Below are 144,179 nucleotides of genomic sequence, written 5' to 3'. Positions count from 1 at the left end.
CCTTGCAGAAAGCTTTTAATTCTTCAGTGGAAGGTAATCATTGCTTTTTCCCTGTCTAGACTTCAAGTTGTGCTGTTCTGCAACAAAATTCTCTATGCAGTGTTTGACAGCTGTAAATTAGTTGGAAAATACAGTTCTGTTACAATTGCTTAGTTTAAAAATTGTATGGGACTTGTTTCTTAGAGGTAGGTGGGTATTGTGTTCAAGGATAGCTGTTTGGTGGATTTTTTTGTCAAATTCTGATAGGGTAGGAAGGAGAAAACACAAGGTTTATTTCCCCTCCTCCTTCACTTACTGGACTCGTGGTCTTATTCAATCGATTGAATAAAAGTTTAAAAAATGAAAGTATCTGAATTTTCTCCTTTGGCAACATGTCTATATTTTTAGGCCTTATTGTGGTAGTTTAATGAAATCACAAGTGGTTGTCCTTTACCTGACTAAATGAGATGCCCGTTCAGGTTTGTGTCCTCCTTTTAATGTTCAAGGACTGTCAGAACCTGAAGGTGGAGTTCAGACCAGGTAGTCTTCTGCGTAAAGGACTAAAAAGCATCGTGTGGTCCTGTTCACTGATTCCCTGTACCATTTTTTAATCCCTGTCAAGTACTGTGTCCTTGAAAAAGATTTTTTTTTTTTTTTTTTTGTTCTCCATTACTCCCTCTGCCCCATCTGCTCCTGGGTAGATACAATGTGAGTTAGCTCTCCTCTTCCAAAAACTTGGCCAGCTTCCTGTTAGATGGATGTGCTTTCAGTCTAGAATATTGTTGAAGAGATTCTAAAGAAGGCCTTTCAAATAGCAATGCTCTGGCAGTTCAGTGCCTCTGTATTGATTATACCAGGGGGTTTTTAAGGTGATTTAGAGTAAGAACTAAAATGCTTTTAAAACTCTTCTTCCTTAAACCTTTAAGTAGTAATATTTGTAAAGTGATGCTACCCAATCTAGGCTAAATAGCCAGATAGATAACTGTGATCCAGTGTCATTGTTATCCTAGCTTTCTGCATTCTGTGTAGTGGCTAGGCAGATGGAATAATTTACTGCTTTCTTTTATAAACTAACAGTCTTAGTGAGGAATATACATTGGATCTCTGAACGTTAGAAGCTTTATATGCAAAACTTGATTGTTTGTCCCCTTCAGCAAACGTCTCCTATTGAGGATTAGATTCTCTCACCAGAAAGATCTCAAATAGCCTTCAGGGAACTATGATGTGCTTGCATGAGATTTAATGAGATGACCTAATTTCTTTTCTTTGAGTGCACTCAAATCTGCAGATTGCAGATGTTCAAGGAGTTAATCCGCATGTAACTTTTATGAATTGTAGTTATTGTGTGCTTTCCTAACTAGATTCGGAGCAGTGTTCCTGTGGGATAGCGGCTCTTCTGTTGGCGAGATTACTGGGCACAATAAAGTGATCAATAGCGTGGACATTAAACAAACAAGACCATATCGGCTGGCAACTGGCAGTGATGACAACTGTGCTGCTTTCTTTGAGGGACCGCCATTCAAGTTCAAGTTTACACTAAGTGTGAGTTTAAGTTTAGATGTGGCTCTGTTAAACTGTGCAGCAGTTCTTGTCGCAACTAGCTGTTATAACAAAAGTTCTCAGTTCCCCCTTTTGAGGCATAGATGGTGTCAAGTGGCTTTCTTAAAATCATGTATAGCCAAAAGCTCATCTCAGTCCAAGAAAACTGAAATAAATGACTGGTTAAAAAGAGAACCTGAAGCACTTTTTCCAGTATTCTTTTTTCTTTGTCACTAAGTTATGGAAGGGGTGAAGTAGGGTGTTTTAGTGGCCCTATTGATGCTTTCAGAGCACTGTTTCTCAGTGCAGACATGTAGAATTTTTTAATACTTTCCAAGGTGCATAATTCAAGAAATGTGGTGACTTTAATGGAATTTTCCAATCTGATAACAAATGCTCAAATCTGAAATCCCAGGGCCACTTAGAAAGGGTGAGTGTAGATGTTTGAAAGCATAACTTAATTTCTACCACATGGAATGGGTATGTAATGACTTGTGTGGTCAGTTTTCTGTTTCTACATTCCTTTGAACTTTGTTTCTTATTCTATTTGTTACAATCTCTTAAATGAAACGAAGGCTGGAACTACCACAGTTAAGGTATCACTTGTTGCTTAAGGCCAAAGAAAACAAAAATCCACAAGCTTCTGCAGCTGTTTTAATGGCAGGAGGTCTCTTGCCTCAAAAAAAGTATTGCAAAGATACTGGAGATTATTGCAGTAGTAGATTAAAAATGTTTATTTTGTATTTTAGTTTTAAAAACAGTGTAGTATGCCTTTTATTTTCTTACATATAAGCCTTGAGTAGTCTTCATATGATGACTTTAGTAAGGATGCCGTTCCAGTTCTAGAAAAGGAATTGTTTTGAGCTCTGCGATCCAATGAAATGATGTAGTTGCCTAATATATTTCTGTACTTAAGCTGATACTTGCATTTTGCTAAGCTGGTTCTTTTGGGACTCTGAAGTCCGAATTACTTACCAGTGCTGCTTAGACTGGTATGTGATGCAGTCTTCCTTTTAAAGTGATATATGGTTGATATATGGGATTCTGGTATAGGCTGTTATATGGTTTAGATTAGAGCCTGCAGTATCATCGAGGGGGGAAAAAAAAAGTATAGTTGAAGAAAGTAGGTTAGAACCTGCCTTCCACAATACTAAAAATAGTCTTCCAAATCTCTCTGCATGGGAGCTTTGGCCTCATTGTGGTGTTTCCCTATTTAATGTGTGTTTTCTAGTTTGCATGGTTTGAATAGTCTCCTACTTGTAAATAGTCTATTTGGGGAGCATACATCAGTCTTGCCTCATTACTTCACAGAACTACCACTAATGCAGTCTCCCAGAAATGGAATTTCAGTAAAATAGTAACTTATTCGTCATGCCTGTGGTTTCTTTTTGCAATAAGAAGGATAAAATACTCTTCTGTGTATAAAACTCACTGCACAATGAAGCAAGAGTTGAAATCTGGAGAACGTTGCAGAAGAATTTAATGACCTGTGGGGAAGAATCTTGTGTTTGCATGTAGGTTGCATCTGACTTTTTTTTACTACTTATCCCTGAAACCGGGTACTCATTCTCCTGGTATGCACTGAGTTTTAACTACATCAGTAATGATGTCACAGTGTCTTCCCTGGACTGTTCCTGATCCCCACGATTCTCTTCAGGTAGAGGCTAAACTTGCCTCATAGCAATTCTCTACAGCAAGCATCTCCTACACAGCTAATTTATGGTTCAAGTATAAGAGAACTTCTTTGTTACTAGGTTGTCTTCTATGTAAAACAGTCTGTTCTTGTTTTCTGATTCTTACTTTCTTCCTACAGGACCATACACGGTTTGTGAACTGTGTGAGGTTTTCTCCTGATGGGAACAGATTTGCTACAGCTAGTGCAGATGGGCAGGTAAAAAACAGGGAACTTTTTGTAGTGATTTTAGCATGAGAAGTTTTTCTTGTGCATTTTAGGAATAGGATTAGTATTGTAAAATTCACATTGCTTCTTTTCTTATGCCAAAAAATGACTGGTTTAAACTTTTAACTATCCTCCTGTAAATCTGTAATAATTGATAACTGGTAATAACCAGACTATTCTTACTCAGATTTTTTTCCCCATTCCATCTCCCTAGCATTCTCTTACGGATTATTTTGGCAGGAACATGTTGGACTTTTGGAATATGTATGTCATTATGATCCTGGGATGTCTAGCTGAAATAGTGAATTCATAGATAGCAACATAGCTCCATGTGTGCTCCCTACTGATAAGGGCAGGTTGACAATGATACTGTTACCACAGGTAGCTTGTCCTTCTTGGAGGGCAGACTCCCATGACAGCAGTGTTAAGCAGCTGCCATCACAGCAGGAGTCAAAACTGTAACATCTTCCATAATTTCACGTCTGGATCCAATGTACAGGGGATTTGCTGTGATTATTTACAATTTTCATCTCAATCATTTAGTCTTAATTATTCAATGCAGTGTAGCTTGTGCCTCTCCCTAAAAAGGAGTCTAGTGTATCAAAGTATCAGACACTATCTTGGGGGTTTTTCTATTACTGCTTTTCCCTTTAAGTTGTATGTCTTTGTGCTCTTTTAAGATTTTTGTCTATGATGGGAAGACTGGAGAGAAAGTGTGTGCTCTTGGTGGAGGCAAAGCACATGATGGAGGTATTTATGCTGTAAGTATTACTTCATTTGTGCAAATGATCCGTAATGTTTCATTACTCAGCTCATGAACCACAAAGTCTTGAATTAATAAATGCATTTGCTGTCTTGTGGTGACATTTGTTTTTACAGATTAGTTGGAGCCCTGACAGTAGTCAGTTGCTTTCTGCTTCTGGAGATAAAACAGCTAAAATCTGGGATGTCAGTGCTAATTCTATTGTAAATACTTTCAACATGGGATCAAACGTGTTGGATCAGCAGCTGGGTTGCTTGTGGCAGAAAGACCACTTACTGACTCTCTCTCTGTCTGGCTATATCAATTATTTGGACAAGAACAATCCAGATAAGCCTTTACGTGTCATAAAGGTAAGTTCTGTTACTGCATGAGTTTCTGCAATAAATGACTCAGTGGCTGAAGTTGTCAAGATGGAATAGTAGCTACTGAAGAATAGCTTTGTTAAATTAGCATTGCCAAACAAGCTGTGCATGACTGTTTCTTGAAGTCATATGAATCAAGAAGTTACTATGTTACATGTGTGACTGTGCTTTGTGCAAATACACAGACTATTTCATTTTAATTAATGTTATCAACTTATCTTTTGTTGCAGCTTTTTAAGCATTCTTGAGATGAGAAAAGAAATACAGCATAGATAGAAAACTACCAGTGATGTCTCATTCCCCCAGAACTAGTGTATTGTGGACAAGGTGACTAGGGTTACCGTGCAATCGAACTTTAATTTTAGGATTTAAAGAGTTCACTGACACAAGAGTTCTTCTCATGGGAACTTACATTTTTACATGAACTAGAAACAATGTCCCAGATTTTTGCCATCACTGCTATAATTCTGGAAGTTGGTGTGGGTACATGACCATATTTAGTCCTCTTCCCTGAATCATAAAGTGCCTGAAAAGCAGTGAGGAAAAGGCAATGAAAGTATTTTGGCCCATCAGGCTAATAAGGACATCCATGATGCTTACTGTTTCTCTTCAAGGACATAGCAATAGCAGTGCTGTAACAGTTAAATGACTACACTGCAAAATAGTGGTTTTTATACTGGATGACTTTTAACGCTTGTGAATAGCATGTTATTTTCTGAATAACCTATAATTCTTCTCAAGTAGGTGTATGTATGTGTTAAAAATTGCTCATCAATAATTATTTATGTCCCATTCACAGGGTCATAGTAAATCAATTCAGTGTCTCACTGTGCACAAAAATGGTGGAAAGTCCTATATTTACTCTGGAAGTAATGATGGTCATATTAATATCCTTTGAATGATAAGTGATAATTCTTATAGTCTTACAGTTTTAAAGAGCTCATTAGGAGAGGTGAAAAAGAAGCCCAAAGTTTATTGGACACAAGTGAATATTTTGTCTAAAGAAGTTTATTTTGCTTTCCCCTAATACCTGTTTTTCTAGTTGCCTTCACACTTTCCTGCTAAATATAAGCCAGCTCTTAATTTTCAGTTGCTGCTTCTTCATGGTAGGTAGCTTGTTAGTATGGAGGAACAAGTAGATCTACAAATTAGCCTCTTGTAACATCAAGAAATAGCAATACATATTTTCCACTTATGACACAATATGCAGAAAGTTACATTTCCAGCATTCTGAAGCTTACAATTGCAACTACAGTTCTTTATCCTGCCTTTAAAATGGTGTCATGTTGGCATAAACCCTTATAAATATAGGCCCTGTTTCTTTGCAGACCTGCAACCATGTTACATGAGGGAAAGCCAGTGTTGTAGGCCTTCAAACTAAAATTCTTTAAAAAGTATTTTCTAGTCTCAGACCTAATGCTAATTATTCCACTATTTGCTACTGTTTGTGGTAGGTCATTTAGCTCGCTATAGAACATCAGAGGCTCACTTAATAGGTATTATGAGACTGCCTATGGAGCTTGTCAAGTCTCCATCCCTAGAGATACTCAAAACCTTACAGAACCCTGCAGCCTGTCGTAGCTGACACCAGTTGGAGCAGCAGGTTGGACTAAATCTCAAGAGGTCCTTTCTAACCTTAGCTGTTCTCTCACTTACTTAACTTTTCATGGTGTGGTACCTGACTGCACCAGTATCTTCAAATGTTCCTTAATTCTATTATGCACATTATTGGGATTCTGAAACTGGAGAGAATGATGGCTTTTCTGGGAAAGGCCACACAAACCAGGTTTCTAGAATGGCAGTGGATGAAATGGACCAGCTGGTTACCTGCAGTATGGATGACACTGTGCGCTATACCAACCTTAGCAAGAGGGATTACAGGTTAGTTAAAATGTTGCCTTTTATTGCAGTATAATTGTTTTGCAGCAAGAGTTTTATTGATTTTATATGGTAAAAAAAATTATGCTGGAGTTTATTTAGGTTTTATGTTACCATGGAAACTGTAGACATCATTACTGTATCAACCTTATGCTTTTTTCTGACAATGAGAAATGCATCCCAGGCTTTTCAATTGGTTTTATCCCTTCCACGGGAGACCTATCTTGTACTGAGCAACTTAGTTAGGGGCTGTAGGAAGGGTGTCTGCTTTGTGATTCATAAATATCCAGAGTAGTGGTGATAAATGTGGTTAGGAAGGGTGAGACACAGCTATTTCTTCATGGAAACCAGAATTTAAGCAAAAAAAAAAATTAAAGAATCCTGTTAAGATAATCTAGTTAGTTTAAAAATTAAACTATAGTATTGCAACATTAATTTTCGTTTCAAAGGTGTGCTACCTGATCAAGACAGTAAAGCTTTAAACAAACAATAGGAAACTTTGCAGATTAGTACATTCAAAAATTAAATTATGTGTGTTCTTGATGATTAGTGGGTGATTATTTGAATAGGCAATTTTAAATAATAGTAGAGATGGAATAATTTTTTTCTGCTTTGTCCTTCCTGCTTCTCTGCCTTGGCATGTCTTCTTCCAGTGGCCAGGATGCTGTGAAAATGGATGTTCAACCAAAATGTTTAGCTGTGGGTCCTGGTGGTTATACTGTAGTTTTATGCATTGGACAAGTAAGTATTAACTTGTGGATTATCAACAATTGCTGTGTTAATAATGCCATATATGGTAACATACAGATATTTAGTGTGGGGTTACCTTGTACATCTGCAGAATTTCCTAATAAGAGCTGTAGGGAACATAATTCAGCAGGATACTTGATAGCCTTGTCTTTTTTCATCCTGTACCAATTTCGCGTTTATGTATATATTTAAATTTCAGAAAGTCCCTTGTGTGGGTGTATCTATATTTGTTATCAATACAGCTTTGTGCTGGAAGGTTAAACCAGTCAGACTCATGCTCTTGCCAGATTTGTTCAGTGACATGATTTTGGCAAAAGGATGTTTTTCTCCTGCATTTTATTTTTCTGCAATTAGTCCAACTAATTAATTAACTAATGCTGTTGTACAGCATAAGAAGCTCTAGCTTGCTTGCCACTAGTATGCAGATCACAGAAAACCAGAGACCTTGCACCAAGGCTCTCTTGTACTGAAATATTATTAACTTCTAATGTTTTATGCTTTCTGTATGGGTGCTGGTTTTGTGCTTGGGACATTTGATAGTGTTGTCCAAACCTGTTTTCATGTGAGTTAATGCCAGTTATCCATAGACTAGAACTGGATAGGAAATAGCCTTTAAAGTTTAACATTGCAGAATTAACTTGCAACTAATTTGGTCCTGCCTCCCTCCCTTTAACAGTGAACCAGGAAGGGAGTAAGCATTGCTAAAAATACTGGTTTGTTTATTTCATGTTCAAACCAAGTGAAGCAAAGCTGAAGGCAATGGAGGATGCCCTGCACTGCATAATTTAGAACATGAGTACTCCAGTACAGCAGATTATATGTGTTAGTCACCACATGTAGGCTTTTTTTAAGAATTAAACTGTTCCCTTAAGGTGAGATACAATAAATTTCTGAGCAACCAGAGGGCATTTGTATTTATGACTAAGCAATGTGGCTTAGTATAGTTTTATATTTGGTACTTTGAAGAAGGGTCTTAGTTTCTGGTTTTCTACTTACAGATTGTCTTGATGAAAGATAAGAAAAAATGTTTTGCAATTGATGACCTTGGCTATGAGCCAGAAGCTGTAGCCATTCACCCCACAGGAGGTACAGCTGCAGTGGGAGGAGCGGTAAGGTTGCACTTCCTAAAACTGTACTACTTTGAACACTGGAGCAAGTAACAGAAGCATTTAATAATAGTAGGTGTGTTCTGTTGAGAAGTAGTAGGTGACAATTTGTAACAACATCAGTATTGTATCAAGTAAGTTGTGTGTATTTGGTGTTCCTGGGCTTTCATTCCCCAGGTTCTGCCACAATTGTGATCTAAAGTCTATTTCACTTCTTTTTGAATTTAATCTTTTCTTGTATTTGCTGTTTTTAAATTGCTAAATTGTTTTTACCCAGTGTGTTCTTGAAGTTAGCAAATTCTAGAAAATGGGTCTATTTCCGCACTTGGTGGATTGTAGCCAGCATGTGACAGGTTATTTAAAGTTCTTCTTAACAGAAGCACTACCAGATAGACTTAATGTAAAAAGTTCCAGAAACTCCTCTTTCTATTGTAAAATTATTTTTCTACCTTTTCTTCTTCTTTGCTATTAATTTGCAGGATGGGAATGTCCATTTGTATTCAATCCAAGGAACCTCATTGAAAAGTGATGATAAGACTTTGGAAGCTAAAGGTCCTGTTACTGACCTGGCATATTCTCACGATGGTGCCTTTCTTGCAGTCTGTGATGCAAACAAAGTTGTCACTGTCTTTAGCGTCGCTGATGGCTACGCGGTAAGAATTGTTGGAGCAAGAGTTGACTTTATTTAAAAACAAATTGACAGCTCATGTCTAAAACTGTTGTGGTGAAGTATATTATAGCTGCTGAGGCTTAATTGTAAATCACTGATGTAAATTTGATGTTTCTGTCACTGTTTACCTGCTATTTTGGGGTAGTATTAGCGTTTACAGCAGCCTATGTGAACCCTCCAGATCATAAGAATAGTTGAGGAAATGTGCAGCATAGGTTGGCTGCTGGGAAAACACTGAAACCCACCTAATAAAAAAATGCATAGTTGAAAAGGGGAAGGAGTTGGATTCCCAGAGACTAGCAGTAGTTAAATACAAAAAGTTCCTTTGGGTGTGCTGAACCACTAGTTTGTTCGTTTTGGTTTTTTAAAGGAAATTTAAAAAAAAATACATGCCATGTCTTTTAGAGAATTTGTATGCATTTTTGTAAAATGGACAAGAATGCAGGCTCAGTTTGATAAGAATCATGAAGTACAATAAAATTCAATGAAGTAAATAAAGCAGACTTGGCAATAAAATTCTGCTGGCTCTGGCACACCATGGTAAGGACTAAGCAATGAAAGGGATGTGCTAGGAGAGGGAGTCTTGCTTTATTTGCCAATCTGTCTTTTAACCAAGAACCAAAAAATGGGCAATTTCCACTTTTCAGCCCAAGCAGTCAATGTGTATCAGTCTGTAAAGTCCTTAAGCTTTGACTAAACAGCACTGAAATAAAAATGCAGGATGGATTCCACAAAAAACATTTCATTTTTTAAGTAAAAATTGAAAGAATTTTGGCTTGAGAAATATCTGTGGGATTATTTTAGAAGCCTCTAAATTGCATATGCATATAACAGATCAAGCTTTAATAGAAAAACGTCTTAGTGGCTTTTTACAAGAGGTTTGTATTTTATTGGCCTAGTAAGTGTTTAAATAAATCACATAAAATGAAGCCACCAGTTGGTTTGCTTAGTGTATCCATCTGCACCTGAGATATACATTGTCTGGAGTCTTGCAGTAGCTTGTTCTGATGCTGCACATTGAAAGTTAGTGATTTCCTGAAGTAGCTTTAACTACTGGAATGACCCTTGTCTCCCGAATTTTCAAATAGGAGTATAACGTCTTTTACGGACACCATGCGAAAGTTGTTTGTATTGCGTGGTCACCAGATAATGAACACTTTGCTTCTGGAGGCATGGACATGATGGTGTATGTTTGGACTGTGAGTGATCCAGAGACCAGAGTCAAGATACCAGGTATGTTTTCTTCAACATGCTACTTTTGAAAGTTGCTAGTAGTTATTGAAATCCAACACTGTTCCTGTTTTCTAAACTAATGGTAAGCAGGCTTTGAATGTTCCCAAAATAATTTAGCCTTTATGTTAATCTCTATCTAGTCACATTAGCTGGAATTCTATTGTTATGTTATTTTTGTAGTTACTTTTAAAATCCAGTACTAGTATTTAATGCAGCTAAAAATCATGTTTGGAATGTGCTGAAGGTTACCTTGTCAACCCAGCATTCCTAATTCTTTTCTGTTACTTTGCACTGCGATACAGATGCTCACAGACTACATCATGTAAGCGGCTTGGCGTGGTTGGATGAACATACTCTGGTAACAACATCCCATGATGCTTCTGTTAAAGAGTGGTCTATCTCCTACAATTGAAATAAGCCCCCTCTTTGGAAGGACCTAATCAGGGACTAGAACTACTGCAGTGGAACATAGCATTTCTCTTAAAGAATCTGTATTGGCCTCTGGGTCTGCTGTCATATCCTCATATCTTTACAGGGTGTTCATATCTGTAATTAAATGTACTTTGAAAGCTTTAGCGAGTAACAGTTTGCACATGAAAAGCACTTAAATTATGTCTGGAGCTTAACCTTTGTGCTGAACATTCCAGAGGCAACAGCCGAACAAGTTGGTGTGCAAGGTTCAGGCGCAAAAGATTCAAACTCAATCAGTTGTTCTTTTCTAACCAAGAAGCATAAGACTGTACAGCATGAGAGTAATACTTCTCATTTTTTCTAATTACAGAACATTTCTGTACTAACAGTCATAGTAAGAGTATTTAGTTGTGGTCTGAAACCAATCAAGCTGTGTGCAGCTACTGTATAGTGCTTTGCTTCTCTATACTGCACCAAACTGTTGCCTCAGATTTTCTCCTCCAGATAAGAAGATGGGGTACATACATAATAAACTTTTTATGTATTTCATGTCAAATCTTTGTGGTTTATTTTAAGGTGGAAGTGTGGGATTTTAATGTACTTACTGTTGTGGGTATAATGTTTACAAATAATCGTTGTGGCAACTTCAGAAACACAATTGTTACTTCATGAATTAAGACTGTCTCATCATTTCAGTGTCAGAGAAAAGAAATCATTCTGTTGCAAAGATTAAAGATATTTTCTGTTTGAAGGAGGAGAAGCATGTTATTGTTTATAAAATGCAGTACTTCTACCACCTTTTGGAAAATACAGGAATTAAACCAAGTGAAGTGTTGTTATGACTTGAAGTGATTTTTGAGAAGATAGTGTTTGCTCAGTAAGTTTTATGCCTTTGCATGTGCAGAACAGTTGCATGAAAGCGTTATCTCATGCGAAGAGATCCTGATGTTGTGTTTAGTTCCCTTCTCACACTCCACAACACATTTAAGTGATTTGAAGCTAGCAGTCCAACAAGGGTGGAGGAGGACACTCTGATGCAAAGTAGTAGGAAGATTTGTTACTATCTCTGATGGCCAAAAAAGAGCTGTTGCTGTCTAGAAACTTGGAAGACTTCAAAAAGTATTTTCTCTGCTAAGTCTCTACCACTACCACCACCACCTTTCCAGTTGTCTTTGGGTTTTATTAAGCTTTCCTTTCTGTGTGGACTTGCGTGTTTTTTTTACCATATTTCTAATGACACTAATAATACAGCAAATAAAATGCTTTTGCTGCTTCTCATCCTGTGGACTATTGCTCAATTGCTGAAAAAAAAATTGCCTTTCAAAAATGAAATGTTGGTGAAACGTCTTTTAAAAAGGAAAAATGTTGATTTCTTTTTAGGAGTGGTGATCAGATCTCTCCTAGCCTGCAAACCAACATCTGCAGTGGAACAGTTGACATAGAAGAAAAAAAATCTAAGAAGTGGATATTTTGCACCATGATTTCTTTGTGTTCACTGTGGCTCTCTATTAGCAGTTTTGCATGTATGCTTACTAACAATGCAAGGACAAAAGAAGTTTTGGAAAAGGATGTGTTTGATATTTGGCTTAGGATCCAAATGAACGAGGTTTTCTCAGTGTCTAGCCCCTAAAGCTTGCATAGAGGGACTGACGCAGCAAGCAATTCATCCATTGTTCCCGAGTCTGATCTGGAAGAGTTGCTGGTGAATCTGCTTAGTGGGTTCATGTGGTAGTTGAATCCCTGTCATTTAAGTAATTATAAGGGGGAGGGGAGGAGGAGTTAAGCAGTTATCAGAGCTTGTGCACTGTGCCTGATCGGTGATGTGTAGGCTGAGCAATTTTTTGATTCCTCAAAGACCTTGTAATAGTGCTCCTGTGGAATGCCTGTTAGTTAGAAACCCTGCATTGACATTTGTGTTTGGATGGCAGGGAGGGTGACTGCTCGTGCTTCAGCTTCCATTGGATTTGTTTATTGGCATATGGCCTGAGCTTCTAATTTCATAAGAACTAATATGGTCTTTGTAGTTGGCTGGCAAATCCCAACTAAAAAAACTGCAAATACAGTCTGCTTTTGGACCAAATGTCGTAGCACAGGTTGATTGTTGATCCAGTGTACACACATCACAAACTGATCTAAGGAGCCTGGCTGTACTGCTCTGAATCAGACCCCTACATTACTTGTGTTTGCCCCAGATTGGTCTGCCCTGGAACAGAGAAACGGGAAAAAAAGACTGGATGGTCTGTACAGATTGCAGTGATTTCAAAAGGAAATAGTGATACTTGACGTGAATATGAAATCAGGCTCAGAGGATGCAAATTAAAAAACAAAACAAACCCACAAAAACACTCACACCTTAAAAAAACCCCAAAGCACCTTACATATTGCTATATTAAGAGTTGTATTTTAATGTTAGTCCAAGCCCTGTTCAAGCATAGCTTCTCAAGCCCCCTTACTAAAGGCTTCTGTTTTAAGCATGAATATGCTTTTGAGCTCCTCTTGGCAGTTACTGGAAAGCTGGTTTCACTTCACCGTGGCTGGCAGTTTGCCTGCTTTACAGTAAAAATGCAGCTTAATTAGGCCGGGGGTAGATTCGGAGAACTAACGTGACCGGTAATTCCTCACAAGGCTGTAGTGCAGGCATTCCTCTCCCCTCCCCCTTTTAACTGTGATTTAATCCTGGTTGCCTGTTCCATTTCTGCCACGCTTGTACAGCACATTGGCCTTCCAAGAAGCTGGTCTGTACAGTCAGCCAGAAATTTACCAGCAGCTGTTGTGTGGAATATCAGCAGATCCTAAATGCAATTCTTTAATTGGCAATTGGTAGAGGGGAAAAATAAAGGGCATCACTGATCTATTTGGAGATGGAAGTTGTTTGTTTTGTCAGACACAATAGAATTATGGATAGATGTTCTGACACCTCTGTTCCTCTGCCAAATGCTTTTGCTCTTAATAATTAGAGTTCCTCAGAGTGAAGGTAGCAGCCTTAAAATCTTAATTACGTGAATATTTTTCTGAAGCAAAATAGCAAAGATGTAGAATCCTTCAACCTGGAACTGATTTTTTTTTTTTGAGGTACATTTCTAAGCAGAGAACCCTGTGTGTCACTGCAGGTACTGTTTCATGGTTGTGGCACAAGAAAGGATTTGCTCATGTAAACTGTTCCCTACAGTAAATTCAGCCATGTCTATCTCTGTGATGAAAGTACACAGTGGAGAAAAAGGTGCCTTCAGTGGCCTGGGAGCAGAATCATGCAGCTAACTGGCTGGGCTGAGAACAAGTCACAAGTTTGCATATATACAGCAGATGCTTGTTCTAGAAGTGCAAAGCTCCCCAGAGAGGCTTGGGAGTTAAGCTAAGCAGTGAAAGAATCGTAGAATATCTCAAGTGGGAAGGGACCCATAACAATCATCAGACTGCAATGAATAAATGCATGTGTTTTGCATATTAAAGGCAGTTTGTTTGGAATACCGATGTTTTTGCTGACAGGAATGAAATCACGTACACCAATTCATAGAGGTGTTGGTGGAAGGACCCTAAAGACCTCATCTCAAGTATGAAGTAGGGCTATGGGCAATACTAGACCAGGTCAGCTATATTCTGTTTTTTAATCAAGTCTTGAGACACTTAAAAGGATGGAGATCATGGAGCCTCTTTGAGTAATCTGTTACACTTAAGTTTTTCCTACTATCCAACCTGAGACTCCAAGTGTATTGCGTGACCATTCATTTACATTATCTGTTAGTAGCAGGAGAAGGTAGAACACTGTGCCCTTGGTATTGGCCCCCTGGAATATTTTCTCTGCTATCTGCTGGCCCCCAGTTGGATGTTAAGTTGTTGACTTCCTCCAGCCCACACACCTCAGCTTCTAAGGAAAGCTGCTATGGGAGGTGTTGTCTGAAACCTGGATGTGCTGCATCCTCTCCCTCACCTCATCTGCGTTGCTGTCAGCAGTGAGATGCAGAATTTTCAAGTGGTCAAGTCTAATTTGCCTGTGACAAGTCCATGTTGGTTATTCCTGTGTCCTGCAAGTATTTAGGATTAAATTCCAAGGGGAAATGTACCTTCATCTGTCTGGGGACTGCAGTGGATGCAAACTAGCCCCTATTCCTTGAGTCTTCTTTTTATTCAGAGCTAAGGTCTTTGTGCAGTGATCAGAGCCCTTCCATGATAAACATGGTCTGTTTCATGGATGATATTTTAACTATCTCATAATCATGTGGGACAACCACTTCTACAGCTCTGTGTTGGTCCCATCACCACCACCCTATGGACTTCAATGCATCCAGTTTTTCAGTAGACCCTAACATTGTTTCCTCCTGATGGCTGCTCCTCTCCGGGGCACACTGGCACATGCAGAGCTGTGGGAGCAGGCCTGTCTGTGAAAACCAAAGCAGGAAGTGTTGAGTACTTGAGCTTTCTCTATCACCTTAAATGATCCCTCATTTAAGAACTTTATGTTTTGTTGCCTTGTTGCTTGAGATTTGCAGGAAGCATGTCAGGTCTGAGGAATAAGCCTCACTTTAAAATCATTCTGAACTTTTTTTCTGAAATACCAAGTCCTGGAGCTGTAATAACAGTTACATCCTGATGAGAAGAGCTTCAAAAATGGCTGTATCTTTATGAAGTTCTACAGATCATGGTTCATTAGCTCTCTCTGATCTGACCTGAGAGAAACTCAATATACAAGCCAGGCTTAGCTGTTCCTTTTCCCACTCTGTAGGTTAGCTGGCAGCTGGGTTAACTCTGTATGGAACTGGGAGCGGTGAGGCTGTTGGCCCAGACCAGCCAGCTTGTGCTGTGACCAGTCAGCCTATGCCTGTTTCTGAGTGAGATCAGTCAGTTCTGATTTCCTGCAGAGAAAGATAAAAGTTTGAAGTGCAATTTACCCCTGACACCAAAAAGGGCTTCTTCTATGACACCCAGAATTGCTTGTCATTCCCAGTTGCCTGGTCTGTGTGATTGCCAGCAAGTCTGCCCCACATGAACAAGGGAGTCACCTGTATTTAGCAACTCCTGAAAGCACAGCTTATCAGCATCATTCAGGCTGGGTTGTCAGAGGATCTGACTACCTGAGAATTGCTTCACATGTCAGTCAGGGCTCAGCGTTTGCCTGTGGATTTGCTTTACTCTATAAAGCTTGCAGGCATTAAAATGGGAAGGGGGAATCTTCTCAGGGTAGCCAGGTATGAATTTTACGGCCAAATAAATATTGACAGATATCTATGCCGGGATTCTCATGCTCTGCAGGCAGGCCAGATTTCTGGGTTGGCATATGCAACTTTTATTTCCTGGACCCTGTTGCCTGTGTGCAGCCTGCAACCTGTGCATGACTTGTGCAGAGCACAGGCTTGCTCCATATGTTGCCTTTGAAGGCCTTTCATATGCCCACTGACCTGCAGGGAAGCAGCACTGGCTTGCTGCTGCTCTGCTCAAGGTTCTCAGTATCTTTCTCAGTGCAGAGACTCTAGAAGGGCCCGTTGCACCCAGGTACAACCTCACAAGGTGGGGGTAGTGGTTCCAGGATGGGGAAACTGTGTGGGGAAGAAGCTGCAGCCAAGTAAGTTAAAGCATAAGGTATTTAGACACAGTCTTTCTACAGATTTCTCAGCAGCATCTATTTAGAGATGGAAAACAGTCCCTTCTGCTGAATATTTTTTATCATCTTCATGGATAATCCATTTCCAAGCAGTCAAAAACCAAATCTTTAATGCATGCAGCAGACTAAGCCATGCCTCATTTTACAAGTACAGAAACACCTGCATTATATTAAAATGCAAAATAGAAACGTTAGGGTAAGGAAGGGGTTAAGAACACACCTAATCGGATCATAAATGTACATATTTGGTACTTTTTAGGCATTAAAAATGGAAATAGAATCATGGAATATAGTTGGAATTTCTGAGTTCAAAGGGACCCACAAAGATCATCCAGGTCCAGCTCCTGGCCTTGCACAGGATGGCCCCAAGTATCACCCCAAGTGCCTCTAAATAATGAGTAAGTAGCAGTCACATCTTTGCAACCAGTAGTTATCACATTCTAGGACACAATTTAGTCACCAGGACTGCCCTGTGCAAAGGGGAATGATATCTATAAGTAGTAAAAATCATTCAGGGTTAAAGAACGATTTTATGGTTCCGTGGTGAATGCATGTCCCGGGTCGCTGGCTGTGCTGCCGGCGCTGCTGGCGGGAGAGGCGCTCGGGGCAGTCTGTCGCCAGGGCTGGGTGACATGCGGGAGGGAGGGAGGGAGGGAGGAAAGGAGGGAAGCACGAGGGCAGCCGCGGGGTCCAGCCGGGACGGTGCTCCAGCGCCAGGTGGCAGAACAGCACTGCCGACGGCATTTCCCACTCCGTTTCCAGCTATTGACCTGCCCAGACCGACACTTTCAAGTTATTTCTGCTTCGAGAATGATTTACCTGTTCCTGCGTGGGACGGCACCATGCAGCCCGCCCAGGAGGAAGGGCAGCCCACAGCCCCGGCCAGCCCCTGCTCATGTGTCGGTGCGGTCCCCACACGCCCCCCAGCCCTGCGCTCCTGCTGCTGCTCCCTGGCCAGAGCTGCCAGTGAGGGAGATCCCACAGCACAAAGCAGTGTGTCTCACGGGGAACAAGGCTGTTTGGCAAGGGTTTTACAGCCAGTACATCGCCTCAGATCAGTGTAGCACCATAATGATGAACACCGTTCTTCATTATTTACTATATAGAAAAGGGCCACTGAGGGCTAGAACATATGCAGGCAAAAAGAAACGTAAAATCATAGAATGGTTTGGGTCGGAAGGGACTTTAAAATAATCACCCCCTCGTTGTGGACAGGGACACCTTTTGTTAGACCACGTTGAAATAAAGAGATGAAAAGGTAGGCAGTGTCAAATATGCATTCATAGACTTTTACTATATTTATATGCCTATGTTTAAGGACAATTTTGTAACAGAATTTCCTTATAAGAGCAGAGAAAGTCATGTCTGGTCTAACTTGAATCAAAGACAAGGTGGTGAGTCCTCAACCTGCAAGGCAGGACAAAGGACCTGGTGGAAAAAGATGTGTGCACTGGAAGTCTGGCACTTGCCAAAGTGGCCATTGTAGGAGATGAACAGTGCTAAAAGAATTAGTTTGGTGCTTGATCAGTGAAGAAAAATTCACAGCTGAGAACAGTGGAGGTTTGTATAATGGTTTTGATACTGTAACAAAATATGAACAAATGAGCCTTTATCAGGTGACCAGATCATCTATGACTTACCAACAAAACAAGTTAAATCAACTCCTCTTTATTGTGGTCAGCACAACTTGATTTATTAATGTCTAGGTTAAGGAAGTCAGTGACAGCAGTTTATAAAAAGGCAGCAAAATCAATTGTACAAAGATCTAGTACTGGAGCTTTGCTGACCCTATCCTGATAACCATGAATGCACAGAAAATATCACAGCTGGACTGTGCAAGAGTCAGTGACCAGCTGAGCCAACAAAGGACTGATATGAAGGGAAGGTCTTTCAAGGTGGTTAGATTACTCTCCTTGGCAGGGGAGTGCTGCTGGGTTTTGCAGCAGCCTGGTGCAGCTGACAGGTTTGGTCATGCTGCAGAGCCAGTCCTGCACCGGCAATGTGGGCAGAGTCTCGAGGGCTATGAGGGATGTGCCATCAGCAGAATGCATGAGAGGCACAGGGATAACTCAAAAGACAACGCTTGACATGACTTAGGTCTCCCAGGAGCATAGCTGCTCCAGGTTTCTTGGTGATGCAGCTCTGCCTGAGGATACACCCACAACAGTGTTCCTTGATAGTGTTGTCATTTCATCCTCTCAGATGAGCATTTCTGGCAGGGCAGTGGAGAGAGGCTGACCACCATTGATGACTCGAGTCACCATCTCTCCAGCCATTATCTGCAGAGGAATCTGGATAGGCTGGATCAATGGGCCAAGACCAATGGTAAGAAATTCCACAAGACCAAATGCCGGGTCCTGCCCTTGGGTCACAACAACCCCAGGCAGTGCTACAGGCTGGGGCAGAGTGCCTGGAAAGCAGCCTGGTGGAAAAGAACCTGGGGGTGCTGTTTGACAGCAGCTGAACATGAGCCCGTGTGTGCCCAGGTGGCCAAGAAGGCCAATGGCACCTTGCTAGGATCAGGAATAATGTGGCCAGCAGGAGCAGGGCAATGATTGTCCCCTGTACTCAGCACTGGTGAGGCCACACCTTGAGTTCTGTGACCAGCTCTGGACCCCTCCATTCAGGAAGGTTGAGGTGCTGGAGTGAGTCCAGAGAAGGGCAACAGAGCTAGTGAAGGGTCTGGAGCAGAAGTATGATGAGGAGCAGCTGAGGGAACTGGGGGTGTTTAGCCTGGAAAAGAGAACACTCAGAGCTGACATTATCACTCTGGACCTGGTTATGGAATATCAAAAAGGAAGGGAGGCCAAGGCCCACACGGGATACAAAGCAACTCAGCTGAGTTGGGCTGTCTTGTAAGACCCAAGAGAGCACAGCTGGACATGTCACTGTGCTGGGCCATGGGGCTGCTTGAGTTACGTGTCTGGTGTGAACAAGGCTTGGTGTCACAGCAGCTAGACAGACAGCAAGAACAAAGGTTGCCAACTGACCCTTCCTGGCCTGTGACACTCTGGTCCCTGGAGAACGCACTGGTGGGACTGTGCCTGCCCTCACCAGAGTTGGGAGGCTCAGTGGAGGCACTGGGAGAGCTGGAGGTGGGCACATAGGCTGGGACCCCCACAGGGAGAGTAGCAGGGTCTGCAGGGAGTTTGCCTGGGGACAGAGGCAGACAGTTTTCCCATGCATACAGAGAAGACTGCATAGAGATGACTGGATTTGTTCACAAATCTTTTTCATTCTACCTTTTCCAGAAGATGAACATTTCTTTATTTGAAAGTCCATAGTTCAAATTTGTGGTATATTCTCGAGTCAACGCTCTTTCCATGAGCCAGCAAAGTGCATTTTAAGGAAAAAAGCACAGGCAGTTGAATTTTTCAATCAGGCTCCTGTCACATTAACTGGAATTTGGTACAGGTTTTGTATGATCTGTTTTGTGTATCTTACCTGTCACTTCTGTTTTTCCAGAAAAAATCATGGGGAGCTTGGGGGACACCTATATTGTCAACTGCTATCAGCTCCTACTGTTTCAACCGTTAAGAAGTTCAAGGACTTTTTACCACTTCATCTCAACCCTGGCCCACCTGCAGAGAACAGATCTTGTGGTACACCCATATGGACAAGTGACTGAAAGAGCATTTTTTAATAGCAAGTAGGAGAAAACATCTACCTCAGACAGCCGGATAGCTCTGTCCTCTCAGAAATTTTTGGACTTCATTTGATAAGGCTTCCAATGCTTACAAATATAAAAATTTGCTACTTTTTGCCAGGCTCTATCCAGATCATGGTTTTTGATTAGTGTCTCTTTGAAAAGGACCTCCCTAAAATCAGCCTTCCAGACCAAAAGAAAATCAAGCCTGTTTCTAAAGCATTTCTGCTAGACCCGTGTTCTATCCCTTGTTCAGGTCAGGTGTATGGCTGTGTGTCCATGTGACTGCTCTCCCATCCCATGTGCTCCACTGAGAGAAGATCTCACCAGTCACCACTCACTAGCTCCAATGTGAGTGTACTGGTTCCCAGAGGGTCTTAGAGTGTCATCCTCAAGTCCTGCTAAACCTTTGGTAATGCTGTTCTGAGACAGAAACTACTTAATTTAAATGTTTTAAGTCGTTGCAATTCTTCCTGTTCCCTTGGAGTAGGTGCTGAATGACCTGGCCAATGCACTCTCTTCCATAAGGTAACAGAAGGTCGGCAGAGACCAATTTCTGCTCTGAAACTGACAGGCTTATGAAAGGAAAGCTTGAGATAAAGCACATCATGTGCTCTTGCTGATGGTTTTTCCCAGATCCACAGAGAGTTTAGTGGAATGCAGCATCCACCCAGCACTGTGAGCTAGATATCCCATTTGTGGGCTAATCCTTCTTTTGACGTCTCTTCCTTGTACCTGGTGATATGCAGAAATGTAAGACTGGCTTTGAGTGATTATTTAAAGAAAGATGAGTTGTTTTCCCAGGTATTGTTGCTTCCAAGCCTCTCTATCACCTTGGCCTTAAACTATTATAAGTATTAACCTCTGGGACACCTTCATTATATTTTAAGTAGCAATGGTGCAATACTGGGTTTTAGGAAGGAAGTGTGCCAATCACTTACTGAAATTGATTCAAGTTCTGCCAAGCATTTTTAACTTTCTGGATATTTTTAAGACCAAGTTTGGATAATGGAAACCTGAGTGCCAAAGATGACATCTTCTAGGAGGGGTTTTCTAAATGGGGCTAGATTCTGATAAATGTAATATACACTATTTCTGAATATCAATATATCTGTCTGTTTTGGCATTGTGTTGTGAAGTTCACTTTAAATCACTAGGCTTTACATTATTAGATTATGATGGCACCATAAAAAATGCTATAATTTGAAGAGGGATTAATAGATAAATCATAATTTTCCTGATTCAACTCACGGTGGTTTGATTTCTCCATAGAACCTACAATCTTAAAGAGGTAGGTTGTTAAAGAGATCAACTGATTTATATTTTGGCTACTCTTTTAGGTCAAAGTCAAAAGCTTAAAATTCTTCAACCATAAAATCCTCTTCTTTACCATGTTCTAGGCAAGCCCTGTAATAACAACACTGCACTCACCGTTATGTAGATTGGAACAGAATTCTTTTAAAACTGGAGCTCTATGCCTTAAAATCTTCCTCCTGTATTTTTAGATGAACTTGTCTGTTATTTGCTAATTAATGACGTATCAAATACTTACATGATGCATTTTCATGACCAGCAGTATCCTAGTGCAATGCAATATGTGTTATTGGAGGTAAGTAGAACTGGTTTGCACTATTTATTTGTCCATTTAACTCCTCCTTTTGTTCAATTATTTGTTTTGTTTATTATTAGTACTTGCCCTTTCAAAGAAGAAAGAGAGCTCAAATGACCACCAGCAACCACATCATGAGTATTTTGGGAAGATTGCCCTTTAGAGATGCTCACAGAGTGTGCCCACCTCCCATTCACAGCACAAAAGATATCACTTCAAATGGTTTTGGTAGAAGAGGAGCCTACAGTCACTCAACACTGATGGATGTCTCTGCTGAGTCACACACGCCTGCCTCACGAGCACGGCAGGACTGGTACTCTGCCAGTGGGATACTGGGCCAAAATTGTGTCCTGTGTGGTATAAGTGGCCATTCATCAAGTGCACCTGATGACATCTTGATGATTAAGTCAGGTTTATTTGATTATAGAAGAGACTTTTTGCTTTGCATGCTGTAAGTGAACAATCTCCTGTTTGCTATGATCACAGTTTTTGTGTTTCTTTTGCAACACATACCAACACGATACACCTAAGGTAACACCTACATTACAATCATTGCTGCATGCCAGTAGATTTTACAGGAATATTTTTTCTCGATGTTATGTTCCTGTTACCTTATTTAACACAGCACTCTCTTATTACTTTCTTTTTTTTCTCATAAATTGTGTCATTTCTTTTCTTAGGCATGAAAAGACTTTCCCTGTCATTTATTACCTGAAAAGATGGTAATGTGTCATGCCAAAAAAATTGCTAAAGGAAACAATTCAGGCCACTCTTCTGTGGGCTGTAATTGGCTACCCAGTGCCCCCTGGTGAGACACCTCCCTACGCAGCATATCTCACCCAAGTTAAGGTCAGAAGGAACTATTAGATCATCAAATTTGGCCTGATACATATCAAAGGCATTTAGGCTTCAACCAGGAATGTCTTGCTTGTTACACATTAAGTTTTCAGGCGATAAAACTACACCATTGTCTGGTGCTTAGGAGAGGCTGAGGTCACTTAGTTTGTTCAGCCTGGAGGAGACTGAGAGGAGACCTCACTGCAGTTACAACTTCCTGTGAGGGGAAGAGGAGGGGTAGACACTGATTTCTCCTCTGTGTTGACCACTGACAGGATCCAAGGGAATGGCCTGAAGTTGTGTCAGGGAAGGTTTAGGTTGGATATTAGGAAAAGGTTCTTCACCCAGAGGGTGTTTGGGCACTGGAACAGGCTCCCCAGGGGAGTGGCTGCAGCATCAAGCCTGACAGAGTTCAAGAAGCATTTAGACAACACTCTCAGGCACATGGTGTGACTTTTGGGGTGATTCTGTGCAGGGCCAGGAGTTGCACTTGATGATCCTTTTGGGTCCCTTCCAATTCAGAATATTCTATAATTTTACAGTTTAACAAGATTGATCGCTCCCTCTACCCCAGCAGAAATATTTCTTGTTCTCACCAGGACCAGGAAGCCTGGAGGTCAAAGACCCCGTGGTCGCACACAGACTGCAAAATCAAGCAGAGCCAGCTCCATACTGCAAGATAAAGTAGGGTTAAAGTGGAACAGTTTGCTCATGTCCACACCACACGGTGCTTGGATTTGTACCTCTCCTGAGCCTTACACTTTCTGATGAGTTCATCAAGTTCAGCTGAAATTATACAAGTGCTGTGTTGTAACCCATCAGGGGCACAGTTTGACAACATGATTTTGACAGCCTTGGTATGTTGCATGCCTTGAGAAATTGCCTGAGGGTACGAAGTCTGCTGGGATAGCATTGGAGGATTGTGTAGGGTGGAGGAGCCAAACCTGAGACAGTTTTTTCCATAATGCATATTGTGAATGCTCCTTGTGGTCTGCTGTCTTCCAGACTGGGCCATTATCATCTCATAGTGGGCTGACTGGGACAGGTCAACAACATGTCACATACTGACAGTCGCTGCAGTGCTGTTTGACCTAAAGGTTACTGTGTCTCCCTATTATTTAGCAGAATTCCCGTATCTTGTAACTGCGTCAAGCAGCCCTTCTGACTGATACAGGGAGAAGGTGATTCCAGCTCAGAATACACACCAGTACAGAAATGAGACCTAGAGTCCCAGGCACTTAGAAGATCTGGCATGTTTTTTCACCCAAAACTCACAAACCCATGAAGAAGTCACATGCCTTCCTGGCAGACATATATGCAAGTTTTTTGTTGACTACAGATGGATTTTTCTTTGAACAGTAAATTTTTTTGAATAACGGAAAATGGTTGGTGATAGAAAAATTCTGTCTTTTCCTCTTGAAAACATCAACACTGAATGAAGGACTAACCTGCTTTTACATGACAGGAGATTCCTTGATTTTGTAACAAACTGCTAGACAAGGAAATGGCTAGATGTAGAAACCCCAGGGTGTCAGAAAAAGCTGATTTCAGTAGGGTTATGCTGACATAACTACTGAAGCAACACAGTCATTGATCAAGCAAAAAAAGAGAGGCAATATTTTACTTGTTTTGATTGCTGCTCATTTCTCTGTAACTTCACCACAGCCTTTAAAACTACTTGAATTTTAAAATTTATAATTCTCTTTTAATATATATAATAATTTTAGAGAATCATAGAGTGGTTGATGTTCAAAGGGACCTCTGGAGATCATCTTGTCTGCACCCCGGACTCAAGCATGGCCTCCTATAACCAATTGCCCAGAACTGTGTCCGGATCACGTCTAGACATCATAACAGTAACACAGATATTTCCTCCTGATGCTCATGCATGAGTTTTTATTATAATTTCATCATTGGCTCTTTGAAAAGCAAACTTGTGCTTTTGATCATCCCCAGACAAATTCTTTGAGTGTCTATGAGGAAGTCTAATAACTCCAGCCACACTGATCTTGGGAGTCTGTATACTCCAAGATTACATATTAGAGACCCCAAAGAGATTATTTACCCATTTGTGGCCTATTATTTGCTTTCTAAAGTAATGCTCATGAAAATATTTTCAATTCCTTATTTTGGGAAAACAAGTCTGGAAATATGGGCTAAGACTGTCATGCTCTAGATTGGTCTTCCTGAATCTGTCAATTTCTTTAAAAAGCTATTCACTGACTGTGAACTGCCTTCTGGGAGTCTTAGCAGTACAGCCTACCATACTGTTTAGTCTTTCTTTTCTGATAACTTTTAAAGATTACTACTTTTCCAGTGAGTCCAAAATTCCCTAATTCTTACTTGGTTCCAGTTGTATTCATGACAGCACTCAACATTAAACATCTGTGAACAAATCAAAACTGTGAACAAGCAGCCAGTCAACAGAATTTAATCTTTAAGTAAGTAACAGGGGTACTGCCTGAGAACATGTTATTCATTAAAAAGGGAAGGATTCTTCATACTAAAAGCCTTGCTGCTGCATACAACAGCTTTCCTGGGTCTCACCTGTACTCTAGGGTTCTGCTGCAGATTTCAATCCAGTTCGCCATGTCTTAGATTCTCAAACATTTCTCACAAATTCACCTTAAAAACTGAACGTGAGAAAGGACCTAAATATTAGAATCCTTTCCCAGCAGAATCAGAGCAAGATCTCCCCTCTGCAGTGTAGTGACCCAGCTGGACAGGACAGCTCACTGGTCCCTGATGCCCCACTCACTGCACAAGGGATCAGCCTGTCTTCCTTACAAATCCAGGTACCTTGTAGTTTAACACAGTTTTAAACAGTTGTTTGGAGTCCTGTTGTCCCTGCTATGAACACGACTCATGCAGCCCTTAATAAAAACAATTAACTAGATATAACAAGAAGCAACACCAAAAAATGTTTCTCTAGAGCAAACCAGGTTCCTTGTCCAAGTCTGCACTTTGTCTTTCAGCTGCTTCAAAAACATAACAGCAGAGTACAACTTTGAGGTCTTACCAGTGGACAAGCAGCAACAGAAATCTGACGTGAGGGAAAGCTACAGCATGTTTGTGCAACCATGGCACAGCAAGGTTAAGACAAGTATTGAGGTGAAATATGTGTTGGCAATGCCAAGCCAGGTTATAGGTTAAAAGGGGTCACTGATTTTGCAAGGGAGGTACTCTTTGCATGTAGGTCATGTGTTAGCCTTAACCCATCCCAATTCAGTACTGTGACTTTCCTCATAACAGTAATGAACTCAAACTGAAAATGTGAGAGTTATAAAAACTTGGACTTTTTAGCAGTAAGCAAGAATTAAGACTCTTGTGCATTTTTTAGTAAATTAATATGTTATAACATTTTTCCTTATTGCTGTGTCCCACCAAGATTGTCCCTAGTAAGTTACATGACAAGATGCAAAGGTTTGGAGGAGGCCACTTCACTGTTTGTGCAAATGAATCACACCCACTGCAGAGTTCTTGGTTCAAAAATTTAGCTGTTGATACTGCTGAGGCCATATCCTAGGTATAACTAAAGGATACCTACTCCATTTTCTGTTTTCCTTTTTAAACAAAAATCAGCACAAATCATCACGAATGCTAAGCCTTTTGAGACAGGAGGGCAAACACCAAGGATTTTGAAGTCTTGTTCCTAATCCTAAACAGGAAACCTCACTGGCCATGTTTTCATAATTGTTTATACCATCCTGGATTTTATAGGTTCCACTCAACTGGCTTTAACAAAGAAGCAAATAAAGAAAGCTCTAAATTTGCAATTTATTGAATTCTTTTCCCACCACTTCTTAAATTGAGCTGAAAGATTGCATTTTGTTTGAAATGTAAGAAAAGATGCAGAAGTCATTATGTAACTGATGCCAGTACCAAAATGTCCACTGGTTTCAATAGACCCAGGATTCATATGTAGTCTGATTTTCATTCATTGGTATTTCATTATTCATCACAAACCATGGTCTCACAAACCCAAGGCCCTGCTGTTTTTGATGTTGTACAAATGCAAAAGTTCTGTTGACTTTCTGTCTCACTCCAGAACTACTCTTCATAATTATATGTAAGATACAAATCTGCTTATAAGAGAACTCGATGTCTTGTGACTCAGATGTAAGAGACAGCTAGGGCCATGTTTACAGCCAGGTAAATTCTTTGTTGTTAGCAAACTCACAGTATATTTAACAAGTTTCACAAATGCATTCAAAGTAAAAAAAGGGGTCCACTTCCAGTTGTTTTGGAGGCTGTGTTTAACAAATAAAATGCTGTACTTCTTGTGCCTTGGTGCGGATCTGCCCAGAGCACTGCAGTGCCAAACACGGACAGCTGAGCTGCCTCAGGTGCCAAAAGGAGAAAGGCCACAATGGCTCAGTGCTGCCCTAAGGTGGAGAAGCAGGCTGAAAGTAAGCCATTTGTACACTTTGTGTGACAGGAGTACCCAGGGAGACGTCAGTGCCACACAGCACATGCAACCATTTTGTCCATATTCTCCCTTGAATAAAAGAAAGTTGCATCAGGTTTCAGGGTTGTCCTGGGCAGGGCCAGGAGCTGGACTTGATGATATTTGTGGGTACTTCCAAATCAGGATATTCTATGATTCTCTGATACTCCACAGAAAGCCTGCTCTAAAGGGTAAATTTGAAACTTAAAACAGGTCAAAAGCCCTCATTTTCTAGAAAATTGTTCAAATTAATTAACAAGAGACATAAAACCAAACTCAGCCTTTGAGCTGCCGAATGCTGTGACAGGGGCAGTTCCTTGCAGAGCTGAGTCTTAGGGCACTTCACCTGGAGATCAATCAGGAAACCCCATCATAGAGTATTTGATTTAATCCTTATTAATGAATCATCAGGGGTTTCACTAGAAGATTGTATGTGGAATTATTTTATTCCCAGCTTCACTATCCATGCTTTCAGTCCAGCAAAACTCACTTTTGAGGTCGTGTGATTAAATCTGACCTGCCAATTCTGTGGAAATTTCCTACTTCTGTGACTGCTCAGCCTCTTCGATGCTGTGTCTATCACAACAGCCACTTGGTGCAGTTAGAGAGAGAATATTCCTCATCTTGACAGAGTACATGGACAGCCCTACACCAACATGCTATTATGTTGAAATTTGTCCTCTTTTAACCTTACTTTTGCTATTTAAAGTGCAATTTTCATTTATACAAATTAGAACCTAGTGAAGCATGCAAACATCAACTAAATGTGAACTCATGGAAATTTCTTCTTGATGAGCATCAGTATTTGAGCAATTCAGAAGATTTGTATTTCCTGTTCATAAATAAAAAATATCTAATTTTATATTTTTGCCTAGTCTCTTTATTTTAATTCTGTGTTCTTCACTTTTATTCAAAATGTTTTTCCTTATAAGACAGCTTGAAGTGGACTTTAACTATAATATATACCAAGTATCTGATAAGAAAAGACTGCCTCAGACCAGATTAAGAGAATGTCACTAACTTTATTTGCTTCCAGTGTTTTCTGGCATTTCTGAAATATTCTAATGTAAAAAAAAAAGGGTAATAATTTAGACAGGAACTCGCTGCCTCTGCTCTTGGCTGTCACAGCCATTTTGACATCAGCAGATTTCTCTTTAACAAGAGAAGAGAATGAAATGAGATCTGTTTGCTGGTAGGATCAAACTTCATAGATCAAAGCCACTCAGAGGATCTTGACGTCATGCTATACAGCCACAAGAGTTGTATAAGGTAGGAAAAAAGGTCTTCCCCAGGCAGTTGTTTCCTGAAACTAATATGTAGTCTTTGTACTAATCCTTGGAAAAAGGAGTGGGTACTTTTTGTTTCCTTGATGTTTGCATTTGCTATTTGTGTCATTTACTCTGTGTAAGAGGAAGGAAATTCAAGACACGTAATGTGGGGACAATGCCACAAGAAAAGTAGCAGAGATGAACGTAGACATTAGTCACAGAATCACAGAATGGCTAAGGTTGGAAGGGACCACTAGTCCAACCTCCCTGCTCGAGGGGAGGTTGAAGGGGCATGTTGCTCAGGATTGTGTCCAGACAGCTCCTTTGGAAGGAGACTCCACAATCATTCTGGGCAGCCTGTTCCAGGGCTTGGCCACTCTTGCAGTAAAGTTCTTCCTCATTTTCAGATGTTCAAAGACAAATTCTACCTGTTCACCAGAGGTCTGTTACTCTTCTATTAACCCCAAAAAACTACTGTCATATTTCTCTTAAAATATGGCTTATTTTAATTTTCTGGATTACTTCATTTTGTTGGTAGTATTTGATGGGAACACTTTGATAGTTTTTCTTAAAATTGAAAATTTCTGAAAATATGTTCATTTGGACTAAACTTTCATTGAAAACCAGGAGAGGATTATGAAGGTAACTCTCTCTGCCTTGCCTGCAGAGGACTGACTACAACACAGTCCCTAGAGTGCTCTTTAGGATATCAGAAACCACTGAAGAGGTTTCTTGTTAGTATGAGAAGGGCAGGAGATAAGAAGATGTATTAATGGAGAGAATTTCATTTCAGGGAGAAATTCCATGGCCAAGGCTTGTACAAAGCTCTAATCTCTTAACTTGGGCGTTCTTCCAAAAGCACTGCAGTAAAGCATTCTTGACATTTTCATTCTGACTAATAGACTCAGCAGCTGAAACAGAGGATGAAGGATTTTGTTATTTATGCAGATAAACTTTTACACCTTGATCCTATTTGTTCAGTGTCAGGCATGCACCTACGAGCTCTTTGCTGACTGCAGAGTCTCTGAAAGTGCATTTTCAATGCAGATAGAGAGAGTAAAAGGCAGTGCTCCTTTTTATTTCCTAAATAATTTATTTGGTAGTTTATTGTTAGAAATCTTCAAGAGTACACTTGAACATTGAAACCCATTAAAAGCTGAACGAGTAGCAATGGGAGTGGTTTCTCTCCTATTTACAGTGTAGCTTCTGCCCTAGAAACTCTACAAGGAGTTCGTCTACAGCTAAGAAGCACTTAATTTTACATATATTCTTTTAAGGTGGGCTGTGAGAATTTACACCAGATTATTTTCTTCACATGGTGTTAAATTATCGCATTTCTGAACCTGCTTTTAAAAGACTGTGATCTGAACTGATGACAGCTCTTTACCAAGAATCCATGGGTCTGCAATCCATGCAGCAAAAAGTGATAGAAATGGCTACTCCATTCTCCAATGCTAACTCTTGATATGTGCTGTGGCCTGTTCCATCAGCTGAGAACTGATTACACTCGGAAAGATTTCCTGCATACACTCGGAAAGATTTCCTGCATTCCCTTGCCCAGAAGCTGGATTTTGGGAAAAAGAAGAGCAGCTTTTAGGAAGAAAATTCCTATCCTGAGCTTGAATATAGACCCAGGCAAAGAACCTCACACATTACTCCTGTCTTGGCCCCTAGAGCAGTCTACTGTTGCCACTTGATTTACAGTAATATCTGTTTACGTTTGTACTTTCCCCTGCTCCCTGAGTTCTCCTCCAGTTCCAAACCCCATAACAGCCCCATTCAGGGATTCTGCCTCAGTCATAGTGAAACAGTACTCGTGCTAGAGGAAAAAAAATTATTAACAATTGCATTGTGACAAACAAAGTACCTGAATTGTCAGGAGTTGGCATAAATCAGAAAAAAAATTATTTTTCCCCTCAGAAGAGCAATCGTACATTATGAAGATATGAACAAAGAAAGTAGATGTTAGCAAAGAAAAGAGTATATCTTGCAGAAGAAGACTTTGGTGAGAGAGATTAAAAATAATAGAGGGCTTGGTTCTCAGCCAGACAAAAGTTCAGAGGAGAATTAAGGTGTACTTACAGCAGCCTGATAAAGGAGTGAGCCCTGGCTTTTCTGGGCTTCTGAAAAAGGAATCAGATGTGAAGGGTGAACAGAAAGATCATTGCATTTTGGAAAGGGAACCATTTCTAAATGATCTTTACTTTCTTGTTCCTATCCTGAGAATAAAAATAAATAGAATATTAAAAACTCCATCCGAAGTCTGTTTCTGTTCATCTACTTGTTTACATCAGTCATCTCTGAACCCAAGATCATCAATAAATGAGAAAATTCAAATTTTAAAGAAGACAGTGTCAGTTTGAGGGGTTGCTAGTAGACCTGGGGATGGGCAATTGGCTCAAGGACTCTTGTGCCTCAGGTAGAATCTGGAGGCAGGATTGTTATTTGGTAAAACAAGTGCTCTGAGCCTGGGGGGTCTGAAATTTTCTGAGGGGTTGGTGGTAGTATCTTCTTAAGGAATATTCAGCTGGGAAGCTCATCCAGAATATTGAAAGGCTTACCTGGAGAGCTGACAGAACAGTAATCTCCTTGTATTATTTTCAATGACTTGGAGAAATGTTTCACTGTCCCATTAGGCTGAAAAGTATAGTTCCTAAATATTTTTCATTTTTATCTTGATGTTTTCAGAGCCAAATGAAGTTAAAGTAACAGGCAGTAAATTGTAGGACTCAACCATAATTTGAATTCTGCAAATGAAAACTGAAGTTATATTTCCCAGAATAAATTGTAACACTTATATAATGCAATATATAAAAATCCATTATATAATGTAATATATAAGTGAATTGTATACTTTAATATTGATTAGACTTGCAACACATGATTGCAATTATATATTAAAATATGAAATTTATTGCCATATACAAAATATAATGAAGTATTAAGCCATAGAAAATTATAAGTCTAGAGAATCTGACATGCTAAAATGCTGTACCCAACTGCCACAACTTGCAGGCTATTCCACAAGGGATTTTTTACCTTAATTGATAAAAACCCAATGAGAATTAATTAGATACTTTATTAATCAGTAATTTGCAAAATCTAGAGGGGAAGTCTATTATCCGCTATTTAATAAGACCTTGATGATAACTGTGACCTCCATAAAGTTCCAGTCCCAAAACACTCTCAGACAAAGTCCTGATATCTTCCCTCAAAGGTGAAGGACTGTGCTTAGTCTTAATCTGGAAATAGGAGATGAAGGCCAGCTACAGTCTGTATTTGTTATCTCATGGAAAAGTACAATTGAGGAATCACTTTTTATGAAGTAGAAGCTCAAGTGTAATTTGAGTGTATGGCTGTTGATGTCAAAGGGAAGAATTTCATATAAAAGGAAGTCATGACACTGCAAGCAAATTTTATGGTTTTATTGTCCATAAAATGGGGCCAAAATATTTACATAAAAACAAAGCACTAACTCTTTTTATATAAATTTCAATGTATAAATGTTGTCATTTCCTATTTTTCTCACCTTGAGCTCTATTACATGAATGTTTTGTTGGAAAATTTATAATATTAAGTATATTTTATGTTCTGGCAAAATCTTTTGATCCCACAGCAATTAGTCATACACCTTGTATCTTAACCTGTTATCTAGAATATTTCATCTACTAATAGCTGTGTTTGGAAGGCTGTTACCAGAGGGACAATAGATGACATAGAAGTCTAGCTTTATACAAAAGAGATGTGTGTTATTCTTGTTATGCAATAACAGCAAGCAAGACTTGACTCAACTAAAACTGTTTTGCTTTCATGGTGACTATAATTCTGAAGCGATACATTTGACGATCAAAGGGCTGGAAAATCTGACCTGTGAGGAAAGACTGAACGAGTTAGATCTTTTCTCCCTGGAAAAGGGAAGATTCAGGGAAGAGCTTCCCCACAGAATTTCAGTTTTTAAAGCATGGCTACAAAGAGGGCAGAGGATCTCCCTTCTCAAGGACGCACACAGAGAAGAAAAGGGGCAAGGTATACCAGTTATTCCAGAGTAGGTTTCCATATAAGAAAGAAATCTTTTACAGCAAGTACAATCAATCATGGGAACAAGTTCCCCATGTGGTAGAGTTCTCTTCCCTGGAGGTTTTCAAGGTGCAAATGAGCAGGATGCTAGACAATCTGATCACAGCTCCCTTTTCCATGAAAGGCTGTATCAGATAGTCTTCAGATGTCCTTTCCAGCCTGGGCTGTTCTGTGATTCTCAAAAATTACCTTTTTGTAAAAAAAACTCCTGGTGTTCAAGAATTTAATTTTCAATGTGTTTGAAGGTTCCTGGGCAATACTAGTAAAAGATACATATCTACAGGTATTTTTATTTCCAAAATTGTCATTCATGATAATGTAACAGACTAAAAAGATCAGGAATTCATAAAGCCAAAGGGCACTATGAATAAAGACATATTAAGACCACTAATGCAAAGTCAAGGCTGGTGGGAAACTGAATATTTATACTGTAGAATTGAAGCAGTATATGATTTTACAGCTAAAGACTAAAACATAGTACATATATAAAAAGATCACCCAGGAATGTAAGTGGTACATTACCTTCTGAGCCTGAGTAATTGAGTATTTTACCTTGCAATCATAAGGTATAGGTGAGGTGAGGGAGAGAATGGACAATCCTTATTCTTCTACATCAATGCTTCTTCTGTATGGGCAATTTCTTCCAAATCTTCATGTTTATCTTCCAGGAAAGATAAAAGGAAAAGGGAGAGAGTGGTTCCCTTGGGTCCTCATCCTCCTGTGCATTTTGGACATTAAGATGAGTGAATGCACCACTAACACTGTCAGCTCTGAGTTCACCAGGCAAGTAGCCCAGCCAGCCCATAGCAACAGCACGGGGGGTTTTAGGGAATCGCAGGTGTTTCCAGCCTGATAATCACATTAACTTGTGCCTATATTTTCTTTGAAACATCTAAGACTTATGTGCAACATAAGAACAGTTACATTTCTAGTAAACATGTTTTCTTATATCTTTACAGATGCTGAGTCTGACTAAACAGTCTGAGTTCTAGAAGGAAGTGAATACCACGACAGATGCGCTTACAAAGTGCCCTAATATCCAATGAGTCACATGTACAGATCATCATAGGAAATTATCACCTCTCAATCGTGGCTCTTAAACACAAAAACTATGCCACTTGGCCTGTATGGATGAGAAGTGCATTTAAAGAATGAAGGAGATCCATGTGTAACCAAGACACTGAAGTAAGTCGAAGGATGACTATGATTTACTCATAGATGGAAGCAGCCTGCACAGACTGAAAACACAGGTGTGTGAAGTTTAGACAATGTTTCCTAGCATAATCTTCCACAGTTTTCCTACTTTGCCTCTATCGTTAAGGGAAAAATCAGACGTGTTACTCTGCATGCTGTGTGAGAAGAGATCTCTCCCTGGAGCAGAAAACAGATCTTCATGAAATAGAGACATCCCTTTCTGAGAGGAAAACAAAGGGAAAAAAATTGCGTATGTGCACTGACAGCACCAAAGAAAATTAATGTGTGTTCACAAGAGGCCGAGGAAGGATGCCAAGGATTTCTCTAGTTTTTGCAGACACCAATACTCTGAGGCTTCAAGTGAACCACCCAAGCTATTTTCTGACAAACCAGGAGAAATCCAACATACACAAACCAGAGGAGCAGGATTTGAAAAGAGCCCAAATGGAGACTCAGAATCTCTGTTATTTTCTCACGTTTTAAGAGTTTATGGTATGCTGTTACATTTCCAAGTGACACTCTTCTCAAGAGAGAGGTGTTGGGGTGGTCTTTAATGAATAGTAGGCATTTATTCTGGCTTATACTTCAAATTTGAACAAAAGCCTATTTCTTAATCTGAGGGTCATATTTCCACCTTTGGCTTTCATTTTGCTTTTTTTTCACGTGCTGAATTTTACTTTTTTTTTTTTTTTTTTTTGAGAGACTCTGATTTTGAGTTTGAACTTTTTTTTTTATGTGCCCAAAAGAGACACTTTGAGCTAGAAATGCATGAGAGGTCAGTAAGTGCTCATAGCCTTTAAACCTCTGTCCAGTTAGTCCAGTATGGCATGATAGTGAATATTAGAATTGTGGACTTGACAATTTCTATTCCTCAGTTTCCTCATCTCTAAACAAGGTTTGTTGATAAGGGTAAAATTATTCATGTACTTAAATTACATGTAAATAAGTGTCTAATATATGTATAATCTCTCAGCCTGTATATTTCTTGAATTTAAAAGGTACTTGGAGGTTCACTATAGGTTCGTTTCTATCAGAGGGAGAAGTCTCCCCTCAATTCTGCATTGTTATACACAAAATCAAAATATTGGTGCTGGCAAGCTGCTGGCTGAAAAGCACAGTGCTGTAAGGTAGCTGAGACACCAGGGACCTCAGCTGCTCTGCAGTACAGAGGAGAAATGAGCATTTTCAAATTACAGAGCAGTTTGGGGATGGCAGTAGAAGGAACGGAGCCTCTGAAGGCAAGAAAGCTGCCTGTGGGCAGAGAGGGAAGGAAAGGGGAGATGGGTAATTAAGAACCAAGTGAGGAAGATTAAAGAACCATGGGAGTCCTCCTGAGCAGAGGGCATTGGGCAGCCAAGAGGGCCATCATCCCAGCTTCTTGCTTGTCACAGAATCAGGTAAGTTGGAAAAGACCCTTAAGATCGTTGGGGTCAAGGATTGCTGGGTAATACTATATTAGAAAAGTCAGGAATTCAGTGGATAGGACTCTTCCTATGCATTTGTGATATGCTGGTGCCCAGATCCAGGGAAGGATGGAGATGAAGATATGAAAGAAGTATTAAAAGTAGCTGGACTAGACAGAGAAGACTAAAAACACAAATAGCAGGAAAGAAAAGATAATGACTAATAACCTTCCAATTGAGTAAGCTAGATAATCACAAGAGAGTAAACCAGAAATAGGCTAGTATTAGGGTGGAAAAGATCCTGTCTTTCTTTCTGTGAGCTGCTCCAGCTTGTCATCTATATAGTCAAAATAACTTTTAATATTAAAAGAATTAATAGTCATTATCTAACTCCAACATTCAGACCATTTCTAACCCTTTACCACAGGCTATCTTTACAGACTGTACCAGTAGCTGACTTTATCTGCAGTGCAACCAGGCTACAAAATGGAGCAGAAACAAAGCATTACTTAAGGTCATGGAATCCATGTCGTGTTTAAAATTTATCAAAGACATGTCAAACACAGTTAAATCTATAGGAACTGGTAACTCTAATCTTCAGTCCCCTTTTGCCCAAACCCAACTGGGCTGAAGTTTGTTGGCAGAGGATTGTATTTTTGTGGTTTGTCTAATAAATAGACGAACTGATACTTCTGTCTTTTGGATTACAAAATCATGTGGAAAATAAGTATCAGCTTGAGATAAACATCCTGATCCTTTGTCGCCTACATTTTAAAGAGCTTTCTAGTTCAAACATATGATTGAATCACTTACTACTAGAATAATTTTGTGAGTTGCCTGGAACTAACTCCTCAAACTACTGACTTGATGATGGCTATGGTGGCTAAAAGAGAGTTCTGAAATTTTCATTTCGTCTTGGCAAAGTTCAAGATAAAAAGAAAATATCACCAGGAGACTACTTGTTTTAGGCAAATCATGTATGACAGAAAAAAACAAAACAAAATATGATAGGCAGAATATGTTTCGAAGAATGAAACCTGGGAATAGACAATAAATTAACCACTTCTTGCAAATGTGGGAAGTTCCTATGACAGTGAGCTTTACGTATGTATTAGCCAGAAATCCAGCTGCTCAAAGTCCAATGGAGAATGACAAATAGCCTGAAGTACTCTGTGGCTGTAATGTGTTTTCCTCAATACTGGACTTGACTTCTACACTTAATCAAAAATAGTTAAGATTTGCTTATGTTTTATCCTCATGCTAGTCACTGACTAGAGATTTGGACTGGAACTACAGGAGGCAGTTGTCAATATGAAAATGTCTTCATTGGTTTTGTTAGTCTCAATGCTTTTTTGGTCTCTATATACAGGAAAAGACCTAGAATAAAGTGAAGTACACCCATTAGACAGCACTTTTGGTAGTATAATTTATTTCCTTAAGGGAATTTGTATAATTTATTCAAAGGCTAGGTCTATTAAAATTGTTTTGTCATACAATCATGGAAAAATTTAGGCTGGAAGGGACCTCTGGGCTTCACCTAGGCCAGATTTTTGGAGTAGCAGTATGAAACTAACTTCAATGCTAAAACAGATTTCTCAGAATCTTCACTGGGTACATCTTTAAATCAACCATTGTGAACATTATCTATACAACCAGAATTTCCCTTTCTGCTTCAGAGAAGAGATTGTTCATGTCCTTTCTTGCCTCCCCCTACATCACGAAGTGGAAGACAGTATTTAAATTCACTCCTAAGCCTCCGCTTCTCCAGAATGAACTCCCTCAGGCTCTGCCTCTGTGTTGGATGTTCCAATACCCCGAGCAGCTTCTGAGCTTCCATCCATCTGCACATCTCTCTCTCATCCCAGGGGACCCAGAGCTTGACAGGGTATTGCAGAGGCAGCACTGCAAATGCCAAATCATCCATTATCATGTCCCTTTGACTTACTGCCAAGGCTGCCACTAGTGTTTCTCCTGTAATCACTTTTTAAGACCTACACTCGCTCATATAGAAATCTCTTTGAATTCTAAACAATTAAACTAAAAAATTATTTAGAAGATCTCAGAGATAAAATTTTTCTTGGGAATCTAATTTGGGAATTTCTCTAGATTGTGTGAGTTTAAAGATCTGTATTTCTATCTCAGAGTAGCTAAATCCCTACCCTAGACTAATGCTGAAATATAAGCGGTATTATGAAAGAAATCAGGAATAACTTATCATGTTTCTAAAGACAAATGACAAACCATTTCTTATACCGCTTTTCTTGCCTAATTTTGCTTTGTTTGGAATCAGAGAATTTTTGAATAAAAGGCAAAATCTTATGTTGTTTTTTCTTTAAATTGAATTTAATTCATATGATATTGTAATTTTTTTTTTGGATAGCAATATGTATAGGAAAATGCTCAAGGAAATTGTTCCATTTTTCCCAACAGCCACAAAAGTGTGAATGTTTCCCTTAGAGTGGGGTTGAGTTCTTCCCCTTCCAGGAACAACTGAGCAGAGGAATGCAGCTGAACAGCTTTACTTAATTAGTCAGTTTATCTGAACTAAGGATGGACTAACACTCTTAGAACAAACAGTATAAAAGAGGGTTGGCAATGATGAAGAAGAAAAACTGAAGACTTGTTGAAAGAATGAGCAAGAAAATAAATTTCAGCCTGAATTAAGACCTTAGTAAGTAGAATAACATATATTTTAAACCCTTGCTTTTTACCCATATATCTGTGTATTTTACAAGCTGGGATGTTGAATTGGGGCATTCTGAGCTAGTCAAGAGAAGAGTGTATGTGTGTCAGGGGAGGTGGGTGGTTTGTGCCCTCTTCATTTTGTGCCCTCTTCACCTGTATACATGTGCATAGATATACGTTGCATAGATAGTGATCTGTTTAAAGCTTGTATGACCAGACTCCTTATGAGTTGACTAATACTGCCTTCTTACAATAACTTGGATGTCTCCATATATATATTTTTGTCTCATATTTTAATTTTAATTTTATTGGATTAATTTATTTGATTTGTGTATTTTTTTTAACATATGTACTATAACTATCTTGGTGCACATCAGATTCCAGGTCTTTCTCCCATTTGTACGTCCATCTTCAGATCCATTAATCCATTATTCTGTTCAGATAACTCAGGATATATCTTCTAGGCCAAAAAAAGCAACATTTCTAAGTGATGGTAAACTACTTTTTTCATTTTTATTTCATTTTATTTTATTTATAACATACCTTAAAACCATGAAAAGTTTAAGTTCCTTTACCTGCCTACAGCACTCGCACAACTCCCAGAAATATTCTTTTCCTTTGGATATCTTTCTAATTACTATCACTGCTGAATAACCAATACTATGGTTGTTTGAATTAGTCATAAGAACCCCAGAAGTGCCATCCTTTGAGACAGATAAATAACCACAATTTATTCTTGAATAAAACTTAGCATTTGCCATAAATTCCCAGAGGCATATTTGTATTTCACAAAATCTTAGTACATCACATGGTGCACAATGGAACATATTTATTAGCATAGTCTAGTCTAGTACTGCTACCTCTTACATTAGCATGTATTTAGTAGGATCAGAGAGGACTGTTAGAAAGGAATTTCTCATGCAAGACTACACTCTGGTTTAGGGGTAGATATGTTTCCTAAGAAGTAGAATGAACAACAAACAGTGCAAATACTAATAGGAGCAGAAATATCTGTTAAATGGATGTTGCATTATGAAATAATGGATGTAGCTTGTGCTTTTTATATTTTCAAGTAAATATTTGTGCACAGTTCATATGGTTCTTGAAATAGAAAACAAGTTAATTTTAAAGGCCAGGTCTTCAATTGTTCAAAACATAAACATTATACACTGAAAACAAGTTCGGGCTTTTACTTATCTTCCAGGGTTCCTAGTTATCTTCTTCTCCTTGGTCTGTGCTCCAGGATTAAGTACGTCTTGTTCTGGTTCAGCATAAGGTTTGGATATATACAGAAAAAGATTCCCTGTGGAAAATAAGAGCACATGGCTGGACTGCAGATATACATGAGTGAATATTGAAGCCCATGAAATTTCTTCATTTCTTCAAAGTTTTTTTCTCTGGTTTAAATTCTTGTGCATTTCCACAGAGAAGTCATTCTGGTACAGGAGTCATCAAGTGCACCAGCACACTGTCTCTGGAGATCAGAGATTAATCACTGGGTTGAATACCTGATATTTTTTCAGCTGTGGCTTGTGTCCTTCCAGGATATATCTAAGCTCAGTTTACTTGACCAATGAGGGTTTAGGAGCCCTTGATCCTTACCCTACTAGCTCAAGATTTTCACCACATTGTCTTGTCAGTAGGAAAACTCCTTAAGACTTATTTCAGTGCAGTCTGTCCACAGCCTATTTTTTCCAATCTGCAGCTACTTCTGCAGTGGCTGTAGGAGCACAGTGGTGAGACTCCTGCACCCGCACAGTGAGCTGCTACAAACCCCAGCCCGGTGTGATGGGTGAGGTCTCAGGTCTGGTTGTGTCCTGTGCCCTGCCCCACATGCAGCTCTGTGGACACTGGGCTGCTGTGGGCTGCTATGCCTAGCACTGGCTTTTGTCTCTGAGCCAGCTTGGAGACTCTCCACTCTAATCTCCTGTAAATCCAGCTCCAGGGTGGAATGACGATCACTTGGTGGCTGCAGATTAACAAGATTATATAGGGGCTTATTAGGCATATTAGGTTAAATTCAACACAGGACTTGGATGGAATTGGAAGATTCAAAACTGACTTTATAAAGTCAAGCCAAACTTTATTTTAAACTCAGTTGTGTGAACTGTATAGCCCTAAACACTGTAGGCAACTCTGTAATTGTCTGCTGTTTCTGCAGTGACCACAGTGCTCGGTTTGGGCTGAGGTGATAGAAACAGTCTCAACTAGGAATCTGCTCTGAGCACACTGAAAAGGTCTCTAAGCAGGTGCATTTACTGCATGCCTCAATGCAGCAGCTAGGACTAGACCTGACAAAAAGAGGCAGCCATGGGCCTGAGCTGGAGGAGTGGCTTCAGTGACCTCTTCACTCCAGTGACTTCCAAAGGCTTGCTGACCCCAAGACACAGGTTGTCGGCTGCTCTTGAGTGGCTGAAGGGATTAGGACTGTATCAAGCTGCAAAAATCACACTTTCTTTAACCCTTTGTGGTGAGGTTGACTCCAAGGCTCTGAACCTGGCTCTGTACTGGAGTGCCGAGAGCACTTATGCCGCAGCCTCAGGCTTTCTCTTGGCTATACTTTTTTCCCTAGCAAACCTCATGTTCACTGCTACACACTCAGTACCATTTTTCAGGACAGGTTACAGCAGTGCCTTTCCAAGTCTCCACTAGTCTGAGCCTGATCTATAGAAACTAGAGGAATGGGACTGATTCTCCTTATGCTACCTAAGAGACTGAAGCAGTTTCCTACTTCCTAATGCTGTTACAGGGGATTAGAGTTGCATTGCTAGAAATGTTAACACCGTAAATTCATAGGGGAAAAACAAATAGGCAGTGGGTGTTAGTCTGTTCCCACAAAGAATGGCTGCTGGTATTGTCTTCACAGCAGGTTTCTGAGCTGTAAATCTCTGAAGCTATAAGTATGTCGTGGTTACAAAAGACAAACTCATCAGCACACGCTGTGACTCACTGTCCATGTTATATGTCTTTCTTTAAAGCATTTTCATAGTACTGAGATGAAAACTCCTCAGAAAACTCCTCATGGGTCAGCCCCAGTCTTGAAAACTAACACAACTGTTCAGTACTTTCTGAAACACCTCACTAATGTTTTAGAATGACCCCGTACTCTGGTGGTCAGAAAGTTGCAGCAGAATAAGATGCAAGTGTATTGCATGACTGACTAACTAGGACTTACCCTTTCTTCTTTTGTTTGTTTTTCTCATGTTATTTTCTTCACCCCAAGTGTGCAGTTAACTCCCTACTCTTTATCTACTGGATAGTGAAGCAGAATGCCAAACCTGGGTTTTGTAGTCACTACTGTGTAAATATTTAATATCAATGATAATGGTTCTTTGGGAAAAAAGGGTGTATCACCCATAAGTGTTACTGGCACTGCTATTACAGTCTCCTGGATCCAAGCCAGGAGGTCTGGCAGATGGTAGAGGAAGCAGACTTAGACCCTTAAGTGAGGCACTAATGCAAATACAACAGTGTGTCCTCTGTCAGTGCCTATTCAAGCACTGTGTGGTCACTTTGACTGGATGGTGCTGTGTCTGAGGAAGCTGCTGTGATAACTGTGGACCCAAGGCTGAGTTCCAGTAAAGTTCGTGTGGAGAAAGATACTGGCTTGAAAAGAGTTCTGAGAAAAACAACTAGATTCTGGAGTCAGGTTCAAATTTACTTAATTTATTATCATCCATGTGACCAAAGATGAAAAATGCAGAATTTCTTAGACATGTTAATTCTTTAAATATTCAGCTCATGTGTTCTTCAGAATGCTCTGTAAGGTAAGATCGAATGAAAAACAGCAAGTACTGGACTGGGTATTTCAATAAATAATAATTCTGTACTAATGTATTAAAACTTAATTTAAAATACTTGTTCCTTTTTTTTCTTAGCCTAAAGTCCCTCTTAAGACAGGTGTTATTGTCTTTTACAGGCTTTTGTTGCAGTAAAACAGACTGTCTGACATGAAAACTGATGAAATGAAGAAAATAAATGCTTGTTTCTCTGAGGACTAACCTCACTGATCTTTCTTCTTTCAACTTTTTTCTAATACAATTAGTGGCTTAATATTCAGGCAACAGATTAGCTTATCTGCTGTGTATTCCTTCCACCTTCAGCTGACTTTGTTCCTTATGTACTATTCAGCATCTTCCCTCCTGAGGAAGTTAAGGCTAAGTACTTATCACCCCAATGCAGGGAGTGAATGTGCAGGGCATAGGAAGAGCTTTCTTGAGGAACAGAGAGGTGTGTCTCATGATGCATTTGGTTACTGTACACAGGAGGGACAGAGTGAGCCCTGAGCAGCCTCTACCCCATTAGGAGGGCAATCACGCCTCCCATCAGCCATGCACTGACTGAAATTCCACTTGCAGACAGAGGGGTTGGCTGTTTTCACTAAGACTGGCCAGAGCCCTTTCTGCTCACTGGAAGGGAAGGAAGAGGTTCTTCACTTTCTCACCCTTTCTCTTGAGTGCCAGCACAGCAGAGGATGCCCAGCAACCCCCCCTCTCTTTACTGATTCACAGAAGGTTTGTTTGTATGGGGAATCTTCTGATTGAGAGGAGTGTGTGTGTATATTGCAGCTTTTATCTTCTGGAGGAACTGTTCTGTAACTATGGCATTCCTTGGAGGCAAAAAAATTCTTTAGTGCTTTCTTTAATTGATGTAAGCATAGATTAATCATATGCTAACTTGGCAAGTGACTTTATTAAAAACCATTTCTGTCTTCAAGCACAGTAAAAAGCTCATTTAAAAAAGGAAACAAAAATTCATGGGGAATTTCAGCTCCTTGTGTTGTAAACTTGGGGTCTGGCATAAGTATTCTAACTAATATACAAGGGAAAAATCTTGCAACAGTAAGATTTAAAGAAAAGGTATAGTGGTTTCTTAGAGTGTGTAGTAATTTATGTGGAAACTTGTAACAGATAGATAGGGACTCTTGTACCCCTGTTTGTGTATAAGAGGGATGATCAAATATTTATGTTAATGGGAATTTTTCACTTGATCTTATGGCATCTACTCTGAGTCTAAATACATTCTGAAAACTGTGAAGGATGTTTTCTTTGCACCATATCCTTCTTAACAAAATAAATTAAGGCATTCCTTACTCAGCCAAGGGTCCTAGTTCTGTTTTACATATGTTACTTATGGTGATGCAATTCCGGGGGCAAAGAATTACGCTGATCTCCTGAAAACAGTGGAAAGTACTGTAGGCTTAAGTTGAGGTTGTAATCTTGTATCTTTTTTTATCCATTATCTTTTTGAGTCCAAAGGTAGAAAAAAGCCATTCACAGAAAGCACCCTTTGCTTAGATACACAGTGTGAAAGGCAAGCAAAGATCACAGACTGCCTCAAGTCTGTCAAGAACATCAGAAGAACAAACACATCCGTTTTTGATAACCTTCAGAGTTAACTTATTTGGAATAAATTTTCACTTCAAGATTTTTGAGAAGAACAATACCCAACACCTGTAAAATACTCTCCTCCTGCAAGCACTTTTTGGATCATCCATCCTCAGAGGTAGGAGACAATAACTGGCAATACCGTAGACTTTCTTACCTGCTTGCTTTGAATTTTATCTCTATGTTTCTGTTCTAATGGTTCTAACATTCTAACCAGTCTAACTGGTTGTCCCCAGACTTCTGGAGAGCTACATTATGACTAAATCACCATAATATTTGGAAGAGCTAAAAATTCCCCTTCCACTAAATCATAGAATTCAAAACTCTAAGGCTGAAAAAATGGAAGTTAGGAAGGTCAAGAACCTAGTTTGACAGTGAGTACTTCCCTCTTGTACAGGTAGACTATTCTAGTGAATGTATTTAATGATAATTATAGGAGGATGAATCAAAATATATATAAAATGTGTATAAAATCCAAATCCTTTAGTCTCAAATACTGTGATGGCTGGTCTGACTTGCTCAGTCTCACTGTCAGGGAACTGGAGAGCCAGCTGATGTCAGGGTCTGCATGCAGCCCTGTTTGCTCCTGAAGCAACCTGATACTTCCCAGGCTCCTAGTCCAGACTGGATAGATTCTCTCCCTATAAGCCCCTGTTCTTCTCTCACTAACCTCATATTTCTCATTCTTCCCTTCCTTTATTCCTACACAGATAAAGGGTTCTGTTCCTCTGCCTGAAGGTGAGACTTGCTCTGTGTTGCTCAGTCACAGTGCTGAGAGGGTAGGGGTAAAAGAGGAGGAAGCAGATGGCTGTATGGAGAAAACAAACAATGGGGAAAAATCTATTTCTCAGTTTTCATAATCTGGGGTATGTGTGGTGGTGTAGTGAGTTTTGGTTTTTTCTGTTCTGTTTTCCAAAACAAAACTTTCTAAATAGCACTCTGCTGAAGCATGGAGCAGACCCGTCTATCCATTGTCACATCCTAAACACCTGGTACTGCAGGGATGTATGCTTCCCAGTGAGCATCATGTCATAGTAACAAAAAGTCAGATTAGAGGTTCTATAATTTCTGTATATGTATAGGTACAGCAAATCACTGAAGACTAATCTTCAGTCCTTCTTCATATTAAAAAAGTGGCTGATAAGAAATAGGAATTAACTTCCTATCTCTGCTGCAGGCTATAATCCAAACTGCTTAAAGACAGTCAGTCTCTATTTCTGGATTTCCAGTCAGACAAAACTAGTCCATGAATGAGAAAGAAGAAAATGGACAAGTAATGGAACAAGGGGTTTTCCTTCTTTTCCCCAGTACACTGAAACAGAGGAATCCTACCAAGGGATACGGCTCTCTCAGAGCTTTGTCTTAGCAGACAGAAGTTGTTCCTCATTCTTAAACTGTGTGTTATAGTGGAGGGGGCAATGAGGCTTTTGGTTCTTATTAGACTTTTACTAGGAAGAAATTTCATGAACAAACATCATAGACAATAGGTAGAAGGAAAAAAAGTAGAGATTTGTTTAGAAAGGGAGTTGTCAAATCAGTTTTCTCTAATTGAGAAAGGATTTTGAGGTGCGCCACAGAGTTCAGAGAAGATGTTTATTACTGTTCTATTACTTTATTACTGCCTCTTAGTTTACAAATTGGGAAGGTTTTTTGTGGTCATACAACAATGATACATTTTAATTTAAGTTTAAAAGAAGGAACAAATAGGTAATATTGGAAGCTACCTGGATTTCCAGCTCAAAAAAACCCCTTCAGATTCTGTAATAGGAAGCTATTCCAGTACAAATCTTTTTCATTGCAAACTGTTTTTAAAAGGATTAAAAAAACCCCTATTTGAGCTCTTGAGCAAGTGAAGCAGATAAAACGAGATCATAACAAAGAGCCAGGAAAATTTGAAGTGAGTGGTATCAACTCCTAGACTTGGACAAGGGGTTTGGAGTTATTTTACACTGCCACAGAAACCAAGTCATTTAATTTCATGCAAAACCACCTAACAGTAACCTTGAGGAGAAGAAACTGTAGTTAAAAAATGTTTTGTCTGCCAAGCTGTCAGTATTTCAAGGCAATACCTGCAAACTTGAAAGAACATGTAGAGAAGAGGGCAACTTGAAAGAAAGTCACAGCTGGATTCCTCTCTCCTTGAATTTTTGAAAAAAAAGTTAAGCCACGTGTGATCAAAAGCTGTGAGATCTTCTCAGTCTCCTTGCAGTTCTCATGGTATCCCTTTCATTGCTTTCATATCTACAAGATCCCTCACTGTGAACTCCAAGTATTTCCTTGGGAATTTGGGTAGAACAATCAGTATCAGTAGTTCAGATCACTTCAGCTTAGAGACAACAGAGAATTAGGATAGGTTTAGATGGTCACTGTCCAAATGCAGTAGAAGTCTTCTCCTCCATGTTTGCTTTCATGTACAGCTTACCACAACAGAAGTGTAGATCCAAGGAGTAAGATCCAAGAAGTAATATCACATGTAATCTTCTGTCTCTAAAATCTGTGGTCAGTCAGAGATTGACAAACAAAACACAAACAAGTCTCGATTTGGCCAGAGAGGGCTGTGGCTTCTGTGTAACAGTCTGCCTAGGTAACTATGAGTCAGAGCAAAGGTGTACATGTAAATGTGGTGCAATCTAACCTCTGATTTGAGAGATTACCTTGTCCTTGGTATATCCTATCCCACAAAGGATATTAGATGTTAATCAGCTGATGTAGGTCAGGACAGAGGTCACTTAATGAGGTCTGAATGCCGTAGAGCCTGGTATGGTACACAGTCTTTGGCTGTTGTATCTGTTGTAGATTTTGGGGTGAAGAATGAGCATAAGGTAATGTCCCCATAAAGAGACGAGGAACAGCATAGTCTGTATTAATTTCAAGGAATTAAATTACTTACACACAGAGAAAGGAGTTGAAGAGTTAAAACTAGGGTTTCAAACAAAATTGAAGCTGGGATAATTGCAAACAGCAGGATATTGCAGCAGTGCTTTGCACCTGGAGGGAAACAAATATTAATCAAAATGATCAAGAGACAAATCCAGCCATGAGGATGGGGGGGCCATGAGGCAGAACCGAGCCTCAGATAACTTGTTATGGTCTTGCACAAATAGGAGGAAAGGCAAGATGGGGACAGCAGCTTAAGGAGGTCATGAATGAATTTCATGCTTTAACTAAATCATTTGAGGGGAAGTTATAGAAAAAGAAGAACAGGAGAATGAATGAAGAAGATCACAAAAATTTTCCAAATTTCTGCTTCAAGAGAACAGCAAAATCTCTTATATCTGCAGAAAGTAGCATTTACCCTACTTAGCTGCCTTGAGGACTGTTGAGAGCATATCAAACTAGAGCTGACACCAGCATTTAACCATTTCAAGCAGTTAGATATATTGAGGGTATTCCATGAAAATAGCATATATGTTTGTAGTGTACGAGCTTATGTGTCCACCCAATGCAGCTTTGATGGCAGGTACTGTGGAGAGAAAAGTTACTATGGTATGTCATCATTTTCCTTCCTTTGAGAGAGTAAGAATTCATACAGGAGTAACAGAGGCTACATTAAGTATTTGCCTATCTTATTCTGGCACACCAGCTGTTTCTTACAGGCTGGAGAGAAGCTGTAAGCCTCTTTTGCAACAGTGATTACACAAGTCAGTTTTTTACTGTTCCTGCTTCCCTGCGTTATGCTTTTGCAGTCTAATGAAACAATCAGGTAAGTTTCCAGCTGTTAATTAACTGCATGTGAATTGATTTTTTTCCCTTTTAGGGAAGAAGTGGAAATATCAAACAGAGTCTGTACTAACTAGGAAAACACCATCATGAGTTTCAGTTTAGACAAATTCATGGTGTTTCCACCTTCTGTGGTGATTCTTCTCTCAACATCTGTTAAAATCTTGAGTACAAAGTTGGAAAAACTGAATGCAGTGGCATTATTATCATGTTTGCTTGCAGATTATCAGTTTGCTCTCATGCAGCTGATAAAACAGTAATGGTTCTATTTAAATGTCATACCATTTGTTGATAATCAGTTATTAAACCACAGAGTGGATATTTGCTCTACATATTTCTGCAGAACACCATATTACACCTATTAAACTGTTTAATCTGAAGCTTAAGTGCCGCACAGAAGATTCTATCAGGGACAGGATTAATTATGTTGTCTTCATCTCGCTAATTGATATATGACGTTTTATGGAACATCAATAAACTCTTTTAGAATTAACTATCTATGGAGCAGACCTCATTGTTGCATTTCATACTGGAGAGTTTTATGCTCACAGTTTAGCTGTCATGAGGGTGGGGAGAAGAAGAAGAGAAAATGTACATAAGACCAGAGGAGGATTTTACTATACCTATTGCTAAAAGCTCTCAGTTCCTATAAGACACATCTGTTTCTGCTGCTACAGTTATCTGCCTGGCTGACCTCTCGTTTTTGACCAGACCTAGTTCCCACTAATCGAGAATCCACTCTATTTTATAAAATAAATGAGAGGGAAAAGGTTAATCAGTTTGCCTCTTTTCCTTGCGCCCCTCCATAGTGAGATTTGTGAATAATGGCGTTACAGCAGATCGTGGGGGTCCAGAGCACACTCAACATTTATGACGTGCACAAACCTTTGCTGTGCAATATCAGTGAACAAAAACCACTCTCAAAGCCTGATGTGCACACTCTCCTCTTGGAGAGAGGTTGGGCAGGGGGAAAAAGGGAGCAGGCATGCCAGACACTGGTGATATGTAACACCCTGAGGGATTGTATTCCTCAACCACAAAGACCAGGCAAGTACAAAATCTCTATATTTTTGCTCAATTACAATATTTATTTTTCCAGGACTTTTGGCATAGATGGTCAGAAACTTGTGGCCCTCTGCTCCAAAGACTCTACAAACCTGTTGTATCACAACTGAAGTAGAAACAGCATAAGCAATCATCAAATAAGATGGGAGTGAAGGGGAGAGAATTTTAATCAAATGTTTTATGAAGTGGAAATAAACAACTGAGCAAGGAATTTCATTTCAGGAATCTTGAGGGGATGAAAAATATGCAGAAAAAAGAAATTAATTAAATATTGTCCCAAAGGCAAACTAATAACTCAAAGTAGTCTGATAAAAGTCCAGTCTTCTTCAAGATGTGCTTGGCTGCCTCTGCTCTTCACTTCCTATTCTCAGCTTCTTGCTCTAATAGGATATTTACATTGAGGACTCTACCAGAAAGAGGCTGCCTTTGTAGGCTGTAGTGCTCCATTATGTTGATAATTCCCCTTTGCTGGCTCTGATGCCCTGCTTCTCCCTGTCCTGGAGCATCTGGCTCCAGCTCAGGTTTGTCTCTGCTCTGAGTGATCTCTTGCACCAGTTCCTGGCACTACTGCAACAGCTCAGGGAAAAAAAGTGAAGAATTTTACCGAAACAGACATTTCCTGTCCGGAACAATTCCTTTCTAAAATAAACACACCACAACACTCCTGATGGAGGACAAACCTAAGGCTGAGGTTGCCTGTTACAGCATTAGATGAGGGGAGATTCCTTGAGCACTTTGGGGAGATTATGGCACTCAACCACACTGGTGTTTTTGTTTGAATTTTAGTAAACTGGGATTGTGTTCTGGCTTGTAAAGCAGAGTAGTTTTGGAGCATGTGAACTGGATGTCTTGTAAAGTTTAGGAAAACAAGAACTGTTTTAGTGACTAATATAGATACAACCTGTGAGGTATAATTGCTTAATGTAGCACAGTAGGAGTGTGCCCAGGGAACCAAGCCGAAAATGTAGGAATGTACATGTAAACCAGCACAATTTCACTTGGGAAGGGTATGGTTGATAAGTCTCACAATGAAAGAATTAGGGAAATTCCAGGTGAATAATCATAAAATAAGTTAAAATTGACAACCTGACGTATGGACCCTGTCAAACTCATCACCACAGGAAGCTGGAACAAAAAGTATAAATAAATGGAGAAGTGACACAGGAGAATGGAAAGTGGACCCAAATACATACTCTAAACTAGGAAGTTGTTAAAAAACCTATTAGTAGAATCTGGATGCATAAACTTTCTTTGTTTCTCATTGCTTGACTAGTCAGCACTAGCCATTATAAGATGTGGCTCTGGGGCTGGACCCAAGTGAGTGCTGGCAAGTTTTATGGAAGTGAGACTGTTTGTGTAATTGTCTACCCCTTGCAAAGGTTCTGCAAGGAAAGGACAACTTGAGGAAAAGGACATATGTCTTTTCTAAGTTAGCATACTTAGTCCAACATCCATAATTTCTGTCCTTCTCTGCATCTGCTGTGAGAGTAAATGTCCATTAGAGGATCTACTGCTGGTCACAGTCTGAAACAGTATCAGCATGAGGACTCCTTTATCAAGATTCATTTTAATGTTTTTCTTGTTTTGTCTGCCTCAGAGAACTCAACTGTCAGCTTTCTAAGACTATTCACAATGGTTTCAGGATCTTTCAAAAAAACCCCTACATGTTAGTCCATTACTGTGCATTTATTAAGGGTTTTTCTACTTTAATATGCATGTATAAGGAATTCATTTTTTCTGTCAATTAATGCACAAAGTGACCTTCTACAGCTCTTTGCAATCAGCTTCAGATTTGAGTGTCCCTAGTATGCTGTAATGCAAACCTTCTGCTTGCATTTGCCCTCCTTTTCAAAATAACTCAATAATAGGTTGAGAAATACAATTCTCAGATAGCCATATTGTCATGCATTGCTCTTTCATTTAATGGAATTAATTTGACACAGAAGTAGCTCAATTCAGCAGTATGATCAAGATCCTGTTTAGCATGGTGCTTTAGCACTTACATAACTTGTTTTTGTGCTTAGATAGCATTTACTCGTATCCTATACTGGTCTGGAACAGTGAATTACCTTTCAAGTAACAAAGTCACAGGAAGTAATTAACCACTGATTTTCATTACAACCATAAATGGGAGGTAAGGGGATCTATAACCAAAACTCTGCTCTGAAGTTACCAATTATTTTCATAATATCTTGTGGAATAAGATGATGACTTTGAATATTCTTCTCAATGCCTTAGTATGTGCTACCTATAGATTCCTGCTTCTGTTCTCAGGTCAATGTTTTATTAATTGACAACATAAGTCTTAACATGAAAGTAATGCCCCTTCAACCAACAGCAAAGTGGAATGCAATAACATAGTGTCATTACAGGACTTTTTAGCCATACATGGCATGAGTCATGCACTTGGACATAATTCAGTCACTATCACACCCATTTCATATACTTGGAAATAAAACTAGGAACAATCTCACTGTTAGTGACTAACCTTATGTCAGTGTTCTTGCTTTCACGTACTAGTTTACACCATGAAATTACAGTTGCTTGTTCAGTTTTCAAACCTTTAACAGCAAGAGTGGGCAGAGGTCAACTGTGACAGAACTTTTAAGACAGTATTTAAGACTGAAGAGACCAAAAGGTTCCTACAATGGGAAATGCTTGAGTACACAGGAAGCAGAAAAGCTGGAATGCAGTAGCTGTCAGTAGCAACCCAAACAGAGGATATGGGGCTATATAAGATGTTATACAAATTTATGGCTTGGAAGGTTTGTGTTGCCCAAGAAGCTGTGCACACATCTGTCTGGACACTTGTGCAGTTCCAGAGTAGACTATCATAGTATCATAGAATCATTTAGGTTGGAAAAGACCTAAGAGTCATAAGGTCCCTCCTAAGCCTCCTTTTCTCCAGGATAAACAACCTCTGTTCCCTCAGCCACTCCTCATGAGAGGAGCTCCTGCCTCTTCATCAGCTCTGTTGCCCTCCTCTGATTTTGCTCCAGCACCTCAATGTCCTTCCTGAACTGAGAGTCTTGGAACTGAACATAGGATTCCAGATGTGGCCTCACCAGTGCTGAGTACAGGGAGATGATCCCTGCTCTAGCCCTATTCTTTCTCTCCATAGGAATATCTGGACCCAAAATTATGGTTTTCAGTCAATGTCCTTTTATTTCATAAAATGAGAAAAAGGATATTTTATTCACTCAAAATTACAGTGACTTTAATTTCTAATATCTTCCTAGGATATGCTGTTCTGCATACATAAACAGTGACGTTTACTGCAGAAAAATTGTTTTACAATTTGACCACAACTGAAGCAAAGATGATCTTCTTTTATGGAGAATTCCTTTTGCTGTCACTAGTGCTAACCAGCTGAGAGAGCACTGCTTTTGACAAGTAAAGATACTGTACTAAATGTTTGCAGTATCTTCTACCTCCCTTTCTAGACATCCCAGCTCAAATGACTCCAGTTTTCAGAGAAGAAAAACATGGAACAGAAACATTGCTCAAAGTATTGTTTATTGACAAAGAGGAAACACACCTTAGATGCACTAAGAATTCACTGTTAACTGTGAGCCTGTTTCTATAACTGAGATTTTAAGACTCTCACTATTAGTCCAGATGTACTTATTACAGAGAAAGAGAGAACAACAACACAGTCAGCAGTGTTACCTGTACACTGCTCAGATCCTCCTCCTCTCCCTAGCATTGCATTTGTCCATCCCCTGCTCCTACCAAGGCTGACGGTTTCACCCTGGTGGGGGGTAGGTTATGACAATCACCTGCACCTCAAAGTCCTTTGGGGTTTTTTTGCCTGCAACTCCACAGCTTCTGAATTTACTATATAATGGTATCTTTTATGCATGTTTGATATTATTTCTTTGACAATTTCTTTGTTTGACTGGCAGTCACCTGGTAGCTGTGATCAGGCTCAGCCAGAAGCCCAACCTTCCCTGGTGATGAGGCAGGTCTGGGGTTCAGGTGTGAACTGAAGTCACCAAGTCAGGGGCAGATACAGCCCTGTCATCAACAGGCAAGTCCACAGTGACAAGGCAGGTCTGAGTCTGAACCGCAAAGTCAGACCCATAGTCAGGGTAAAGGTCTGGATCAGTTTTATCTGGACTGAGGACAGCAGCTGAGAACAACCCTTAGCGTGGAGGGAAGGTGGAGGGGAGTCCCCGCTGATCCCAGAGACTCTCCTCCCTGCTGGCTGCCGTGAGCTGCTGATAATGGTAATAACTAACAGACTTTGATCCCAATATCTTTTGAAATGCAAAGCAGGCACTTCAGCCACCAGCCTTTCCAGGGTTTCATAAGCCTTGGCAACGTAAGGGAGTTTCGTATATTTACGTTCATGTAATTGAAACTTACTGAGTGTGACAAAGCATTTTTGTACCATTTCTTAAACTACAAAAAAAAGACATTTAAATGCCCCTGGAAACCACAGCTAAAGCTGAGAGAGGAGGGAGGACCTACCTTGCTAGCTTTTTCCTTCATTCCCCAGTTCCTCAAAGTGGGAGAAAAACACATATATCCAAAACATGCAGAATATTACTATATTTACATATCAAGATTTAATTACACAAACTAAGGTAGTGCTACATGAAAGCCAATTTTTGTATTACATTACCTACCCCTACTTTTAGAGGGGAATATTTTGATGAAATCTCCTAACCTTCAAGAGAATAAATGGCAAACCACTGCTTGCCAGGTTTCATGAATCTGAGAATGGGACAATAACTTTTTACACAAATATCTCTGATTATTTTTAGTCCCTAAATGAAGAAAAATGAAATATCAAACCTAAAATGACAGCTAGACAAACTAAAAGGGTTTTGTACCCTGAAGCAAAGCTGGAATTGGGGTTGTTTAAAATAGCTGGACAGGTTGGATAGGGCAAAGTCTGGCAAAGTTTATTTTCCTAGCTTGATTTCCAGGACTGACTTTCACAAGAAAGTAACATGAGTGTATATTTCTACCCTGGGCTTGCTCTGCATCCTTTTTAGGCACATTCAGCCTTGCAAGGAATGTGTGTACTCCAGGCTCAAGCAGTGCTTGCTGCTCTCAGGGGACTGGAGCCTTGCAACTCAAGTTTTGAGCAAGCTAGTGACTGGCTGAGATTGCAATGTATGCAAAGGCATTTTGATTCTTTCCCCTCCACAGAGATCGAGAGTGATGTCTAAGGTTAGAAGAAGTCATTATACAAATGAGGATGATCTTTGAGTTGGAACACATCTTTGTCTGTAGGGTTGGCAATTCAAATGATCTTTCAAAAAGATCAGCAGTTCTCCTCTGAAGATTTCAAGAGAAGTAGTAAACAATTCCTGCGTGTAATAACACTGCTCAAATATATTTGCCTTGGAAATTTTGAAATATTCTTAAGTGTTCAACCAAAAGGAACTCAGATGCTGGGTACTCTGCCTTCAGGATTGAGTCCAAATTTCCCAGCCAAGGAGGGCTTCATTTTGTGGCATCACTCTTCTTTATAACACAAATTACTTTAAAAATATTTCCTTTCCACCTGGCGTGAACCTGTACAAAGCAGTGGCTCTGGTCTTACCTCAGGGCATGACCTTACAACATAAAAGTCTCCACTTGTCAATATTTAATTCAACGTTTACTAAATGGTACATAGATGCTAGGATGATTTCACTGGAAATAACTTTGCAAAGATTTAACTAGCTTTACTCTACATGGAGGGTAATGTTGGAAATAACCCTAACATAATAAAAACATTAAACTCATGGCTCATAAGACTTTTCCTCAATGATGACGTACCAGACTTGCATGTGTACATAGGAAAAAATGGTTAAAACAACACTAATGGCCAGCACAGCAAAGGGTAATTATTAACCACTTTTTCTTGCAAAATACCTGGAAAATACTTTGCTGTAGCTGATCCAATGAACTGTTATATAAAATCAACAAAACCTGTTTTTATTTATTCAATATTCTTGTTCTGTTCCCCCCAAATCTGTTTGATCTCCTTGTACTGATACCTAAGTATTTGGAACTCTGAGGTTTTTAGGATGAAAGGACTGCTAAATAAAAATGGTCAGTGTCCTGTCTTTTCTCTCAGAACCGTGGTTTTAGCAGTGCAGGAAGCAGTGCATTTTCATAAAGGACATGCAGCCATAAAAAGACACCAAATTCCAGTTTTGGTGATTTGACTAAATGAGAAGCTAGATGTTCTCACTTTCACTAGCAAAATATTTATGCACACGGTCCATTTTCCTACGGAATTAGCTTTAAAACTGCTTTGGCAGATCAGAACATTTTTATAGACCAAAATCTTAGCATCAGTTTGAGCCTGCATTTCCAAAGGGGCTTATCTGCATACAAACCAACTACATCTTTATGTGTGAATGAGCATTCACACATACAGCTACAGAACATTCTCCGGTTATCACGTTTTCTGTAGCATTTGTGTTTCCAGCTACCTAAAATTAAAAAAATCGTGGCAAACATTAAATTAAAATTTCACAAACTTCTGTCTGAACAGTTGCTTTGTAAGTTTTTAACATAGGCTTGCTTGTAAATATTCTATTTTTTCTGTTCTGGTTATGAATTCTGTCTTGTGTAGTACCTAACAAAGAAATTAATATTTTGTTTGTGCTATTTCTTGGTCATGTCTGTGTAAGTTGCCCTTGAGATGTTTTTTTTGTATTCTGGCTCAGGATGAAACAGGCCAAACTAATAAACCTGAATCTAAATCTTGGGAAAATTTGGATCAAAGAGGTAGCATTGTCTAGTCTGAAAGGATTAGTTTTATCGTAGAATGAGCTGCTCTTCAATGATCATTGAATTAATGCTCTTTGAAGATGCACGTGTCCAAAGCATACATAACTACATAAAATTTGATTTATAATGTAGCAGTGCCAACCTTATAGCCCTTCTTGCTATTTTCCTGTCCTTGTGTTAATCATGGAACATGCTGAGTAACAAGTCCTTTCCGCAAATGACAGATGCTACAAGGAAGTAGCGCATCTTGGTTTTAGTTTTCATAACCTAATCGCCTGGGATTAATTAAAAAGTGATAAAGATTTCAGTTAAAATGTAGATTATTTGAAATGCAAATTTAATGTATATAGGTCTGGAAGGTATCATGTCTCACTTGTACCTGAGATACAAGATTTGTTTGAAATTCACCTGTCTGCTCCCTCATTCTCACTCCAGAGAATGAATCTCCTATTTTCTTTTAGTCACCATGTTACAGAGGGCTAAAGTACAAGACTGTATTTCTGTTAACTGTAAGATATTGGATTCCAAGTCTAAAGACACTTTTACATAAAATGTGGTAGGGGAGACATCTTAAGGAGAACATCTTTCTTGTTGTTCAGAAGTGGTGTTTTCATGGATTAGCATCTTGTAACTGGAGAAGAATGTCTACGTTAAGATGAAGTAAATCTGATGCTAATATCTTTTGAGAACCTCAGCAAGGTTTATGTAACAGGGCCAGAGGTGATCCGTAGGAGCTGCCAGAACAATCACAACCTGAAACACAAACCAAGCACCACATGCTCAATAATCCCACTTTCCCCAAAAGAACAAGGTTACTTCAAATCCCAGCCAGAGTTTACATTTTCAGCCAACTCACATCCGTACAGCTCCTTCTCTACCTAACACATCTTGGATACCTCAGCATCTGCAAGTTTAGGAATAGTCCAACTAAATTACCTATCAAGGTCCTTAGGAAAATACAGATGAGACTGATTTAACATACCTTGAATTTTCAAAGAAAGCAATACCTGTACGAGCAGGGAAAAGCCAAAGCTGATAGCACCTTTTCATAATGGAGTGTTCTTATCTCTCTTAGCTTTGGGATATAAGAAACTTATAACAAAGTCAGAACTGCTACACCCTTGTCCTGTCCCATATTTTGTTCAATTTTTAAACTAACACTGATATGGAGCTCCTCTCTATGGCACAAAGCCAGAAGAGCAGACAAGGTAAATCTTTTTTATTAACTACTGAGAGGTCAAATACTGTACAGTATGTTCTGTGCAGTACTGTCCCAGCCTTCTATAATCTTGCAAAGGGGTGACTCCTTGCAAGTACCACACATCAACTCACTCAGGTATTGGCCCAAGACATCACTGTTAAAAGCTATTTACATCTCAGGTATTGGCCCAAGACATCACTGTTAAAAGCTATTTACAGCACATGGAATGCTGTGGGTGTTCCTCAGTATGGTCACTTGTAATCAGGTAAAAGTATAAGAATGCAAGTCCTAGCCTTAGGCACTTGCATTTCAAATGTCTAATGGTTCAAATACGGGAAGCAAAGCTTTTTCACGGTTTGTGGCATCTGAAACAAAGACCTCTTGTAGGGTATCACAGCCATACAAGGCAGTTTGTTTTCTATTGGGTAAAAAGAGACATTGGACAAATTCCAGCTGAAGCATCATACTATTCTTTGTTTTTACTGTTAATTATTTATTACTTCTGAAAATGTATAAAAGAGTTAAATCTGCCTTTACATTTAATTCAATGGCTTACTCGTCCCTGTTATAGAGAAGAAAGCAGCAGTGCAAATTCTGAAGAGGGCTGCTTCTGAACTGCACTGAACTTCACTGCAAACAAAGAATACTTCAGATAAGCGGTGAGTAGCATCTAGAAGTTGGACTTGACACTTTGCAGCAAATTTGGCAATGTTCTCAAGGGGTTGACTTGGAGAGTGAAGAATAGATTTATCTCGGTATAAACCAATGTTGTGAAATTTATAAACAAATAATTTCCTGTGCTAGCCAAGTACTCAGCTTCTATGTAAGTAGTCATTAAATCTGAAATCTGTCTTCCTCTCCTAGAGTAACACATTTCTATGGAAAATATCTTTAATTTTCACCAGAATTCATAGAAGGAAATCCACCAAAACTCAACGATAACCCACAACAGAACACTTCACTTTAAGATAGAAACTCAATCTTTCCGCTTCTCAGTGTAAGAGACCAGACTGTGACTTGTATGAAATATTGAAATGCAGACACAATAACTCATCATTTTGTAAAGGCACTTTAGGATGGATACTACAGGTACAGGAAAAAAATAGACATATATATTTTTTACCACTATGTTAACTGATTACTTACTAGACAGGTATTTATGGAAGCTGGGGTGTCTACAGTATTTGGGAATAACTTTTTCTAAATAGTTCAGTACCATAGGAATGCTCTGTGTCAAACTAGTGTCACACCCCACCTGATTCCATCAAAGGTATTTTAATATTGGGGCTGCTAGACATTTTTCATAAACAGTATAGGAAACATTGACTTGTACAGTCTCATTTGAATCAGAAGAAATCTAGTTTAACAAAACTACTTGAGAAGAAAAGAATCTCTCCAGTGTTTAACGGAGTTCCAGTGTACCTATTTTAACCATATAGTTATGTCACTTATCAGGATCTAATACATAAACTGTTACTGTTTTGGGGACACAGAAACTCAAAATAAGTTCTTCACTTTGGATGCTCTAATTAATAGATCTTTTAATTAATCAGTGGTGGATTTCTTCTATGTGAGTGTGTATGTGTGCTTTACAGTACCAGGGAGAGGAGCACATTCATTGCAGTACACACCATAAACTAGTCACAGAAACATTTGGCTTGAAACACAGGGAAGTCCTCAGCTTCAGTCATTTCAGCCCCATTTTTGAAAGGCACAAGCAAGCAGCCATAGAAAACTTCTGCTATAGTTGAGTAGAAAAAAGATAGCAGCACACAGCCTATGGGTTAGAAGTGAGATGCAAAACTTTTCTCCTCCATGCTCTTTTACCAGAGTTTTATTGCTGAATCAAAAAAAAAAAAAAAAAAAAAAAAAAAAAAAAAAGTCTTTTGAAACACGGACTTATTTCCAGCACAAAGCCTAGCAAACCAAGGTAGTTAGATTGGGCACTTTTGCTTCCTAAAGGCAAAAATGATTAGATGTCAGTCTATCATGGACGATAAGACTTACTGTCTGGGTTATTTCTACATAGATGTGTTTTCCAAAGCTTTGTCATTCACACCTTACCGTGATGTTGTCCTTCTTGGTACTTCTTCTTCCTGCTTTTAAAAGAAGGCAAACTATTCTGTGCTACAGTTGAAAGAGGTGTGCCCTGAGGGGTCAAAAGTCCTTTCCATCCCTGAGAGGTCGTACTAGTTATAATTACAAGTAAATTTTGTCACCTGGAGGCTGCTCTTCCACATTTTCCCTCTCCATAGTAGTGCAATGTTGACATAGATATTACTTTTCTATGGAGATAATATGATTTTGTAGTTGGGAGACAGGGAAGCTGTGCATGCCCATCATGAGGAATTTGTGACAGCAGAATCTTTTATATCACAGATAAACTGCTTCAAGCTTGTTTGTGTTTTGCTTTGGGTGGAGTGACCAGGGCTTTGATGTAAGTCCACACTCACCTGATCAAGATGGCAAATGGGCCCTCACTGGCCACTGAACCTTATGCTCAGACTGGACAGCAATAATGAATCTAGTCCAGGTTTTATACACTTGTTAGTCTGGCTTGGTCTTGTTGCTTTTTTTTTTTAACGTCTTTGTCCTTTAACTCAGCTTTTCTGAGGTGGTTATCTCCTTGGTGGTGCAACACTTCAAAGTTGCTGCATCATAAACTGCTTTCCAGCCTGCATTGCTCAATAGCATCATCATATTAGCAAATATGGCTGTTTAAAATCTTAGTTCACCTGAACTTTGCATATTTGCTTTTTCTGAACATGACAGCTTTCCAACAGCTTTTCTTTTTTCTGACTCGCAGTCAGTAAATGAAAGCTGAATGTTCAATAGAAGTTCAGAACTAAACCTGGATTACAGTAGGTTTATTCATACCTCTCCCAAGTCAGTTTGCTACGTCAGTCAAAATGTTCCTTTTTTTGTGAGCTGCTGAGCCTTCCTTGCCAAGGCTAACAATTCATAGGACTCAGCTGGACTGCATGTCCTACCAATGAACTCAACCCATACATTGCTAAATAAACTGTTGGATAAGTAGATAAGCAAATTGTAGCTGAAATGGAAGATGCCCCCTGGCCTGACATAAATGAGCCTTTCCTGGTTTGTGAGTTGCCTCCTGACTAACTGTACAAGCTATGGAGCAGAAAAATCTACTCCTCTGTGACAAAGAAAAAATAATGAATTAATATCTTTGGATCGACAGCTTGAGTAACTTTACCTAGTACTTCCTTCAGAGGGAAGGAATACACTTTTTCACACTATCTATTAAAATTTTTCAGTGAATGGTAAACAACTGCATCAGAGCAAATGAGAGCCTTTCATTCCCCTAAGTGGATCATCACTTCCTTAGATTTTGTCAAACACTGCAATCCGAAGATCAGGTTTCTGCTTGCTGTAATCATGTCTCTCTTCCCTGCACACAAGTCAATAAGATGCAAAAATAACACTGAAAAATCCATGCAGGATTTCAGTCACTTCTCTTCCATTCCCAGTCTGGATTTCTTATTTTTTGAATCAACTAGAATGTCTGTTCCGGATATGGTAACATTCCTTTTGCTACAGTCAAGTCAATGTATTAAAAAAGTAAAAGAGTAAAATAGTAAGACCTGAACTATAGGAAGGATAGATCAGTCTGAACACTTCCACTGATGGTGCACTGCTAGCAATTAAACTTTCCAGACACAACAGACATATCTTAAAATGTTTTAAAGATGTTCTGAAAAAAACTCAGCCACATAAAAATAAGAGCAGTGAGGGAAGGCAGACACAAGTTATCCCTGCCGATGGTTAGCTGTGAGGTTATGTCTCCTTAGATGCTTAGCAGATTGTTTCTGACTGTGTTGTTTCTCTTTCAGTGCTATGACCCATATACTCTTTATCTTGTCAGCTCTTAAATTCCAGTTTGATGATGCTTTGTTTGTGCTCTGTCAGAACCTTCATTAATTTAATTATCCACATTACCCATGTATGAAATCTGTATGGGATGTGGGAGCTTCAGTGAACAGGTCATGACATTATTTTTCATATACTTGTTAAATGTGGATGGGACAGGAGAACTGCTTGATAAGACTAACCCTCTCTCCTATAAAGTGAAATACATTTCCATGAAAGCTCTTTTTGAAGAATAATTTAGCAGGCATTGACTAAGGCCCTTTGAAGTGGAGGAAAAAGATGTTGTTTGCAGGTTGTTAATATTGACTGCACTGGTAAGTAGAGAGGGAAGAAGATAACTTTTCTGGTACTTCTAGGACGCTGTTACATCTCTAGTTTCTCTCACTTGAAAGCTCAGACTGATTACTTGGAACCACCTGATATAATGGCCCCAGTACTGCCGAAGTCTCATAGAACTGATTTAATCTTAAAAACCTCTTGTGTGTGTGATGGACTCAACACTCCAGTGTGCTGTTTCACCAAACTGCCTGTTACCCCCCATGTCTTATAGCTCACTGTGTTGTATACTCTTGCCTGGAAGACAGCTTGTATTCAGGACTGGATCTATCATTACCATAATGGCCATGTAAGCAAAAAATCTTGAAATGTGCTGTCATCTCAAGATGTCAAAGCAGAAGAACACAGTAATCCATGTTCCAAATTTACTGAACAAATGGGCAGACTGCCCAAGAACATACAATGAAACACCATGTAAATATCAGATCCTCTCTGAAACACCAGAATACAGTTTAGTTTCTTAATAAATTAAAATGCCCTTTAAAATTATTAAAGTACATATTGTGATGTATAGGCAAGAATTTGCTTGACACAACAGTAAATAACTGGACGACTCCTTTGCAAATGTGCAATGACCTAGCTAGTATAAGGTCTAATATTCATTAGAATCACACCAACAATTAATCCAAATGCCCTGCCTGGAACCCAGCCATAGTAATGTAGTTCCACCTGACTGACTAAACTTCTTTTGTAGTTGCAGTGGGTCTGTTGTTCCTGCTCTAATAGTGACAGCATGCCTACCAAAGAGCCTGTATATTTATACCCTCCTGAACAGTAGCACAACTTTCTCTTCTTTTCTTCCAGCTATTAGTTAACAAGGTAACAGAATGGAGAACAAACAGCAAAGCAATGGCGTGATGAAAGCAAATAATGCAGTGAAGAAGAAAGTGGTGAGTGAATTAATCAAATCTTCTGTCAAGACATTTGTTTGCTATTTGGGGACTGGAGGTAGAAAATAATTATTTGGAACCTATATGAATACTTACCTTTTATTTTGAGTAGCATATGTTTAGTTTCTGTAAGTTACCAAAAGTGATTGCAAAGGGTCAAAAATGGTGAGTGGGTTAAGGTGAGAAATTATGTACATTTTAATCATATCTAGCCATATTATCACATCTTACTTGTATTTGAGTATGAACTGAACTACTCACACTTATTTAACATGAAATGAAACAAAAGAAAACACAGGTATCTGATTCATCTCAAATAGAGTCTGGGTATTCCAGGGCTTGATTCTCCTGACTTGACTCTTTTACTTCTTATGACAATTCAAATAGATTATAAATGTTGTCCAGATCATCGATCAACATCCACAATAATTTTACACGTTAATGAGTAGCATCTGGCTTTCGATTCAAACACCGGTCATCTTGATCTGAGCCAACAACACTTCAAAGTTGCTGCATCATAAACTGCTTTCCAGCCTGCATTGCTCAATGGCATTTACTATGTCTTTGGGAGCTCTAAGCTAGTTCTGAGGTATGTAGCATATCAGAAGTGAAAACAGCTCAGATTTACACCAGTATTAGCTACAGTCACCTGGGAACAATTCCCAGATGCACTTAATACTCTTCATTGCCAATTAGAAGGTGTCATTTAACTCTTAGTATTTCAAAATTCCCTGCTTGTAAGTAGGTACCTTCAAACATAATAGCTGAAAGCTTTTATCTTCCCCAGGTGGCATGTCTAATCCCCATCCCTTACCACAGCAGTAGTGTGGCATGTCAGATCTAAACCTCCTAAGGCTGTGGAAACATCCTTAACATCTTAATTGGCTACAAGTCTTGTGGTAACTTCACTTTCCAGCCTCGGCATCACAGGAAAAGTCTTCCCCACCTCAGTCTAGAGTCTTGCTCATAGAAAGGATGCCCAGGTCTCCAGTCGGGACCGCGGCAGTGCCCTCCCGCAAGCCGTGGTCCCCCAGCCCCAGTGCCATTCGGCGGGAGGGTCACGATGGACACCGAGTCGTGACATTCCCCTGCCCTACCTACGCTGCTGGGTAAACCCCTGAGGAGGGACGGGGCCTGTCGGGCAGCCCCAGGCACGGCGGCGGGCGGGCACATTCTCCTAAGTTATGTGCGAGCACGCACAGAAGTGAGCTCGTGTTCCCCCATCACCCGAGCCCTGCCCGCAGCCCCGGGCACAGGCTCCGTCCCCTCCCGGGAGCCGCGTCCTCCCGCGGCCGGGGCAGGGGCAGGGGCAGGGCGGCCGCGCCCCCGGCCACCCCCGAGCGCCCGGCACGGCCCCGCCGCCCCCCGGCCGCGCTCCCGCGGAGCCCCGCGCTGCCCCGGAGATGCGCGGCTGTTGCGCGCGTGCGGCGGCGGCGGCATGGACGGAGCGGCCGAGCCCGAGGCGGACACGCTGGTCAAGCGGGGAGCGGGGAGCGGCGGCCGCGCCCGCCGGGGCGTAAGTAGCGCGGGGCATCTTTCCGCGCTGCGGGAATGTCCGCAGCCCTTTCCGCGGAGCGGGAGCGAGCCCGGCAGTGCGGGCGGGGAAGCTTGGCCTGCGCTGCCCGCGCCTCGGGGAGGATTAACGGGAGAGGGGGTGATTCGGATCCTCTCTGGCGTAGTGGGGAGGGAGGGACGCGGGGCTGGTGCACGAAGGCTGCGGGAGCCGGAGTAACAGCCCGGGGCTCCTCCGAGAGCCAGGCGGATCTCAGGTTGCACAGCCCTTCCCCGCTCGGAAAGTTGTTGGTGCAGATGCAGGGGAGGCCGGTGGTGGGCAGAGCTAAAAATACGGCAGCCACCGAGCCGGGACCCGGAGGATGGGCGGGGGGCAGCGCGGGGCCGGTGTGCCCGGCCGGGGAGCGCAGCCGCCGCCGCGGGTGAAGCGCCGGCCGGCGGGAGCAGAGCAAGGAGAGGGCGCTGCTGCTGCTTCCTCGCTGCTCCCCAGGACCACCCGTATTGGCGAGCTCTCTGGGGAAGGGCAGAGCCGGGGAGAGAGGGACGGAGGTTTCCCTTCATCTCCCGCAGCCCCGAGGGCAGAGCAGCCGGAGGGCGCCGGGTGCGCGGGCACCTGCCAGGAGCGCCCGGGTTGGGCGGGACCTGGGTCCCATTAAGGATATCGTCGGTAAGGTGCTCCAGAGTCCACCTTTCCTGTGTCAATAGAAAGTCTTAGCAATATCTATTTTAAAAGATTAAACTTCCTTATGCATGCATGCAATATTTACCACTAACAATTGTGTTTCATTTTAGTCTGAGGAGGGGGCTATAACTACCCAAAGTACAGTACTCTGAACTGTGTTTTGAAAACTGAAGTGCAAACTGAAAAGAGAACTGTCATGCATTAAATAAAAAAAAATAAAAAAACACAATTTAGACAATTTGAGACTCATGGTAGCCAGCACAAATATTACATTGCATACTGAACAAGGACTGGAGTTGAGAAAAGCATCTGCAAAGCACAGTGCCCTGGGATCTCTGATTAGACCAAAAATGTGGGCTTTGACAAGTAAGCAGTCCTCGGGTATCTGCAGATCTTTTTTGTGAACTGACATGCAGCTTTCCTGACTGAACACTTATTGCTGTGGTGATGGTCACAAATTCCTGCCCTTGGGCTGACAGCAGTGACACATGAGCACTCGCATGGCCGTGAAGCCAAGGAGCACCTATGAAGGAGGCATGGTTGCCTTCTTGTTTCCTGGTAATTGTACAAGACACTGTGGGGTTGTGCTTCTCTTTCCTTTCCTTTTACTAATGTTGCCACAGTGTTAATATTTTTTGAGCAACAGTTTGAATTTTTTTTTCACATTCTTTCTTCATTGTGCTTTCATCTTTATCTGGTGTTGCTGATGCCTGAGCAAATATTTAAAATAGTGAATGAGGAGACAGGTCATGGAGAAGTTGAAGTTTATGTTCCAAGTTCCAAAACCTCTGAATTGAGTGAGCCTGAGGTTTTCTGCAGCAGCCCATATACTTAAAAACTTCATGGTATTGAATAAGTTTCTAAACCCAGCTATTACAGTGTGAGGTTTCCTAAGCACTTCTGTGATTTGCCCTGCATTGTCTTCCACTTAGCCTCATGCACATATAATGCCTGTGCTGAAAGGTTTATGCATTCATTAATGTTTTTAATAACGATTAGGCTATATGTTCCAAATAATTTTGCTTGCAGAATTTTTCTGATGGGTCTAATGTTGTTAGAGTAGAAGCCTTTAGAAATATTGCATCAAGATTACTGCATAACACTTAGGAACTCACGCGTATTGTTTGTGAGCCCTTTGGGAGCAGCCTGGTAGACCACCAGCAATATTCCCCCTAGCATCATTCATTCAGAGTCGTAGGAATTCTTTCTAAGTGCAGGAATGCTTGTGCATAGCAGAGAAATAATAAGCACCTAACATGAAGTATTATAATCGGAAGTTAAATAAAGCTTTATGTCAAGTTTCTACGTTTTGCTAACAAAGTAATGGTGCAAACTGTGTGTGTGTGGTAGGCTGATTTTAAGAAGCTGGCTAATAATAATAAATTGTGTTTGGCTTATGTAATGATCTCAACGGGATATATTTCTTACACAAGGCTTTTTACCCGCTGCACACTTTCTCCTGGCTTGACCAAAAACAGGCTGGTTAATGAACTGTGTAATCTCTTAAAAGGTTCCCACATCATGTGGAAGAAGTTAAAAACACTCAGCCGTCCCACAGGCTGCATTTTGAATGTTCAGGGTTGGCAGCTACGAGCATGGCAGACCCCACGTGTGCTGGGTTGTACAGAGTGATCCCCACCCTGGCACCTGGGTATCTTATCCCTTCTCCATGGGTCACAGTGAGTCTATGTCAACAGTGTGGCACAGGAGCTCTGGCACATGCCAGTAGCCACGGTGTGTTCTCCTGCCCTGATGAGCCTGCAGGGCTGGTGGAGCTCGTTCCAGTCTACTGTCACTGCTGCTATTCCATGTGCCAGCTACACAAACCTCCCTCATGCTCCAGACCTTTACTTTCCAAAGCGAACACACAATTTCGTGCAGTTGACAGAAAGCATTGACTCATTAACCTGTTGTGGTCTGGAGTGATATAACTGAAGCTGAATATCTTAGGCCTGCTTAAGCAGGTCTTCCTCCTTTTGAAAGGATTGAGGCTTCAGTGAATGAGGAGGCTGAGCATAAATGGCAGTGAGCTGTGCTTGAAATTCTAAATTCTTATCATAGTTGTATTTTACATTGAAAACATTAAAAAGACATCAATTTTAACCCATTCTGAGTTGTCTTTCATTATCTACAAAGTGATGTTTGCAATTGACCAGCCATCAAAACACTAACGTCAATGTCTCTTGGGAATGGCTGGCAGTGGTCTCTTCTGCCACAATCTGTAACCCAGCAGGAGAACTGAGTCACAGAAGGTAATACTGGAGAAGGTGGAAAGGACCCTGAAATGCAAAATCTCTCAAATCAAAGCAGTTCTACCTTTCATTCAACAGCTGATGTGGAAGAAGAAATTGCTTGCAGAGGTGGGCTAAAAAAGAGTATGAGGAGGATGAGGGGAGGAGACCTGAGGAGGGAGAGGTACAGGTGTGTCAGTGGGAAAAAGTGCAAAAGTGTCTGGAGACACTGGAGAGTGTGTGTGGCAACAAGTTACTGTTGGAAACTTGCATTTGGGTTACAAAACCTAGTTTGTGGGCATCATTTTAATTTTTTTGTCACAATTTCATTAATCCTTTTGGCAGTGGGGGGCACACCATCTCATGAGTTTTTATCCAAGTCAGATCTATCCACAGACCTATTGTATCACATATATGCTATTTCTTACTTCGCTGTGTTAGTGATATACTGACAACAATTTCCTTGGCTGAGATTATGCTTCCCCCCCAGCATTTTACTTTTTGGTGTGGGGGCAGACAGAATGCTTGCAGCAGAACTCTGTGATGTTGAAAGAAGTTCAGATGTTCACTTATGTCTCTGTAGATATTAACTGAGGTGCTGTCACTTCAAATTTAATGTTTCTCAGATTGAGCAAAGGGAAGTGTTTCAGGCTGTTATTCTGCAGCAAGGACATCTGCCTGCAGAAGCTACGGAAAATAGCTAAGGAGTGTTTAAAAGCTGAGGTACATTAATTTTGAGTGTACTAACAACGGCTGCATCTTTTCTTTGTTTTTCAGAATTGGTCTGGGAGTCTTATTGTAGCCTCTTTAACTGGTGCTTTTGGGTCGTCTTTTCTCTATGGTTACAATCTGTCGGTGGTGAACGCTCCTGCCGGGGTAAGTGACTGACTAAAGTGGAATTTAATATCAGCAGAGGGCAGCCTTGTCCGACTATTGTGCTCCTCAGCATCCTGCCTTAATAGCCCTCCTGATTACATAGCAGAAGGGGATTAAATCTCATATACTAACTTTCCTTTGCCCATAACCTCCTTTCTGCTCCCCATTAGGTTTTCACATAAATTCAGTAGCTGTCAGAGAGCTAAACGCTGCTGTTGAGGTGAAAGGGTGCATATGGTTTGCTTCTCAGTCTCCCAGGCCCAGGTTAATCCTAAATCTTCTTGCACATTTTTATGTGAAAAAGTATTTTTAATATCTGACTGGTGAGTATTCGGTAGCTGCATGCACATGTAGCAACTTCTGTTCATGTCATTCAATTCTAGATGGTTGCCCAGCATTTCATTCCCACTGTAGTGATATTATAACTAATGCTTCTGGTTTCCTCCTAAATAATGGGCCTCTTCTTCTGTGTTTTGTTGTGATGCCTTGTTTGGTTCTGAACTCTGAACTTCTGGGTTGACCATATATTGCCTGAAACATGTGGGATAGATTTGATGAACAGAGCACTGTGAAATCAGTATAAAAAATTTGTGGGGATTTCATTAAAATATCAGTTATTACAAATGGAAATATGAACATTTTGTTTTTACACTGGCTGTCTAGAGACCCTCAATTCAGTCAAAGACAGCAGTTAGCAATTCAGTGGAGTTGCAAGCAACACTATTTTGAAAAGTAGCTAGTAAATATTTGGAATTAACTGTGGAAATTCCGTTTCAAAATAGTTCTTCTCCAAAGCTAGCTCCTTCTTTCATGAAATTTTTGTAGGCTAGATTGCCACCTAGGCAGGTTTTTTGTGTTAAAGATGGATGCAATATTTATGCAAATAATGAAAGAGGCATATTTTTTTTAATTTATGTTTCATATGTGAATTTTATTTGATAAACTGTTGACCCAAAGGACTAGGAAGAGACTCAGCCAATAGAAATTTTTAATTACTTGCTTCATAACTTCTGGGAGTTTTATCCAAGTTCCTGGTGTTTTATATACTGATAATTTAAGCTTGGATAAATTGGATGTTAATGTAGCATGACATGTCCAGGCATCACTTCACCTTGCAGTCATCAGAGGATAAACATGGCTTGGAAAAAAATCAGCAAGAAGCTGTAATTTTGTGTGCAATGGTATCGATTGGCCTGATGGTAAAAATCCTTCCTGCACTGCCTTGGGGCTCTCAACAGAGCAGTGAGAATAAGCTGATTTCTAAACTTTTAAGTACCATTTTAAAAATGGACTGTCCTGGTAGTGAGAGCTCTCCTGTCACTTTCTGCAGGAGTGACGGAAAGAAAGGATGATAGGATGTACTCCTTGACAACACTCAGACAGTTCTCTTTGAACCATGTGATAGATTACAGTGGTGATCAGAGTGTGCGTGGGTAGGTTGAAAATGCAATCCAGTGACAGATGCTAAATTCCAGGTGTTGTGCTTAATAATACTTCCAGGATTGTCTGGTTTTGCTTGAAATCTTTAGTGCGGCTTTTGGACTGAAACTGGGCACTATGTGAATGGCTTTGGCCATACTATTACAGGTATGCATGAAGTGTCCCTTGGTGTTTCAGTGTTTGATTGAGAACTTTGTATCTTTCTTATTCATGTTAAGCCATACATTAGCTAGGGATAAGGAGTAATCCTACTGGCAAGGAAGTTGTGTAGCTCAAGAATAAAATACCACTCTGTCCTCTGGCCCTCTCTCCAGCTCCAGGATTAGTGTGTGTCATCCATTTGCCTACAACAGACCACTTTCCTGTCCCTGGAGCTGGTCCCAGTGACTAGGTTGAAGGGAAGAGCATAGGTTGAGGTCATGGCCATGGTGGGGAGCAGTGAGCCTTACCAAAGCTGCGCTTCTTGCAGCACAAGAAAAGGAACCTTTGCTCCGTCTGTTTTCTCCTGTATGTTACTAAATCAGTCTGCTGCAACATGACCCTTTGGGAATACTGATGTGAGATGACTGAGAAATGCCAAAGCAGAGCATCTTGTAGCTGTAGGTAACAGCAGCCTTGTAAGAGGTTATACTGGGAGTGCAGAAATTCCTACAAGTTGTAAGCTGAGTTTCACTTACAAACTTGGTAGGATGAATAACTTCTTGTGGTGACATGTAGCTTACAGCTGACACTGCCAGATGTCCTTCTCTCTGTGGGATGCTGGGTATCTTCTGCCCCTGTTTACTTCAGTACAATTCCTCTTGATGCTGAAGTCCTCCAAACTTAGAGGACTGTATGATCCTTTGAGAAGTAGTGGAAAAAGGCTTGATAATGACTGTTGAATAAAACACAGGATGTTTCCAGGATCCTGGAACAAGCATGTCAGTAGGATGACTTAGCTGATGGAGCGAGGGAAGTTAATTTAAGACTTGTGTCCATTGTTGTAAATTCTTGTGTCCATTTTCCTTCTTTTTGATACAAATTGTGTCAGCTCATCAAACCACAGGGGGATTCTCCTATAGTTGTCATGGGTGAGCTTTAGTTCAGGTCATCTCGTGAGGCAGAGTTAGTCTAAATTCCTGATTGTTTCAAGGGGGAAATAAGCTGCACATCCTCTGTTCAGAGCTGAGATTGCTTCCCACTCAGTTCCCTGTAGTTCTGTGGGAAAGAGCACGGCCCATCACAGGTATTATTCTCTGAGAAACTCAGAATTACAAGTCTCCAAGGGCTTGTTCAAAGAGTTACCAGAATTTATTAAAAACATATGGGAGCGTTTGGCAGTAGGAAGACAAAAGATTTAATTGAATACAAGTTGAAGCTGTCTTATTCTGAGCTGAATTTCTACAGTTCATTTAATGGACCAATTGTGGGCAATGCCTGTGGAACAATGATGTGCTTTGTGCTCTGTGCGGGAAGCAAAGGCCCTGCTACTTTCTGCTTTGCAGCCCTTGCCCTCTTCCTGCAGGAGGCTGCAGCTCTGAGTTCCTATGGCACAAACATACAGCCTCCTGTGACAGCTGGTTCAGTAGCTATCACTGTGTGTGAACGACCTCTATAACTATGGGTAAGACAAGGAAAATATTCCCCTTGTATTTAAAATGTATCCATTAGATTAATATATATAAAAACCTATATATTTTCCTTATATTCCTCTTATCTTTCTCAGCCTAGCATTACTATCATAATGAACTCAGGCAGCTGAGAAAATAATATACTGATATCAATCAGCTACCATTTTTTTGTAGTCTTTATGGGCTAAAATTTTTGTATACAAGTTTATGCCTTTAGTGCTATTGAGATACCTGGTCTAAATCCCAAAGGAGCCTTTCCACAGAATTCAATAGATTCAAATCCAGTGGATTTGTTCTACCAGGTTTGTTTTGTTTCATGTGCATCTCCTGAAAATGTCTGCGTTTTATTAGCTTCCTATTTATTGGCAAGGGGAATCCAGAGAGAGGTGCTGGTACGTGTCAGAACATCCATCTACCTATTACTAGTGAGCGTTGTAGTTTGTACTTTCTTTTCTTGAATATTTGCAGTTATTTGATGACTCCTTGTAAATAACTAAGCTATGCTGAAGAAATTAGTCATAACACAAGGGAAGAGTAATTTACATACTATTTTTAGCCAATATCATTAACAAGAAATGCTAATGGTGTTCCAAAAGTGCTTTCTCTTAATATCCATTACTGTCAGAAATTAATTTCAAATAGACAAGAAGGTGTCTGAATCTAAATATATCTGAGTATTGGTGTTAAAAAACTAAGATGTTACTATTTGGTTTAATGGCAGATTCATTTGGAACCTTACTGTGAGACATCTAAGTCATTCAAGCACCAAATTGACTTTTCTTCTTCCTTTTTTTTAAAAGTTGTTGGGTTTTTTTGTTTGTTTGTTTTTTAAGGGTTTTTCTTTTCCTGTCTGTTTAGGAACATTTAAGATAGGATGGGAGAAATAACCCTGTTCTCCTTTTAATTCAGGGCACAAGAAGTTTACTAGAAACTTGATAGATGGAAGACAGGAAATTGTATATTCTACCTTCGGCTTTCTTAGTTACTTTGCAGATGGAGAGGTGATGATTCAAACTAAAAGCCCTCAAATTGAGTATTTCATGTGTCCAAGGCCAGACATTAGGTAAAGTTTGAAATTCCTAGTTTGAACAGGGAAAATGTAGTGGCTTATAATGCTGAGTACTGTCCCAGGATAATTTAGGAGCTGTTACATTCTGAAGGAAATTGGAGAAGACTCTGGAAAAAAGGGCCAAGATTAAACTTTTGATACTGTAGAGCTTGAGAGCTTTTCCCAAGTGTGTTGTGCCCTTCTCCTGTGGCGACTGCAACTGCCTGGTACTATATCCTCACCAGAGCATCAGGCACGACGGTGGCATTTCCTTGGTTTCGAAATGGGAGCAGCATAAAAACAAAGAAGCTTGACTAAATAGAAAGTAAATAGGTGATGTCTCTGCAGGAAATACAGAGAGTATGTTGAGATGCTGTCTTGGAACTATCTTTACCCTTTAAAAAGATGAAGAACTTGGTGTAACTAAACATCAGGGAAGGGAAGCTGTTAGTAGGCATCCTTCAAAAACCTGCAACTGTGCTCATGTGAGGAAAGCAGAAGAGTGTAAACTTTGGCAGATTAAAGGCTAAAGAATGATCTGGTCCCAGACATTCATGTCTACCTGTGGGGCTTTTTCCCCACCTTGTTTGTGACCACCTTGTAGTTAAATGTTTATATGCTTGGACTGATTCAGTTAGTTTTATTGAAGTTGTATCTATAAATGAAGCCCTATTTTTTGGAGGAGGGAGACAGAAGAGCAAGGGTGATTCCTGCAAGCAAGCTACTGGGGTTTTTTTTGTCTTTAATTCTGTTTCTCTGAGTTGTATTCTTAGAATGTGATTTTTTTTTTTTTTACACTTATTTTTATTATGCATTTTCTTTCAGTATATCAAGAAGTTTTACAATGAAACTTGGGAGAGGAGATATGGCTTCTCTGTGGATGAAGGCACACTGACGCTCCTCTGGTCCATAACTGTTTCTATTTTTGCCATTGGTGGCCTTGTGGGTGCCATTATTGTTACGCCAATTGTGAAGTTCTTTGGAAGGTAAGAGTTTTGGAAAAGTTGCATTTTCTAAAGTAGTTTCTCACTTAGTCTCTCTAGAAGGTTTTACTTTTATTTAAAAACAAATCAATCTTTAAATTCTGGAAACTTACTGTGCATCATTTGAGTCACAGAAACCATTTGCTCTGAATGGGCAGTGGGTTGAGATGCCAAAGGAAAATACCATAAAATAGAAAAGATTTCACAAAGGACTGGCAGATTCTTGTTTCATGAGTCTACTGAATACCTTCCTGTAAACAAACCAACCTGTCGATGTATCTCATTTGCTTCTTAACAGCATTTGTTGTCATATGGTAATAAAAATATACTCTTTTTTCCATCCTTTTGTCAACTTAAAGTACAGTTTGAAGAACTGGTCTAGGATGAAATTCACATATGGTCTTCCCCAAGAAGCGGGGGATGCCATCCACATTCTGTACAGTGCAGTATTTGACCAAGTCTTGACCAAAGAGAATATGAGTATTTTAGGAATGTTTACGCTGATGTGTGTTTACATTTTTGCTGCAGGTACTAACTAGGTATTTCTGTAAATTTTTGTGCCATAGAGTCTTTCAAAGAGAATTTTAAGGGTAATTTATAATTTATCTGTATTTAGAAGGGCATGAAAAAAAGCCCATCATTGTAGCATTCATACTAACTGCTCATTTAGATTTTCCTTAATTGTGAATTCAATATTATTTGATGTTTTTTGGTCAGTTAAATCACAGGAGAACATCATCATGGAGGCTTAAGTATAAGAATAAACCTCCAGTGTTCTTATTTTTCTGTTTCACAGTTTCACTATTTTCATTAGATTGTACTTTCCTAGGTCTATTTTTCATTCTCCCAACTTGTCCATATCTCATTTTTCATCTCCAAGAGTGTATTTTCAGGTTCTTCCATTTCATGCTTATGGTAAGTCAGTATTCCTAGATGTTACCCATTCTTCATGAATTTATTTTGTCACTTCAGCACTTGATCTTCAAATCTTAAATATTTTACATAGTCACATTATTATTTTTTTAATGTTTTCAATTTCTTCTGAAAAACCATACATTTGGCTTTAACACATTTGTTAGAAATAAACTGTGCCTGACTCAGACTTATTAATTCCCAGAATATTTCTGAATCATTATTAAAATAAAGTGAAATAAAAATGGGTTCACAGAAGGCTTGAATTTTCAGTGACAAGTAGAACAGCTTTGTGAACAGGTTTGTTAAAGTGGTGGCTGATCTCTGTCATAGACACACCACTTTTATTGGAGCTGGTCAGATTTCCAGGGCAAACCTTTACACTTGCAGACTCTGCCCCTGTTTATTATGTTTCTTTCCATTAAGCCATGAAAACAGCTCTGTCATAGATACAGTGGATGGGTGCTGGAGCAGAGATGGGAAGGGGCTGTGTGAATAAAGGCTGCTCACCAAAGAGTGGTCATTGAGTTTGCTGTTCACACTGCAGTGTGTTTGTCTGGTCTAGGAACCAGACTGACACATCATTATGGTAATTGAGGAGCACATTGTGAAATGTTGGCAGAACAATAAAACACTTTGCTGTTAAATTGCTCAAGTGTAGGCTGGAGGGTTGTGTGTATGATGAAGCTGAGCTCCATTTACACTGACACAGAAAAATGAGCTAAGGGGGATTAAAAGCATTAGTCAGAAATAATGTATGACTTTAAAAGAACACTTTTGAATCATATTGCTGTAAGGGTAAAAACATAAATTCCAAATTACTGGATTCCTAGGCCCTATTTTCTTCAAGAGACATGTAGAGTAATTTTTTGAAAGGGAACCTTCATCCGCATAAACATAATTCCCATGTTCAGATGTGACTTTGACACTTCACAATTTAAATTCTCCTCTTCTAATGAAGGGAGTCTGCTGTTGTTTATCCTGAGTACCCAAAACAATATGCTCAAGGGATTGTTTAGGTCACATCACAACAGGGTCCTCTCCTTCCTCTTGGTACCACAGCCAGTGGTCACTCTCAGTTCCTTCAGTGAGAGAAAGGACAGTTCAAGGGGTTGGAGTCAGTGTGCAGCAACTTCTCTGTGCCATTCCTTGCTCCTCACTCCTCCTGTGCTCCAGCGTGGGTCCCCGTGGACCACAGTCCCTCTGGGGACGTCCCTGCTCAGGTCTGGATCCCCCTCTCCTCCACTGGCCTGGTTATGCCCTCTCTCTATCTCCTCACAGAAGCCACCCTTGCAGCCTCTTCACTTCCAAAACCTTGCCACAGACACCACTTTATATAGTAACATCCTAAACAGCATGTCTTCTTGTTTTCATTTCCTTTTTAGCCTGCCAAAGCCTTTGTTTTTATCGTGCTTAGTTAGGCTGTGCTTTTCTCTTCTCAGCTGCATAGTATAGGGGTTTGCTGGCCAATCTTTTCTCAAGAAAATATGTATTTTGTAGTTTTTATTTAAATTAAGGGAGAAAAAAGTAGCATCTTCAGATGAGTGTATAAGACTTGTTTGACCTGAATGAATATTTTGTTTCCGTTTTTGACATTATTTATATCACTTCAGCCATCTCTGAGTGTATATCCATTTGAAAAATCTGTCTCAGATAGTACAATCATCACTCTTGACAGTTATGTTGTACAGACTTTAAATGAATTGTACCTCCTTTTTCAATCTTCAAGCCATGCTATTCATTCAGTGTTCAAAACTCACTAGAAAGCAGAAGGAGTAATTAAAAACACAAGTATTAAAAATATTTCATTTCAAAAATGCATGCATCTGTTGTGAGATGTTGGGTGACTTATCCAATGGGTGTGAGATTTCCAGTTGATACTTGCATGTTGAAAAGAATGAGAACTGGGGGTCAGTTTGTCACCTACTCTAGAAAGAAAAGAGGTAGACAGCCTTCCCGGTCATTCCTCTTCTTTTAAATTAATGGGTCCCTCAAACTTGAGCAGAATGTTCTGAGAGATGAAAAATGAAAGGAGTTAAGCTGTTGGCAAATGAGAAATTTAGATGTTTTGAAAATTTTAAAATATATTTTCATTATTGTGTTTGTATTTTAAACTAAGTAATAATTTGCCATAAAGAATATTTATTTTATTTGAAAAAAAAATTAATGTTTAACTGTTAGAGAATGAAATAATTTTAAAAGTGGGGAAGAAATACATAAATCTATACTTTGGTTAATTCCAACAATTTTTAGAAAAGGGTTGATTTTTATTACTTGAATGAGGTCAAATATTTTTTCTAACTCTACAAGTAGGAAATAATTTTCCTCAATGCATGTTTTTAATATCAACGATTTAAGGATGAATTACAATGACATTGATAATGTCACAGTTGAGAAGTTCTCAAAGTGGCAAAAACTGTATGTAGCATTAAAGTGCCTGTAGTTATAACAGCTTATTGCTATTTGAGGTATACTCTTTATTTTCTCCATACAGACATCTATCCAGAGTATGCTTATTTATATTCATGTACAGAGCCTCAGGCCTGGCGCTTGGGTTTTTAGGATGCATAGGACAGCTCCTTGCTGTACTTTTGAAGTACAGCTCTTTAGTTACCTATGTTATGTTTTCTTCTAAATTGTGGTATAGGTTTGAAACTGTATCCACTTGGGTACAGTGCTGTTCCTCAGAACTCTACACAACATCTAAGAGTTTAGTTTGTAAGGCACTTTTTATTTATAGATATTTAAGAATAATAGCTTAGTGTGCTTCTAATATAACTCGATTTAACTGCCATGATGCTGGTTTCTACCTAAACCATCTTTGCCTTTTAGGAAATGCACATTGCTGCTCAATAACGTGTTTGCAGTGGCAGCTGCACTGTTGATGTCCCTGTCCTTGCTGGCAGGGTCCTTTGAAATGCTCATACTGGGCCGCATTATCATGGGTGTTGATGCAGGTAAGCTTTGGTCACACTCCACATGTCTGACGCGCTTGTGCCGTGCACAAACTTTCTCCTCTTCCCCAGTTAGAACTTGCTTTGCATTAAAGAGGCATTCCAGGGACTAGCTGTAGCCACTCTGATTTCACTGGGGCAAAATGGCACACTGAGGGCTGGAGGATCTGACGTTTGGAGGAGACACTGGAATGGATGCTCGCTGCTGCTAGCAATGCTGGTTGTTCCCCCACCTTTCCTATTCCAGCTCGGGCAGAGTGTATTTGTTTCCATTCCATGGAAATCCCTTGGCTAGGAGATTCTGTTCTGCTAATTTAACAGTGCTTGTTGCTGTGTGTTTAGAAGTTGTTGGATCCCATGCTAATACCTGCAGGACTAAGGAAGGTCTGGTACCTCATCAATTGCTCCTAGCAGTTTGAAAGTAAACCATGGAGGCACTGCAGCGCCAGAATAATCCTGCAGCTAGAAGGAAAGGTCTCTGCTAATTTTTATCTCAGATTATCACCAAACAACCAAACTTCTGGAGCTGTGCAAACATTGTCATTGTACTGACCAGGGTCACGCTTCTTTTTTTTTTTTCCTGGCTTTAAACAGCATTCCAGCTCGTTTTATGTCTATTGTGAAGAGTTCATTGCAGCTGTAAGCCTGTATTGAGAGGAACATCTGCTAATACTGTTTACAGTAAAAACACTTCATCTGACAATGTCTGCTCTGTCTGACTGATGCACAGGGTTTTTTTTTCCTTCCCCACACCAGTGCTAGTATGATTTTGCTTGCTTTGGGATGAGCAAAATCTCCTGGAGATTCTCATCTCTGAGTAATCTTTGGTGCTCCACTTCAAAAACCAGCCTACGCACATCGCTGCAGATCTGTAACAGATAATCAATCCCATAGTTATTAAATGGTGTGAGAGTAATTAGACATGGAGGGAAAATAATTCATGTTATCTGTGGATAGATGTAATTCTGTTCCTTGTGTGTTTTTATGCCACCCTTGTGAGCAGATTACCACTCAGACTCCTTTCAATAGAAATTTGTTGCATACCTGGAATAATGAAAAGTATTGACTTAATATATGGGTTTTGTTCTTCCTTTGTAGGCATTTCCTTAAGTGCCCTTCCCATGTATTTGAGTGAAATATCTCCTAAGGAAATCCGTGGTTCGTTGGGTCAGGTCACAGCAATTTTCATTTGCATTGGTGTTTTCACTGGTCAAGTTTTGGGGCTGCCAGAAATATTTGGGCAAGTAAGTATTTAACCGACCTTTTCTGTCAAAGAACACAAGCATGCTCTAAGTGTCATATTTTCATGTTTTGACTGGATTATTTAAAAAAGTGGAAAACAGAGACTTTTTTTTTTGTTTTGAAGCCCTTTGAAAAATCATTTTCCTCCATGTCTTCTAAAAGCATGTGCTAAAAGTGTGACTAAGTTTGGTAGATGTGCCCAGCAGTTTCACCAGCTTGAGTGTCTTATGTGTGTCCATATGCAGGTCCCCTTCTCCCCCTTTCTTGATGTACATCTATTTTTGCTAGTTTCTGGTTTCTTTGAGCACCATGGAAATGCTTAAGAGTTTTTATATTAACAATTTCTAAGTTTTCAATGTGAAATAGAACTGAAAAAGCCCTGGTTAGAGTATGAGAACCTGAACAGGAAAACTCTTGCTTAGTGATTATAATGTTCCTTGTAATGCAGACCTGCTTTTAGACTAAGTGATAGAAGCACAGAGTTAGCACACAGCTTTATGGAAAGATTATCTATTCAGATAAGAGGCTGTCTTGCTATCATAGGCTGAGATTAACTTGGTGGCCACTGGATGTCGTCATTACTCTGAATAAATGAACTCGAGTTTTGTTCAGGCTGGCACTTGGAAATACAGAATCACATCACAGGTAAGGTTGGAAGGAACCACAGTAGTCATCTGATCCAACCAGGTACTTTCCATTCAGAGATGAGTCTTCAAGGCAGTGTGGAGGAAATGTCTGCAGAAATCCTCTCACAATGAAATTTGAACTCAGAATCCCTTTTGACAGCCAGAAAAAGTAGTAAACAGTTGAAAAGTGAGAGGAGCTTGTCCTTTGTCCATCCAAATGCAACTCCTTTGTAATGATACTGTCCTCCCTGCCACTTTTATTTTTGTCTGACCAGCTTTCTTATTCTGTTGAGCTCTCCTGAAGGCAAACGATTTGATTCAATTCACCCTTTATTGAAGGATAAATTTCTCCCCTGCCCATTCAAAGCAACAGATTTTAGGAAAAAAACTTAAAATGGCTTTTATTGTGTGGCTTCTACAGATGTGCCTTCTCTTGCCTTGGAAGCCAGTCTGTTACAAAGGAGTGTATGAAATGTCAAGAGGCCTATTCAATTGCTTAGATGCAAATTCTTATTCCTTGATTTCAGCTTGTTCTTGCTGATTTTATTTCTTTTCTTGCTTTCCTTTCATCCCCATTACTGCTGCTACCAAATTATGGAGGTAATGTTTCTGCCTCTACAACCTGCTTTAGTGTGAAGTTAATTAATATCGTGCCATTAAAGATCAACATTAATTTATGGAAGAAGAAATATGCTTTATCTGTAGAATTAGTAATTTTCAAGATGGGTAACATGAGCATGTAAAAGGAGCAAAACTTTGGCTGATGTGAATTACAATATTTCCAGCCAATTTATTGGAGGCAGCTTGAATATTCTAGTTGGGTATGTGGGTGGGTTTTTTGTTTTAATTTCTCTTGGTTTTACTCAAGCAGGATTTTCTTGCCTAGCTGTGTGGGGTTCCCATTGAAACTCCTTCAGTGGGAGGTAGTTTTTTTTTTTTTGCTCTGTAGTTGTTTATTTCTTATCAAAATTTGTTGTAAATAATACCAGTGACAAATACTTGTCTTCTGTCATGGTTTCATGAGTTTTCTGCTAAGCTCTGTCATTGAGCAAATGTCTAACCTCTAAAGAGGTTATTAACCATAGTGTCTAAGCATTGATGGATTTGAAGAAAGGAGGAACAAAAACAGAGCTGGACATCTTTCTGGAAGAGACTCTTTGAACCAGGAATGGACATGAGAAGGGCTGTTGGCATGGATGAGGTCTTGTCTTGTTAGAGGAGGTAACAGCACTGTTGTTTGTGTGGTCAAGTAAATAGAGGGAAGGGAGAGGAACTGACTGCATGGTGTCAACACAAGAAAGAGACCTGCAGAAGGAACAGAGTGGCTTAATCTCAAGGACAGTATGGCTACAAGAATGACTTTTTATGAATATTGCGTGAATAATTACATGCTGAAATTCATCAGAGTGATGTTAGGAACAGACTTCCGGTTGAAGTAACTTGAGCAGAAAATTTAAATTTTAAATTGGAGCTTGATGCATTTATGTGGATTATATGAGGTTGTTGCCTTCAGTGCTTCTGTAGAAATCTCTCCACAGAAAAGGAAAGTGTTTATGTTGACTGTGGGGCATAGTGCTAACAAGCATTTATTAACAACCTAAGTGATGATTTCAACTGTTGTCAAATTCAAAAGTGTCGCTTTAAATGCAGAACTGTGATAAAAATAGCTCTGAAGCAATGAGTATTACTTGAGGCAATTCAAAAGTCCTTACTGCTTCTTGTATCAAGTAGGTTAAGCAGCTCTAAAGTGATTTTTTAGCGACCTTTTATTTGTCAAGATTGGTCAAGGTGCAGCAGGAGGCATGTGGGCAGCCCCAGGTGCAGTGCTGAGGGGCAGTGGTCAGCTCTGGCTGGGTTGCTTAAGGCTGGTGGGCTGTTTCCTATTCCTTCAGCTTTCCCAAGCTTTCTACTGGAAGTGCTGAGGGTTGTCAATCCTCTCATTTCCTTCTAATACCTTTTAATGCCAGTTCTGTCAATTTATTCGCATTATTCTTTTGATCAACTGTTTTTTATTCCTTAGTACCTCTCTGTTTCTTTTTTATTTCCACCACTTACTACAGTGCACTTCCTTTCTCCTCCCCCCATCCCTTGTGATCTTTGTGTTTCAGGTTAAACTTCACCTCCTCTAGGAACACAAGATCTTTAATCTCTTTCTCACCCTGTAAGCCCTTCTCAGGAAAAGTTCTTGGTTTAAATTTGAACCTAGGAGAACAAGATTATACAGCTAACCCAGATGAAATTATACTTTTAAAAATATACTTATATTAAATATTTCCTGGTTTTCCTGGAAATGTTTTGACTGAAGTATTGCAGAAATGCATTTAATTATTTTCTGTGTCCTGCTGTATTGACATGAACTAGACAAATATGACTATGTCCAACTTTTAAATTATAGTATAAAAGAGCAAATGTAACAAAAAAATTCCAATCTAATAAAGATTGTAACACCTAATTACAGGCAATTTTTTTGATTCTGAATATATAGAATTTTATCATAGTTGTCTCCAAAGGTACCAATTTTAGAATGTGTTTTTTTAGTATGCAGTGCTTATCAAGAGTGATTATTTGAAGGAGAAAATCTGCAGTTGTGACAACAGTCTTCTGCTGCAGTGACTTGATAATTTTACTTGCTTTCCACAGTCCTAATTCCCTCCCATCCAACAAATCCAAGCAATGCTTTTTATCCAAAATTCTGATTCTTATAGGTCTCAACCTATGAGAAACCATATCTGCTAAGTCTCCGCTGAGGTTTAGGAAATTCTACAATGGTAAAGCGGGCTGGTGATCAGAGTGCAGAGCTCAATGACTTTGTGTGCTGGTGACCTGCTTCTCCTCACCAGCCCAACTGCTGAGAGCTGTGAGCTTATTTTCACGTGCTGGCATCTTGTGTTCTATAAGCCAGAGTCCTTAATTCTTCAGGAAGCCATGGCATCTGTAGATGACACCTTGGTGCAGACCCACAGGTGTGCAATGATATTGTCTGCTGTAATGCAGGCACTGAATTATTGCTACTGGAGACATGATTATTTAATTCAGGCCATTTTTGGTTGTATAGCATGTGCAGCTTTCCATATATCTGACTGAAGGAAAAAACAGATAATAAGATAAGGACAAACCATCTTAGACCTGTCACTTCTTCAAACACTGCCCTTCAGCTGTTTCCTTTCTCTCTGTTCCTGTGATTCTGCTATTGAATCACCCAGCCCATTTTTCCTGACAGAGCAAAGGCCAGTGCACTGTCAGCTTCAGTTTTGAGAGTAAAAATTTACACTTACTGTCTTGGGTGAATATTGTCTGGCCTGATTCTGATATTCCGTGTAACTTTAGATATCTCTCTAGCTAACTTATCTAGCTCCTCCTGCGTGAAATGTCCTGCTCCACAGGTTTTCCTTTGCATGGTAACATCTTTTAAAGCTTGTAAACTATCAGACTGTCTATTCTATTGCTTCATTTTGTTTAATGAAGGTGGGTTTTAATCTTTCCTTAAACTATAGAGGATTTAGTTCCTGAATACATTTGCAGTAGTCATGATGTTCTTATTTTCAATATATGTTGAGCTTCATTATCTCCTTTATCTGTGTGTCAATACGGGAAAGGAGAGGAAAAAAATGTTTCACAGTATGTATATGTATTCAGAACAGGTAAAGCTGAAACAGTTGCCTGTTGCCATGCTTTCCTCAGGCTTCTGCTTCCAGCCCCTTTTCCTGTGCGTGGTGTGTAAGGCTTTGCCAAGCTGCTGTTGTTCTCCCTGAGTTGGCCCAGGTGGCTGGCCAGGTCTGGCTGCTTCTCTGACTGAACAGCTGTTTGCCATAGGTACACCAATGGGAAAACAGAAAGGTTTTTTTGTTTACTTCAGCAACCCTATTTTATACACTTCAAGTGTTTCTAGGTCATGCACCCAGGAGCTTGTCTAACTACATGGGTACGCTGTTTCACAGTGGATAGTATGTTACCCTAAAAACTTTGCTGTGCTTGCAGCCTAAGACTTACCAGAGCAACACTTTCTGAATAAATACTATTACTGTGCAAGTGTTTCAGAGAAAAGAGGGGGGGGGAGAAAAAAGTAGACTAAACAGAAAAAAGTGAAATTCCTGATGTCTCCATCTCTTGAGTGTTGCAAGTAGATTTGGTCATTCTGTTTTAGAGTGTAATCAAGCAATACAAGGTACAGGAGCGAGAAGCAATGATCAGATTTGGGAAGTGGCTTCTTGAGGAGAAAAGTCAGGGTTAAACAGCTCTTACCGGTAACCCCATGCTGGGGAAGCACTCAAAGCAATATAAAACGAAGTACACCAGAGAAGATTCAGAATTTATCTTGAAGTGGCATGCTGTCTTTTCTAGACTCTTCTCAATCTTTCTTTAAAAACATTTGGAATTTGTTGCAAAACTGTTGTGTATGTGGTTACAGGTAAAAACATATTATAGCTGGTGGTGGGGTCCGAGGCTGTGACCCAGGAAGAGGTGACCGGTCCGGGGAGATGGTCCCGAAAGGAATCGCCTTCCCGAGGCCTGGTGTCTTCCTCTCAGCTGCTGGCAGAGGAGCCCTTGCAGAGACTGTCAGCTCTTTAGTGATATCAGCTCATGATTCCAGCTCAGCGCTGCAGGGCAGCCTCTAGGCCAAACCAGACCGGAGAGAGAGACGAGAAGGCCCGTGTGGCTGGTTCCGCACGAAGGGAGCTTTATTGTGGGTCCCCTCCAGCGAAGGGGAGAGCCACGGACGAGCTCCCTCCCACAGGGGCGAATTGGTCTTCTTTTATAGGGATACAGGGGATCAACAAGAGGACCAATGGATTACAGAGGGTCTGAGACAGACCAGTGGGTTACAGAATGATCTGCATAGGGTATCCCAAAGGATTGTGGGTCTACCTTTCCTCGCCATGACCCAAAAGTGGTTGCCTTTCCAGGGAGTCCTGCTGGGAGATTGCTCAATCTCCTTATCTCAGCAGACATCCCTCCAGGGCAGTGGCTGGGCATATCCCACACAAACATTATTAATTCAATGTTGTCTTTGTCATAGAAGAAGCATGAATTAGTCTAATTACACTTTTTTGAGGCTTTTTAGCAGCTTAAATGCATATTTGGCTAGAGATTATCTGTTTTTAAAATGGGATTTAGCTGAAAATAGGTTTGTGAGACATGGTGACACTGGGCAAACTGTCCTTCCACAATTCATTATTTTAGCAAAGAAATTTTGCTACTGATATAAATATCAATATCAATTTCTGCAGCAAATTGAGCTAAATTTGGAAAAGGACCAATGAACTCCATAGACACTGTACTATATGTATAGTAAGGTAACATCTCTGTGATGAGTCCCATTCAAGTTAGTTTTTTACACAAGTGAACCTTGCTGAGGAACAGCTGTGATAAAACTAAAAACTTCTGTAGATGCTGTGTTAAACTCTAATTTTCTTTACTAGACCTCTTAAAAATTATGTATTTGATGTGATAGATAACTGTGTATTTAGGAAAGTTTATACAGGAATTTTTCATTTTGCTTTACCAAGATCTTTTAAAGTATTCCTTCACTTGCATGAAAATAGACAGTGATGGAATAGGTTGTACAGCCTGTGCAGTTGAAGGCTGTTCTGAAAATAAGCTTTGATTTTACTTGTCAAAGCTTCATTTTCAGAGTGATTTTTCCCTTGTTTTTCTTTTTTTTAACTGATCCTTCTTCCTAAGACTCTTGACTCAGATCCAATGATTCCTTAAAAACTGTCAGTAAATTATAGATGAGTAGAGAAAACAATTCTGATTTGCTCTAGGGACCTGCAGCCTGCAGGTCCACATCAATGGCAAAATGGTGTGTTGGAGATGCTCTGGAAATGAATCTGACACATTAGAGTGGTAACACAAAGTATGAATCAACCAGTTTCTCTATATTTTTCTGTGAGCTCTTTTGTTCTGTATGTTTATCTTCTCCTTGAGCCATGATAGTGACTATAGTTAAAGATATTCTTTGAAATACAAGTGAGAATTTCAGAGCATAGAACAGAGAGCTCTTGTAGCAGTAAGAGACAGGTGAGCTCTTGCAGCTTCATGCAGAATCTCGGAAATTAAAGCAGCTTATGCCTTATGCTGTCTACAGAATATAAAATGGTGTTTGTATTTTCCATTAGAGTAGGACAAATGCATCCACTAGTTTAACATTTTCCAGGATCACTTGAAATCCTAAAGTGTCCTGTTTGTGATAATTTCAAACATCTGGCTGTGTAGAATAAAAAACCCCACAACATCTTCATTCTGCCTAGTTATAGTCTAGAAATATAATGAACTGAAGCAAAGTCTAGTTTGGAAGCCAGTAATTAGTGGTGTAGCCCAGAGTTCAGTCCTGTTCAGTGTCTTCATTGATGCCCTGGACAGTGATGGAGCTGTTTGTATCTGTAGAAACATGCTGCTTTGTGGAGTCTGTTTTAGTATATTAGTTGCTAGTTCTTAGTGAGTTCTTAAAAGCAAAAGTTAGTGTAGGACTTGGGAAAAATAACATAGGAATTTGTCTCATCAGCTCTGGTTCCCAGTTATGGGGGTTCTTGATCAGGATTTGTCTAAGTTTATAACAAGAGTTTGAGGAAGTGGTCTCATACTCCTGGAAACTGTTCTGCTACTGAGTCAGGCTTGCAAAAGGTGACTCCAACTTACCCTAGTCCCTGCTAATTCACTGGACTGCTGAGCTTGTAAAAACACAGAAGAAAAGCTGCTTTATATTCTTGTAGTAAAGTACAAAACTCTGAATGAAAAGCTAAAGCCTTCCCTGAAGAGTGTTTTAAAACCTCTGCTAAGGATACAGGAGACACACTGGTGCTTGTAAGCAGCTGTTCAAATCCTTAAGGGACTGATATTGCTAAGAAGAACTCAGAGAAACGCCCTTACGAAGGAAGGAAGGAAGGAAGGAAGGAAGGAAGGAAGGAAGGAAGGAAGGAAGGAAGGAAGGAAGGAAGGAAGGAAGGAAGGAAGGAAGGAAGGAAGGAAGGAAGGAAGGAAGGAAGGAAAAGAGAAAGTTTCAGTGCTTATAGTGCTTATTCAGGCAGTCACTAATTTCAGCAGGTGTTCTGCACTTCCTGCAAACTGCTACCAGACATGCCAATTAAGAATTGCTCAAGGCAGTGATTTTGAAGATGGCAATCCTTTTTCAAATATTTTCAGTTCTTTTCCTTTCTAGCAATGAGACATTTCCATCCTCTTTGCACAGTAACACATAAGGCACAAAGTTTCTTACTGCTATTCCAATTTCCAAGCCTCCCATCAAGACACATTTCAATATAAGCTGCGAGTTGCATATCAGGGACTTGAAGGTCACCTCACCCAAGGGTTGGTTGATCCAACTGAGGGAAGATGCTGTGCAGGCACCAGACACAGCTTTGGTGGTGCTGATAAAAGTATAGAAATGCTGCCAGGACCCTCTGGGTTGTTGCATATTCATAGCTCAATAGCACCCATGGGAAGAGGTCTAGTCTGTTATACCAGCCCTGCTGGGGGAATGTGGTGTGTGTTGATATATTTCTAATGGAGACATTAAGTGAGGTATTTTGTTTATATCTATTGTGGATTGGCTGAGATTATGTATTTACTGGAAATTATAAATCAACTTTTTATTGCTTCCCTGAGACAGACACAACAGTATTTATTCATCCCTTTTCTGTACAGAACTCATTAAGTAATGCATGGGAAAACAGCTGTGTGTCTTCATATTTGCAAATGAGTTTCAGTCCATTAAAGTTTTGCTGTGAGGCTTCAGTTCCTGAAGTTTAACAACACATGGTTGATTGGCCATATGTAGTATTGAAATGTTGCTGTTTTGCATTTGGGAAGGAGAACATCCTACAGGAGAGGAGTTGTCTGAAAACGGAATTGTGGTTATAGAAGCAAGATCACTATGGAGATAGATACATAATTTAGACTCAGCATTGAACAAAAGACTTAATGGCAGAGCATCTAATGTTGGGATGCAAGTTTATCATCAGTGAGGATTGCTACTCATAGACAGTGAACCAGTCCTCACTTGACTCTTGAGAAGATTTCTATGTAGCTGTTCTGTGCTTAATTAGGTCAGTTGGAAAAGTAGTAGACAAGCTTTCCTGGAAAGATGTCCTTCAACTGATGTGAAGGAAAAAAAGACACCAAACACCATGGAGGCTGATAGCAGTTGCTTAAAATTTGCCAGAAAATTTTCTCCTTATCCACTGAAACATAGTTAGCACATGTAACTGAACTTAGAGCATGTGCTTTTACTAACGTTTAAAGTATGACTTTCTGTTACTTTATCAGACTTAAAAAGGTGAGTTTTTCAATTATTGTAGCTGACCTAATAACAAGCAGCGTCTGTCTATAAAACTCACTTTACCCTCTGTATGTTGGACTCTGCTTCAGATGTTTACAAGCAAGTGAACATTTCAGATTTCCCTGTTTCCTTAATGCTTGAGTATTTGATAATATTTACAAATATGTTATCAAGCAATAAATCTAAAACAATTTGACCTGTGACTTCCTTCCAAGAGTGTTTCACATGCTGGGGAGATAAGCACCACTTAAACCTTTTTGAAGGTCCTAGATGATTAACATTTCCATTTTACTTTCCATTATACATTGTCGAACCATCCATTATTGCAAATTCATGTCCTAATATGCAAATTTGTCCTTTACAAATTAGCTATTAATGGTGTGGTAAGTTCGTCAAGCATTGTGAGATAGCATGCAGTCATCATATTGAGTAGGAGGGTGTGTTTTCTAGACTCGAGTGTCTTTGCTTTTGAAACTGATGGCAAAAGGAAAAAAACTGGGAGGTATATTCTTGATTAATATTTTGAGGGATTTTTTAAACTGGAAGTAAATGTCAAATAAAAATGAGTTTGTTTTGTTTTTTTTTTTTTAATCTAAACCAGATTTGTTGTCATTAAAAAATGTTAAGATTAAATATTCAACCATTTTAGTTGTTTTTAAAACAACAAACATGCTTTGTGTATTTTTACGCTTATTTTTCTCTTTAACTTGATATAACTTAGTCTAACTTCTGAAAATTCAGTTTGGCAAAATATAACCACATAAAAAAAGATTTGTGTCTAATGCAGTTTCTAGACACCCTGGAGCACTTCTCTTCATCTCCCATTGCAGTCCCAAAAGCACGCCGGTCTCTGGAGTTATATGTGTTGCATCTGCCAGTCCCACAGAGACATCTGAGGTACCCAAGGGCATCAGAATGATAGTATATGCTCATGTTTGAAAAACTGAATCTCATCCTCCTCAATTATTTTCATTTATTATTTTGTATTTTGTTATTTATTGAAGTTAACCTGAGTCTAAATGCATTGCTGAAAGGAAGTTCTGTCAGAAATTTTGCCTAGCTCCAGCATAGCTCTAATATTTCTTCCTGAAGAAGCTCAAGGATATATGCTGGCTGCTGATAACAATCCCATTTGAAAGCTCACCATTTCCCATTGCTTTTCTCTGAAATTTTTACTTCTCTTGGAGATGAATGAGCAATGAAGACAAATTATGCCATGTAAGTGTGCAGTAAAAAGCTAGTTGTTACTCCAATAAAAAGCTGGGCAAAAAACCATCTGGGGAACTTGTAATGAACACTTTAATTCTCCCTCTCAGTGAGTACATGATCTAACATGCCATTTAGTGAAGAAAAAATCATGGGATGAAGACACCAGACACTTTCAAGGCTGTTTTAAGTACTGATACAAAGGCCATGTACTCAGTAATAAAAACTTCCTGCTGACTTCTGTGAATTTTACATCAGACTTGTACAGCCTTGAGTCTGGTAGCCTTCTGTACTGGTAATTACCTGGGAAGATACTGATACTTGAGTAAACTTCTTGTCAGAGGTACACCTGTATTAGTGACCTGTAAAAATACACATCTGGGTGCAGAACAGATGTGAAATACACATATTATCTCGCTTGCCTCTGTTTTAAACAGGAAGGTCAGCAATTTATAACTCTGTTATTGAAATGTATTTTGACAAACTGGGTTACAGAAATGATCATGCAAAGAGAAAATTGTGTCCAGTAAGGATGTGAGATCAGCATACTCTGCATCCAGAGGAGGTTGTAGAGCAGTGTCTGAGGGATACAAAGAAGGTAAGAGGAAGGCAGTTGTTCTGCACCTTGCTTGAGTAGCTGCTCTGAAGCCTGAGATGTAGAAGTTCTCTTTTCTCAGCTGCCTCGTGATCATCACCACTGTGCCGTACCCTTGACTAAAGGAAGAAAAGACAGGTCTAATGCTAAGAAATTAGTTCCATCTCAGTGCTTTTTCAGTCCTTAGCCCCAGGCCAAAGTGGTTGTCCTTTACTTTTAGGAGTGTTTTATGTGGTATGGTAGCAGATTAACAGAGAAATGCTGAACTTGTGCAGTATTCTCGGCTTTACATGCATAAATAAGTTTACCCAGTCTGTTCTGAGAAGGGATACAATTTTTTTTGTGTGGCAAATGCAGTATTTCTGATATGCATTTTTTGTGCCAAGTCTCTACAAGAAAGGACTAAATTCAAATGCTTGAATATAAGCACATAGTATCATCTTGATGCCCTATGGTACCTTATGTGTCCCTGTGGAACTGGCAGATGTGACACAATATCACAGAGACCTGCATCCTTCTGTAGCTGCAGCAGGAAGGTGAGGCTAGATGCTTCAGGACATCTAAAAATTAGACTAGATGTAATTGTTTCTGTCTGTGTGTGTAATTATATTTTGCCAAACTAAAATTTTTAAAGTGTTCCTGCTTCTTATAGAAACATAAAAATAAGAGTACCAAATCACTATTTCCTGGATGTTTTGAGTATCTTGCACTGGATGCAAGAGGCTTTTGTCTCTTTGTTCCCCACATACAAAATGGGTAAAATATGCCATTTTACATGAGAAATTTAACAAAAAGGTAATTTCTGTTTATAAGTTGTTCAGCACTGTAGTAAACTCATCAGAACCCCTTCCTCAAGGAATTAGCTCCAGAAAGAATACTTAAATGGTAACTATTTAATAGTGACTAGTAAATAGACTTGCTCACTGGGGGATCACAGTTCATCCTGTGCCCTGAATGTTAAAAAGGGGGAATGAGCATTTATTTTGATATCACCTCCCTCACATTTCAAGCAGTAGAGGTAACCAAGCCCTTGACAGTTCTGTGAGGCAGCATGGTGGTTACACAAGGAAGCAGAGCAGGGCTGGGATCCTCTGGGCAGTGTCCTGTGCTACCCCATGTCCAGACAGAGCCTAGGAGAAGGTGTTTGGGGTGTGGGCATTTCCCTGTGGCTCTAGAATGGACAGGAGACAGGATGTGGGAAGCTTGCCTGGGAGCAGTTAGGGTCAGGGTGCTCAATGGGACATGGGGACCTCTACAGCACAGAAACCCAGACCCTGGGGAGAGAGCAAACAAGGAGCCTGACTGTGCAATAGTGGCTGAGACTCAGTTGGGAATGGGGAGTGGGATCTATGTCCAGATTATACTTTTAAAATAAATACATAAATAAATAAATATAATCTATTTATTAAACTGAAGGAGGAGAAGTTTAGCACAGATGTTAGGAAGAAATTCTTCACTGTGAGAGTGGTGAGACTCTGGACCAGACTGCCCAGAGAAGCTGTGGATGTACCAGCCCCAGAAGTGTTCAAGGCCAGGGTGAATGGGGCTCTGAGCAGCCTGGGATAGTGGAAGGTGTCCCTGCCCATAGCAGGGGATTGGAACAAGGTGATCTTTGAGGTCTCTGCCAACCCAAACCATTCTATGTTTCTCTGTGTCTGTGAAATTATTTAGAGAGAAACAGAGAGAGTGAAGCCTTCACAGTCGCATCTTTCCTTACTCAGTCTTTTTTGATCCTGTTATCCATCTCATACTGGGATATTTAACTGGCTGCAACAGATGTTTCAAAAAGTGAGTGCCCATGTCCAGGGCAGTTCAGGACTTCTTCCCTCCTCTGTTGCATGACCCTGCAAACAATTTAGTTCCCCCGTTAAAATTTATCTATCTGGATATTGTTAACCTGTTTGGTGTTGAGAGTGTCTTCACATTTTATCAAAATCTTCCTAATTGCTGAAAAGATAAAATGTAACTGGTGCTTAAATAGATAATTGAGTTTGGTATGGATAGTTCATCTGTCAGCAGCGCCTGTTGACATTTCCCCATGTCACTTTCTTTTCCACTTTTTGATGGTTACAGTAAGTTCCATTTTCTGCATTTTAGCTGATGATTTTCTGACATGGCAACATTTTCTTTACTGTATTCCAATGCACCTTAATCTTGTCTCATTCACAGCTGATAAATCCATGCCATGCTTTATCCCCCTCCCTTCTGCCTGATCTTCTGCCTCTGCAGCTTTGCACTTTATTACATCAACCTTTGAATGAGTCTGTGGTTGTCAAACTTGCTCTACTATTTAACTGTCTTTTGTAAATACATCAAAGCCAGGTTTTTCAGGCTCTAGCCTAAGCAAATATCCATAATGTGACAGTTTAAAATTAAAATTTTACCGTCTTGACATGTTTTTTGTACCAATTCTGAGCAGGTAATAAAATCAGGTCCCCTGTAATTAAAATATTTAATGCTCTTATAAGTTCTTCCTGATATAAAATGGGATGTAGGTTTTTTTCTTATCTCCCAGTAGTGCCTGTGTGCTTCTCTTTACTGCTGACAATTGAGGCAAAGTGTTTTAAGTGTCTTCTAAGTCACCTACACTGTCTTTTGCCTTTAGCTTATTACTGCTTTTGAGCACTATCCCAGTATATGTCCTTCTGTATTCCTTCTGAAAGAGGTTATTAAACCCTTCTTTTCCCTGCTTCTCTTAGTTCTCTTTGTAGGGTCTAGTTCAGCCTGATTTCCAGCCATTTTAATGAATCCTTTAAACTTACATTAGCCCTACTATTCCTTTTCTGTAGTGGGAGGAAGGAGTTAAAATTCTATAATATAAATTAAGAGGAAAGCAAGTAGAACACACGCTCATAATGTTGAATAGACATGAAATCTTTTTAAATGGATGGAGAAGTTTCCTTGGCTTCAGTGACTTACTGATTCATGCCAAAATGGCAAGTGGGAGCATATTTATGAGTGTTTACCTTAAGGCTTTAAAAGGTAGCATGATGAAAAGTAAAATAGAAATCTTTAATAGAGGAAATAAAGGACACTCAGTGTCTTATGTGACAAAAATAGAGGGCTTTTCATTATAGTAGCAGGGCTTGCTATTTATTGTGAAGGGTGAGTTCAGAGTCTTGTTCACAACTTTTTCAAAATAACACTTTCATAAGAGTTATTTGTGATAAATGGGACCAACTGATAAACCATACACTATAGGAGACTTTAAAAGGAGTGTAAGCTTATTCCATGGAAGTCTCCACAGGTGGGGAGATTGCTGATAATAACAGTTTACTAAGAATATTTTTTCTGTTAAGAAGTCTCCTTGACATTGTGGAAAAAAACCTACAGAAAATATGCTGTGCTGATCAAGAGTAAGATTTTTATTTGGAAATATTTTCAAAAATTCTAACACCCCACGAATTTTTTATATGGTACATAGCAAACAGGTCTATATTACAGGAAATCATTCCAGGCAGATATGGAATGAAGGTGACAAGTTATACTGCCTGTTCTCCTGTTATTCTTTACAAATCAGTACCTGCTTTGATTATGTGATTATTGACTGGTTTTAAAGTCTTAACCTTAGTTTTCTAGTTTTTAAAATAAGATTTGGGCTTATCTGTCTATAAACAGTATTAAATACTTTTGATTCACCTGCATTAAGTAAAGTTTTCCACTCAGTTGGAAAAAAAAATAAAAAAGGAATGAAGAAGTAGGGTCTTGAAGACTTCATGGTAATACAAGCTCTTAGGATGACCAATTACCTCAAGTTTTAAATTGTTTGCAAAAACACTTTCTCATGCTGTTTTCCCATCCCAGGAGAAGTTTTTAAAAACACCTCTCTCACCTAAAAGGGCAAGGGAAAAATTTGGCTAGGAGATACCCCACCCATTATTTCTGGAGTTATTTAGTTATCTTGGGGCCCATTTCATGTTTGAGGTGTGGATTACATACCATGCTTTAGGCCTTGCTAAGTGGGAGAATGGAAAATAAAAACTGTCAACAGAAAAAAGTTTGGGGGATTGGCCCTTGAGTAAGATGATCTGAGGGGAAGTGTTCAAAGTGCTTACTAAGCTCAGGAGGAACACATCACTCTGGTGACAGATTCAATACTTGGAATGATGAAAAATCACAGTGTTTCCCATCAAAACAATTTTTCTTCCAGGTGGGAGAATATTACTGACTCCTGTTTGCATCCATTTGCAGGAATCTCGATGGCCTTTCTTGTTTGGAGCAATCATTGTTCCATCATTAATACAAGCTGCGATTCTGCCTTTTCTTCCTGAAAGTCCTCGGTACCTCCTACTTGAAAAGCATAACACAAGCAAGGCAGAAAAAGGTATGATATGTTACTTGCAGCAAAGGGGGTTCATTGTACAGATGCAGGCTGCAGATACCTAATTCTGATACCACACTAAAAGCAGATTATTCCAGTTGGAGAGATTCCTTGGCAATAATTTTTCTCACATTTTTGTTTGTCTCTGTATGTGTAAATATAACAGTAGCTTCCAAGTTTTTTTAAATTAAATTTTCCAGCAAGGTAAGTTATATAGTATTACACATGGTGATACAGACCTAACCAAATCATCCTGCTGTTGTGTGCCAGCTACACTTTGCAGGGTTCATTTGGAAATGAAAGGTGGTTTCAGTCATTGTGACTCTCCCTTATCTACAGTCTCTGCTATAATAAAACCAGCAATTTTGGTTTTTTCCCAGTAGTCACTGGGTTTGACCCTGTGCTTCTGTAACTCAATAATTTTGTAGATCTAATAAAAACCCCACACATCTGTTTAACTGAAAATTTACAGTGCTTCCATATTGCTTCAGCTTCACAGACACAGAATACTTTGTTTTTACTTTAGATTCTAAGTATAAAACTATTCGCTTGCATGATTACAGTTGCTGCATTCTCCACCCCAGTGAATTTACTATATCCCAATACAGCTGAGAGAATGTTGAAAATTTGGTTTTGCTTATTATAAGGACACATTAAAAACAGGAGTGTACAAAGAAAGAGTCTGATTATAATACCGAAATATCAAACATAACTGCTTTACAAACTATTCTTAAAAACTTTGTTTGAATACAACCCTTAACATTTTCAGTCATGAACTAGTTGCTTGCAAAATAACTTGTAAAGTGTGTATCAACACCTGAAATACAAATTTAATAATCTTTTAACATGGAATTAATGCAACTCTATCCTGTTTCTTCTATTATGAAACCAAAAATAGGGCTTTTTTGTTCTGAAGAGCCCTCTGAAAGAGAAATAACACACTACTGAAGAGACTCCCATGTTGTCTCAGTTTGGTGTTGAATGAAGAGAGTCAGCAGAGTTTTGAGGAGGCAGAGAACAGCTTTTCCAAGGACTGTGAAGGAAAGGGCTGCCCTGTCATCTGTGGTCAGAGCACCCAGCAGGGATGCAGGACCCAGCTTGGGTTCACTGTTGGGTGGAAACTTCTGCAGCATCATGGCTGGGCAGGGAAGAAATGCCTTTGGGTGCCAAGTTTAAACTGGCTCCTTTCTGCCTGATAAAACTGTAGATATATTTCCAGAGCTATGGCTGGCAAAGAGTCTGCATCTGCAATGCTATTGCTTAATGTCACACTTGCTATGAGGAACTATTGAAAATCCTGCTACAGTACCTGGAAACCTCAGCACTGACAGTGAAACTGGACCTCTCATAGGTAGAGTTTAAAAGTTAGAAAACATGGCAGTAAATTAATGCCACCTGCCTTTAAATTCACACCATTTACTGGTAATGTGCCAACTGCAGTCAGGGATGTTTTCAGCATACATGGTCTGAAAATAATTTGAAATCTAATCCAGAGACATTGGAGGTAGGTTTTGGAGTAGAAGGCATCAGGAAAGCAGTTTCCAGGGGAAATGACCTTTAGCAGTTGGCTTGCTGATTACAAGAAAATGGCTTTCATGAGCCACCCTAAGGACTATAAATCTAGATACTCTGAGAAAAAAGAGACAACTGATATAAAAAGCTTTTCAAAGTAACTGCTTGTCAATATACGCTTCTTGATTTTATTAATTCTAAAAGAAAATACTAAATTCTGAAATAATTGTAGTACACAGTGTAACTCATTTTGAGTGTAGCCTACAGTGGAATTCACAAAATAGGAGGGTGAATCAACAATTAAGACATATCACCTGGATATTCCCATTGTCAGCAGAAATGGGGGAGGAAAAGTCTAAGTATTAAGGAGACTGGAGGAGATGTGATTTATTAAAATGCCCTTCTGCTTGTAAGTAATATCATGACAAAGCAGAATTCTTCATTTTAATGATGACTACAGAAATGTTTTTGAATTATTTGCCTCTTAGCTTAAATCTGCATAATAGTATTGGAAATTTGCAACTCTTTCTACTGACTAAATCCCTTTTCTTTCCTTTAATGGATCAAGGCTATTCACGCAAATATATATTTTACTGTGGATTATACCTTGTCAGAGAAATACAAAGCTATTATTTGCAAAAGTTCTGCTGTATTTAAAGCAGATGACTACATCAGTCTTTATGAAATACTCTAAAGTGTGCATGTATGTCAAAGTCCCTAAAATGGAGCTGACAACATTAATCTTCCTAATAGTTTTAGAGCGATAATATCCAGTGAGATAATGTAGGTCACTGAGTTTCCACAAGTTTTGCCCCTGCTTTCATGCTCTTCTTTTCTTCTCTGTCTCAGGAGATAACCAGACTGTAACTACCAAAATACAAGTGGTGTCAATCTCTTTTCTGGCTGATGTCTTTAAGGGGCAAATAAGAGACTGAGAGAAGGGGAAGGACCAAAATGAGTTGTGTAAACAATGAAGAAAAGAAGGAATGAGGGTAGAGGGTTAGAGGGGCATAATGTGCAAGCCTAAACCACACCACCATGAGAGAAGCTATTCTTTGGGGCACAGGGGCAGTGATGCCTCAAATGTGTGAGGTCTCCTGTGCCCCATTTGCAGGGTTTTACCCCGTCCCCAGCTTTCCCCTTTCCTGCAGTGCAGGTGGTGCACACTGTGGGTGGCTGAGCTGATGTCTGCCCAATCAGATATCCGGACACCCTGTCTGATTGCTGTTGTCTGCTGCCAAAAGCAGCACTGACAGATGAGCTCAGCTCATCTTCCTGGAGGTCACCAACCTGTATCCGACCTCTGGGACCCAAAGGAAATGAACTATGTCTCGTATTCCTGTCTCACTGCTGAATGTGGATGAACTGATCCATGTGTTCTGACGAGAGAACAGTCCACTGGAATAACAGCATCATCTGTAAACCTGCTTTGCCCAAGAAACTAAGACTGGTAGTGAAGCAAGGGCAGAACCATCCCAGCTCCTCTCCCGGGTCCCACAACTAATATTCCTCTCATTTGATAAGAATAGAAGGGAAGAAAATGCCCAGCATTTAAGTGGTGTGATCCTTCATAAGCATGGCCAGACAGCAGAGGAGATATGGGTATTTAAGTGGTTAAGAGAAGGACCTTGGAAGGAGATTGTGGGAATGAAGGCAGGGATAGAAACAGGAAGAAAAAGAAAAATCTGCTGCTATAATTACATCAGACCGTTTGCCATCCAAGTTCTAGAACAGTAAGACATGGATCTTGCATTAGCTGTCTATTAGTTGCAGGCCAAGTGCACCGCTGATCTGTGAGTATCACAATGATGTAATATAAATAAAATCAGTAGTAGTGATAAAATGGAACATTTGTTATGACTAACAACATAGGTTATAAACGCTTTCAGTTGGAGAGTTGAGGTGTCTTTTTGAAGTGCCCTGTTACAAGGTGGAACCTTGCATTTTCTATGCAGCTACAGTAGCAGGCCATGTAAATCAATAATGGAAGTCAGCTGGTATCCCAGCTTGCCAGAGAACAAGAATATTGTTATGTCTTAAGGGTCAAACAACTTGGATAAAATGTCACAGCAACATCTGTTGGTGACATACAAAATCTGTTCATCTAGTATATTCAGTCATACATTAAAAGTCCCATGGTTATGAAAGAAACATTACAAAAGCTGTACTGAGAAGCTTAGACTTAAATTTTTAGGAAGGTGGATTAGAGTTGATACCTTTTCATGTGACAAAAGAGCAAGGCCACTCCTGATTTAAAAAAGCAGGTAGCCAATTTTTTACAAAGCCCTTCAGGGGGTCCATGTGGGCAGGAGATGTACGAAACCCAAAGTTACAGCAGGAGCAAGTTACTGCAAATCCAGTCATTAAAATGAAGTTGTTATGACTGACAACAAGGATCTATATGATTAATTTTTGTTTCTCTGTGAGTTTTGTGTGTCTGTAATCATTATAAACTATTCTTATTGGAAAGGAAGAGACAGGAATGACTACTACACTTGCCAGCTTATGGTAAAGGCTTCATCTCAGATGTTTGTCTGCCAAAAGCTGGAGTGATTGTGGTGTGACTGATTTGTTTTTAAACTTTTCTTAAGCCTCCTGTATTTACAAAGGATATGGGGTTCATTGGACCTTTAATACAACTCCGTTTACCAGTTCTTGTGTTATTTCAGGGTGGCATGCATATGGTCTTTTTGCCTGTACATCTTGGCTAGTTTCAGGTGAACCTGAGCAGGCCTTTTGATGGTCTGTGAAACCAGACATACAAACAGGTAAAGATGTAATCCTTAACTGGATAAAAACTCAAAAAAGGTCTGTGTGTTCTTTACTTAGAAGAAGAGGGAGGTGACACATGGGAAAAGCCTAAAGTCATTTGCTTGCAGTTATATCTCACTGAGATTTTTTCTTAAATTTTGCTATGCTTCATGCTAGTAGGTAACCAATATTTTGCTAGATTTAAAAAGCATTATTACATTTAAATCTCTTTTAACAAGATACACCTGAATTATTCTTTCTGGATATTTGGTACTTTAATAAAATTAGTTTATATGAAAATAACTATTTGTTTATTTTGTAAATTATTTTTGTGTTGACATGGAGTTATTACAGGGAAATGTCTACTGTTTTCAACAGTGGCAAAAAAAGATGTTGTTTTAGCAGAATTTAGACAAAGGTGTGTGTGTCAGTGTGATAATGGATTTAATATAATTAATCATCAGGGAAGTGAATGTGTCCATGGGAAACAGATGACAATAATACTCCTGCAACTTATTTTAATTTTTTTGTTGTTTCTTTTAAAGGGTAAGCCTGACCAACCTGTGAGCACTTGTCTCTTTTTCTGCCCCCTCTTGCCTGGTGCTGCCTTTATTCTGGAAACCACACAAAAGCATTTTGATCCTTTAAAATTTCTTCTCAAAGTTCACATGCTAATTCTGTCGATAATAACTCCTTTCTTTGCATGGTCCTGGAAGTGCTACCATGGAAAAAGAATTAGTAATTCCCCATGTAGCTGAGGTCTTGAGTGACCATCTTCAGTTAATTTAAAGGCCTGATTTGTTTTAAAGATGGTAACAACTGATTTTTTTCAGATCTTTGAAGCTCTTTCAGAGGTTCAACTTCACTTAGCTGAGATGAATAAAAACTGGTGGTGTAAATGGAAGGGTTTCTTGACTTCTTTCTTCTTGACTGGAACCATCCAGTTCTTTTCCTATTTATAAAGGCAGTATTCCAACTTTTGAAGGCTGAGCTTCTATAACCTTCTGATCCAAGGGAATTAAATAGTAATCTGCGAAGGTTTAAAAGTTTCTAGAACTGAAACTCCTTAGATGGTTTTAAGTGTTACATGAAAATAAGGCTTCTCTATAGCAAGAAAAGCCAGTCACGGAGGGAAATGAGTCACTGCAGTGAGGAGAGGAATGACTGCTGTGCTTCTCAGTGCCAGTAATGCCAGGGTTTAGAAAGTAAAATTAATAAACTGAACATCATATATTGAAAGACTTTTGAGTTTTTCTATCTCCTTGCTAATGCAGAATTTATTTCTACATTAATTGTATATAAAATTGAAATTCTTGTGGTACCAAAAAACTGGTAATGGAATAAAATTAGAGACATGCTGAGTAGCAGGAAAATGTTTTTCCAAGAAGGTTGGGTGATGTCTATTCAAAACTATGCATGTATAGCATAGTAATTTCTTAGCATTTCTTGACTTGTTGGTAATTTTAAGTATCCATCAAAGTTGCCTAGTGGCATTTACATCTCTTTACTTAATGCCATGGAGGAGAGAAAAAGAAATCAGGTGTCTATTTTTTCCTGCCTTGTGCTTGGCAATTTTGGTAATTGCAGTTTTTTAGTTCCTGGTCCCTCTAGAAATACAGCAAGCTCCCTTGTGCAAAAAAGACAGATTGCTCTCTTTTTACTTGACTGCACCTATATTTTTGACTTGTGTGCCCTAAATGCTGAGGATTCTAAGGACAGGAAAAATAAAGAAAATTGTGCACTGACCTAATATGCACTGATAAACCAGATGCTTAAAAATCTGAGAGAATCCTTTCAAGGAAGACTCTGGTGATATATGTCTGGTTGTTCTCATCTTTACCTGAATTTTTCTTGATCGATGTTCTAATAGTACTGAGGAAAGTGTAATTTCAGCACGAGACATCAACTTGAACATTGTTCTAATTTAACATTTCTTATCACTATCTTTAAATACATCATACTCATTAAAATGAGTGTTTAGCGTGTTATTTATTTAAAAATGGGCAATGGCAAAGGGCAAAACTGAGCAGCTTGAAGTTTGGGTTCTGAGGTCTGAATTTGTTTTTTCATTTGTGATTGTACAGCCTGTGTGAAAAGATAAATCTTGTGCTGTTTCTGAGAGATTTAAAAATTCTGACCTCTCCTCTCACAAGAGAGAAACTGGTTATCAGAATATATGAATGTTATGAATTAACTCAACAGCCAGAGGTGGTTCATCCCTTAAAAAAAGCATCCTTCTTGTTAAGCAGAACCATGTGGGGCACATTAAAATGCATTAGAAGTGCTAAGTGCCTCAGAAAATCTTGGCCCAGAGCTCAAAATAGTTCCCTGCACCACCAGACTGGGAGCCAGGCAGAATGTGCAGTCTTGTGCATTCACCAAAGTGACAGAGAGGGATGCTCTGGGGAGGCCACCAGTCCATTTGTGTGACCTATCCCTCACAACATTGAAATGCTGCTAACTGGCCTTTTCACTTCCTGGGTAAAGATAAAATTTTGTAACTTCAAAATCTAAATAGAGTCTGGCTGTAATAACCATGACTAGTCAGTACCTCTAGTTTCTTTGACTATCCAAGTGCTTTTTATGATCCAAAGGTGTGTAAACATACTGAAATATGTGGTCGTTTATTTATAGGCAGTGTTATACAAAGCTGTGGATAAGAAAAATTGATTTGGCTCTTAGGTGAACTAAATGAACTTATTCATTTAATAAAAATAACAATTTTAAGTGTCCTGCTGTGTAAAGGATTGTTTTGAGTATTAGCATCCTACTGGGTCACAAAGCCTTGTTGCGGGGGTGTGTGTAATGTCATTGTTTCTCTGCAGTCATTCTGAGATGATGAGCATTTTAAACATCTCTTAAAAAGCCAGCCCCTGGGGTATGTTCATTAGATTGAGACAGAGGTATCATCTGCATAGACAATATCTGTAAAACAATGTTGGTGGAGACACATCACGTCCAGTAGGAGGTATCTGTTTGTATCTTAGACGAGGTGTGAGCTGGAAAGCCTGTATTATTCACAGTGGAAGGATATTTCAGTAAGCTATCAATGTGCAATATTAAATGGTGTCTTTTTGGGGATGTGAGATTGGTTGGTTGCTTGCTTACATTGGTCATGTAAATTTGTTCCCATGTCTCCAGCATTGGCAGATATAAAATCTTGAACAGTTCTGGGTAATTACTGCTAATGTTAACCACCTTGAAAAAGAGAATTCTTGTCTATGTGCTAGTAAAAACAAGAGGTAATATGAAGAATAATAGCCATTCCTTTCAAATGTCTGTCTTTTCTTGGTTTACCAGACTTATATGCATTTTTACATCTTGTTACTTCTCTATCCAATCTATCTCCAGCAATGAGGTCAGCTATATTGTGAGGCTGCGAAAGTAGCCAAGTCAAATAATGATTTTCAGAGATGCTTTGGTATTAAATGTTTTCAAGTTACACAGGGTTTTCACTCTGCACTGGACCTTAGGCTATATTATATATGAAATAATATGAGAGATCTTGTAGGGAGACAAATAGTTTATATTTTTGTTGCAGTTTCTGAACCCAATAGCAGAGATGAACCTGATCACATCCAGAGCAGAATGATATTCTTGGCAGAAGAATAATTAAGTTGTAGCCCATGTATGTCTCCTGTTTGTGCCAAACATTTCCGTTTTAAAGAAGCAAGATATTTATAAATGCATACAGTGTCAGGTGTCTGGCCTAACGTATGTGTCCTCTCTTGGTAGCATTTCAGAGATTCCTTGGCAAAGATGACGTGTCTCATGAAATAGAAGAAGTTTTGGCAGAGTCTCGAGTCCAAAGAAACACCAAGATGGTGTCGATTCTTCAGCTCCTGAGAACCCGCGCTGTGCGATGGCAGATTGTGACCGTGGTCGTCACCATGGGCTGCTACCAGCTCTGTGGGCTAAATGCTGTAAGTGTCCTTCTTCAGGTCATGGCATCTCACAGGGTTTGGGCTATACCATTCACTAGCCTCTACGACTTTCCTTTTTTGGTTGTTTCTTATTGGTAATGACTTTGTGAGAGCAGCGTGTGGGAAAATCCACAGAGATCTGTATCGTTTGGGGTTTTTTAAACAAAAAAATTGGAAGGGAAGCCATGTTGTGTTAATTTTGAAGGAATACATGAAAAGGTAGAAGAGATTAGCAAAGAAAGAGCATGCAGCTTTCACTTCTGATTACTCAGATTCTTCATTTCTGGATATGCCCCATGCTTATTCAGAGTTTTTTCAGTAGACATTTCAGCTTGGATTGGTTCTATTCTGTACTTATAGAAGTCAGCAAAAGTTCCTGTAAGTGATTTCAAGAGGTCACACCTCATGATTGATTTGTTATTGCCTCAATATTCCTGTCTTGGAAAGTGAAGAAAAGAGGAAAAAGACATAAAACAGTCAGCAGCAATTTGGATTGACCATTATTGTGTCTGAAGCTAATGGATATCAGAAGTCTCCTTTTCCATCTGTCTGAGCCTATTGCTTCAACTATGAGAGGATCACAGGACAGTTTAGGTTGGAAGATCCCTCCACCTGGTCCAAGCCCTTGCTCAGAGCAGGAATGACTTCAGGGTTGGCCCAGGCTACTGAGGGGTTTGTGCAATTGACTTTTAAACTTATTCAAGGGTGGAGAGGGTAGAACCTTCCTGGGCAACCTCTGCCAGGTGTTTACACCACTTACATTGCAAAAAGTGTTTTCTTTAGATCCAGCCAGAGCTATCCTGGCTGCAGCTTGTGACACCTGGCTTAGATGCTTTATGCTGCACAAAAGAAGTATTCTCATTAAGCACCTGAAAGGGAAAGGGGTTTTTTCATAGTTCAAAGGTATTACTGGCTTATAGATATGAAAAGCAACGTTCTTGCTGCTGCAAGGAATTCTCACTGTGGCTCTGCAGCACAGGCCAGCTAGATTTTCTCCCCAGGTCTATGTGCTTTTGTATCTATGAACACTAGCTCTGGCTTATCTCAGGTATCTCTATAGCTTTAAAACTCCAAATAGAAGGTAATTTGTCCAAGATCGTTTAAAATATTAATGCAATTGGAATTCTGGAATCTAAAAGCTTTTTACAAAATACTAGGAGGGAATTAGAAGAGTTTTTTCATCCTGTGGGGTAAACTATAATAACATATGTATAGGTAGTGTTTTCTCCTAATGGTAGGATTTCTGCGTTAATGACAGGTTATTTTATTCCTCATTGTGGATACACTTTTGAGAAAAAAGCCAGAATTACCTTGTCATCCAGTCTTTTTAAGATTTGTCAGCACATAAGGGAAATAAAAAGACACTTATAGTAATATACAGACTGTTCAAATAATGGAACACATTGCCTAAAAAAAAAGGTCACAGATAAATTTTCAGGGGAAATGGAAGAGTTTTGTGACTTTGAGGACACTTAACGGTTGATAAAAATTCTCCAGTATTCTGTGACAAAACAAAGCCACACTCTCATGGCTTGAGTGAGGGTGTGGGGAGATAGTCAGACATTTCCAGTCGAAAATGGATGCCAGTTACTTAAAAGTGTCATTGGATGGCCACTTTCTGAAAATATGCCTCAGAAAAACTGTCTCTGTCAGGAAACCTGTGTGTTGAGTTGGCTGTTTCAAGCCTCTTCCTTTTTTATTATTCCTTTGTTTCTCCTCCCATGCAACATGTCCAAACATGAAAAAAAGTTATTCACACAAAAATTGCGTTCTAAAATGCATTAGTTAAACAGTTGTTAGTAATAGTTAATAATTCAACCAAGAAAATTAAAAGAGAGGTCAAGAGAAATAACTGGGCCACTTGATTAAGAGACCAGGCTTTGAAAACTTGTGTCTTTTTCTTGCCTTTCCTGGCTGGTGCTGCTCAAGTCACCTGAAGCTCCAAGATGAGAGGTGTTGGAGTGTGACAGATGCTGGTGAACCTGGGTCTTGTTTAGCCTGAGTGCATCTGAACCAACGTGCTGGGTGTGAGCCAGCATCAGTAAGGTTTAACCAGCAGGGAACCTCCTTCTAACTCATTTGCTTTGTCTGTACTGCCCTGTTAGTCAGTCTGGTCTTTTCCACAACTACCATCTGGACAGGGCATATGGGAAAGTTGGGATTCCTTCAGGCGAGAGTCTCAGGTCGTTCTCCAGGGAAATTGCCAACTGGCAGATTTCTGTAATCATCCTGCTGGTATCTGAGAACACTTGCTTCTTTTTAATGATTTTACTTCACATGAAAATTTCTTTTGCTTAAAAACTGTACATTTGTTTGTTTCCACATGGAACAGAAATCATGGTGAAGCTCTGCTCATGTTCATGTTTTTAATTACAACAAAATACCAGACAGTCTGACCTAAATTGACATAAATAAATTATTTTTTATTAGTCTCTTTTACTCTGCTAACATTTATCTGATACATATAAGCCATAATAAATTTATTTCTCTTCCGCCATTTTATCTCAGTTCTAAAGAAGTCACAAAACTACAGTGAAGTTTTCACTGGTGATGTTTATACTTTTTCATGTCAAGGAATGCACAGTAAGACATATTACTATAAGGGAGTCATTTCCAAAGTGGGATGCCTAGGCTTCTGTAAGGCCTGTTCTTAAGGCTGTATTTTGGGTGCAAAGAAATTATGCTGGGAATGGATCTGTGGAACAATGCATGTTTTCAATATGCAAAGGGTGTGCACTTCACTGCTGGTGTGGAGAGCACCAGGTAGTGTAGGAAGGAGTGAGTACGCAGTGTGCCACGCAGTCTGTGTCTCTGCTGTTGCCCATTTAGTTTTGAGCCTTCTGCACCATTTTCCACAGCTCTTTCATTCAAAAACCTTTAGCCTGATCATTAGCTAATTTTCTTAGCTGATGAAATCACTAGCTAACAAAAAGCATGTTAGAAAAATAACTTTAGTGAAATTAGAAAAGTGATCACTAGCCTAGAAAGTATGCCTAATAAATTTGCCGATGTTCTTTCTCTCTTTAACGGTACACAGGCTGAAAAACATTCACTGTTTTGAAAAATGTACATTTTGTTAATTTTTACCCTAATTTATTTTTGTGCTGCTACAGAGAGTAATAAATCTGTGAATTTCATCCTGGTTTTGCTCTGCCAGTTTTTTAATCTTACCATCAGTGGTCAGTCATGCACTTGCAAAACATCTTATGCTCTTGTTGTTGTGTTTTGACAAATTTTATTCATGAGTTAACAGCTTTAGTGGCTCTTTGGCCCCTTTCTTCTTTTTTAAGTTGTGCATACTTGCAATATCTCTGTCATTTTTAGATCTAGCTGCTATATAAAACTGATATCAAGGATGAAATGCCTAGATTATATTTTTCTAACTTTACTGCACTAAATCAATCTTGTAACTTGTAATATGAAGAATAAAATTATTTTTATCACAGTTTTTGTGCTACTTTGTTCTCCTTATATACTGTGTAGGTATATGGGAAGTCAATACATTGTCAGAGTACTGGGTCCCCAAAAAATTATCAGTGGGCATAAACATTTCAGAGGGAACAGGGAGCTGATACTTGGTTTTGTTTGTCTGTGCTGTGTGTCAGCATGGTAATGAACAATTAACACCAGCATGTGCTACACAAAGGCAGGTTACTTCATATAGAGAAGTTTGTTGCTATCATTTCTTGTCACTGCATCTGTTCTGGTGAAAGCTGATGCGCCAGCAGTAGGCATAAGTCTTCAGTCAGTTTCTCTTTATCTGTGATAAGGTGACTTTTTACTCCTCAGTGTGTCATTGGGGTTTATGTAATAAGAGTTGGATTTTCCTTTTTGACCTGAGGCAAGCAGCTTTGCTGAAGGGCTAGTTGGGAATTTAGAATTTTTTTTTTTACGAAACTGCTGAGTTAGTTTCTCAATAAACAGATGTAGCATGTTCATAATATGCCAGCAGGCAGCAGGGTTTTCCTCTTGCAATCATAACACTTCCATCCATCTGAGAAGCCCTTTATTTAGCAGTGTGTGCCCTGTTAGGGCTTGTACCATGGAGAGCACATGGGAAGAAATATCACTGCTACCTTAATGTTTAGTGCCATCATTATCCAGGGCTTTGAGTTTTGTTCTCACAGATAAATTACCTGTGGTTTAGAATTTTTTTCTTTTGATAATCAGTTATTTCAATCATTTTTCATTTTTTCTACTAGATCAATTATCTTTTTGTCTCCCCTTCTTGCTCCCTTTGGCAGCCAAAATCTTTGGCTAGTTCTTTTCTGTCACCGTGAGTCAAATATGAATATTACATGGTTTTCAAACACAGTTGATATGAATGGGACTCTGATGCTTACCAAACTTGCTATTTTAGAATGCTGCCACTATATATTCTCTGCCTGGATATTGTCACTGCTGGATATAGTTTTACTGACCAAACATGATTGACTTCCTCTAGGCTATACAACCTGTGTTTCTGTCCATTAGAGACAGATACTTCTAGCCTATGGTTAATTTCCTCCTAAAAACAGCGTTTTACCTTTCCCCAAGCAATTTTAATCTTAAAAGTATCTTTTCTTTCTGTGGATAATAAAGAGAGATTAGGGGGATGTCTTGATTGCGGATGTCCACACTCCAGTGAGGTTAAAGCAGAAATACACCTCACACCTTCTGTCCAAAAACAAGCATCCTTTTCAGTGCCTCTCAACATCTCTTTCCTGTTCTCTCCTGTGTTGTTACATGCTATTGAAGTATTCCATAAAGCTACACAAACCTGCTTGCTAAGCCACACAAAACCTATTTTTATCCTCTTGTTCAAGCTTAAAGTGAGTTTCTTTGATTTACCCCTAAAGTGAATCAAGCTAAATTGAGTTAAAGCTGTTTGTAATTCTTCCTGGGTCTCCAAGTGAAGTTACAGCAACGCTGTGTCTCATCCACCTGGAATTTGCACCTTCCCTTCATTTGTTGTCCTCTGCGGCCCTCGGTCATTTGGGAATGCTCAGAGTTTTAGCAAGTTTTGCCTTGAGTACATTAGATGGCTGAACTGAATACCAATATATTTTAGTTCAAAATATAATGATTAATAACTCATTTTATTCTCTCTGATACAGATCTGGTACTACACAAACAACATCTTTAGTGAATCTGGGATCAATCATGAAACAATCCCCTATGTTACACTAAGTACTGGTGCTGTTGAGACTCTGGCTGCTGTTTTTTCTGTAAGTATGGTTATAAAAAATCCATTAGCATGCTTGATATTTAAATTTTATTAGATTTTATTTTCTTGTATAGGTTAAAATATAAAAAGAATAATATATTTATTAAGTGTAATGGTTGATTAAGCAATTCAAAATATTATTTCTAATTTTAATCCTAAACCAAATTTTTGTCTTGGGATGCTTTTTTTAAGATGCTCTTTAATTTTAGTTCCATAAAAGGAACAGAAAATTTGGTATGTCCTGCAGTGCTCTATATGGATGAAGAGGAAGAAGGCAGAAATAGCAAGGGCCAAAGTTTATTAAGTGGTAACTCATAAATCATTTCACCTGGTAGAACAACCTTACCTGGTAGCAGTTTATTCACATCTCAGAGTTTTCTCGTGTGCCTGCTGGGAAGCAGGCAGTGTTGTTTGGAGAAGGCTCAGGCACAGTACAGCTACATGTGTTCAGTGTGGCTGGCAGAAACAGCCACTCAGGGAGGTGGAAGAGTAATACCAGCCTGCTAGAACAAGGAGTCCCATGTGGTGTGAAACTCTGCTGCCTTAGGACAAATCCTTTCCTAATACGTGAGCTCCAGGGCAGGTCCTTTGCTCTGCTCTGAATGTAGAAAAAGATGTTAATAGAAAAACTTATCCATGCACAATTTTTTCTTTCCTATTTCAAAATGGAAAAGTTGACTATGAAAAAAAATACACTAAATGAGCAAACTAAATCTCCAAGTTTTAGTAGGTGATTACACAATTAATTGCTAAAGGAAATACATTTATGTTTGCACTGCAATAAATAAGAAACAATGGGAGAACTCTTAGGAATGGAAAGTTGCAAAGGAGCAAGCACTCTTTTCTTCCTTTGTTAGAATTTTTTCTTCATGTATTCTATACCAACTGTATTTGCACAATACTGAACACCACAGCAAGCGTTTTTAAATGTCAAAAGAATGAATAAAAAATCCTTTTCAGTGGTAGGGCAACTACTTGTGACCTACAAAATGTTAAACTAAATCCAGCTATCAAGTATGTTTTCTTATAGTCTAGGACATAAGGACTCTACAGGGTCACAAATATCTTCTTCTGATGTTTGTGAATTTCCACAAATCTGTCTTTGGCTAAATCATCTTTTTTTCTTTTTTTTTTTTTTTCAATTAAAGAGACTTTAATTTTATGACTCTTTTTAATAGGTAGAAATAGAGAAATATGAAAGTCCCTACCTCTTACAGTTTCTTCTTTGTGATACTGCACACACGCTTCTTTGTCTAAGATATATGGAAAAATAATAATGATAATTCTGCCACTGTTTTAAGTGAAGAATACGCCTCTTTTATTAGAAAACAGATGATAATTACATGGAGATGATTCCATGATATTAAAGCCTTTCTATAAATACGGTCTGTTATCTTTTCAATTCCTTCTGTGCTGTCAGTTTATGGGGCTTATTCAGAGCACTCTCTTCATACAAATGAGGTGGATGTGTGTGCTTTGACTCCTGCTATGTGTGGTAATGTTTCGTACTCAATAAGAGGGTTTTTAATACTTTTTCTGTTAATGCTACCTGCTGTGCCTCTGGAAATGCTGACATATTGATATCTCTGCTTCCTTCCAATTTCTCAGTTCAAGACATGCTGCTTTTTAGACTTAATTTTATTTCCTTAATCTTCATAAATGTTTTGTTGCAGTTGTTTAAAGGAACAACAGCATGAATTTAGCTTTCCACTTGAAGGTTTTGCAGCTTATTTATTCGAGTGACTTCCTCTCAAGTTTTTCATGCCTAGCACTGTGGACAGGGGATTCCTCCCACTCCCAGCCTCTCCCAATATCTCCTTTTGCCATTTTAAAAAAATCTGTTTCACAGTCTTAAATGTTAAACCAGGTGCATGCCTTCTGTCCTATTCAGGGAAGAAACGGAAGAAAGCAAGAAGAGAGCTTAATTTTCCTGGTGTTTTTTATTATGTTGTGTTTGTTAGCAGAAACCAGTTTTTACTGACAATAAACTCCAGGATTTCAGTAGAGGTAATCAGTTATAGAGGTATAGTTTCTTTCCTCATAAATGAAATAGCAATTGGAGAGGTCCCCTAGAAATCATGTACCATCTGTGATCATTATGCATAAATTAGGTGATCATGAGATTGAGCCTCAGTAAGAGTACTTGGGTATTGATGACCTCCATTGATGAGACCCATATGAATGCCAAAGGCAAACAGTGAAATAGATGTATTTCACAGAGAAACAAAGTAATATTTAGGAGATAAAATACTGAAACTGAAAAATTTTGAAAGCCTTGCTTTAATGCGTCTCTTGGGAGCAGCAGCACAATAGTAATAATATTGATGTGGTCCATGAGGAAAGGCAATTAATATCCCATCCTTTTTATAGCCTCAGACTGTGTTGCCTCAGATCTTGATATGCCCTCTTGTAGCATGCTTTGCCTACAGCTCCATCCCTCTTGCTCTCCAGCAAAAGCCATATAAACAAGACATTGAAAGATGACTCTTGTGCATCATCATCTTCCTTTCATTCACATAATTTGGCTGCAACTCCCGTTTACACAAATGTTTCCTAATTTACTTCATGAAATATGTGTGTTCTAGCATTGTGTACCTGATGCCCTGGCTTCTCTCTAGGGAGACAATATAAACTTTCTGTACATTTTTTGGTTAATGATAGAGAATTCCACCCATTGTACTGAACACAGATTTGATTTAGAAGACTGGCTAGACAATTACTTGTTGTCTAGTGAGGGTGAGGGTGTCCATTAATTAGTTTGTGAGGGTGTCCATTAATTTCAGTTTGCTTCTGAAGTTTTGTATCCTCTGGAATGAAATATTGAATAGATTTACTACTCATCGGCATGTTACAGCAGTAAGTTACCTAATCTGATGCAATTCTTTGAAGCAGGATGGAATACATTTAAATAATTCTCAGTGTTTATTAGGAGTCTGTTCTACAACTTCTGAAGTAAGTGCCTACCACAAGTTTAGCTATTCTTCAGTAAGATTAATTACTGTTACTATTTTCTAATTTTTAATGATTCAAGTTAATTTTAGTTGTTGTCTTACTCTTAGTGGGCAAAGAGAACAATTTTCCAGTGCCTTTCTCTAGCACAAGAGTAGGGTGAATGGAAAGGGAGACAGAAGTAAATGTCTGAAAGGATTCCTTCCCTCCTCCATGAAGCCAGCATAGAATAAAAGGGAATGTTATTCAAATTAAGCATCCCACATCCAATTTTGCCATCTGTGGCACCACATTTGGGTTTCTTATAATGTTCACAGGAAGACTAGATGTGACTATACTGAGAAGACTGTGCCCTAAGTATTTCCCATAGGGTGATGCATGAAGGTGTTACTAAAAGCCTGTGACAGAGACAAGCTGTGTGAAGCCTGGAATGAGTTAAAACACATTGCAGTACTAGGCCATAAAAGAATGTAGGAAATTCTTTTCATTATCACACAGAAGTCAGGCAAGCCAGCATTATTTAGTGAGATTAATTTAGTCAGCTTCAGGATGCCAGGAGAAAGGGCTCTTAGACTTTTTCTGCATTTGTTTTACTGTCAATAGATCTCAACACAGAAGGAGAGATTCCCTGCTCAGGGCATGGCAAATCTTAAATCAAGGGTATTCCAGATGCTTCCATAGGTGATCTCATCTCCAACACATTTCCTCCAGGGTTTCCAAAGGATGATGAAAGATATCTCCACTGAAACTCTGGGTCCAGTGTGGTAAGAAGAGAAAGAAATATATTCCAGTAACAGCCAGTCTTAGCTAGTGAAAACAATGGGGTGAAAAATAGTAGAATCTCATGGGGTCCTAGGAAGTTATGTTAGAATCTGACTTTTAGTAGACTTTTAATGCAGTCCCATGTGACTTTGCTCACACTGAGTCAGACTCAGCCTTCACCCACCCATAATTCCCAGTAGGACATAAGTAGAGACAGCAAGAATGGGGCAAACATGGCATTTCCCCCTCTTTCTCGCCTCACCCTGATAAGCAGTTGCTCAAGGATTACCAGAATTTGAAGGTAATATTTTGGTCTGTAATAGCCCAGATAGAGCCAGCTGTAGAAAAGAGACTGGGCAAGCAGCATCTCAGATCATGGCGTGTGTCAATGGCCGGAGGCATCTGGGCATATTTTCACTGCAGGGTGGACTCAGAGTGAGACTGTGTTAATGCACACTGTCTTAATCCACAACTGATCCACAGGATTGCTTTTAGGTAAAGACATTATTCCTTTTAATTGTTTTAATACACATGGGCTTTTGTATAGACAAGGACTGCATGTGTTGAAGTAACCATGTAGTGCCTTCCAGGAGAGTAAGTCTCATCATGAAGGTTTGCCTTACAACACCCCTCCTAAGACCCAAGGTGCACATAGTTAAAGCTGCATTTATGTAGCACAAATTCTTGTGTAGGATATATTCAGAAATTGAAAGTTTTAAAGATGTATCTCCTGCTGTTGAAGATTAAAAGCATTGGGTTTGAGTAATTCTTCTATCAATCTATTCAGGATGATCTGCATAGGGGCAATCAAATACCATCATTTGAAAATAAAACATCAGCCACAATAAGCTGTCACAGATCAAGGCTGAGATCTAGTCTGGCTTTTATAGCATAAACATGACAGCTTAATGCTTTTAACAACTAAATCATCAACAGAAGGAGCTTTGCTTCAGAAATATTTACAGTTTATTGGAGGGACAGAATAGGAATAAGGAAATGGGTGGTTTTGTGCCACCCTAGGGGCTGTTGCCAAGCACTGCTGAGGCAAATGGGGCTGGCTGAGATGAGTCCTTGCATGGGCTGCATCTTGGCCATGCTGCTCTGGCAGACATCGAGTATGGAGAGCATCATTAGTGAATAGAAAATTTCACTGCCAAGTGAAGCTGATTAAGGATGCCTCACTGCAAAATACTTCAGACTGAGCTTAGAAATTTGGCAATTAATTCCATGCTTTACTGAGAGTAATCTTTAGACAGGTACCTGCAGAAGATGTGTAAGATCTTATCCAGTCATGGCTTTAATACAGATACAGGCAAATTGATGTGAGAGCCTTGTAGGCAGAGATTTTTTTAAGACTTGTGCTTACGTGGCCAAAGTTGATGCTAGACCTCTAAATTTCGGTTTAGATACTTAAATACAATAACCCCTTTTTTATTTTAAAATGAATAATTCATACAGTAGACTAATGGATTTACATCAAAATATGAATCAAAAACCCCAGTTTAGAATTCTCAGTCTGCTGTTCCTCTCCTTTTCCTGGGTACAAGATACTACACATTGTGTGATAAAGTGATATAAATGAGGTTATCCATTTTATTCCTGATATTTAAAATGGAAATAACACAGTGTTAGCTTGCTATGTTAAGTCTGAATCTAGTCATAGTCTTACTCAGGCCTTTATCCAAAATACATGAGAAAAAAGGTGTGGCTATCCTTGACATTAACTTATAGAGCTAACTTCTTCACAGAGCTGAGACATCAAGAAAACCTGATAGGGTTTGCTTAGTATAATTTAGGGCCAGGATAGAAGTAGGGAATAGTATTCAGTGACCTCCTGTTTGGACTGTAGGACTCGCACATTTATTTTATCCAGAGAAGCTTGTCTAATCTATTTTAATGCACTCTGCTTTCATTATGTCAGCCCTGGTATCTGCAGCTGACTCAAGTGAAAAGGTTGACATTTGCTTCTTTAACTTTATTCACAAGTGTTTCCTGACAGACAAAAGCAAGCTGTGTGAACCGTTGATGTAGTTTGTATATCAGTTGTCTTTTTATCATCAAATGTTTGTGTCAAGAGAATTTTGGTTGCAATATTCTTTACACATTTTCAGTAATTTCAGCTGTGTTAATCATCATGACTGGGTATAGGTTTCTACAAACACATGTTTATGATCACACATAAACAAGTATCAGCCTGCACAGCTTGGCACATAACTCAGGTGTTATCACAGGAAACAGCTGTAATGTTCTTCTTTTGTATATACTTGAGCATATACTGGATTTCTTGTTATTTCAGTTATTCTACTGTACACTATATTTTGACTTGCTGTAGATCTTCAATAGGTAACAGTTACCAGTGCATAGCAGTGGAGCGTTCAGATCTATAAATACTTGGAAACTGGTGAATCATCTTCCACTTCTTATGAGTCATAAGCATCTTAGTGGGTTTTGCAATTTAACAAGCTTTGGATTTGTATAATCATAACTAAAAAATTAAGTTATTGTCTGTTTATAACTGCAAAAACCAGCATTGTTTTCACCAGGGAAACTTGCTATTATGGAAGACCTAATCCAAACTGTCCTTCCTGCCTGGAATTTGTTTTGCAAGTGAAAACTATATACCACATTTTTCCCATGTTTTGTATGAGAGGCATCTATGAACTTTTCCCCTCTAAGAGAAACATCATCCCTTACCCCGTTTTAATGTAAAACCCCTCAGCTGTGTAACAACAAGATTGTTTGATCATGACCATTAATCCAGCATTGAAAAAAATAAGAGAAATAGCACAGTATGTCAAATTAGATTTGCAGCATTTATTGCTGAACATGTAATTCATGCCAAATTACATATGAAATATCTGTTGCAGAAGTCTCTTGCAGAAGTTGCAAAAGAGGGGTCTTAGACAGACCTATCAAATAAATTTTCAGCCCTCAAAGCCATAAAAGTTGTCTCTTGGTTCAGTGTATGTGTGGTCACGTGTTTGCAGGATGAATTCATTAATCATAATGGAAAATACCTGCCATCTTGTAGAGGTTTTGACAGTGAAGCAGTTGCAGTTTTGAAACATTTGGACCTCATAAAATCTTACTAACATGAGTGCAGGTCTTTTTAAAATTCCATAATTCTACTGTGGAAGCTGTGGAAATTGTCCAAATTTGTATATTTCACCATTTAAAGAAATAAAGAATGCAAAATCTTGCCACAGAGCTGCTTTCAGTGATCTGCAGCATCACAGTGCATATCTGGTGGGGAAGTTCAGCTCAGGGTGCAACATCAACGTGTTTAGGACAGACAAGCCTGTCCTAAAATGTACTGGTGAACCCCACACAGAGGAAGAAGCACTTGCCTCTCAAGGCATTTCGTCCCTGGGTGTCTCTGTACTTTTCTTTAACACATTTCTTCTAGATGCTCACAGTGGAGTGGTGTGTGTTGTTTCCCAGAATTAAGGGTATTATTCCAGTTTTCATTTTAGTTGCCCAATTTATCTTTTCCTCAAAGGACTTGTAGAAGATGGCTTTCAGTCTTCAGTAAATAATGATATGGCAAACCGTTTTGTGATTCCTACTTTAACTTATTTGAAGTGGTACATTTAAATCTTCATAAAATTATTTTATTTTTCTCATAAGAAAGCCAACTGTAAATAGTAATTTTAGTAGTTATCAACATGAAAAGTACATCAGCTGTTATGACAAAATACGTATCAGCCTATTTTAATGAGTCAGACTAGCAAAGGGTTTCATGTTACAGCTTTTTAAGAAATTCTTCATTGTGTTTTTCTCTAGCAGATAAGTATTCCAATTTTGTGATTTATATTCAGGTGTTAAATATAAATTCAAAATGGGTGTAACTGCACAAGTATCAGCATTAAACTCACCTGTCTGAGCAACGTTTTCTGCTGCATGGATTTATTTTGTTTGGATATTCTAATTACACTAACTATCCAAAATCACGCCTAAATGCTTATTCTATGTTTGAAAAAAAAAGAAATTTAAAATAAAATTTAGTTTAATTGAGATATAATCTATGCTAAAAAGATTTAAATCTCAATTTTTAAATGTTTTAAGCTTAAATTCAGAGAGATGTTGAAATTAGGAAATAGTCAAAATGCACAAGCAAGAGACTATAATTCTCTTCAACATACTGAAATTTAAAAAAACAAATTGTAAGAACATTGTCATAGAAATTAATGCATATTTTTAAGCCATTAAATCAATGTACAATTTTTTTGGTGGTCTCAGATAAGGATACCATGCTGACTTGTTTTTTCAAGGAGGTTGAATTTTGTAAACATAAATGTGAGCTCAATTATGAACATGTCATAGTTTATCAATAGCGTAAAATCAAACTTCATGGTTTTAGTTTTGATGTTCTTATTTACTAGGAGAACATATTTCATGGTCCAAGTTCTTCAGTGCTTTATCAAGAAAGTTAAATGCCACTTTTTGTTTTCCAGGGCTTAGTTATTGAGCGGCTTGGACGCAGACCTCTTCTCATTGGAGGCTTTGGGCTGATGATTGTCTTCTTCTCAGTACTCACCGTCTCCCTGACTTTACAGGTAACACTAGGGTCACTATATATTTTTACTCTCTCTTTTACCAATCTTAAACCTGCTAGATACTGGTTTGTCTCAACATTGCTACATAAGCCAATCCTTTTAATCAGTTTGGCCTAAGGATTGAAAGGTCGCATACTAATTTATGAATCTGTTTGCTTCAAAGCTTTTGCATTAAAAAACTAGAGACTTTATCACATTCAGACTCCTAAAATCAAAGATTTATGCATATCATGAACTATTATGAAGACAATTTTACCCATGAGTAAATAGTTTACCCATATTCTGTGGGTTTATCTTTGTAATACACTCTGAGATTTCTTTCATGTTTTATATGTCATCACTGTTTTAGGTTTGGATTTTTCTTTTTCCCCAGTAGTGAAATATTTCCATGTTTGCATAATTTTACTTTTTAGATTCCATCTATGTAAGATACAGTTTGTTTGTGTTCCTAAGGAATTTTAAGAAGTAAAACTGACATTTGCAATGGCATGGATTTGGGTGGTGTTTCATCAAGGTGTTTTCCTGTTGGTTTTCATTCATGTGTGGTGCCATTAATCTGACTTTCAAATCTCGTTTCTTGCTTGAAGAGAGTCAGTAAGTCAGGCTGACTGGCAGGTCTGTGCTACACCATTGCAGTTTTATTTGATTTACCTCTATGTACAGCACAATAAAGGTTTACTTCACACACCTGCCAGGACAGCTGTAAGACAGCTCTCCTCCAGAAGAGAGGTGTTATTGCATATTTAGTATGCCCAGTGAAAAATTCCCTTCCAGATCTTTTAAAGCCAAGCTGGGTGTGTGAGGACCTTCAGTTGTTTTAAGTCCCTGAAGTCTGCATGCCTTTCAGTTTTACCTCCTTTCAAAAGGGTCTCAATGTGTTAAGTATTAGAGATTTGCTTTGAACAAAGGACCAGGGTACAAATAGACTTAGTCTCAGAGGAATTTATATCTATTTGCACTTTCTCTTTCCCAGAGACCTTGGATTTGCTTCCAGACAAGAACCCCAGATTGTATAATTTTGAAATATTTACAACCCTTTTGGTTAATCTTAATGCCCCGGAGACCACAGTTTCCACATAATTAAGGGAATAACCCAGCCTAGAAGAGAAAGAGCATCAGAAAATGGGGGCTTTTCCTTAACACTGAAAAAAATAATTTCTTTCTTTAGCAAGAGTATTTTTACAGTGCCACTCAAGGTGGTTATAGTACACTTACATATATCTTAGAAAATTTTCAAAAATAGTAAAATTCTAATAAAAATATCATTCACACTTTGCTGAGGGGAAACCCCACCTGTTGGAGAGAGAAAGAAATGAGTATCCAATTTTTTTTCTCATCTATTAGTATTAGAATCAAGCATTCACATACATGATCAAGAAACAGTGTCCTGCAAACTCCACAGGAATTGCTCTTTGAATTTCAAGTTCCTGATATTTAGAGGTCTCAGTAGAGAAAAATCTACTTAGAAGTAGAAGAAAGATAGCACACATGGCCTTCCTTGCCTGCAAAATCAGATTATGGCTGAAAATCCCATGCTTTGCCAAGGTTCAGGTGCCTGGTCCTCCTACCAAATGTCAGCCTGTCCTGTCTTCAACCAAGCCTTTGACTGGTGAACTCTGAAGCTCTGTGGGCCATCCTAGATGCTCTTTTTAAACATGATTGAAATACCTGAGGAGGATGGAGGTGCTGAATGCGTTCCAGGCTGGCTTGACCTTTAGCACAAGAAGCTGTGAATTTTTAGAGTTCAGACTCTGTGGTACACGAGCTTGTCTAGTGTTTCTCTACAAAGATTTCACAGACACCAAGGCCTTTAAATACAATCTAATAAGGTCCTACAGAAATACAGTGATTTTCTAAAGTAACCTCAGACTAAATTTTGAAATAGATTAAGAATCATGGAAAACACTATCTATTGTCTTTGAGTTTTTAAAAATATTTGTAATACATACTATATGCTTAAAATTAATGTCTTTTGTCTACCCAGAACAGTGTGCACTGGCTTCCTTACCTCAGTATATTTTGCATCCTTGCAATCATTGCATCGTTCTGCATTGGACCAGGTATGTCTATATATTTTTTTTCATGTTTCTTTGTGTATCAAAGGACAGGTGTTTTTGCACTGGCACTATGTTAGCAAATCACTTGTACAAAACTTCACTTTGGCTGTAAACCAGAAAGTAAGACTTGTTCCCTTGAGTTTTTGGAGGTTTTTTTAAGCACCATTTATTGCCTCTTTTTCTTTGTAAGGAGTTTCACATTAAACATTAATCAGCTGTTTATACATCTCCACCACTGAAGTGGTCTAATTGATTGATCGTGGTTTATTTGGGGAAATAAAGACTTGCTGATATTTGATGTGACTCTAATGAAATACTGCTGTAATTCTGTGGATCCTCTTTTGAAAAGCTGAGGAAAAAATATGCTGCTTTTCAGAAAAATGGGGAGAAGACCAAGATACTTCTTTTCCCCTTATTTCTGGGAAAAGAGATTGTCACTAATTTCTGTGCAACATACAGTGAAAATACTGAAAAAAAAATAGCAATCTCTTTGTCCTTCTGTAAGGACAAATTTCAGGTTCCACTAAGTTCACTGTACTGCTGACATATATTTGTTAGAGTGAGATGGGGGACCGGGGGGATGTTAAAGAATTCTGTGGAATAGAACTGTTCTTGAATTTTAAATACCTTAGGAATGTCAAATGTTGACTTGAAACTTCTTTAAAAATTTCCTTCTGGTGTTAAACCCAGAGAGTTTAAGTGCAGCTACTTGCAACATCTTTTAAAATCTCAGTTGAAACAAACTGAAGTTTTTTCCCTGTTATAGATATGTTCCATCTATTTTTAGAACTTGTAAATCAATATGTTCTTACATGTCATGTTTTCAACATGTGAAGATTAACCCTCTGCTTTTCTCCTTCACCTCACCATTCTTCAAAATGGATTCTGCTGTTCTTCATTTAGCTTCTTTATTGATGTTATTCAGGATTTGTGTTGTACTTTGCAATCTATTTTGAGCAAAGTATCTGCAGATACATTGTGGACAAAAAGCTTTTTTTTATATTTCTAGCTTGCTTTCTACAGAAGTTCATTAAAATTAAAGCTTCTGTTGTGTTTTTCACTGTGCTCAGTGCTGTTAAAGCCAAAGAACATTCATAATGTACCAGTAGCTACCTAGTTGGCCTCTCCACCTTTCCTCTGTGTGTTCAAACATTTGTCATATGTGAGAATAGTGGGAATATCTCGGTAGTACATAATACTGAATTGCTTTTAATGAAAATCTTGGTAATTGACTCTTCAGCTGTTGAGAAGAAGCTGTGAAGAATCATATTCTGATATCTCTGCAAATCAATAGCAATATTTTAGTTGACTTTAATGGAGGCAGATTTATCTTCAGTGAAACTTCTCTATTCCATTTTGAGGGGCTTAAGAGATTTGAGCTACTTTCCTACCTTTTAGCTGGGCAACTTCCGTTATTAGTAATGCTTTAATATGATTAAATGAGAAGAGAACACATGCTTTTTGTTCTGAACAAGAAGTGCGACATCAACTTTGCACCCACTGCTTTTTGTATCACAAGGCACAACTCAATAGTTGAGTGCAATTACCCTGTCAGGTTTTGTCTGCCCTTCCTTGTACAGGAAAGACATCAATAGCCTGTGACAAGTCCACTGGAGAGTCACCATGTCAGTGTCAGGAGACCTGTGAGAAGGGACTGAGTGAACTGGACTATTTCAGCCTGAGAGGAGACAGCTTTGGGGACCTAAGAGTAGTGCCACTACCTATGAGCAGGGTATTGCAATGGCAGAGCCAGTCTCCTGTTGCTGCACGGCGAGGTGCTTGAGAGACAGAATGCAGGTGTTGAAACAAGAAAGATGCAGAGAGACTGTAAGGAAAAGCTTTTTGCTTCTAGGCAGTCAAGCAGGCTACCAAGGATATTGAGTCCTTAATTATTACACAAAGATCAAAACTGGATAGCTTTTACTTCTGTTTTTCTCCATTACAGTGGCTGTAGGGAAGTGTCCAGAGAAAATACAAACAGGGCAAGTAGGTGAGACATTTTTTGAGAACCAGTGTACATTCTTTTCAGCTTAGGGTCTTTCTGAGGCCTAGCTTCTCACTCTTTCTTAGTCTTCCATGGATTTGCTAATTCTCTGTCTGAAACAACAAAATTTTAGCATTCTTTGGCAAAGAAAACTATGTCTACCATCTTTCATGCACACATCCTTTGTCGTTCTTTGTGCGATACCCTCTAAGTCTCACAGAAACAAAGCAATTGATCCTCTTCCTCCTTTTCAACTTTTTTGTGATCTTGTAAACTTTTACCTTATCAATGCAGATTTTTCTGGAATGAAGAGGTATTTCTTATTGCCACCTTCTCAGCTATATTTTATGACACCCCTTTAGCAGGAAAATTTCACACTTTAGTGTTCTTTTGTAGCACTCTGATGGTTTAATGAGACAAGACAAGTTCAGGAAAAACTTTCCCACCTTTCTGGTAGGAAAAGAGGTTTTCCCCGAGAAAATTAAAATATATTCTTTATTGTAAAGCTGCATATTTTTTATACTTTTAGCCTTTTATAGAAGTATTGCCATTCATTTGTGCTGCTTAACAGGGACTACTGTCAATCCTCAGTATCTTAATTCCTCCTGTAGTTACACTACAAACACATGGTTTGTAATGATTCCATAGGCACAAGTCTTAAGCTAGGATGAATTTAGTTTATGTTCATTGAGATATTGGTACTTGGAAAAGTCATCCCATCTGAAGATAACAAATAGCATGAGGATCTGAGCTTATAAAAATAACTGCTTTAACTTTCTAGAGCATAAAATTGCCTTTAAAACCACATTTTCTCTCTTGTTAGAACACCTATTACCTTCTTGATAGCTTAGATGGCATGTAAACCATTTTCTGATAGCATATGCATGAGTCCCATCTGCTCCTTTACAGCAAGGGTGAGCTGTTACTATAAACTGAGGAGGGAGGTTTTTTGTTACATTTTTCCGAACACAGCTTTTCAGCTTGCAGATATTTTTGAGGACTGAAACAGTAATGCTAACAACAGGTATGTTCAGGCATGTGTGCTGTTTGGTACCTCATCATTTTTGTCAAAAGACAAACAGCAGAAAGCTTTCACTTTCTAAAAAGTAAAGGTTTAGTCAATCTGTGATCTGAAAGAAAATTACCCTTCAAAAATTGCTTATTGTTCTATAAATTAGGGAGCCAGATTCTATAGACTGCTGGTCCAGACAGGTGCTTCATTGTGCCTATTTGGTTAATTATAGGCCAGTTAAGATATTTGCTGGACCTGAAATAAATATAGGATGCATTTAAAACGAAGAATTGTCATCCAGCAAAGAGTGGATAGAAAAAACTGAGGGGATTTTTTCTGACTCCTAAGGAGACAAAAAAGCAAAAAGCCAAAAATCAACTGAGAAAACAAATCAGAGAAAAAAAGTAAACATTTTCAGGATCTCCAGAGAGCATTTGTGCTGTTCAAGTTATGCATCATGAGCAAACGCATTGATTTGCAATGCCTTTACAGAATGGGTAAATAATGTGCAGATTCTTGGAAATTTGGATAGTGATAGACAGGCTTAGGTACATGTGAAATGTCTTCCTTCCTTAATTTTGCCTTAGTTAATATTTAAGAAAAAAGGAAAAACTAGGATTTATTCCCACTTCCTCAGTTAAACCTGTGTGGCTGCCTCTTCATGGACTGAACACTCATGTTCAACTGTCCCTGCAGAATCAATCTCTTTAAAGAAAGATAGTCTAAAATATTACTTAAAGAGAAAAAAAAGAGAAGGTTCTGCTTATTTTTAGCTATTTTTTTGAATTCCCCATTCACCCATTGTGCCTTCACAACAGTTTCTGTGCCAGCAAGTGACTTTTGATTTTAGAGGGAGAATTGAAAAATATGCATTGTAGTTTTAGAAAACCTGCTGGAGATCATCCCCTTTTACCCACCAGCCAAATAGTTTAAAAAACAAACACCTGGAAACTGACCTAGAATGTGTTCCATTCAGTTTCCTGATTTGCCTGCAGGGATGTTGACCCCACTTGTCAGTGGGTCTGTCATGCATTTTGGGATGAGGGGCTTGCAGGTTTCAAAGTTTTTCTGATTTACATAAAACAATTAAATCTTCATCCTCCCAACCAGAGAATGGCTTTTCTGCCACCTGTCAACATGTGTCAGATAGTAGAACATATGGAGAAAAAAACTGATTAACTGATTAATTGGGGATTACAGCAACGCTGGCGTGAAGTTCCAGATAATTTTCCTAATGAAAATAAGTGTAATAAAGAGACAGTCAAGACCTGGAGGACTTGGAAACCTGGCATAAACCATTTCCATGCATTATCTTTGTACGAAGTTATTTATTGGTATTTCTTCCTTAGAAGCACATTCTGTTTAAATGTAACACCTTTCTATCCAGTTGTAATAAGCGGAGAAAGCACTGCTGCAGAGAAAGGACAGGAAACCATGGTGGGGGAGGTTAGGTGTGATGCTTGCCTTTAAATGGAAGGATGGGAAGAGGTAGATTGTTTTGATAAAATATCTAGCTTTGAAGCAATCTTCTTTTACCACCTTCTTTCAGAAATTGAGCAAGTATTGTTGCTTTCAAATCTCTGCAAATTTGCTGGCTCTGGAAACATGGTGCACTGGAGCACTGGGCTTATTTTACCACTGGAAATTATTAGAAATAACCCCAGACCCTGTTGTGCAGTAAGATCTGTAAAAACTGCTTGTGTAGTACAAATGTGTTGCCCACCCTTTGACCACTGCCTCTGGGAGGGAGATCAGGCAAGTGTGGGCACAGGAAGGCATGTGGTAAGGTTCCTTCTTCCAAAGAGTTCTTTGGAGTCCTTTGGAAAGAAAAGTTACCTTTTATTACAACAAGAAGTAATACTCATGGAAGTTCCAGAAATCTGAGTTGGTTTTATATCCATTGCCTGCTCATGATAACTCAAGCCATCTTTGTGCTGGAAATCCATGCTGTTTTGGTGGCACTTCAAGTTTGAGATTAGTGATTTTGTTGAAATCTTTTGCATTTTTCCCCTTTCTAAGAATGGGACATATATGCCTGCATGACTTAGAGAGAAAAACGGGCTTTGAAACTCAGAACAGCGTGAGGATTTAAGGATATCTTAAAAATGCCAGTTAGCTAAGGAAGAATATAAGAATAATATCTCTAAGTATCACGTGAAAGACTTCCACATAGCTGATAATATTTTATCTAAGTAATTTGAAAGATTGCTTTATATAAACACTCCGTATGCACATTCTTTCACATGTTTTCTTAAAGACCTAATACATCATATTGTCACGCATTGTGTCTCTGAATTGTAATGTGAAAAATGCTCATTGTGTTGTCAGGCGTCTTGTCATCATTTTTGAGATGACTTAGAGCTGAATGTTGAAGCACAAAACTGCTCATCTAGCAGTTGCACAGAAGGGCTGCAAAGAAGGGCTACCATGAAGATGAAGAAAATAGATTTTTATATGGAAATATACAGAATAATTTCATAGTGTCTAACAGAAAAGGCTGAGAATATAATTTCTAAGAACACAGGCCAAAGGGAAAATAACACTGAGAAGGAAGAATAATCTGAAGGCAAGTGTTGCTGCAGAAAATAGCAACAAAGACACTAAACTTAGGTGCTATCTAGCCATGAATAAATTTAGAATACAATTTGGGAAAAAATTCCTAACTACTTCAGGAGCCAAGATCTGTATCAGCTTCTCAACAGAAACAGCAAATGGAGAAATGGAACAAACATATTCTATAAATTAAATGCTGCCTGAAACAACTAAGGATTGTATTTGAACCAGATGATCTAATACGATCCTGGATTCCTTTATCTTCAAGCCTTGTGTTCTTCATTTATCTCTAAGTGAGATGCTTGATCCTCTGTATAAAGTCTTACCTTATTTCCACCTGTCTAATAGCCCCCAGTTTCTGCAAAGATGCACATGTGGCCAGAGGGATTTTCTAGCTGCTCACTGCAATAAAATGCAGCCCATGACTTAATTTCTGTCAATAACTGCTATTTTTAAATCAGGGGCACTAGAGGGAAGAAAGCAGGAGTCTCTGGCTGAGTCTTACACAGTGGCTTCAGGCATTCTGACTTTACTGCCTTACGCCACGTAACATCTTAGAAGTAGTTGTTCTGGTCTTTAACACTGTAAGTATTTCTGTGGACAAGTAGCATTTCCCTACAGGAGTCCTGCTGAGTTCAGTGGAGTATGGATAAGGCTGAATTTAGTGTGATCAAACATGAGCCTGTATGATTTTACTTAAATTCCTACTTTTAAAATAGGTTTCTATTTAGTATGTGTAAGGATGACAAAATCAGATCAGTGGTATGTTTGATCACTGGAAAGAGAAATCAGTAAAATTCAAACTCAGATGAATTTGAAAAAACCCAGTAATTTTATAGCAGCAAGATCTTCATTTTTTGATTGTTAAATTTTGTATAACAACTGCATTTTCAGATGCAGCTGAGAAATATCAACAAACCAGACCATTCCAGAAAAATATTTCACTTATGCTTGTCTCTTTTTTGGAGAGTTTTATAATATTTGTCATGGTTTATGGAATGTGAGTGAAGTCTCTCCTAGCACAGCTTAATACAATGAATACAACCGAATATAATTTAAAATTGACATTTTAAAGGAAACAAAAGAAAACTCAGAGGAAATCATTGCTATGGCCTGAGGTGTATCAAAGATACTTTGGTATTTAAAGTTTAAATCAGTCCATGCTCTTACCCTGAATGCCAGTGTGCAGTTGTATTGACAGTAGAGCTGTTGTCATAAAAGGGTCACTTTGAAAGTCATGAGGTTTGTGCAGTCTGAAATGTCATGAGTGAAGAAAATAAAAATCAGCTCTTGGATGTGAAACACAACCGAAGGTGTGATAGCACTTACATAGACATAAAGTTAGTGTAATGAAAGGCAGCATCAATATTATTGCCTGAAAGAGGCATTTACAGAAGCTTTGTGTGATGTTTTAGCTTCTCCACTTTGAGTGGGATGTAAAAACTTCTAACACTCATGGCTTCCCACAGAGGCATTATGCCAGTCCACTTTGAGAGAAAGTTTGAGCTTGCTTGAGCAGAAAAAAAACATTCTCTGTACTCTCTGATGATAAGAAGAAACAAACTCATGTTCTTCTAAATTTAGTTAAAAAGTAGTAGATTTGAAAGGTTAGGTTAATTTTCAAATTTTTTTTTATTCTATAAACTAGAAGCCTTTACAGCAGATAAGCATTCTTTGATAATGCCAAGTAGTTCCTGCATTGGATATGGAGAGTATTTGTGCAGAAATAACCTTTAGTTTTCCCAGGTATTTAAGAAAAGGCTTGGTTTGTTGATAGTTGTAAGGCTTTTGTGGGCACAACAGCAGAATTAAAATATGCTGCATAAATTAAATGATTAAATATTCCAAATGTGAGTTATGGTTCAGTTCAGAAACTTGTAATAACCTGGAGACAGTACATACCAGTCTCAGTTGAAGATTTTCTGAGACCCCTGGCTCCATCCCCTGCCTTGTTGTAAACTTCCTTGCTGTGGACTGCTATCCATCCAAAGCAAGTCTCCTTAGTTAGAATTGGTGTTTTGTCCTCCCAGCTGCAGCCATCACGGCCTGCCTTGTCAATGCCATTGCTTTAATTTGTGTGGGCTGAAGCACAGCTGTGGGAGGGCTCATTTACCTTTCCTTTTCTGGTTTTCTCTAGCAACAGTAAAATGCTCCTGGGGGCAGGAGTATTTTCATCTTCTTCTACCAAGTCAAGTAGTTGAGCATTGATCTTTATATTACCTTTGAGTGAATAAACTGATTTTTTAGGCTGTTAAGAAATAACAATTGCTTTCAATATTCACTGAATTTTTTGGGGGGGACGATAGCATGCCCCTTGAATATATTAAATACAATGTCATTCAACATATATTTTGGGGTTAATACTTTTTTATGTTTGATTTGAATTCTTCTCTCTTAAAGAGCAGCATAGAGAAAATGTGTAGCTTTTAACAGTTCTGTAGCAGAAGCGATTTCAATTCTTTATAATTACTGGCAGTTCTAAAGACAAATGAACCCCTAGTATTTGAAAGGTAATTTTATCTGTTGAATAAAGGAATTGCTGGAGGTGACACCTGGAGTTCTCACCAGCAAGAAAACTTATGAACTTTATCCCGCTAACAATAGATTTTACAAATTGTCTTAATTGAAGCTTTCAAAATGTGAATGCTTTGACACTTGACAGCACTCCTCCTACCTGAACTAGCAGCTTTTCCTGAATGATCATTAATTACCTGTTGATGGCTCACAACTCCAACCCTGAAGAAATTTACTGCTGCAAAAATGCACCCATGTGTTTTAGAGGTTCATGTAACCATGAAAAAAAATTTATTCAAAAGCTGTGTAAGTGACCTAGGTACATTATTCAGAATAATAGGGATTGGATATGAAAAGCCTAGTAAAAAAATACACTGGCTTTTTTCTGTGAATTTTTTATAAAATACTTATACATGCAAAAGTGCAAGCTAATAAATATATAGAACAGTAGATGTAGAATTAATGAATATAAGGCAATAAAAATATTTTATTTTCCTTATGCTCAGGCACAATGCACAGCAAAGTTTTCTGTTCACCTCATCTGTTTCTGACTAAGCTCCACGGCTAAGATCTAGATGCAGAAGATTATTAGTTTGATGTTGCAATGAACACTGCTCTAGGGTCCAGATAGTGTTTCTTGGTTGCCAATGCAATGCATAGAAAGATGAATAAACACCAGTAACAGACTCTCAGAGGAAAAGGATAGGTCAAAAGGAGAACTGCATGAACAAGGGTAGTCAGTGTCAGTTTGACCAAGCAAAGAGTCAAAGCAGTTCCTTCTTTTAAATCTCCAGATATTATCTGTCCTACTCCAGAAACTTCACGTTTTTGGAAACACTGAGGTGTGGCTCTGGTGACCTCTTTCTGAGTTTCATCAGAAAGAAGGCTTTTATTGTTCATCAGAGCAAGACTGTTACTGTCTTCAGCTGGTACTTCTAGTCAAAATGCATCTTCTGACTCACTCTTCCTTTTCCTTTCTGTTTGTCAGCAATCAGATATTGCAATTTGTTATATTTGTTTTTGTTATTGGCCACAGTAAGGAAAAAACATTTTTTTTATTTTCTTACATTCATTAGTTCTACAACTACTGCTCCTCATGCCTTGTCTACCACTCTGTGGTAGCAACCAATTTCTTTAATTACTGGCATTTGAGGCCATGTGTCCTAAAAACTTCAACAGTTTCCAGAAATCATAAACAGTGAAGACATGGTCTGTTACCCATCTTAAACAGGAGAAGGACAGAGAGAACTCTTCAGTCCCAGCTTCTCTGGAAATTTGGCCCATTGTTTTTACTGTTGGGGTCCTTCAGGATGAATGCACCTATACAATGACATAATTTTGCATTGCTAGTATGAATAATTTATTTGTTAAAATATTTCAGGAGGAAAGCCTGACATGCCACACCAAGTTTTCAAGACTGTTTTAGCTTGCAGGTTCAGAACCAGCAGCACTTTGTGCTAATGGTCTGTCAGCCTGAATTCCTGACAGGAAATCGTGGTTGATGGCTTTATATTTCTTTCAGAAGATTATTGTAGAAGCAGTAAGCCTAGAATAGATAGGGGTTGGGGTTTTTTCTTCTTTTCAGTCCTCATAAAATGCTGGGACTGTAAGAATATTTCTCTTACCTAGGACTGAGCAGAGTCATGAGTCTTTAATTTGAGTGTTTCCATTCTACTGCCACCTGTGTAGTGGATGAATATGTAAGGATGCTTATGTGCTTTTATTAAAGTAAAAACTCTCTCATCATTGTTCTCATCATTGAGATAATTAGTTTTAGCAATGTAATATGAACAGAAGTGCCTAATCATCATTGTTGCAGAGAATAATTATAAATTTAATTCTATCATATAGACTCATAGCTCATTAAAAGAAAATTTTCTTTACATTCAAATAGAACAGAAAGTTGGGCTATAATTAAGGTTGTGATGTTATAAAGTGGATCTGAAGACCATTTACATAAGTTGAGTGTATTTTTTAATTGCATTTTGTTCTTTGGTAGATACGCAGCATTGCAACTGTGAAGCAAAAAGAAACGTTGCCAAGAACCAGAGTAGAAACTTAATACTGAGGTTCAGTTTTTACAAACAAAAGCCAACACCAAAAAAAAAAATCAAACAGCAACAATAACAGAAATAAATAGAATTAAAATAAACAGAAATAGATAAACAGAAATAAAAAATAAACCCTCACCAAATTTCCCAATAGACAGAAATCATTACCAAAATCCAAAAAACAAACATATTCATTTTGCTCAGAATTTGTCAGAATGGCCTACATACTGCTGGTTTGTTGTATGTTAAAAAAAGAAAAAAAAAATTAAATTAAAGTAATAAATTAAAATAAATTAAAAGTTAAATATATTCCTCAGTTTACAGCCAAGAGTTGTATTTCAAAGGGAATAGTTATAACTCATCTAAAGAAAAATATCTTAAAAGTATTGAATTTATTTGGATTAATCAGTTACATGGTAAGTATTTTACCTTCATCGAACAAATCTTCAGAGAAAAAATTATTCAGTCAGTAACAGATTGCTCATAAAATTCTGCTTGTGTGCACTGACTTATGGAAGTAAAAATTATAGGAAAATGCACTAACTAATATTTAAGAGGGGGAGAATTTCACTGAAGAGGAAATTATCAGATAGTTCAAATAAGGATACTCTTGTGTCTTTTTTGCAGGGAATATCTGCTGTAGAACTAGTTACCTAAGTAGAACTAGAAAGCATTTTGTGTGATCTATTATATTTTATGTAATAGCCTTGTTGTTGTATGTCAATCATTTTCGTGTAAATTACCTGAGAACCAAGAAATAACATTTCAACGACTGGTGTTAGAACCGAGTGAATCAATATTTTTGTTCTGCACTGGTTCTTAGTTTGTTTTATTTACCCTGAATGATATGGGTTGCCTTGCACCAACAAAGTTCAGAATACCTCCAGAACTGGCTTCCTAAATGCTTTTGGAATAGCAGGTTTTATATAGATGTTAAATCAAAGACCAGTTAATCAATGCAAAAAGTCTTTCACACAATATTGCATTAAAAACTAGTCCTTTAATAATTATAAATACTAATTTTATAATACTGGAGTTTGCAAGGTTTTGTATTATTTGTGTGTTTTAGTTTGGTTTTATAGTTTGCACTTTTGCTTTGCCATAGACTGATAGCTTTAAATGTTTTTTTACTCAAGTGGTGTTTAATCTAAGGCAGAAAAGATTCAAATGGTGCAAATTAATGTGGTTAATGAACTACACCCTCTTCTACAAACAAATAACCTGTTTTACTTAGTTATCCTGTGGAGAAGAGCTGCAGACAGCTAGAAAAGTCTGTAGCATGAAACTGTGACTCAGAACACCTCTGTCACACCTTCTGTTCCCAGTTCTCTCATCAGGATTAGCTGGGAATATAGCTGTCATATCTGACTGTAATGTCATATTTGGTGGGGTATTATTCAATCAAATACAAAGTGCAAGTTAAAATAATCTAACAGGTGACAGAACACCTCTATAAAAATTGAGCTATGTATTTTGCAAAATTCTTATTCTATCTGTAGGCCTACAGAAATGGAAGAAACTCAGTAGCTGCATTGCGTCTCTCACTAGCAGTATTCCTGAAATATACTTTCGCATGGGTTTTGTTGCACATTTTGAGGGGGTTTTGCTCATTGGTTAGGTTGGGTTTTTTTGTTTATTTCTTTGTTTATTCGGTGTTTTTTAACAACTAAGGTCTGTGTAGAAACTAACAGCCTTTTGCTCTCTCACTGAAGAATTTTAGGTTTTTTTTCCAGCACTTACCTTCCAGGATTTTTACCTCACGTCCACTGCTTCTGTCCCACAGTTACTCTCTCTCTCGAGCCCTTGAATTGCAAATAGCAAAATCTTTCATTGAGGCAGTATTTTGTCCCCCAACCCTATTAGAATATATCAGTCTTCCCTGCATGCCTTGCCTTGCAGATAAAAGCCATTTTCATTGATCATCTCTAGAGCTGCACAGACTCCTTTTTCCCCCAAAAAAAGAATATTGTTACAAGGTAGTTTTCTGTTTTCTCAGAACACCTCCCTTTGAAGATTCATTGTCTCAAAGCATGGAGTTGGAAAGTCTGGGAGCTCTTGCCCTAATCACGCTCTCAGAATTCCCAGACTCCCCCCTGTATGGACAGAATTTGGAGTGCTGAGTCATGCAGGAGGCTGGGTGGCCATGGATGGTCCTCCTGGTGGGGCTGGAAACCCTCTGGTTGCCATGGGGCCACTGCCTGAACACACAAGGGTTTGGCTTGGGTGGGTATTGAAAGATGAGCTTCTAGCTCAGGGAGAGAGTTCCTTTCTTTTAGTGGTTCTTAGGGCACAAAATTTCTGTCACCTTTAGAGGTGATTTACCACTGTAATAAATCTCCTGATTTGTATTAAGCATTTATTCTGGTAACAGTCTTATTTCATAAATTATATATATAGCCATAACATGAATTCCCAGTTAGGTACTCGATAAAAGCAGAATGTGAAGTTCAGCATTTTCCTTTCTTTCTCATGTTTTCTGTATTCAGATTTTTGCACTGACTCCTGTAATTTCTGCTAAGCAGTATTTATTCATAACTGCTCACTGAACAAAGCAGCAAATATGTGCACTTAATTTTTCCTAAGAAAATGCATTGATACTTGTGCAAATTTAAATATATATTTGAAAATCTATAGCATGGATACCAAGAATATTTTTTCTGTTCTAATGTTCCAATTTCATGCATAAAAGAGTACTGGGTTGAGAGTCTGGATTTTTACCAGCACATGACATTGATTCTATGTATAACTTGACTAATTACAGAGATAAATGAATAAAGAACACAGATACAGAGGTATTTATGCATGTCTAATTGTGTCATGTGGGTTTAATCTAGTTTCATTAAACAGTTTATTGATATACAAGTCCTGCAGTAAGACGTATGTAGTTTCCAACAGATGTAGGATCCTAACACCTATAACAATCTGTCTTTACTAGGACTGCAGTATGTTAAGAGTTCTTCCATTATGTTCACTGCAATGGTGAAAAGAAAAAAGTATTAGAAATTAGAAATATTATGGAAATTAGAAATTTCCATAACACTGTAATTATGTGGTCAATGCATTACCTATTAAAATTCATGTCTGGAAGATACCTTGCTGAAAAACTCCTACAGGAAATCCTAATATACATTTTTTTGTTTTATGATCAGAACTAAAATAAAGCTGTTTCACTGAAAATTGTTTGGAAAGCCTTCCAGGGAAAAAGACAATGCCAGGTTCATCCTCCATCAGAAAGATCATCAGGAAGGTTTCTTGTGAATTATTTCACCCACATTCAGATATGTGTTAAAGTTGCAAAACAAAGTATTTAAAGACTATTCCAAAAATACAGTGGTTTTGTTGGATTGCTTTTCGCAGTGGTTTCCAAGCTTCCATGTTTGAACACAGGCTAGTACACACCCATCTGGCCTAGTGATTATAGAGGGTACCCTGCAGAGACTGATTCTGAGAAGTGGTTGGTAAAATGCCACAGTGTTGTGATCTCTGCTCAGATCCAACTTAGAGTAGCCAAAATATAATACAGCTTCCTTCAGCCCCAGGCACTCAGATTTGTATCTCAAAGAACAGTGAGTTCCAGGAGAAAGGGAGTCCTTGAGCACATCTCTGACACCTTGAAATGGCTGAGGATGGAATCCTGGGGCTATAGGCTCAGCTGATCTCAGGTGCCTTCACTCGCTGTGAATTTAAGGCTTTACAGTTTTCCTTCAGCTCTCCCAGAATTCTTTTTCACTTCACTCAGTTGTAGAGTGTGTCCTTCACAGTGGTGTGGCCCTTGGCAGGCATTCACATGTCCTCCTCTTCATCCTCGTAAGGTCAAGTCTGTGCTCTTCCAAGCATGTGGCAATAGACAGCAGTGACCTGACTTCATTGCACTTCTTGTGCCTGACCTGTCTTTCACATAACTCACGTACCACTTTTCAGGCCCCTTGGTTCCTCCCTGACTCTTTTAAGTCATCCCTCTATGGAAGCTGACTTTCTCTGTTTTGTGATGCTGTGGATATGCTTCTGTACATCATGAGAAAGCTGGGAAGTCTGTCAGTGCCACCCTTCCCGTTCCTCCACAGAATTCTTGAAAGTTAGTGATAATCAATATGTTCTTAGAAATTACATTGGAATTTCAAGCAACCTTTTCCAAGATAGTGCCCACACATTTTTATTTCCATAACACTTATGCTTTCTGATAGGTTTCTGTCCTTTTGTACTTTTTTTTGCCTCTGGCTTTTTTCCTCTCTTGTACAATGTGTGTTTTTCCAAATGCTGTTTCCAGCAGCATGTTTTATTATACTGATGAGAACAGCAACACCTCTGTAGATTGTCCTACAGCAAAGGCATGACAGAATAAATGATCATAAATAAGTCATCTTACATGATTTTTTTATTTCCAGTCCTTCAGTTCCTCTCTCCAAGGGGTAAGTGTCCCGACAAACTACTGCCTCATATGGCATTTGAGACCCAAACCAGGTGCTGACAGAACAGGTGTTATTGCTGCCATTTGAACCCAAATCTCAAGGGTATGATAGAATGGCCACTGAAAGCCATCAAGCATTGATAGACCCCATATTGCTTGAATTTTGTAAAGTTATGCATGTTTGGATACTTCTTCATGTTCAAACTGCTGCTGGGAGAGGTTACTTTTTTTAGTCACAGAATTCTACTACATATGTCTTGTAGAGAGATACAAAGCTGCAGTTTGGACGGCTTAAACTCTCCATATGTCAGTTTCCTATGTATAAATTAGGAGTAAATAAATTTATTTGCTCTCTGCTTTTTTGGTGTAATTTATACTGGCAGTCTTTGGCACAGAAAGTTCAGTTGAAGGCTTTGCTACCACTTTAGATATGTTCTCACAAAAAGTCACGCTAGCTCATGATGGAAAGTAGCTGTTTGCTGCATCACATTGTCTTTCTTTTATGCACATATTCATGGTTTCTTGCATCTGGAAGAGTGCCTGACAACACACGTCATCTGCACGTCTTGTTATGTGTTTGCAAGTCCCTACCTCACGCTGCTCACAGGAGCTCCTGGTGTGTGTGTGTTTCAGCTCAGGGCCATTGAGCATGAGGGGCTACATAAGGATGCATCCCTGTAATGCACTTAGAGATATATTCATAAGTGTCCAGGGGTAAAGGTAGTGTGAAAGATTAGCACATAGATCAAGGAAAGATGTGCAAGGAGACAACCCAGTGGATGGACAAGCCTTTGGTGGTGTTTTCTTATTAATTTATATATATTTTAGAAGTCAGTTTTGATATAGAGGTTTTTGAAAGTAAATATATGTATAAATATGATTTTGGTTGTTTACACTAGCTTGTTAAAATGCTTAAAACAGAGGACAGACTTACATACAGTATGTGCGTATATGAGTCTTGACTACAAATCTAAATGGTGAGACAGGTAACACCAGCACACATGAGGACCTAGAAACTGGTAGGAGCAAAATACTGATGTTGATGATTTTACAGTTCTTCAAACTGTAATGAAATAATTCTGCAATTAGATACATGTCTAATGTGTAACATTAACTGAATTAGTAGCTGACCAGCAAATAAAATCCATATTTTATTCTCTAGAAATTAAAGTATTTCTATTGAAATATCCAATGGGAATGAAGGAAGCCAAAGATCATAAATTGAGACTTTCAACTACTAGACAGCTACTCCCTGGGGGTTACTGTCAGGCCAGCAATATGCCAGTGCTGTACAAAATAGTCTACTGCCTAGGTGGAAGGAAACCTGAGTGACAAATGTGGTATTCGACTGAGCTTGTTCTTATGGAGGTCAGAGTCCTTGGCTGATGGGAGAAATACACCTTGCCAGAAGTGTTGGCAATATCTGGTCAGAGAATGTATTAAATAAGCATCAATGGCAAGTATACTCTTAGGGAAGCAAATTTTTTGTGTTTTTTATTGCTGAAATAAAGTGGGTAATAATTATAAAAAAAATAGGTGTTAGTCTCTTTGGAGCCATCATTCAACTATTAAGGTGTAAATGTATTTTGGAGTATATCTGAATTTTCAGAATGTCAAGCATTTTAGTAGAAACAATCATTCTTATTTTTAATAAACAGCCTGTCACATGGTAATCTGGAAGCTGTCATGTGGATTTCCTGCTCTGTTACCTGCTTGCCACCCTGAAAAAGAATGCAAAACAGGAGATGTGATGGCATGAAAGAAAGAAGTGTAGCTTCTCTAAAATATGATTTTGACAAATCTGTCTCAGGAGGCCCTGCAGAGAGCTGCAGAGCAGTGCTAGTCATGGAGGTGTGTGGCTCGCTCATCTCTGCTGATGGGAGGGGGACTTAACTAAAATCACTGCCTTGTTGGACCCCGTTTCAGGTGGGATTCCCTTTGTCCTCACTGGAGAGTTCTTCCAGCAGTCACAGAGGCCGGCCGCATTCATGATAGCTGGGACAGTCAACTGGCTCTCCAACTTCGCAGTGGGACTGCTCTTCCCTTTCATCCAGGTACTCAACACCCTTGATAATTGATATGCTGTGATATTGTTGGTATAGAAGGACATATGACATTTGAGAAGAAATTTCAGGTAATAATAAACATCCTATTATTGAAGCCAATGACATTCCTACCATGTTTGTGATACAGATCAGTTGTGAAACCCACCTGTCTCCTTGCTGGAATGTGTTGGAAAAAACTGGCCTGCAATAGAAAAAGTACTGTAACCATGGACAACCCTCAATGGCAAGTTCCTCCCAGGAGTGTTTCAGCTATGCAGGCTGATGGTTTTGTCTGGGCTCACAGTCACTGATGGAGATTGTCCCTGCCTCTTTCTTCAGGCATTAGGATACCCATCATCTGGTTTACCCTATGCTTTGAGAATCCATATTAATCTCATGGGGGAATAGATGTACCTCCCTCCATAAGCTTGGCTTAATGGCTCTTTTTCTTTCAACTTCTGTCAGGTTTTTGTCTTCTTTAGCTGGTTCCTTCTTGCTGCAGCTTAATTACTACATGGATTAATCTGTTCCTGTCCCAGCTTCCCCAGACTCCCATAAGCTTTGTTTTTATGGATTGCTTGGCTGCACTAGTCACATGGAGGACAGTTTGATCAAGAGCTGTCTGAAAACTGGGGTTTATACTTAAACAAGATAAGTTTATTTTCAAAAAAAAAATTGTAAAAAGAAAATTAAAAGTTCAACATAGAACAACACTCTCCTGCTCTGATTCCTAAGACAACTTCAACACTATTTATGTGTCGTTGTATGGCAAAAAGGCTTCAAGCAGCTTCTAATTAAAAAACAAGCTGAGGTTCTTTTCTTGATCATGAACCTCCCCCAGGGATGGTCTGCACTCTCTGGAGCTCACACTGAAGCTGATTCTTCATCTCAGGAGTTGAAACAGAGCTGATCAGTCCCCTGACAGGCCATGTCCAGCCTCTTAAAAGAGCCATCCTGCTCCACAGAAAATAGTTTAAGACTGAAGCTCACAACTACAGGGCAAAATAAAGAAGTCTTAGGTTTTCATTTTTTAAACACACAGAGAAAAATAATAGGGGCAGAGGAAAGGTACAGGGAGAGTAAAACCTCTAGGCCACTTGGAGGTCCTCACACCCAGGAGAGAGATTTTGGATTGGTCTTCAAATCATTGCTGAGGAAGACATTTGAGTAACAATCCCTGCTGCTGTTTGTGCCTTCTTGCAACAGAAAATTATTTGATTCTGCAATACCACATGCCTAACAGCATTTGGAGATACAGTAAAATTATCATACTCTAAGACTTTATATATTTCTTTTTCATTTGACAAGTATAACTGCTTTTACTATATAGTACTCTTTTAAATTATCTATATGAGGTAGTTTATGGGAGAACTTGAAAGCCTTATAAAGTCTGACCCATGATCTAAGTTTGATACTTAATTTAAAATTTCTTCTAACAGGGACAAATCTTTAGTCGTTTTGATTACTTGGATCAGCTTCAAAAGTCAGGATGATTATAAAGTCTGATCTTTCCAAACTCTGTACATTTACTAACATTAACTGCAATTACACTACTTGGTCTTCTTTTCATGCTTACTGAAATTGATGAGTGTTTTCCACCAGTTTCATGGTGAAGGCCTTTACAGCTTAGACACTCTCAGGTGAGATTTTTAAAAGGATGTAGAGACATAATTCCTTTTCCACTGAGGTTGTTAGAACATTTACTGAATGATAGAAGGAATTGGACAATTCCCTTTTGAAAACCAAACCTGGTCCAGGAGGCAGCCCCAACTCATCCAGCAAATGGATACTTCTCTGTGGTTTAATAGCTTTTTCTTCCAGAAGATGGGAAGTGACTGTTTAAGTTGCATTAGATCCTCCCTTCCAGCCCAGCTGGCCAGGCACTTCTGGTTCCACCCCCTGCCTCCATGGCAGCTGGGCAGGGAGAGAAAAAAAGATCTCAAACCTAGGGGCATTTAATCAGAATATTTTTATTTGTTGTGGTTTGGTTTTTTTTAATTATCCAGAGACATTTAGAGAATAATCCCATTTCTCCAAAACTGCCGTTTCTACCTCCTGCACAAAACTGGGGATTACCCTGAGCTCTGGTCAGCTGTCAGATCTGAATTCACGCAACCCAGGACACTCCCTACTTGTTTTCCTAATCCTACCTGAGAGATCACCTGCTGAAAACTGTTTAAAAGGACCCTCAGTAAATTCAAATCAAAAGTCAAGCTACATTCTCTAATTTTCCATGTGCATATTAAAGCTTTTTAAGTGATTTAATATGCATCCATATAAATTTGCTGTAGCCTTGGAGAATTTATCATTACATGTCATAAAAGTATCCTGTTGTGTGATTACAAAATTATCCAGTTTAGTTTTAATGAAGATAAATTATATTTCCATCTTAATGGGGTTATTGGGTTTTTTCTTCTTTCAAAGAAAAGAGAAATAAAAAAGAGAAAAAGCTTAGAATTTGCATCTAAAGATGAAAGCAGTGTTACTCAGACTTTGATTTTTAAAGCTTTTTCACAAGATCAAACTAGAACATCTCCTCTTTCCCAAGCTTTAACTTTTTTCCTATTTCGGTCAACCTTATTCTCAAAATTCAGTTTATGAGTCACCTCTTTCTTCACAGAAAGACAATATCCTCTTCTTAGCTCATTTTATAAACCTAAACTAGGAAAAAATATCTTTAAAATATCTTCACAGGATGAATGCATCATCCTGTCTGTGTATTTAAATACTAACCTGATTGCTTGAGAAACAGCAGCCACTTTTTAGCCTTGGTGTGCTTCTACAAAATTATCCCAAACATTTGGGAAACAAATCTGGTAACTTTAGAGTTAGTAAAAATATCAACCAGTTTTCCAAATGTCACTAATTAACTAACTTGAATGACTAGATTTTTGTCCTTCAACCATCTGTAGATAAATATAATCAAAGAGTGGCGTGAGTCATACATTAAAATGTATGGATGAGATTGAAAAGCTAGTATAAAAATCAATTCTTGACAAATTAAAAAAAAAAAATTGAATGTGGCTTCTCTTCCACCTCATTACTCATACCTATTTGAGGTGATGAAATGTGAACAGGGACCCAGTAAACCAGAAATTAGAATGTATATATATGTGGAAATGGGTGCAATGAGCTGAAGCAGGCACAGGGAACAATAAACCAGCAGAAAAGTATATTATCTAAAAAAAAGTATATTATCTAAAGTATAATCTAAATAATGTATAAAATAATAATAAAAGTATAGTCTAAAAGGCTAGAAAACTTCTGGTGCTTTAGAATAGGCTTGTGTTAACATAATACTCTTCATTAGCAGTAAGTTTGCACAGATAGACTTCAGTAATCAAATGGTGTAGCAGGACCTTAAATTACATGTTATCTAGGAAAAGTTTCTGTTTACTTTTTGTAATGCATTGTGTAAATAAAAATAATTATTAAACATTAATAATTAGCAAATAATTTCACAACATGCTATTTTCATTATATCCTGATGCATTTTTATGTCATATTTCAAGTTGTTCTATTAGATTGCTATGAGGCACTTAAAGTCTATATGGTAAATTAGCATTATACTGTAGGACAACATAACAGATTTCTCCAGAAGTTTTCTGTCATAACAATTTCTCTTTCTAGAAGACTGTGCAAAGTCTTTTTTTGATGTCAAAGTCACATTGTATATTCAGTACATATTCAAGAAATATTTAAATTGCTATGTATTTTATATTTTTAATTTTCAAGAGCAGCTCATCTTCAGACTTTCCTCCTTATGCAAATGTTTCCAACAGGCAGGGATTTCAAAGGAAAAACTGATTTTACTCTTAACTGGGGTTTGACCACAATAATCTGGTTGGATCTGTGATCCAGATGAAGCTCTGTATCATATGGGATAAAGGTGCTACAAGCCTTGAAGCTTTAGTTTAGATTGCTTACTAGTACAATGCAAAGACTTGTATGTGTGTTTATTTTTCTCCCTTTAGAAACTAATTTATTTGTGCCTGTGAAGTAATACTTCTGGGTTATTATACTTGCTTCTGGAGGGTCTGTTTTACTTCTACTCTATTTCTTCCTTATATTTACACTAGAGATTTTCTTTCTCATGCCTCAAGATTCATTTCTCAGCAAGATTGTCTTGGTTGTCTTCATTATTTCCTTACTGTGTAATAGTATCCCTTGACTTTTTCTATTACTCAGCACAAGGATTTCAATGACATAGGTGTGCACAGAAAGTTATTCATACTTTCCCTCAGCCAAACTATTTTAAGCTTCTTGAAATAAATTGGATGTTTCATGTAATGACAGTGTCCCTGTATTAAGGGAAATGGCTAAAGTTCCCCTCAAAGATGAGAAAATGAAATGTGGGCTATCTGAGGGTTAGATGTGCTTATCTTAATTAGAAGCAACCCACTTCAGGGATACAATATAAGGATCTGTTAAATTTTTATGAGGAAATAGTGAGTGTGTGAGGGTCATGGCTGAAATTGCAGCTCATGTCTAAAAATGTCTCCATTTTTTACTTAGGAATTCTGTTTCATACATTATACTTTAGTGCTCTGTCCTTCTTCATTGTCCTGCACTTTCAGCAGAACTTTAAATTATGTCTGGAACAGAAGGGTAAAGGGTAAAGGACACAAGCTCTTATCCATTCGTTTCACTGGGTTATATCAGTTTGAAGCAAAGTGAAGTCAAATGTCTACATGAATAACAGTTTTTCTGCTGATCAATTTTGTAAGACATAGAACCATTATCATTTGACCTCACCACTCAAAAAGCCAGTTTGACCCACATCTCATGATGCTAATCTTCATGTCGATTTCCAAATGCAAGAACCCACTGCTAGTGTCAAGGGCTGTGACTCTGCAAGTTGAGAATTTGGAATCACATTTGGCATTTGCTGGAAAGAGCCAGAAGTTCTATTTTACAAACATTAATGTGTTAAGTTTGTTAAATTGATTCAGAATTTGTTCTTTTGCTCATTCATTTTGCTGTATCTGCCCTAGAATATCTAGTTTCCTGTTTCCAGTATCAGTCCTGCTTAGAGTTTAACCTTTGCAACAGAGCGTTTTAAGTAAGTAAGCAACCATCATTAAATAACATGTAATGATGTTCCTCTCAACTACTTTTAGATTCGTCCAGACTATGGTGTTCACAGCATGTAAGCTATTAACAGGAAGACTGTTCTCAGCTAGACTACTTCAAAAGTGGCAAATTGTACAGGTTTTTTAATTTAAAACAGAATTCTGATAATTACAATGATAGGTTTTTTATTTTTTTCAGTTTACTTTTTAGCTTCAAAAAAATGAGCTCTTTTGCTCATTCATTTTGGGCACACAAAGTTCATAGTGCTAAAAATTAAGTATTCTTTAGTATTTTATTTAAAGGTGGGAACGGGGGAGGAAATGCCTGTACATTCTCTCTAATGTGTATAGCTGCCCCTCACTAAAGCTGGGGATATGTTTGTTCACCTCTTTGCTTAAGAAAATGTGACAAAGCTGCACCTACTTATTCATACAGCTCACTTATGCAGCTCTATCTCATCCTCAAAGTCGGGCCTAATTGCTTGCCATGCCTGGGATCTGTTTGGGGGGAATTGCCTGAGTACTTCAACTTTGATTCTTTTTTGAGAGAATTGCATGCGCATCTTAGGTAAATCACCTCATGGTTTTCCATTTTTTTTTCCACAAATACAAACCCTTGATCATCTGCAGAAAAGAGAAGACAAAAATGAGTAATTCAGGATTCAGCTGGCCAGAATTTGCAGAAATGTTGTTTTTCAAATAGCCTCATTAGAAAGTGGTATGAAAATAGAAGGTGATGCACTTAAAGGTTTATGCTTAACTATTAAATATCCTGTATAAAAATAGTCCTCACCAGCCCTGAAAAATCCAAAGTAAATCCTGCTTGAAGAGGTTTTATTAGTCTGCTGACTAAGCAGGTGCTTCCCTCAGGAGATTGCATCAATAAGTGTGTCTGCTATTCTTTTACCCTCCCCTGTACACTAACGAGGGCAGGTGACCTTCAGTAACCCCCAGAAGGTCTGGCCCTTCAAGGATCCTCACCTGTGTCTCTGCCCTTGGCTCTGAATGGATATCTATCAAGAGGCAGCACTATTATCATTTAGGAAACCACCCAAAACTCTGCACAGCTTTGAACCTTGGATGTTCCTGCAGGAGGTTATGCTTAAGGAAATGCTAAGGGAAAACATCTGCGAAGCACAGGCTGTTGTAGTGCTTTGTTCTGACTTCCTGCTGACCTTTGGGTTTCTAACTGTGCACGTAAAAGCCTGGCTTCAGGTATTGCTAAGGGAACCTTTTCCTAGCTCTGGCAAGCCTGACTGGTGTTGGGGGTGGGGAAGCAGCTTTGTGAAGGTGGCAGTGTGTTCTGAACCTGAGCAGTATGTGCAGGCAGTGTGAAGAGGCCAACATCAGTGGATGTGTCAGTGGGATGTGGATGGGGCTGGCTTGGTGCTTCCTGCGTGGCCAGGATTGCTGCTGCTGCTGCTGCTGCTTGAAGCAGAGTGTGAGTCAGTAACCTGTCCTTACGCGAGAAAACAAAGAACTACAGAAACCACATACTTTCCTTGAATTTTTTCTCTATTTACTTAGAACTTCCATTCAGAATTGACTTGCTTTTACTTCTTCTCCTGATGTTCCCTTCCTCTTTTAGCTGCCCCTTCTAGCTGTTCGGAGGTGGTGTATTTTGATAAGGAGTCAAGCTGCTCTTCCAGTGGATACAAGTATTCAAGTTTCTGAACACGGGCTTCTTTCCCATGTAGTAGCTCACAAAGAATATAAAAAATATTTGTCTTCTCAATTTTATAATATATGTTGTTATTATTCTTGTATCATTGACAATGCACATAACCCTGAACAATCTTGAGGCCATCCATGTCTGTTGGCCCAAATACCCAGAGTTGCAGAGAATCTGTGCTCTGTCAGCAAAGACTTTATTTGAAGTTATTCCTCAGGTTTTTACTCCCACCCCAGCCTAAGAGAAGCAATACTCTGGGGTTTTACTTCTAGAGTTAGCAGTAGCAGGCTCATCTCTAGCAAGTTGGAAAGAATAAAACAGTAAAGAACAATTAGCTAGGGATTAGCTAGGAGACTATGGTGGTTACAGATAGTAAGTGAGGGATACAAGTTTCATGGACATAATATAAAAAATACCCAATATAAAGAAAAGAAAGTACAATAATCTTGTGGAAAAAAGACAGATCCAGTTTCCTGACAGATCTGTCAGTACCTTTTCTGTAGCAGCCATTGTTCAATAGCTCAGCCTTTCCTGGTTTTCCATCACATTATCTCACCTTCTAGATCCCCTGATGGGCACGTCAGATACATTTTGGCCAATCTATTGCTTGTTCCACCTCTCAGATCTTTCCTCCAGCACCAGGCAACTCAAAAGACATCAGAAACAGATAAAAATTATTTAAACATCTAGGCTGAACTGTACCCCACCCATGTCCCACTAAAGGTTTTTATTGAGTTGGGATTTGTGACTTAACATTTTCCTCCCCCTTTATCCTGTATTTCTGTCCTACATCCTTTATCAGTGTACAGTGCAGGTAGAAGGTTTCATGCTTATAATGAGTAATTTAATTAACATGTGATGTTCTTCAGTGCCAAATGCAAGTTTGGGTGATATGAATTGAGCTCTGGATGAGTTACAAAAGGTTTATGAATGAGTGGTTTTCTTCCCCGTGAGTGTAAAGTAATAACCAGCTTTAAGGAAATATTATGACTGAAGAATGGCTGGAGACAAAAGGGCTTTTTGTGGTCACCCTGCAGTGTTCCTATCGGGGAATTATGGGCCTGTGGGACAAATCCTGCAGGACTCAAGTGCAGCCTTGTATAAGCCCTACAAAACCCACTTGTAGGATTTATAAAAAAATTTAATTTTTAGTTTATTCTCTCTGAAACTTCAGTTGAAGGTCCTTGAGGGCTACTTCTTAAGGGATTGCAGAAATTAAGAAGAGTACGATTATTAACAATAAATATAAAAAACATTATGTAAAATAATTGCAAATAAAACATGCACTCATGAGTGTTTAGTTCAATTAGAACAGGTTTACAGAGTCAACGATAATAAGCACTAATTTATTTAGCTCATGGATAGCAAAGAAATAAAGAGGAATAAGAAAGGTGGGACAAAGTTGTGGCTGCACCACCAAGAAATGCAGGTAACATACTACATTTGGTTGCCAGGTTTATTCATATGAAGCATTAATGGTTCTTTTTCATCCTGGAGAGTATTTAATTCAGTAAAATTTAAAAAAAAAATTAAAAACATTATTCTGGATTGAAACTCTGCCATTCAGCTGAACAACAATTACAAATGCAGAAGATCCAGATGTAAAATTTAAATTCTTAGCATGACAGGATGATTTATGAGGCATTGCAACATTATTTTCTCCTGTCTACTATATCTGCTGGTTTCTGCCTCTGTATAAGCTTGGAAGTTCTATCTGTTCCACACCGGAATATTTCCCCCCCCCGCATCACCCATGCTGTTTGACTTATGATTGTCAGGTTGCTCAAGACTTCATGCTTCTAGGATTTAATGAAAAAACATTGGTGATCTCTGGAGTCCATCAACAATATTAGAGAATGCACTTGCCAGCTTTTCCTATTACAGGCAGGGTTTGAAGCACTGAACTAGGTAATGAATTATCCTCAGAAACAGGGAACATTGTAAATAGGCAGGCTGGCAGTCAGCCATGGTATTAAAAAGCAGCTGCAGGAAAGGGTTTTTTCCATTTTTTCTTTCTTGTTCCACACAGGAATTGATGTTCTTCTTGCACACCATGCATGATGTATAATGACCAAGTGAAACATAAAAATAGTTCTAGGAATTGCATACACCTTGAGCACTCAAAGCAGGGACTTAAACCAGCCTGCAGTGTAGGACTGGTGTGACTAATGATGATGAGAGTGTACTACAAAAATGTGCAAAATCAGGGTTGCAGCATTGTCTGGTTCTGTCTTACTTCAGCTACATACCCTTAATGGCATCTATAAAGATGTATGTTTAGGAAGGCAGGTCTGCTTCCTCTGCCCTGAGTGGTTTTCCCAGGGGTAACCTCAGCCTTGCAGCACCTAAGGTAGTGTGTGAGGAGTCTGGCTCTCCTTGGGTTTGCTGTTCATGACTTCACACAAGGCACCACAGAAAGGACACCTTATTTTTGGAGTTGGAAATACACTTTCTGGTTTAATTTAGCCTTGTTAATAAAAGAAAGTCCAAAAATTTGGGTTCATTGGATGTTTGAGAGTGTAAATCAATAGAGGAGGAAGGGAGGTTTCCTCAAAGGTTCCAAGTGGCTTGCCTGGAGCCATAATCTCAAAGCTCTTCAAAGTTCTATAAAAGCGCAGATGGCAATATTGTAATTATCAAATGGTTTTTCACAACTGTACTGTTGAAAGGTAACCAATAGCTGTAAAATTATCTAACAATCACCAGGCAAGAAATACTTACGTTTCAGTGAAGTACAGCTCCTGCTGGCTGGCTGGAGCCTTTTTAATCAATTTATAAACAAACGTCTTTAAATATACTCTCTTTATATTTGCAGTGAAGTAAAATCCATAACATTCAAGTATGGTCTGTACTTTGCATTCCCTTAACTAACTCTTACATTTTCTAGCAAGAAAAGAAATGCATTTTATGGATTTTTTTCTCCTGCTGTGAACTCCCATAACCATATGAGTGATAACAAATGTGTGCCATTTGGGTTTTTTCCTCATTTATTTTGCAAATCTCAAAGACTCTAACTGCTGTGATGAAGGCACCCCTGGCTATGGCAGTTTTTCCATGGGTTGTATAGAGGTGTACAGCACTGCTAAAGCATGCCTCAGTTTCTGTACCTTGGAGCTGGGAGCTGGTGGGTAGAACAGCCCAGTGAAACATCTGCCTGGTTTCCAGAAACCCCGGGCAGTGCCAGGGTCAGTCAGCACAGTGCAGGAGCCCTGCTGCCACCTGCTCTCCCCGAGCTGCCTCAGCTCAGTCTGGTGTCTCCAGCACTGCCCAGACTGCAGCTCTGCACCTTTGCCAGGAACCTGCTTTGCTGTCGACAGGCCACAGGCAGTGTTGGAAGAACCAAAATTCATGCATTTTTATGAACTTCTCATCACTCTGACTAGCAATGAGTGCCAGCATGTACTGTACTTGGTTAAAAATTGCTCCATACACTCTGTTTTTTCTTTCAAACAATTCCTGCCTTTCTTCTGATTTTTTTCTCTTTTATAAATGACCATCTCCTCTGTTTTCTATTCACAGGCTGGTTTACAGACCTACTGCTTCCTAGTGTTTGCTGGCATCTGCTTTGCAGGAGCAACCTACCTGTTTTTTGTCCTGCCTGAAACAAAAAATAAGACATTTCATGAGATCAGCCAAGCATTTGCCAAAAGGAATAAAGTAACTTTAGAAATGCAAGAGATGAAGCACTACCCGGGGGAGAAGAAATCAAGTGAAGAGCAAGACTCAAACTTCACCTCTTCAGTCGACAATGGGGAAACCAAAAAAGGGTTTGTGTAAACCCAGGATGCTCTTTCAGGGGATGGGGGAAAACGTGCTCTTTTCATTTATAGCAGCTCACAACATGTATATTTTATGACATCATGAACTGCTTCCCTCTTGAAAATGTTCTAAGTGAGTATGGGTGAACTCATGAGCAACTGGGGTAATGGTTGAGACAATGAGGGGCGGGAGGAGTGGCAACTGCTAAAATAGATGAGATGGAGTTTCCTTGGCACCTGTGAAGCATGTGCTGTGGTGAATGGGGTGGGGAATATAGACTTAGAGAAGTGAAGTGGCAGTGAGGAGCCGTGGTTGTGAGTAGCAGCTGGCTAAGCACCCCTATGTGCTCACAGGGAGGTGTCCATCCTCTCTCTGTGAGGAGGAGGAGGCAGGGAAAAGGGAAGAGATCGCAGTGGGGGTGTGCTGAGAAGCAAACCTCAAATGGCACCAGAATGTATTTCTCCACATTTCCCAAGATGTCCTTTAAGCTGCCCATGAGAACTGAGATGACTCTCCCTTGACCTCCGATTCCCTTTCCAGCTATTCTGGCTTTCAGTTGCACTGTTTGGATATCTCCCACCTTCCCACAAACGGGCAGCTCTGGGTCCTGATGAGTTTCCTTGTCTCACTTGCAAATCCTGACTCACTAGTAATAGAGCTGTCTCTAGCTTCTGGGTTTGCTGGCACTGCATTTCTCTGGAGATACATATTAATATAATTTTATTTTTTAAGAATGAACTTAGAAGCTTTCATATGAAAAGAAAAGTAAACCTCATGTTGAAATGAGAGAACTCTGATGGTATATGTAGGGTATACTATTAAAATAAAAATTCAAACAATTAAGTGTTCCAAGGGCTGGGATTTTTTAAATTTGTTTGTTTGTTTGTTTATTGCTTTTCTTTTCAAATTCCTTTTAAAACAAGTCTTAAGAGCCCAAATTTCCCCGAGACCTGATAACTGTTAGTTCTTAACTCTCAGATCTCTGCATAGGAATTTGGGTGCCTATTTCTTGCTTAAACATTAATTTTTATTTTGGCATTAGATTCTGAAGCACCAGGCCTAGTTCACATTAATAAGTTTCTAAGCTGTCCAAAGCTTTATAAAACTGTTTGATTTCTTGAGAGGAAGACTCAGCAGGCTCTCAGTGGTTCAGCGAACAATTCATGGGATTTTTTTTCTTAATGAACATCATCTTTACAGTTTGTAATTTTGATAACAGTTTTTCTTGATCCCTCTAGGTACCTGGATGCTGAGGGGTAATAAGAACTTTTAAGTTAAATATCTGTTTTATAAGAAAATCAGTAAGCTTAGAGCTGCTCTCAGTTAGGAGAAAGACACAAGAAGAAAGTGCAGCATGTAGGTAGAGTCAACTGCTTCCACAAGTTATGTTTACTGATCTAGAAATTCATGCATTTGGAGCATTTCTTGTGAGAAAATTTACATACATATTCATATATGTATGCATATGTGAATATATCTATTCCAAGGATAGATATATATTAATATTCAATGGCTTAATATTAGTGGCTTTAAGGTGAAAGAGAGTAGATAGAGATTGGATATTAGGAAGAAATTTTTTACTGTGAGGGTGCTGAGGCACAGAAACAGGTTGCCCAGAGAAGCTGTGGCTGCCCCATCCCTGGAATTGTTCAAGTCCAGATTGGATAGGACTTTGAGCAACCTGGTCTACTGGAAGGTGTCCTTGCCTATGGTAGGGGATTGGAACAAGATGAACTTTAAGGTGCCTTCCAATCCAGGCTATCCTTAATTCTGTGATTTGTATTCATATATATACACACACAATGGATAATTATTTTCCAGTATCTGGGCGGGGGGGGTGTTTGTATTTCTCCAAGTGATAAGCTGGTTTTTGTTTTGTTCTACACTGTAAATTACACTGTAAATTAAAATCAGAGATCCTAATGTTCAGCTGTTACTACTAATTTATGTATATGGTTTTATACTGTGATTTATTTGTATGTGGCATATTTACTGCAGCTATTGTAAGCTGACCTAATAGAGCAATTTCACTGCTAGGTAATAGACAAAAAATTGATGGGTGCTTTTATGCTAGAATTTATGCTTTTTTTACTGAGATAGAGTACAGCAGTAGGAAAATGAAATATATGTGAGAAAGAGAATTAAGAATGAAAAATTAAAATTTATGGGTTTGGTGCTACTATTAAGAAAGAGAGTGAAGCAGGATTGCACCAACTGCCAGTCATAAATGGAAGCTAATCAAATACTGTGGAGAAAACTGAAGAAAAATGCTATTTTAATAAGTGATTACTTGTAA

The 144,179-nt window shown here is 38.9% G+C and overlaps 2 protein-coding genes across 3 annotated transcripts in view; both read left to right on the top strand.

Annotated features, from left to right (window-relative positions):
* WDR1 (WD repeat domain 1) overlaps positions 1-11,869 on the top strand; it is a 19,504-nt gene extending 7,635 nt beyond the window's left edge. Inside the window, exons 5-15 of the mRNA XM_048304299.1 lie at positions 1,341-1,521; positions 3,332-3,409; positions 4,099-4,179; positions 4,298-4,531; positions 5,343-5,430; positions 6,268-6,424; positions 7,075-7,162; positions 8,170-8,280; positions 8,757-8,930; positions 10,036-10,180; positions 10,483-11,869. Of these exons, the coding sequence (XP_048160256.1) occupies positions 1,341-1,521; positions 3,332-3,409; positions 4,099-4,179; positions 4,298-4,531; positions 5,343-5,430; positions 6,268-6,424; positions 7,075-7,162; positions 8,170-8,280; positions 8,757-8,930; positions 10,036-10,180; positions 10,483-10,592 (1,447 nt within the window). The 3' untranslated portion in view covers positions 10,593-11,869. The remainder of the gene's footprint in view (positions 1-1,340; positions 1,522-3,331; positions 3,410-4,098; positions 4,180-4,297; positions 4,532-5,342; positions 5,431-6,267; positions 6,425-7,074; positions 7,163-8,169; positions 8,281-8,756; positions 8,931-10,035; positions 10,181-10,482) is intronic.
* A 44,174-nt stretch (positions 11,870-56,043) lies between these two features.
* SLC2A9 (solute carrier family 2 member 9) lies at positions 56,044-142,007 on the top strand. 2 transcript variants are annotated; one of them, XM_048305155.1, is made up of 13 exons: positions 56,044-56,123; positions 60,496-60,581; positions 65,784-65,882; positions 70,806-70,966; positions 74,708-74,832; positions 75,928-76,073; positions 90,968-91,100; positions 99,096-99,283; positions 104,380-104,490; positions 112,655-112,756; positions 114,741-114,816; positions 131,262-131,389; positions 141,644-142,007. In XM_048305155.1, exons 2-13 carry the CDS (start codon positions 60,519-60,521, stop codon positions 141,899-141,901), a joined length of 1,590 nt encoding a protein of 529 aa, XP_048161112.1. In that variant the 5' UTR covers positions 56,044-56,123; positions 60,496-60,518; the 3' UTR covers positions 141,902-142,007. The 2 variants fall into 2 exon arrangements, with proteins under 2 accessions (XP_048161112.1, XP_048161111.1); XM_048305154.1 differs by lacking the exons at positions 56,044-56,123; positions 60,496-60,581 and adding an exon at positions 61,976-62,097.
* Positions 142,008-144,179: the final 2,172 nt, after the last annotated feature.

The sequence above is a fragment of the Corvus hawaiiensis genome, chromosome 5 (assembly GCF_020740725.1).
Source record: "Corvus hawaiiensis isolate bCorHaw1 chromosome 5, bCorHaw1.pri.cur, whole genome shotgun sequence".
In the NCBI taxonomy this organism is placed as follows: Eukaryota; Metazoa; Chordata; class Aves; order Passeriformes; family Corvidae; genus Corvus; species Corvus hawaiiensis.
This window is presented reverse-complemented; position numbering and strand designations above follow the sequence as displayed.

Coding starts and splice junctions, on each gene's coding strand:
- SLC2A9 (XM_048305154.1), top strand. CDS start 62,020: ATGGACGGAGCGGCCGAGCCCGAGGCGGACACGCTGGTCAAGCGGGGA. Junction 91,101..99,095: donor CACAAGCAAGGCAGAAAAAG/GTATGATATGTT, acceptor CTCTCTTGGTAG/CATTTCAGAGATTCCTTGGC. Junction 112,757..114,740: donor CCGTCTCCCTGACTTTACAG/GTAACACTAGGG, acceptor TTGTCTACCCAG/AACAGTGTGCACTGGCTTCC.